This window comes from Phyllobates terribilis, unplaced genomic scaffold, assembly GCF_046119375.1.
Source record: "Phyllobates terribilis strain yellow unplaced genomic scaffold, ASM4611937v1 Scaffold_9__5_contigs__length_417890890, whole genome shotgun sequence".
NCBI classification, from domain to species: domain Eukaryota; kingdom Metazoa; phylum Chordata; class Amphibia; order Anura; family Dendrobatidae; genus Phyllobates; species Phyllobates terribilis.
In genome coordinates this window covers 299,903,654-300,047,832 of record NW_027362769.1, presented here as the reverse complement: position 1 = coordinate 300,047,832, position 144,179 = coordinate 299,903,654, and the positions used below count along the sequence as shown (strand labels likewise).

The 144,179-nt window shown below is 45.3% G+C and overlaps 1 protein-coding gene and 1 long non-coding RNA gene across 3 annotated transcripts; one reads left to right on the top strand and one right to left on the bottom strand.

The window, feature by feature from the left end:
- Positions 1–27,263: 27,263 nt before the first annotated feature.
- Positions 27,264–79,221, bottom strand: LOC141162133 (uncharacterized). The gene is made up of 3 exons (XR_012250741.1): positions 79,068–79,221; positions 55,999–56,137; positions 27,264–27,386 (listed from the first exon to the last, which is right to left on the bottom strand). It is a non-coding gene; the product is annotated as an uncharacterized lncRNA (long non-coding RNA).
- Positions 56,487–129,692, top strand: LOC141162131 (acyl-coenzyme A amino acid N-acyltransferase 1-like). 2 transcript variants are annotated; one of them, XM_073647896.1, is made up of 4 exons: positions 56,487–56,595; positions 92,473–92,966; positions 95,627–95,829; positions 127,937–129,692. In XM_073647896.1, exons 2-4 carry the CDS (start codon positions 92,504–92,506, stop codon positions 128,513–128,515), a joined length of 1,245 nt encoding a protein of 414 aa, XP_073503997.1. In that variant the 5' UTR covers positions 56,487–56,595; positions 92,473–92,503; the 3' UTR covers positions 128,516–129,692. The 2 variants fall into 2 exon arrangements, with proteins under 2 accessions (XP_073503997.1, XP_073503998.1); XM_073647897.1 differs by having other exon boundaries at positions 56,523–56,578.
- The last annotated feature ends 14,487 nt before the right edge of the window (positions 129,693–144,179 follow it).

Sequence of the window (144,179 nt, the reverse complement as noted above, 5' to 3'; positions counted from 1 at the left end):
CAGAGCTGACCACAAGTCCTCAGCTGTGTGACTCACATTTCCCAGACATTTCAAAGTAAACACTGATGCCGTTGAGCCCTGCTGCCAGCATAGTAAGGAGGTGCGCAGTTAGAAAGCAGGTGGCATTACCAGACAGGCTTTGGGTGCAGGTGGAGGACCAAGAGGAGGTTGAGGAGGCAGAAGCAGTGGAGGAACTTCTAGATAAAGAGGATTGACGTACAACTCGCGGGGACGGCAAGACTTGGACAGCAGCCCCTTGTCCTGCTGTCACCATAGTTACCCAGTGCCCTGTCAGCGACATGTAACGCCCCTGTCCATGCCTACTCGTCCAAGTGTCTGTGGTGAAATGCACCCTGTCACACACAGAGTTTCTCAAAGAAGCGGTGATGTTGTGTGCGACATGCTGGTGGAGCGCAGGCACACCTTTCTTTGAGAAGTAGTGCCGACTGAGCATCTGGTACTGGGGCACTGCGACGGACATAAGGTCTCAAAAATCCACTGTGTCCTCCAGGCGGAAAGGCAGCATTTCTGTAGCCAACAGCTTGCAGATGGTGAAATTCAACCTCTTAGCTTTCTCATGGCTAGGAGGAAATGGTCTTTTACTTGTCCACATCTGAGGGACCGAGGGCTGGCTGTTGTGCTTTGACGGGGTTGAGTAGGGTGTCCCTGGCAAACTGCCGGTCTGTGAGGAAGATGCAGGCGGACATGTTAGGTTGCCTTGATCCAAAGGTGGTGCTCTCGATGTCAGAGAGCTCTCAACACCAGCAGGTGTTTCCACTTCCCAATGAACTGACGACCTGCCAATCACACTGGCTGTTGCAGGTAAAGAGGTGGCAGGTCTGCGTCCAAAAACATGTGTGACTGCTGTCCCCCCAGTCACAGAGGATGAAGAGGCCGCGGATGCACAAGATGGGGCAGACGGTGGTTGGCCCAGCCTGCTAGGCCGCATTGTAGCACAGTGAGCTTCCCACTGCAACTTATGCTTCATATCCATGTGACGGTACATGCATGAAGTACTCAAACTATGGATTTTTTGGCCTCTACTTAGCTTTTGGTGACAAATAATACAGATAACACGAGTTGGGTCATCCTTATCGATCTGAATAAATGCCCAGGCTATGCAAGGCTTAGAGCCCATGCGACCTGAAGAGCCACTACGACTTGTGGTCAGAGGCGGAGTTGTGGTTGAGGATGCAGTTGTTGACGTGCTTCCAGTACTCCGTCTCTGTCCAGGAAGGCGCAACCTAACGTCGTCGTCAATAGCATCTGTGACGCCCCGCTGCGCTTGGTATCACAGATCCTAGAAGAGTGTATTGATGGAATCCTCCACAAGAGGCCCCCATAAACATTCACACATCTCCACCTTCCACCTCAGACCAGCAGAGGGAGCCCGTTAGGGATATAAATAGGGAAGGTGGAGCTAGGCAGTTCAGTTCCTCTGAAGAGTTCCTGCAGTAGAGAAGCCTAAGAGAGGTCAGTCTGCAGTGGAGCTCAGTCTAGTCTAGAGAACTCAGTTAATAGTTCAGCAGTGGAGCACGAGGCTCCTGCTAGCTAGATTCAGGGAGCCCAGATAGAGCTTAAGGTGTGCCGGCGTCATAAGATCGGTGAAGCGCGGCAAGCTGCCGTTAGTGTGTATAGCCTATTGAGGGCCCGAGTAGGCCGAAGGCGAGTGGCGAGTTAGTACATAAGGGGCAGAGGTGCTTAACCAGCTCACCCCAAAGCATTTACCGGACACCGGATCCGAGCTTACCGGGATCTCTATGACCCAGTAAGGCATAACCAGAATCCCTGGAGAACTACAAGTCCCAGGATCGCTAAGGTGCTGATACGTAACAGAGCCAGGAGACGCTTAGGCCCCGCATACTGGGAGCGTGAACTTCAAGAGAAGGCCCTACCACAAGGTCAGCCAGCGCAGGACAGAGACAAAGTTAGGCCTAGCTCCAGGCAGGTCAGAAACTTACTGCGCAGAGGCAAGAAACAGGAGGCCCTACACCCGCTCATTGGGGAGGATCCTGATATGCACCCTTCACCCTACAGTGCTCCAGGATGTGCCTGAATTTCCTCCAGTAAAAGGTACTGAAGTGACTACCGTGTCCGTTTCCGTTCTTGCTCTGACCCAGCTGGGTCTCGCCTGTCCTGCATTCCCCCTGCATACGCTGCCCTGAGACCTAGCTCCACCTGTGGGGAGCTATACCATCGAGCTGCCTTATCACGGGCCTCAGTGGACTGCTGCAGCGCTGGTGCTTCTCACCAGGTGGTGTCACAAGCTCTTATAAAATTAACAATTATCCACCCTTTTAAAGAGTGACCCCAGGGTACGGGCCAGGGAGCCGACCACCGCGACATCCCAAAGGCCAGGCAAAGGCCCGGGTGACCTCATCGACTGGCTGACTGTGGGTTGACAGTAAGTGGGATCTCCAACCTTGTCATCATCACCCTGTGTGTTATCACACCCGTCGTCCTCAAAGCCAACCTCTTCCTGCCCTGACCGAAAAGTCAAGTTGTCGCTCCAATCAGGTATTTGAGTCTCATCATCGTCTTCATCATTGTCTCCACCAACAGGAGTTACAGTTTGGGAACGAGGGTCTACATTATGCTCAGAACCTTCTTCATCTGGTCCTGGATCCGACTTATAAAGATTCTGGGCATCAGTGCAGATCATTTCCTCGTCTGGATTAACAGAAGCTCTGGAGCAGACCTCCATTTCCCAGGCTATAGTATGAGTAAACAGCTGTGCAGACTCAACCATCTGTGTTACCCCATACTCAGACGGAGACGGGCAGCTGGAGACTTGGGAGCTGTGAGGAAGCAAGTGCGATTGGGGTGACACCTCTGAGGACTGGAGTATTTGTGATGTTGAAGTTGAGGTGGAGGAGAGCCCACTTGAAGGAGCACTTGATATCCGCTGAAGCACCTGCTGTTTTTGTGCCTCATCTGGAATTTGTAGCGATGGGCGTGTCCGTAACAAAGGGATCGTATCACATTGTCCACGAAAAGAAGTCGACATGTTAGTTTGGCTGGAAGATGGTCTTTCTTCTGCAGATGTTACTCCCCCCCCACCGCGGGGGGCTCGACCCACCAGCGGACAGGCACCAGTATTAGGAGAGGGGGGCTGGCCGTCAGGGTCCACCGCGGCTCTGGCACAAACCCGGCGACACGGAGGTGGCACGGGCAGGAACGGACTGGCCTTGTCGGCTTCTCACTTTTTGGATTTTAGAAGGGCATGACATGCCTATATCTGTGTCTCCCCCTCCTTTTACTCCTCCACCTCTTTTATTTTCGCATGACTATATGTACTTGTCACTTTTCCATGTGTTAGTTATGTCTTCTGAGCAGTTTGTCAGCTTTTGGACACCTTTGAAGGTGTTTTCTATGTGTTTCTATGTGTTTTTGTTTGCCTGCCATTGGTTTTAACGGTGTTCGAAGGTGTTCGACGAACAGTTCGACGAACAGTTCGGCGAACACACAGGTGTTCGACGAACCGAACCGAACTCGAACACTACGGGGGTGGCTCAACACTAATTGTAGCCTGTTCATCTTGGATTGGTTTAATCTCTAACGGCTGTGGCACCACCTTACTGCCGGAGAGCACTTGCGCGTGCGCTCGCGACGCCACCCTTGACCTCTACGCCTTCAGCTGACAACCATCAGTAAGTTGTTTACATATACAGTGGTGGCCAAAAGTATTGGCAACCCTGCAATTCTGTCAGATAATACTCAGTTTCTTCCTGAAAATGATTGCAATCACAAATTCTTTGGTATTATTATCTTCATTTAATTTGCTTGCAAGGAAAAAACACAAAAGAGAATGAAGCAAAAATCAAATCATTGATCATTTCACGCAAAACTCCAAAAATGGGCCAGACAAAAGTATTGGCACCCTCAGCCTAATACTTGGTTGCACAACCGTTAGCCAAAATAACTGCGAACAACTGCTTCCGGTAACCATCAATGAGTTTCTTACAATGCTCTGCTGGAATTGTAGACCATTCTTCTTTGGCAAACTGCTCCAGGTCCCTGATATTTGAAGGGTGCCTTCTCCAAACTGCCATTTTGAGATCTCTCCACAGGTGTTCTATGGGATTCAGGTCTGGACTCATTGCTGGCCACCTTAGAAGTCTCCAGTGCTTTCTCTCAAACCATTTTATAGTGCTTTTGGAAGTGTGTTTTGGGTCATTGTCCTGCTGGAAGACCCATGACCTCTGAGGGAGACCCAGCTTTCTCACACTGGGCCCTACATTATGCTGCAAAATTTGTTGGTAGTCTTCAGACTTCATAACGCCATGCACACGGTCAAGCAGTCCAGTGCCAGAGGCAGCAAAGCAACCCCAAAACATCTGGGAACCTCCGCCATGTTTGACTGTAGGGACCGTGTTCTTTTCTTTGATTGTTTCTTTTTTTTTTCCTGTACACTCTCTGTTGATGCTTTTTCCCAAAAAGCTCTACTTTTGTCTCATCTGACCAGAGAACATTCTTCCAAAATGTTTTAGGCTTTCTCAGGTAAGTTTTGGCAAACTCCAGCCTGGCTTTTTTATGTCTCGGGGTAAGAAGTGGGGTCTTCCTGGGTATCCTACCATACAGTTCCTTTTCATTCAGATGCCGACGGATAGTACGGGTTGACACTGTTGTACCCTCGGACTGCAGGGCAGTTTGAACTTGTTTGGATGTTAGTCGAGGTTCTTTATCCACCATCCGCACGATCTTGCGTTGAAATCTCTCGTCAATTTTTCTTTTCCGTCCACATCTAGGGAGGTTAGCCACTGTGCCATGGGCTTTAAACTTCTTGATGACACTGCGCACGGAAGACACAGGAACATTCAGGTCTTTGGAGATGGACTTGTAGCCTTGAGATTGCACATGCTTCCTCACAATTTGGTTTCTCAAATCCTCAGACAGTTCTTTGGTCTTCTTTCTTTTCTCCATGCTCAATGTGGTACACACAAGGACACAGGACAGAGGTTGAGTCAACTTTAATCCATGTTAACTGGTTGCAAGTGTGATATAGTTATTGCCAACACCTGTTAGGTGCCACAGGTAAGTTACAGGTGCTGTTAATTACACAAATTAGAGAAGCATCACATGATTTTTCAAACAGTGCCAATATTTTTGTCCACCCCCTTTTTTAGGCTTGGTGTGGAATTATATCCAATTTTGCTTTAGGACAATTCTTTTTGTGTTTTTTCATTGAAGACAAATTAAATTAAGATAATAATACCAAAGAATTTGTGATTGCAATCATTTTCAGGAAGAAACTGAGTATTATCTGACAGAATTGCAGGGGTGCCAATACTTTTGGCCACCACTGTATATATGTATGTATATATATATATATATATATATATATATATACAGTTATATGAAAAAGTTTGGGCACCCCTATTAATCTTAAGCTTAATGTTTTATAAAAATTGGTGTTTTTGCAACAGCTCTTTCAGTTTGATATATGTAATAACTGTAGGACACAGTAATGTTTCTGCCTTGAAATGAGGTTTATTGTACTAACAGAAAATGTGCAATCTGCATTCAAACAAAATTTGACAGGTGCATAAGTATGGGCACCCTTATCATTTTCTTGTTTTAAATACTCCTACCTACTTTTACTGACTTACTAAAGCACTTTTTTTGGCTTTGTAACCTCGTTGAGCTTTGAACTTCATAGCTAGGTGTATGCAATCATGAGAAAAGCTACTTAAAGTGGTCACTTGCAAGTTGTTCTCCTGTTTGAATCTCCTCTGAAGAGTGGCTTCATGGGCTCCTCCAAACAACTGTCAAATGATCTGAAAACAAAGATTATTCAACATAGTTGTTCAGGGGAAGGCTACAAAAAGCTGTCTCAGAGATTTAACCTGTCAGTTTCCACTGTGAGGAACATAGTAAGGAAATGGAAGAACACAGGGACAGTTCTTGTTAAGGCCAGAAGTGGCAGGCCAAGAAAAACATCAGAAAGGCAGAGAAGAAGAATGGTGAGATCAGTCAAGGACAATTCTCAGACCACCTCCAGAGAGCTGCAGCATCAACTTGCTGCAGATGGTGTCACTGTGCATCGGTCAACTATACAACGCACTTTGCACAAGGAGAAGCTGTATGGGAGAGTGATGCGAAAGAAGCCGTTTCTGCAAGCACGCCACAAACAGAGTCGGCTGAGGAATGCAAAAGCACATTTGGAGAAGCCAATTTCTTTTTGGAAGAAGGTCTTGTGGACTGATGAAACCAAGATTGAGTTGTTTGGTCATACAAAAAGACGTTATGCATGGCGTCAAAAAAACACAGCATTCTAAGAAAAACACTTGCTTCCCACAGTAAAATTTGGTGGAAGTTCCATCATGCTTTGGGGCTGTGTGGCCAATGCCGGCACCGGGAATCTTGTTAATGTTGAGGGAGGGACGCATGGATTCCACTCAGTATCAGCAGATTCTTGACAATAATGTTCAAGAATCAGTGATAAAGTTGAAGTTACGCAGGGGATGGATCTTTCAGCAAGACAATGATCCAAAACACCGCTCCAAATCTACTCAGGCATTCATGCAGAGGAACAATTACAATGTTCTGGAATGGCCATCCCAGTCCCCAGACCTGAATATCATTGAACATCTGTGGGATCATTTGAAGAGGGCTGTCCATGCTCGGCGACCATCAAACTTAACTGAACTGGAATTGTTTTGTAAAGAGGAATGGTCAAAAATACCTTCATTCAGGATCCAGGAACTCATTAAAAGCTACAGGAAGCGACTAGAGGCTGTTATTTTTGCAAAAGGAGGATCTACTAAATATTAATGTCACTTTTCTGGTAAGGTGCCCATACTTATGCACCTGTCAAATTTTGTTTGAATGCAGATTGCACATTTTCTGTTAGTACAATAAACCTCATTTCAAGGCAGAAACATTACTGTGTCCAACAGTTATTACATATATCAAACTGAAATAGCTGTTGCAAAAACACCAATTTTTATAAAACATTAACCTTAAGATTAATAGGGGTGCCCAAACTTTTTCATATGACTGTATATATATATACACTGCTCAAAAAAATAAAGGGAACACTCAAATAACACATCCTAGATCTGAATGAATGAAATATTCTCATTGAATACTTTGTTCTGTACAAAGTTGAATGTGCTGACAACAAAATCACACAAAAATCATCAATGGAAATCAAATTTATTAACCAATGGAGGCCTGGATTTGGAGTCACCCCCAAAATTAAAGTGGAAAAACACACTACAGGCTGGTCCAACTTTGATGTAATGTTCTTAAAACAAGTCAATATGAGGCTCAGGATTTTGTGTGACCTCCACGTGCCTGTATGACCTCCCTACAACGCCTGATCTCTTCCCAGACCTGGACTAAAGCATCCGTCAAATCCTGGACAGTCTGTGGTGCAACGTGACCTTGGTGGATGGAGCGAGACATGATGTCCCAGATGTGCTCAATCGGATTCAGGTCTGGGGAACGGGCGGGCCAGTCCATAGCTTCAATGCCTTCATCTTGCAGGAACTGCTGACACACTCCAGCCACATGAGGTCTGGCATTGTCCTGCATTAGGAGGAACCCAGGGCCAACCGCACCAGCATATGGGCTCACAAGGGGTCTGAGGATCTCATCTCGGTACCTAATGGCAGTCAGGCTACCTCTGGCGAGCACATGAAGGGCTGTGCGGCTCTCCAAAGAAATGCCACCCCACACCATTACTGACCCACTGCCAAACCGGTCATGCTGAAGGATGTTGCAGGCAGCAGATCGCTCTCCACGGCATCTCCAGACTCTGTCACATGTGCTCAGTGTGAACCTGCTTTCATCTGTGAAGAGCACAGGGCGCCAGTGGTGACTTTGCCAATCCTGGTGTTCTGTGGCAAATGCCAAGTGTCCTGCACGGTGTTTGTAATGACTCGATATAATATATGCGTTTCACTCTTTTTATTGAAGAACTGAAATAAATTAACTTTTTGATGATATTCTAATTTAGCGAGATGCACCTGTACATTTCAGATTTTAAAAACATTTTTCAAGCCGTTGCTATAAAGTATTCTAATTTACTGAGATAATGACTTTTGTGTTTTCATTGGCTGTAAGCCATAATCATCAACATTAACAGAAATAAACACTTGAAATAGATCACTCTGTCTGTAATGACTCTATATGATATGAGCTTCACTTTTTGTATTGAAGAACTGAAATAAGTAAAATTTTTGAGGATATTCTAATTTTGTGAGAAGCACCTGTACATGCCTACTGGCCAGCACACACAGCATCCTCTTTCCCCTGACGAAGCCATTTCCATGGCGATACGCGTGGGGCTGTTCCCCTCTATCCACCCATGATCTTTGCTGCGGACACAGGCTTAATATTGGTCATCATGGTTATGCTTCATTTCAGTGCTTGTGCCTTTTTTCACTCTCTGGCAGGCTTTCTAACCCAGTAAGCTTTTGCTTTTTGCACCAGCATCACTCCAATCTTTGCTTCCCTTGCTATTGACTGTGCAACATTCATTAGTGTTGGGAAGTTTCCATGATGGCTTTATGTGTATATTTCTGTGAGAGTGTATTTACTATCTACTTATCAGTATTCATTCTGGTAGCTGTCAGCTGCTCAGGCTTTATCTTCATGCACTAGCAGTTAAGAGGTATTTTTGTATGGTTTATATGTATATATTTAATTCTTGTTCCTAAGTGGTTTATTTATGCAGATTATTTTTTTGTGCATATTAGTGTGTTTTTTCACATCACATCATTCGTTATTGGTTATCATGTGTAGCATCGGCGTCTCTGCCCTCTGCCAGGCAGAGACGCCATCCCCCTTACCGCCGCGATTCTGCTCCAGCGTCTTCCGGCCTCCTTGCGGCTGCTGCTGGTACACGCAGCTTCCCTGGCTCTGTGCTTAAGGCGCGCGCGTGCTCCCTCCCTCTTAAAGGGGCCGCGTGCGCCGTCCTAAAAAGTCCCCGGCCAATGGCCGGAGGACTTTCCCTATAAAAGGCACCTCCTCCAATATGGAGGTGCCCGTGCAAGGTTGTTGCTTTGTGTTACTTACTTTGCTTCAGCCCTCAGGTCCTCTGCAAGTCAGTCCTGTCTGCCAGCCTGTTCTACAGTCCAGTCCGCCAGTCTGACTACTATCCAGCCCGACAGTCTGTCTTCAGTCTAGTCCGCCAGTCTGTCTATGGGCTCTGCCCACTCGCTTTCCTGGAAGCACCTGCATGTTACCTGCCGTGCCCACCAGCCTGCTTTACCTGGAAGCACCTGCCTGTTACCAGCCTGTTGCCTGCTGTGTCCGCCAGCCTGCTTTACCTGGAAGCACCTGCCTGTTGCCTGCCATGCCCGCCAGCCTGCTTACCTGGGAGCACCTGCCTGTTACCTGCCATGCCCGCCTGCCTGCTTACCTGGGAGCACCTGCCAGCTACCTGTTGTGCTCGCCAGCTTGACTACCCGGAGCACTCGCCTGACTATCAGTCTAATCAGCCTGCTTGTCTACCCGGCTCACCCGTCAGCCTGCCTGCCATGCTCATCCGCTGTACCTGTCAGTTCCTGCCATCTGACCCATGGGAGTCACCTGCTCTCATACAAGGTCGGTCCCAGAGTGGCACCTGGTCCCCCTGCTCGATTGAGCCGCCGTGCGACCTTGGTCAGGCCGAGTAGATACTTAGTCATGCCCCTCTGGTCCCTCCTTGCACCGCAGCACAGAGGTTCCACCACCCGGGTCCGTAACAGTTTGCACGGGCCATGGAACCCGGTGGCCCCCAGGCTCCTTCGTTCTCTGACCAGTACCAGGAGGTTTCTCATCAGAGATCCCAACAGGAAACTATCCGGACCTACCTGCGGTTTGTCAACTCCCGCCTGGACACGCTGCTCACCCCATCTGTGTCTGTCTCGAGCCGAGCAGCACCCGCTCCGGCGGCGCCTCAGCCTACTAGTACCATGGCATCCAGCTCTGGTCCCCGGCTCTCTGCACCTCCATGTTTTGGTGGTGACCCCGTCTTATTTCGGGGTTTTCTAAATAAGTGCACGCTGCACTTTGAACTCCTGGCACATCAGTTTCCCTCTGACTGGCGTTCATCATGTCTCACCTCACCGGGGAGGCATTGGCATAGCTAAACCCAGGGGATCCCCTATTGTCCGACCTTCCGGCTTTCCTCACTGCCTTCCCGAAGGTCTTCGATGAGCCCGGACGAAAGACTTCTACTTCCTCCTCACTGCTCCGTCTCTGCCAAGGGAGTCTCACCGTGGGCCAGTATGCCATACAGTTCCGTACCCTCGCATCTGAGCTTGCCTGGAACAACGAGGCCCTGGTGTCCACCTTCTGGGAGGGTCTTTCCAGATGGATTAAGGATGAGCTAGCTGGTCGCGACTTCCCTTCCACCCTGGACGACCTGGTGTCACTAGCTACCCAGATTGACATCCGTTTTTTGGAACAAGCTAAGGAGACTACCCGGGAGAGAAGATTTCCGCGTCTCGCTCCGGTATTCCAAAAGTCTGCCTCCCAACCAGCAATTCCCCGGGCACGCTTGCCTGAACCCATGCAAATTGACCAAACCAAGATGGTCAAGTCTCGCCAGGAGACGCGCCAAGCTGAAGGGAGTTGGTTCTACTGTGGCAGTAAGGAGCATCTGATCCGTTCCTGCCCGGTGAAGCCGGGAAACTCCAGTGTCTAGGACCGCTCGGAGAGGTCGTCATAAGCAAGAGTAAATCCTCTCCATCCTTGACTCTATCTCTTTCTATTTCCAGTGGTGAGACCCGCTTCTTTGAGACCGCCCATCTGGATTCCGGAGCCGCTGGGAATCTCATTTCTCAGGCCCTTGTGGAGCGGTATCCGATTCCTACCATACGTCTGGTTGAACCATTGGCAGTCGCTTCCGTGGATGGGAGACTTCTTCCAGAGACAATCTTGCTCGTCACAGAGCCTTTAACCCTTCAGGTGTGAATGCTGCACTCTTAGAGGATCTCCTTTCATGTGCTGTCCGGTCTCTCTCACTCCCTTTTTGCTTGGTCTACCCTGGTTACAGAGACATGAACCTGTCCTGAATTGGCGATCTGGTGAGGTGCTCCGTTGGGGGCAGGATTGCCATGAGTCCAGCCTGGTTCCGGTTCGTCCAGCTCGACCCCCTTCTATTCCGGCTAACCTACCTGGTCTGCCGGCACCCTACTGGTCCTATGCGGACGTCTTCGACAAAAAGGAAGCCGAGACACTACCACCTCATAGGCCATATGATTGCCCTATCGACCTGGTACCCAGTGCTTCACCTCCCCGCGGGCGTATCTACCCCTTGTTGCTGGTTGAGACCCGGGCCATGTCTGAGTACATAGAAGAGAATCTTGCTAGGGGATTCATCCAAAAATCTACCTCCCCAGCTGGAGCAGGATTCTTCTTCATTAAGAAGATTGACGGCTCGCTACATCTGTGTATCGACTAAATGGGTCTTAACCAGATCACCATCAAGAATAATTACCCCCTGCCTCTCATCTCAGAGCTGTTCGACCGCCTTAAAGGCGCGAAGATCTTCACCAAGCTCGATCTTCGTGGGGCATACAATTTGGTCCGGATCCGCCAGGGAGACGAGTGGAAGACGGCATTCAACACCCGGGACGGCCACTATGAATATCGCGTGATGCCCTTTGGTCTCTGTAATGCCCCAGCCGTCTTCCAGGAGCTGGTTAACGACATCTTCCGTGATCTCCTGTATTCTTGCGTGGTGGTGTACCTGGACAATATCTTGGTCTTCTCTCCGGATCTGCCCACACACCAGAGGGATGTTCGTCAGGTTCTGCTAAGGCTCCGGCAGAATCGCCTCTATGCAAAATTTGAGAAATGTCTCTTCGAGCAGACTTCCCTTCCGTTACTGGGATATATTATCTCCGAGACTGGTCTTCGAATGGATCCCGAGAAGGTTTCTGCTGACCGGAGGGGTTGAAGGCGATTCAACGATTCCTGGGCTTCGCAAATTATTGCCGCCTCTTCATCCCTCATTTCTCCTCACGGACCGCTCCCATCTCCGCGCTCTCCCGTAAGGTAGCAAATCCCAAGGAATGGACTTCAGAAGCGGAGGAGGCCTTCGTCTCCCTTAAACAAGACTTCTCCTCCACCCCTGTGCTGCACCGTCCGGATTGCAACAAGCAGTTCTTCCTGGAGGTTGATGCTTCCTCCTCCGGAGCCGGAGAGGTGCTCACCCAGAAATCCCCGTCCGGGAGAATGGTAACCTGCGGCTTCTTCTGCAAGCTCTCCTCCTCGTCCGAGCACAACTACTCCATAGGAGATCGTGAGCTTCTTACCATCAAATTGGCGCTGGAGGAGTGGCGCTACCTGCTGGAAGGGGCTTTGCACCCGGTGGTCATCTACACTAACCACAAAAACCTGGCCTATTTACAAAACGCCCAAAGACTCAATCCGCTTCAGGCCCGGTGGTCTCTGTTCTTTGCCCGATTCTGCTTTACTCTACATTACTGCCCTGCGGACAAGAACATTGAAGCCGATGCTCTAGCCCGCTCATTCCTGTCTTCCGACCAAGAGGAGGAGCCTTTGCATATCATCGACTCCTCCAAAGTAATGACTGTGGCTCTATTTGACCTATCTCGTCTTCCACCCGGTAAGACCTTTGTAGCGTAAGAAGGTTCTTCTCTTTGGCCATTCATCCAAACTAGCCGGCCATGCTGGCCAGAGGAAGACCTTCCTGCTCATCACCTGACATTACTGGTGTCCTTCCCTATGCAAGGACGTTGCGGATTTCGTCACGACTTGTTCCTCCTGTGCCCGTAACAAGGTTCCCAGGCATCTTCCTGCCGGCCGTCTCCTTCCTCTTCCCACACCTTCCGCTCCGTGGCATCACATTTCTATGGACTTTATTACAGATCTCCCTGTTTCTTCCGGTTATACTGTCATTTGGGTGGTTACTGACCGCTTTTCTAAAATGGCCCACTTCATCCCTCTGCCTGGTCTCCCGACTGCATCTGTGCTGGCTAAGGACTTCAACCATCACATCTTTCGTCTCCTCGGCCTACCCCTCCACATTGTGTCTGATCGCGGGGTCCAGTTCACTTCGTGCTTCTGGAGAGCTACGTGTAAGCTGCTGGATGTCTCCTTGGATTTCTCCTCTGCTTATCATCCTCAGTCCAATGGTCAAGTGGAACGTATCAACCAGGTCCTTACCAGTTTTCTCTGGAACTTCGTCAACGCTCACCATAACAATTGGGTTGAGCTCCTACCATGGGCCGAGTTCTCCTATAACAACCATGAGAGTGAGTCTTCTTCCAAATCCCCGTTCTTTGTGGTCTGCGGTCAACACCCCCGGATTCGGTTTCCCGTCTCCGCTTCTGTGGACAATCCTGCCGCGGAGTCTCTGGTTAGCGAATTTTCTACTATTTGGGAAGCCACTAGATCCGCACTTCTTCAGTCCTCCGAGCAGGTGAAGAAACATGCTGATAAGAGACGTCTGGATCCGCCTCAATTCCGTCCAGGAGACAGGGTCTGGCTCTCCTCCAAACATGTTTGTCTCAAAATACCATCGTATAAGTTGGGTCCGCGGTTCATCGGTCCGTTTGAGGTTCTCAATCAAATCAATCCTGTGGCATACAAGCTAAAACTCCCGGCCCCCTTTCGTATTCCCAACTCCTTCCACGTATCTCTCCTCAAACCAGTTGTTCTTAATTCTTTTTCTGAAGATCCAGGTACCACCCCAGCTCCTGTCTCCGCTGAAGACGTCTATGAGGTAGAGAACATTTTTGGCCACCAAAAGGGTAAGAGGAAAGACCTTTTTTCTGGTGGATTGGAAGGGGTTTGGCCCGGAGGAGAGGTCTTGGGAACCCAGGGAGGACATCCAGGCCCCTCTTCTTCTTAAAAAATTTCTTGCAGGCCTAAAAAAGAGGGAGCATAAAGGCCGGGGGTACTGTAGCATCGGCGTCTCTGCCCCCTACCAGGCAGAGACGCCGTCCACCTTACCGCCGCGCTCCTGGTCCGGCGTCTTCCGGCCTACCTGCTGCTGCTGGTGCATGCAGCTTCCAGGGCACTCTGCTTAGGGCACGCGCGCACGTGCTCCCTCCCTCTTAAAGGGGCCGCGCGCACCGTCCTAAAAAGTACCCGGCCAATGGCCGGAGGACTTTCCCTATTTAAAGCACCTCCTCCAATATGGAGGTGCCCGTGCAAGGTTGTTGCTCTGTGATTCTTACTGTTGCTTCAGCCCTCAGGTCCCTCTGCAAGTCAGTACTGTCCGCCAGTTTGTTCTTCAGTCCAGCCCGCCAGTCTGACTACTATCCAGCTCGACAGTTTGTCTACAGTCCAGTCCGCCAGTCTGTCTATGGGCTCTGCCCGCCTGCTTACCTGGAAGCGCCTGCCTTTTACCTGCTGTGCCCGCCAGCCTGCTTACCTGGAAGCACCTGCCTGTTATCTGCCGTGCCCGTCAGCCTGCTTACCTGGAAGCACCTGCCTGTTACCTGCTGTGCCCACCAGCCTGCTTACCTGGAAGCACCTGCCTGTTACCTGCTGTGCCCGCCAGCCTGTTTACCTGGAAGCACCTGCCTGTTACCTGCCGTGCCCGCCAGCCTGCTTACCTAGAAGCACCTGTCTGTTACCTGCCGTGCCTGCCAGCCTACTTACCTGGAAGCACCTGCCAGTTACCCGTTGTGCTCGCCAGCCTGCCTACTCGGAACACCCGTCTGACTATCAGCCGAATCAGCCTGCTTGTCTACCCAGACCACCCGTCAGCCTGCCTGCCGAGCTCATCCGTTGTACCGGTCAGTTCCTGACTTCTGACCCGTGGGAGTCACCTGCTCTCATACAAGGTCAGTCCTAGAGTGGCACCTGGTCCCTCTGCTCGGTTCCTCCCTGGTTCACGGAGTCGACTGAGCTGCCGTGCGACCTTTGTCGGGCCGAGTAGATACTTAGTCACGCCCCTCTGGCCCCTCCTTGCACCGCAGCACAGAGGTTCCACCACCCGGATCCATAACATCATGCTTCCACCTTCAATTATGTTACCATTGATCTCTGACATGTGAATCTTTCTGTTACGGATCCGGGTGGACACACCACGGTAACAGGAGATACACAAAGATGTTGGATGGTATTAAGGATGTTGTAGTCCCGGTGAGCACAGCTTCTTCCAGTGATGTTTTGTCATCCGATCCAAGCGATCAAGAAAGCGTTCCAGGAGGGGCAAAAGGAAGAACATACAACCTCAGAAAGCGAGGACGACGTTACAGGAATTGGTCACCCTCCTTCAAGAAGAGTACAAGGTAGAACAAGAGATCATGAACTCAACTGCAACTTTGAACCCTCCCCACTCAAGGTAATCCACAAATGATCAACCTCACTGAGCATATTCTTACACCAGCTGAAATCTCTCTTCTGTCTAAAGGTCTGTCCTTTTCCCCTATGAATAAACTTGATAAATTCACTCTAACCAAAGACCTTTATTTATTTTGCAGACAATTGTCCTTCAAGCTTTTGTACCACTGTCCCACCTTGGTGGACTCTCTGCCGGAGAATGATAGACAGGTCTTTTGAGATTTGCTGGACCTTTTGGTGGAAAATGGGGTTGGGGAGAATAATGAAAGCAGATGCCTGGGTAGGTTGCCCTCTCAGGCTACCCCTTCGTTTTCATTGTTCCCTGCTGTAAAAATATTTTTTGAGAATGTAAGCAGAGATATCCGCAATCTCAGACTTGACAATAATAGGTATAATAATCTTACAAATGAGGAAAGCAGGGCACTGCAAAATCTCAAAAGTGATCAGTCTTATGTGATTAAGGAGGCGGATAAAGATATGAACATTGTTATGTGGCCAAAAACTATGTATATGGATGAGGTGAAGAGACCGCTTTTTTGACACCAATAGCTACCGGGTGCTTCCTTCTGATCCCACCTCTATTTTCAAAACTAGGATTGACCGGTTGTTGAATTCTGCTTGCATCCATGGTATCCTCAAAAAAAAGAACATGACTTTCTCATTACTCATGGCCCCATGGTTCCCACTCTTTACTTGTTGCCCAAAATACATAAATCTGCAACTATACCCCTAGGTAGGCCCATTGTATCTGGCATTGGCGGCTTATTTGAATGCCCCTGCAGTTACCTTGATTTTTTTCTTGCAGCCCTTCATTATTTACAGTTGACAGGTATCGCCATGAGGGCGAAGTGTGCCCCGTCTTATGCCAAGATTTTCATGGGATGGTGGGAGGTGAATCATGTTTATACATACCAGAGTTTCGGTCCCATGTATCGTTGGGCTATGCTATATAGATGATCTATTGACAGGTACAGAGGATGAATGCATCAGCTTTGTTGATCAGCTCAATCAACTTTTTGTTTCATTGCAGCCATTTGGTAAATTCTAAAACGTTCATTTTTTTCCCATTATAGTAAACTCTGAACCCCATCTTGACTGAAAAAAAACAGAAATGTAGAAAATAAAGTTTTGCAAATTTATTAAAAAAGAAAAACTGAAATATCATATGGTCATAAGTATTCAGACCCTTTGCTCAGTATTGAGTAAAAGCACCCATTTGAGCTAGTACAGCCATGAGTCTTATAGGGAATGATGCAACAAGTTTCCACACCTGGATTTGGAGATCCTCCTCCTACTTCCTTGCAGATCCTCTCCAGTTCCGTCAGGTTGGATGGTGGACGTTGGTGGACAGCCATTTTCAGGTCTCTCCAAAGATGCTCAATTTGGATTAGGTCAGGGCTCTGGCAGGGCCAGTCAAGAATGGTCACAGAGTTGTTCTGAAGCCACTCCTTTGTTATTTTAGCAGTATCCTTAGGGTCATTGTCTTGTTGGAAGGTGAACCTTCGGCCAAGTCTGAGGTCCAGAGCACTCTGGAAGAGGTTTTCATCCAGGATACCTCTGTACTTGGCCACATTCATGTTTCCTTCAATCGCAACCAGTCGTCCTGTCCCTGCAGCTGAAAAACACCTCCATAGCATGATGCTGCAACCACCATGTTTCACTGTTGGGATTGTATTGGGCAGGTGATGAGCAGTGCCTGATTTTCTCCACACATACCGCTTACACTTAGCCACCAAAAAGTTCTATCTTCGTCTCATCAGACCAGAGAATCAATTTCTCATAGTCTGAGAGTCTTTCATGTGTTTTTGAGCAAACTCTATGCGGGCTTTCATATGTCTTGCACTGAGGAGAGGCTTCCGTCAGGTCATTCTGCCATACAAGCCCGACTGGTGGAGGGCTGCAGTGATAGTTGACTTTGTGGAACTTTCTCCTATCTCCCTACTGCATCTCTGGAGCTCACCCACAGTGGTCTTGGGGTTCTTTTTTACCTCTCTCACCAAGGCTCTTCTCCCACGATTGCTCAGTTGGACTGGACGGCCAGGTCTGGGAAGACTTCTCGTGGTCCCAAACTTCTTCCATTTAAGAATTATGTAGGCCACTGTGCTCTTTTGGAACCTTGAGTAATGCAGAAATTCTTTTGTAACCTTGGCCAGATCTGTGCCTTGCCACAATTCTGTCTCTGAGCTCCTTGGGCAGTTCCTTTGAGCTCATGAGTCTCATTTGGTCTGACGTGCACTGTGAACGGTAAGGTCTTATGTAGACAGGTGTGTGCCTTTCCAAATCAAGTCCTATCAGTTTAATTAACCCTAGAACGCATACCTGGGGCCTCGCAGGCCCGCCCTGTTAATTGTTTTCTATTTTCTGCAAGATTACTTTACTTAGAATTTTGAAACGCTAGGTATTCTTCATGTATATAGTTATTTGTCATTTGAGTTTGAGTTATTCCATGTTATTTGCACACGGGCCTAAAAGGCCCCAGGTATGTGAAAGTGTAGATTTTAATGGTCATGCGTTCTAGGGTTAAATACAGCTGGACTCGAATGAAGGAGTAGAACCATCTCAAGGAAGATCACAAGGAAATGGACAGCATGTGACTTAAATATGAGTGTCTGAGCAAAGTGTCTGAATACTTTTGACCATGTGATATTTCAGTTTTTCTTTTTTAATAAATTTGCAAAAAATTCTACATTTCTGTTTTTTTTTCAGTCAAGAAGGGGTGCAGAGTATACTTTAATGAGAAAAAAATGAACTTTTTAGAATTTACCAAATAGCTGCAATGAAAAAAAGAGTGAAAAATTTAAAGGGGTCTGAATACTTTCCGTACCCACTGTATGTGTAACATAATTAGATATCACCTGCGTGATCAGACGCAGTGAAAATACGCTGCCTCCAAAGCGCTGCTATAGCCAGATCGTGGATACATATGGCAACACAATAGTTTTTTTCTCTTTTTAACGCTAAAGTAATAAAAAAAAAATGGACGAGTTTGTTGTCGCGGTAATTGTACTGATTAGGTGAATCCTAATGCCAGGTAATTTTTACTACATGATATATGCCGTAAAAACGTCAGAATGTATTAGCCACGGCCCCACTATCAGTATTTGGTCAATATTCAGTCAGTATTTTTTCTCCGGAGTGGGAACTGAAACCAAGAGTGGGTGATAAATGCAGAATTGGTGACTTGTTTCTATTATACCTGTGAACTTCTGAGATTGCGAGTTTTAATAATCACCTAGGCAGGTTAACAATGCAACAATATTTTATTCCTTACATCCAAGGTAATACAGCAATTCCAGGTAAATGTCCAAAGTACAATTGTCTCAGTCCAGAATCCTCCATATGACAGATAAAACGATAGAAGCTCAGATATCCAGTAGCACAGACCTTTAACCCCTTCACCCCGAAGCCTGTTTTCACCTTCCTGACCAGGCCAATTTTTTGAATTCTGACCACTGTCACTTTATGCGGTAATACCTCTGGAATGCTTCAACGGATCCCCCTGATTCTGAGACTGCTTTTTGATGACATATTGTACTTCATGATAGTGGTAAAATCTATTTGATATGACTTACGTTTATTTGTGAAAAAATCGGAAATTTGGCGAAAATGTAGCAAATTTCAAAAATTTTAATCCTTATGCCCTTAAATCAGAGAGATACAGTACAGACCAAAAGTTTGGACATACCTTCTCAATTAAAGATTTTTCTGTATTTTCATGACTTTGAAAACTGTACATTCACACTGAAGGCATCAAAACTATGAATTAACACATGTGGAATTATATACATAACAAAAAAGTGTGAAACAACTGAAAATATGTCTTATATTCTAGCTTCTTCAAAGTAGCCACCTTTTGATTTGATGACTGCTTTGCACACTCTTGGCATTCTCTTGATGAGCTTCAAGAGGTAGTCACCGGAAATGGTTTTCACTTCACAGGTGTGCCCTGTCAGGTTTAATAAGTGGCATTTCTTGCCTTATAAATGGGGTTGGGACCATCAGTTGTGTTGTGCAGAAGTCTGGTGGATACACAGCTGATAGTTCTACTGTATAGACTGTTAGCTGCTTTTTTCTTGCCATAATACAAATTCTAAGAAAAACGAGTGGCCATCATTACTTTAAGAAATGAAGGTCAGTCAGTGAGAAAAATTGGGAAAACTTTGAAAGTGTCCCCAAGTGCAGTTGCATAGACCATCAAGTGCTACAAAGAAACTGGCTCACACGAGGACCGCCCCAGGAAAGGAAGACCAAGAGTCACCTCTGCTTCTGAGGATAAGTTAATCCGAGTCACCAGCCTCAGAAATCGCAGGTTAACAGCAGCTCAGATTAGAGACCAGGTCAATGCCACACAGAGTTCTAGCAGCAGACACATCTCTTCAACAACTGTTAAGAGGAGACTTTGTGCAGCAGGCCTTCATGGTAAAATAGCTGCTAGCAAACCACTGCTAAGGGCAGGCAACAAGCAGAAGAGACTTGTTTGGGCTAAAGAACACAAGGAATGGACATTAGACCAGTGGAAATCTGTGCTTTGGTCTGATGAGTCCCAATTTGAGATCTTTGGTTCCAACCACCGTGTCTTTGTGTGACGCAGAAAAGGTGAACGGATGGACTCTACATGCCTGGTTCCCACCGTGAAGCATGGAGGAGGAGGTGTGATGGTGTGGGGGTGCTTTGCTGGTGACATTGTTGGGGATTTATTCAAAATTGAAGGCATACTAAACCCGCATGGCTACCACAGCATCTTGCAGCGGCATGCTATTCCATCCGGTTTGCGTTTAGTTGGACCATCATCTATTTTTCAACAGGACAATGACCCCAAACACACCTCCAGGCTGTGTAAGGGCTATTTGACCAAGAAGGAGAGTGATGACCAGATGACCTGGCCTCCACAGTCACCAGACCTGAACCCAATCGAGATGGTTTGGGGTGAGCTGGACCACAGAGTGAAGGCAAAAGGGCCAACAAGTGCTAAGCATCTCTGGGAACTCCTTCAAGATTGTTGGAAGACCATTTCCGGTGACTACCTCATGAAGCTCATCAAGAGAATGCCAAGAGTGTGCAAAGCAGTCATCAAAGCAAAAGGTGGCTACTTTGAAGAACCTAGAATATAAGACATATTTTCAGTTGTTTCACACTTTTTTGTTAAGTATATAATTCCACATGTGTTAATTCATAGTTTTGATGCCTTCAGTGTGAATGTACAATTTTCAAAGTCATGAAAATACAGAAAAATCTTTAAATGAGAAGGTGTGTCCAAACTTTTGGTCTGTACTGTATGTCACACAAAATAGTTAAGAAATAACATTTCCCACTTGTCTGCTTTACATCAGCACAATTTTGGAACCAAAATTTTTTTTCGTTAGGAAGTACTAAGGGTTAAAAGTTGACCAGCGATTTCTCATTTTTGTAACAAAATTTACAAAACCATTTTTTTTAGGGACCACATCACATTTGAAGTTTATTTGAGGGGTCTATATGTCAGAAAATACCCAAAAGTGACACCATTCTAAAAACTGCACACCTCAAGTGCTCAAAACCACATTCAAGAAGATTATTAATCCTTCAGGTGTTTCACAGGAATTTTTGGAACGTGGAAGGAAAAAATAAGCATTTAACTTTTAAAAATGTTACTTTAGACCTATTTTTTTACTTTCACAAGAGTAACAGGAGAAAATGGACCCAAAATTTGTTGTCCAGTTTCTCTTGAGCACACCAATACCCAATATATGGGGGAAAACCACTATTTGGGCGTACGTCAGTGTTCGGAGGGAATGAGCGCCATTTGACTTTTTGAATGTAAAATTTGCTGGCATAATTAACGGACGCCATGTCATATTTGGAGGGCCGCTGACAGGGCCAGCTCCAGGATTTTCTCGGCCCTGGGCGAAAGAGTCTCAGTGGGCCCCTTTAACACATACCACGATTCATGATGCACAGATACGGCAGAGAAACATAGGTATAGGACATTGCAAAGATTTCACCTTTTACATTACATGAGTGATATCTATTGTAAATTCTACAATAGCTCAGAAACCGGCGAATCACTCCACACAGTATCCTGGCCCCCATAAAATGCTCCATAAGGAATACTGGCCCCCATATAACACTCCATACGGATTACTGGCCCCCATATAACGCTCCATACAGAATACTGGCCCCCATAAAATGCTCCGTACAGGATACTGGCCCCCATTTAACGCTCCATACAGGATACTGGTCCCCATATAATGCTCCATGCAGGCTGTTCCCCCCACATAATGCCCTATGCAGGCTGTTCCCCCTTATAATGCCCCATGCAGGCTGTCCCCCCCCTTATAGTGCCCCATGCAGGATGTCACCCCCCCATATAATGTCCCATGCAGGATGTCACTCCCCCCATATAATGCCCCATGCAGGATATCACTTCTCCCCCCATATAATGCCCCATGCAGGATGTCACCCCCATATAATGCCCCATGCAGGATGTCACTTCTCCCCCCATATAATGCCCTATGCAGGATGTCCCTCCCACCTTCATATAATGCCCCATGCAGGATGTCCCTTCCCCCCATATAATGCCCCATGCAGGATGTCCCTTCCCCCATATAATGCCCCATGCAGGAGGTCACCCCCATTTAATGCCCCATGCAGGATGTCACCCCCCATATAATGCCCCATGCAGGATGTCACTTCTCCCTTCCCATATAATGCCCTATGCAGGATGTCCCTAACCCCCCCATATAATGCCCCATGCAGGATGTCCCTTTCCACCCCCCATATAATGCCCCATGCAGGATGTCCCTTTCCCCCCCATATAATGCTCCATGCAGGATGTCCCTTTCCCCCACCATATAATGCCTCATGCAGGATATCACCCCCTCTTTAAAATGCCCCATGCAAGATGTCAGCCCCCCTCTTTATGATGCCCCATGCAGGATGTCCCCCCCATATAATGCCCCATGCAGGATGTCACTTCTCCCCCTCATATAATGCCCTATGCAGGATGTCCCTTTCCCCCCCATATAATGCCCCATGCAGGATGACCCTCCCCCCATATAATGCCCCATGCAGGATGTCCCTTCCCCCCCATATTATGCCTCATGCAGGATGTCACCCCTCATATAATGCTCCATGCAGGATGTCACCCCTCATATAATGCTCCATGCAGGATGTCACTCCCCCATATAATGCCCCATGCAGGGTGTCACTTCTCCCCCCATGTAATGCCCCATGCAGGATGTCACCCCCCATGTAATGCCCCATGCAGGATGTCCCCCCCCATGTAATGCCCCATGCAGGACGTCACTTCTCCCAACCCATATAATGCCCCATGCAGGATGTCCCGTGCAGCAAGTCACCCCCCTCTTTATAATGCCCCATGCAGGATATCACCCCCCTCTCTTTAAAATGCCCCATGCAGAATGTCACACCCCCTCTTTATAATGCCCCATGCAGGATATCTCCCCCTATATCATGCCCCATGCAGGATGTCACCCCGCCCCCCATATGATGCCCCATGCCTCCATACATTAAAAAAAATCAAATACTCCCATCTCTCCTCCTCACCTGCTGCCGCTGCTCAGGTCCGGACTCCAGCGTCGCCGGCATCGTTCCTCTCTGCGCTGCCTGTGACGGCTCAGGGGAGGGCGCGGTGGAAAGACGTCACCGCACCCTCTGACCTGAGACGTCACAGGGAGTGCACAGCAGGAAGACAGAGGATCTGCGGAGGCACGGGGAAAGGTAAGTATCCGGCTGCCGGGGCCCTGAGCAAGCGGTGGGGAAGGGCGGGCACTGGCACCGCTATCCTCCGCCCATAGCCCGGCGGGGTGTCCGACCACGAGTGGGCACCCCCCCGCCTGCTCAGTGTACCGACACTTCCTCGTTCGCACTGGGTACTGACACCGGCCCTTATCCGCTGATGTGTCTAAACAGTGGAAACCCCTCACAAGTGACACCATTTTGGAAGCTAGACCCCTCAGGGAACTTATCTAGATGAGTGGTGAGCACTTTGAACCCCCAAGTGCTTCACAGAGGTTTATAACGTTGAGTCGTGAAAATAAAGAAATCACATTTTTCCACAAAAATGTTTTTTTCAGCCCCAAATTTTGCATTTTCACTAGGGTAACAGGAAAAATTGCACCATACAGTTTGTTGTGCAATTTCTCCTGAGCAGATACCCAATATGTGGAGGAAGACTACTCTGTGGGCGCACAGAAGGGCATGGAACTAAAGGAGCACCATTTGACTTTTTGAATGTAAAATTTGCTGGAATAATTAGCGGACTCTATGTTGCATTAGGAGAGCCCCTGATGTGCCTAAACAGTGGAAACCCCCCCACAAGTGACACCATTTTGGAAACTAGACCCCTCAGGGAACTTATCTAGATGTGTGCTGAGCACCTTGGTGCTTCACAGAAGTTTATAACATTAAGCCGTAAAAATAAAATTTTCACATTTTTCCCACAAAAATGTTTTTCAGACCCCAATTTTGTGTTTTCATAAGAGTAACAAGATGAATTGCCCCATACCATTTGTTGTGCAATTTCTTCTGAGTAAGCCAATACCCCACATGTGGGGAAAAACCACTGTTTGGGCACATGGCAGGGCTCGGAAGGGATGGAGTGCCTTTTTACTTTTTGAATGTAAAATTTGCTGGAATAATTAGTGGACGCTATGCTGCGTTTGGAGAGCCCCTAAACTGTGGAAACCCCCCACAAGTGACACCATTTTGGAAGCTAGACACCCACCTCAGGGAACTTATCTAGATGTGTGGTGAGCACTTTGAACCCCCAAGTGCTTCACAGAAGTTTACAACATTGAGCCGTGAAAATAAAAAAAATAAAAAAATATTTTCAACAAAAAAAGAATGTTTTTTAGCACAAAATGTTGCATTTTCACAAGGATAACAGGAGAAAATGGACCCCAAAATTTGTTGTGCAATTCTCTTGAGTATGCCGATATCCCATATGAGGTCAAAAACTACTTTTGAGGCATAGTGCAAAGCTCAGAAGGGAAGAATCACCATATTGGAGTTCAGATTTTGTTGGACTGGTTTGAGGGTGCCATGTTACATTGGTAGAGCCCCAGAGGTGCCAGATCTGCTGAACCCCCCCCCATAAGTGACCTCATTTTACAAACTACACCTCTCAATTAATTCATCTAGGGGTGCAGTGATCATATTGACACTACAGGTGTGTCACATAATTTTATACCATTGGGCAGCAAAGAAAAAATAATTACATTTTTACCACGAAAATTTTAGCCCCAGATTTTACATTTTCACACTGGGAAATGGGTAAAAATGGCACCAAAATTTGACCCACAAGTTCTGCTGAATGTAGAAATACCCCATATGTGGCTATACAGTACTGCTTTGCCACACGGCGAGACTCAGGAGGGACGGAGCACTTTTTGCCTCCTGGAGCGCAGATTTTCCTAGAATAGTTTGCGGACTCAATATACAGAGACCCTACGTGCTAGAAGATCAGAATCCCCCTAAAGTGACCCCATTTTGGAAATTATACCCCTTTGTGAATTTATCTACAGGTGTAGTGACGATTTTGACTCCATGGGTGTTTCCAGAAACAAGCAGCAGTGGATGTTGTTAAGTGAAGATTGCAAACTGCCGTTGTAGTGACCAGTACGCTGTAGTGACCAGTACATTGTAGTGACCAGTACATTATGCCCTTCTGGAGACATGCACCCATAAATTAGGCATGCTCTCATTGCTACAGGAATGCCAAACATGTGGACGTTAACTGCGGTTTAGACACACACTGGAGTGCAGAATGGAGGGGGACATTTGGATTTGGGAGCACCGAATTCGCTGGATTTCTTTTGGAGGGTGAGGAACTATTTAGTTTTTCCAGAGAACTTTGTACTACCAGTAATGTGGAAGCCGCTATATTATTGTTAACAGATGACGGACCTGAGTGGGAGCTTTTTTTGTGAATGGAGTTGAAGCTTTTTGTTTGGTGGTATGATGATAAAGCATAGTTTTTTGCCTTGTTTTTACTCTTTTTTTTTAACGATGTTCACTGAAGGGGTTAACTAGTGGGACAGTTTTATAGGTCGGGACATTACGGACGCGGCAATACCAAATATGTGTACTTTAATTGTTGTTTTTTGTTTTTTTTTACACAGATAAATATATTTATTGGATTAATATGTTTTCATTTTTTTTCACATCACGTTGTGTTGACGTGATGACAGAGGGAGCCCACTCCCTCTGCGATGCACTGCGATGTCGCTGTCACTACTGACAATGGCATCCGAGGGGTTAAACGCCTGCGATCGGTGCTAGCACCGATCATGGGCGCTGCTGCGGGGTGTCAGCTCTAAGTGAGAGCTGACACCCCACAGCAGCGCCCATGATGTGATCGAAGCGGCGCTCAGCGTGAGCTCGCCCCATCACCGCGCCGTACATGTACTGCTCTTTGCGGGAACTGAACTCCCACAGAGCAGTACATGTACGGCGCATGTTGGGAAGGGGTTAAGAAAGTTTAAATCCCAGCGATAAATCCCACAACTGTAGCATGTTTATCCAGCCCATTCGGTACGAATCTCCATATGCCATCGATCCATCCATGGTCCAGGTCCTCAGATTAGATCCTCTCCATTCGACGACATTCCACTAACTTTCCACTATGTGGCTTCTTTTCTCCTTCACTGGGATCAGCCCCCTGAATGGGCAGAACTGCTCTCACCCTCCACCCAAAGCTAAGTGAGTATTAGTGGAGGTATTTTTCTCAGGTCGAACCCATCACCTGTGTCTGCACGCGAGGCTCCCTGTGGTGACGGCTCTGCCAAATCTACTTTGAACACTCACACAATGGGCCTAGTCACTGTTTGAACAATGGTTAGAGGCTCCTGAGATATTAACGAGATTACTGGAATGCTGGACACTTTACAAGTGAAATTAGTGCACACACTCACGAGCAAGCAGAACCTTAATAAAACACAGCAAGCAAATCTCTAATAAAACACAATAATAATATAGACGGAAACAGAGCTCCGTGCTGGAAAAGTCTTTAGTAAATGGGCAGCTCCTCACAATACCTTTTCTCTGATTGTTCCTCACCTGGTTTTGGCTCCCACTCCTGAGAAAAAATACTGACAAAATACTGATATTGGGGCAGTGGCCTAAGGCTACAGCCTCACTCTCAGTATTTGGTCAGTATTTTTCCTCAGTATTTGTAAGCCAAAACCAGGTCAAGAACAATCAGAAAAAAAGTATAATAGAAACAAGTGCTCCAATTCTGTATTTTTGTCCCACTCCTGATTTTGGCTTACAGATACTGATGAAAAATACTGACCAAATACTGATAGTGGGGCCGTAGCCTAAGGGTTCGCTCACATCAGCGTATTATAAATCGCTCTGATGTTCATCCTGAAAAGTTGGACGAGTGTCATGCATATGTCACTCCGTATGTCATGTGAGTTTGTGATTTTTTTCTCGCCTAGCATCTGTATGATATCCATTTTTAACATAATCTTTTAGATATACACTATATAACTTAAACCTAGTTTACAAAAGTAATAAAGCAATCTTATATAAAAATATAGATAGATGATTTAAAGATATTAGATGTATAACAGATAGATAATATATTGATATTAGATAGATAGATATCATATAGATATATAATTTCACAAGCCCCCTACATATAATAAACTTGTACCCTTTAGTTCCATTCATGTGGCACAAAAGGGTCTTTAGCCTTGTTTAATTGTTTAAAAAAATGACATGGGGTCCTCCCTATTTTATGAAACCAGCAAAGGTAAAGCATACTGCTGTGAGCTGATATTATCAGGCTGGGAAGGTCCATGGTTATTGGGCCCTTCCCAGCCTAAAAATAGCAGCCCACAGCTGCCTCAGAAGTGGAGCTTCACATGAGATGCGCCAATTCTGGTGCTTTGCCCGACTTCCCGATTGCCCTGGTGCTTGGGCAATCGGAGTAATATGGCTTGGTTTTGATGTCAGCTGTTTGACAAATATCACCACTGCCATCGAGCCCTGGTGTTACTAATAGAAAGATGTCTATCAGACACACACAAAAATACTTTATTTGAAAAAACACCCCCCCACACACACTTTCCATGCAGGTCTGCCGCAATCCAGGGAATCCGACATAGTCCTCAAATGGATACCTGAAAAACATAAAAAGGGAGAAAATAAAACCAAGACTGTCACTTAAAAATCTCTTAAGTCACTACCCCCCCTCCCTACTTCCTTCTGTCATTTGCAGTAAGGAAACAGGAGCTAGCAATCTAAAGCTGCCCTTATGTAAAATGGCAGTGTACAAAGAGAAGTGCCTACCCTAATTAATTACATGCAAGAGCTTCTTGTAGAACAAAGACCATGAAGATGTATATTGTGCATAGACAGAGCTATACAATGGTAATTGAGACCAGAGAAGTCTTTTTAGAGAGTTGGACAACCATAGAGACGTGTTGACGCATAGACACAGAAGTGGAAGAAATCTTTTGTCCCTAGGAAATAAATTGTCAGTTCAAGGGAAATATTATACATTTACACTGGACACCTTTTTTTCTCTGTAAGAGAAGTGTTACACCTGCAACAGAAATACGTCTCCAAAAGAAAATATGGAATATCGGAATTGATATAAATCCAATATTAATGAGACATACATTTTCAGCAGTGAGACTAGCCAGGGAAAAGGATACATATTTTCTCACAACTGCAGCCCCTGCCAGTGAGCCATTGATCCACAGTGCCAGAGACAACTGACAACAGCTATGCCATGATTTGTTTCTAAGTAAAGATAAAATCCTGATGGAAAATATGGCATCAATCTCCAACTTCTGCTATCATCCGGTGAGGAGTTATCAGAGTTGGGGATTTCATAAAATCATGAAGGGCTGAGACCAGCCTACAACCTGGCCCAAAGACACTATGCCTTGTTCACCAATTTATTAGAAAATAAGGGTCCCACACAGGTCCAATTTAGACCAGCTTTCCCCTAATCTGTCGATAAATTCCTATGGAGACTCGACCTGCTTTTAGCAGCAGCCACTCCCAGCGCGCTCCGCAAGACCCAGCAGATCTGAACAGCGGTTGTGTGAGTAACTATACCGCTCATTAGAGTTGTCAGGTCATGCTGCCCGCTGGGAGACTCGTCGACTCTGATGAGCGATATATTTACTGACGTCACCGCTGTTCAGAGCCGCCGGGACTCACAGAGTGCAGCGGGAGCCAGCAACTCTGATGAATAGCAGTAACTTACTGCTATTCACAGTCGCCAGATTCAGGGAATGCTGGACTACTTAGTTCAGACCTGAGTGGGAACATTTATTCTGATAAATCGGTTAACGAGGAATGGTGTATTGTTTTTTTGCTTTCTTTTTATATTACTAAAGGTATCCATTTGTGGACTACGTCAGATTTTCTGGACTGCGTCAGATTCCCATGATTATGGCGGCCCTCCATGGGTTTGGTAAGTTTGAAAATTTAGAAAATTTCACAAATTTAAAACTTTTAATTCTTACGCCTTTAAACCAGATGGTTATGTCACACAAAATAGTTAATAAATAACATTTCCCACATGTCTACTTTACATGTGCATAATTTTTGAAACATTTTTTTGTCAGGAAGTTAGAAGGGTTAAAAATTGATCAGCAATTTCTAATTTTTCCAATTTACCATTTTTTAGGGACTACATCACATTTGAAGTGACTTTGGGGGGCCTATATGACAGAAAATACTCAAAAGTGACACCATTCTAAAAACTGCACCCCTTAAACCCGCATTGAATTAGTTTATGAACCCTTCAGGTGCTTCACAGGAACTAAAGCAATGTGGAAGGAAAAAATTAACATTTTACTTTATTTCACAAAAATGTTACTTTAGCCCCAAATTTTTTATTTTCACAAGGGTAACAGGAGAAAATAAACCCCAAAATTTGTTGTGTAATTTCTCCTGAGTACGCCGATACCCCATATGTGGGGTTCAACTACTGTTTGGGCACATGGCAGAGTTCGGAAAGGAAGGACCACCGTTTAACTTTTTGAATGCAAAAATGGCTGGAATCGAGAGCGGACGCCATGTCGCATTTGGAGAGCCCCTGATGTGCCTAAACAGAGGAAATCTCCCACAAGTGACTTCATTTGGGAAACTAGACCCCTCAAGGAATGTATGTAAATGTCTAGTGGGCACCTTGAACCCCCAGGTGCTTCACAGAAGTTTATAATGTAGAGCCGTGAAAATAAAAAAAAATCTAATTTTTCCCACAAAAATGTACTTTTACCCTTAATTTTTTTTATTTTCACAAGGGTAACAGGAGAAAGTGGACCCCATAATTTTTTGTGCAATTGCTCCTGAGTACACCGATACCCCATATGTAGGGGGAAAGTATTGTTTGGGAGCACAGCAGGACTTGGAAAGGAAGGAGTGACGTTTTGGAACGCAGACCCCTGATGTGCCTAAACAGTGGAAACCCCCTGCAAGTTATCCCATTTTGGAAACAACAACCCTCAAGGATTTTTTCCAGGGGTATAGTGAGCATTTTGAACCCATAGTTACTACACAGAATTTGATAACATTAGGTCCTCATATTGAAAATTTAAATTTTCATGAAAATTTAGCTTTAGCCCATAAATTGTAATTTTCACAATGGATAATAGTAGAAAACGGACCCCATATTTTGTTATGCAATTTCTCCCGAACACGATTGTGAGGATCTGGCCTTGTTCTAAGACTATTGAACCAATGGAAGTAGAGTGGAGTCCGCCGCTCTAAGGGATGCAGACTTTTTCCAGCACGGAGCACCGGTTCTATCAATCTTACTGTTGTGTTTTATTAGAGATTTTCTTGTTATGTTTTATTAGAGTTCTGCTTGCTTGTAAGTACAGTACAGACCAAAAGTTTGGACCCACCTTCTCATTTAAAGATTTTTCTGTATTTTCATGACTATGAAAACTGTACATTCACACTGAAGGCATCAAAACTATGAATTAACACATGTGGAATTATATACTTAACAAAAAAGTGTGAAACAACTGAAAATATGTCTTATATTCTAGGTTCTTCAAAGTAGCCACCTTTTGCTTTGATGACTGCTTTGCACACTCTTGGCATTCTCTTGATGAGCTTCAAGAGGTAGTCACCGGAAATCGTCTTCCAACAATCTTGAAGGAATTCCCAGAGATGCTTAGCACTTGTTGGCCCTTTTGCCTTCACTCTGCAGTCCAGCTCACCCCAAACCATCTTGATTGGGTTCAGGTCTGGTGACTGTGGAGGCCAGGTCATCTGGCGTAGCACCCCATCACTCTCCTTCTTGGTCAAATAGCCCTTACACAGCCTGGAGGTGTGTTTGGGGTCATTGTCCTGTTGAAAAATAAATGATGGTCCAACTAAACGCAAACCGGATGTAATAGCATGCCGCTGCAAGATGCTGTGGTAGCCATGTTGGTTCAGTATGCCTTCAATTTTGAATAAATCCCCAACAGTGTCACCAGCAAAGCACCCCCACACCATCACACCTCCTCCTCCATGCTTCACGGTGGAAACCAGGCATGTAGAGTCCATCCGTTCACCTTTTCAGCGTCGCACAAATACACGGTGGTTGGAACCAAAGATCTTAAATTTGGACTCATCAGTCCAAAGCACACAATTCCACTGGTCTAATGTCCATTCCTTGTGTTCTTTAGCCCAAACAAATCTCTTCTGCTTGTTGCCTGTCCTTAGCAGTGGTTTCCTAGCAGCTATTTTACCATGAAGGCCTGCTGCACAAAGTCTCCTCTTAACAGTTCTTGTAGAGATGTGTCTGCTGCTAGAACTCTGTGTGGCATTGACCTGGTCTCTAATCTGAGCTGCTGTTAACCTGCGATTTCTGAGGCTGGTGACTCGGATAAACTTATCCTCAGAAGCAGAGTTGACTCTTGGTCTTCCTTTCCTGGGAGGGTCCTCATGTGAGCCAGTTTCTTTGTAGCACTTGATGGTTTTTGCAACTGCACTTGGGGACACTTTCAAAGTTTTCCCAATTTTTCGGACTGACTGACCTTCATTTCTTAAAGTAATGATGGCCACTCGTTTTTCTTTACTTAGCTGATTTTTTCTTTCCATAATACAAATTCTAACAGTCTATTCAGTAGGACTATCAGCTGTGTATTCACCAGACTTCTGCACAACACAACTGATGGTCCCAACCCCATTTATAAGGCAAGAAATCCCACTTATTAAACCTGACAGGGCACACCTGTGAAGTGAAAACCATTTCCGGGGACTACCTCTTGAAGCTCATCAAGAGAATGCCAAGAGTGTGCAAAGCAGTCATCAAAGCAAAAGGTGGCTACTTTAAAGAACCTAGAATATCAGACATATTTTCATTTGTTTCACACTTTTTTGTTAACTATATAATTCCACATGTGTTAATTCATAGTTTTGATGCCTTCAGTGTGAATGTACAATTTTCATAGTCAGGAAAATACAGAAGAATCTTTAAATGAGAAGGTGTGTCCAAACTTTTGGTCTGTACTGTATGTGCACTAATTTCACTTGTAAAGTGTCAGCATTCCAGTAATCTCATTAGTATCTCAGGAGCCTCAAGCCCTTGTTCTAACAGCCACTAGTCACATTGTGGGGATAAGGATTGAAGACCTACCGGAGACGTCACCACAGGGGGGTCTCACATGCAGTCTCAGGTGAAGGGCTCCTGGAATATTCGTCATTGTTTCAGCTAAAAGAAAATGCTTAAGGGGGAGGTTGTGAACACTTCTGACTTTTCAGGGTTGGTACAATGACATCAAAGGGAGAGGATCTAGGCTGATGTACTGGAGCCCATGCATGGATGGATGGCCTATGGAGTTTGGAGATCAGTTGTCAACTGTCTGGATCCACGTGCTACAGTTGTGGGATATGTCGTCTGTATTTGATGAAGTTTCTTAAGGATTATTGCTACTGGATACCTGTGCTTCTGTCGTTTTACCTGTCATCTGGAGGAGCGTGGACTGTGGCTACAGACTATACTGCTGGAGATAAGATCTGTGGGCCAACCAAAAGTTGGGAGGCAGCAAGTATCGCCTGGTACAAAAGCAGGGGAACTACCTCCCCGGGGAGGGGATCTTGTGGACTGGGGGCAATATATTTTGGCCATTTTACCTGGAATTGTTGTAAAACCATGGATGTAGGAATAAAATATTGTTGCATTGTTAACCTGCCTATGGATTATTATAACCCACATCCGCACATACTCACAGCAATGATACTCCATATATGGTCAAAAACTTCTGTTTGGGCACATGGCAGGGCTAGGAAAGGAAAGAGCGCTATTTGTCTGGAATAAATTGTGAATGCCATGTCGCATTTGGAGAGCCCCAGAAATGCAAAAACAGCAGAAACCCCCCACAAGTAACCCCATTTTGGAAACTAGACACCTCAAAGAGTTCATCTAGGGGTGTACTGAGAATTTTTAAACTATGGGTGATTCACAAAACTTTATAAATTCTAGATGTGAGAACAAAAAATTAATTTATTTCCCACTAAAATACTGTTTTAGCACCAATTTATAATTTACACTAGGGGTAATAGGAGAAAATGAACCCCACAATTTGTTATGCAATTTTTACCGAAGAGAGTGTGACCCCATATGTAGTTATACACTACTGTTTGATCACACAGCAGGGTTGTATGGGAAAAAGCGCTACTTGGATTTTAGAACACAGATTTTGTTTTAACAGATTGTGGGCTCCATTAGCTGTGCCCTGAGGTGCCAGAAACCCCCCAGATGACCCCATATTGGAAACTTCACTGTCTAAGGAATTGATCTGGGGGTGTAGTGAGTATTTTGAACCCATAGGTGCCTCCCAGAATTTTATAACATTGAGACGTGAAAATGACATTTTTGTGGTAAAAATGTAATTTTTGTATTTGCTTCAAATTTGTCCGGTACACAAGGGTTAATAGGTGAAACTGGAGCCCATAATTTATTGTGCAATTTCTCCTGAATGTGGTGATGCCCCATATGTCGTCAGAAATTAATGTTAGGCCACACGTCAGGGCTGACAAGGAAGGAGCGCTATTTGGCTTTTGGAACACAGATTTTGGTAGAATAGTTTACGGGCAACATTTGCGGATCCCTGAAGATGCGAGAACAGCAGAAAAAAAAACAAAAGTGACCCCATTGTAGAAATTGCTTGTGCTTCTGGAGCCATGCACCCTGTAAATTAAGTGCTCTTTCCCCACTACACTAATGATAAACATGTGGCCACTTACTGCGGTTTAAGCAAAGTGGGGCTCAGAAGGAGGGGGCATTTGGATTTGGGAGCGCAGAAATCACAGGATTTTATTTGAGGGGGTGATGTTCTACCAGTAACGTGGGGATCCCCTATAGTTCCAGTGACAGATGACGGACCTGAGTGGGGGCTGGTTTTGTGCGGGATAAATTAGGCTTTTTATTGGTAACATTTTAGGTTACATAACATTTTTCGATTGCTTCCATAATAAGGCTGGAGCACAATCTTGTGTTCTACGCTGAGCACTTATGTTGGGGTTTCCGTGTAAATCCCACAAAAATACGATTCAGACGAAACATCCAACCGAACCACCCACCATAATGAGGCAGATGGAGACTCTTTGGAGTACGTTTGGCGTCAGCTCTGGTGGTATTGAACTTTTTATATGTGAACACATCTGTGGTCGCCCACACTTTTGCACTGAAAAGACACCTAAAATGATGGGACACCGCCTCATAAGTGAGTGGTTCCATCCAAGGTTTTGTCTGAATTGCGGTTTTGGGGAATTTACACAAAAACCCCGACATAAGCGCTCAGCGCAGGATAAACATGAGCCGAGCCTTATTCCGATTTTTGGGAGGTAGAATGAACAAATAGACACCAGTACAAGAGTAGTCCTTATTTATAATTTTGTGTGGTTCACTATGTGGTATAAGTGATAAGGCGGATTTATTCTTCGGGTTGGTGCGATTACAGCGATACCAGATTTATATGGTTTTTTTTTACGTTTTGCTGCTGTCACACAGTAAAAATGCTTTTTTATAAAAATTATTATTTTTTCGCCGCTTTATTGGGAGATCTGTAACTTTATTTTTTGGTGAATAGCGCTGTATGAGGGATTATTCTTTGCGGGACAAGTTGCAGATTTTTTTGGTACCATTTTGGGGCACATCATTTTTGATCGCTTTTTATTCAGATTTTTCAGACACACAATGAGCAAAAACCAGCAATTCAGTTATTGTTTTTATTTTTTGCGTCATTCACCGTGCAGTAAAAGTGATAAGATCGATTTGCTCGTCGGGTCGGAATGATTACAGCGGTACCTTATTTATATTGTTTATTTTATTTGCTATTTTTACACACAAAAAAACAATATTTTACAAAAATAAATTTGTTTTTGCATTGTCATATTCTGAGAGCTGTAACTTTTTTATTTTTTTGTCGAAGGAGCCATATTAGGGCGTTTTTTTTTGTACAATTTTACATACAACTTTTTGATTGCTTTTTATTCACTTTTTTGTGAGACAGTATTCCACCCACATACAGTCAGGACGACACCGGGGAGATCACGCAATATCTCGCCATTGCAGTCACCCTGTCCTTATTTCGTCCGGAGTCGCGAGCACGCAATCCAGACTACTCTCTACGTAGGTATCGGTAAGCGACCAGTGAGCATATGGCTCAACACCCTGGGTTCCACAGCCTGGAATCCGTGTTTAATGCCCTCCGTACGGTCACTGTCAGCTTCACGATAGCCCAATTATTAATACTCTCTGCCACCACCGGCCGAGTTTGAAATATAATACAGGCCTGGCCGGACGCCTGCGTTTTGGTAGCGTATATGGCTTCGGGGTAGGGAACGATTACAGAACAAAAGAAACAGAACTATTAAATTTTATATTTAATCCAAAAGGGAGGCAGTGTTTAGGAAAAATATATACAAGGATGTTACAAAGGGGACATTAAAATACATAGGCAATTACATAAAATAAAACAGGATAAAAAAGTGAAACTTACACTATAAAGATCGCTGCAACGACTCAATATAGGTGGAGGAGGGGCGCTCCGGTTGGAATATGCTGTTATTGAACAGGACCCGTTGCTTATAATTCTTATTCCCCCCTTGCAATGAGTGCTCCTGTGATTCTTTTAAACCTAAGGGAGATCTGGCCACACGCCCCTTGTGGTGACATCATGTGGGCCGGTCTCCAGCCTGTACATTTTTGTTAGAAACGCTAACTTCTGCGATAACTCATCGCCCGTTGATCACAGAAGCTTGCAAACTATACCATTTTTTTACTTATGATTTTATCTTTATTTTGATATCACACTTCGCATAGCTGCAGTCTGCCATTCAGGTGTTTTTGCGCTGCAGCTCCCGGATTTTGGTTACAGCCCTGGAAAAGTACCTACACATTCCTGGGCTGATTTGGTCACTACCCATTTGGGTCTCGTTATTGCCGGACGTATGGAGCTCATAATATCTCATAATTCATATTGGAGTCATCATGTCTGCAAATTCCCCTTTGAAGTCGGGAAGCAGCTTCAACAATTACACGCAAATTAGTGCAAGCCTGCATTTTAATTACCTCCTGCGTCTTTCAGGGACAAGATGCTTACTTCCTAATGAAGTTATAACACTCCTTGGCTGGTTGTATTTGCATAAACTATTTACCAGGCGTGAGTTAATTGGGGCTTTTGTGCTGAGCAGAAGGGGAATAAGGGAGGGGGGTGAACATCTACGTCAGGCAGATATGGAAGAACATTTTGCTGATATTAATATTTCCCTGACAACTCCCTTGTAACAACTTAAATACCGCTGTCGGTATTTAAGGGGCTAATCGGCCCCGATCAGTTGCAGAACCGGCCGGGGCCAATACTGCAGGGTGTCAGCTGTCAAATAAATCTGACACACACGGCAATTGTTGCCGCCGGGCGGCGCTACTCCCTTATTCCCGATTGCTGTTTTAAAACTGAGGGAATAAGTACCCTTAACGACCACTGTTAAAAGGCAGTCGTTAAAGGGTTAAACAGATAAATAGTTTTTGCATCGTTGTATTCTGAGAGCTATAGGTTTTTTTATTTTTCCACTGTTGGAGCTGTATAGCGGCTTGGTTTTTTGCGGAAGAAGATGACGTTTTCAGCGGTAACATTTTTATTTTCTTCCGAGTTTTTGATCGCATTTTATTCCACTTTTTGTTTAGCGGTATGATGAAAAAGCATAGTTTTTGCATCATTTTTTAAGGTGTTCACTGAAGGGGGTTAACTAGTGTGACCGTTTCATAGGTCGGATCATTCTGACCGCGGCGATACCAAATATGCCTACTTTTTTTTTTTTTTTTATAAAAATACTTATTTATGGGTCCAATATGTTTTAGTTATTATTTTAGTTTGTGATTTATACATACAGTACAGACCAAAAGTTTGGACACACCTTCTCATTTAAAGATTTTTCTGTATTTTCATGACTATGAAAATTGTACATTCACACTGAAGGCATCAAAACTATGAATTAACACATGTGGAATTATATACTTAACAAAAAAGTGTGAAACAACTGAAAATATGTCTTATATTCTAGGTTCTTCAAAGTAGCCGCCTTTTGCTTTGATGACTGCTTTGCACACTCTTGGCATTCTCTTGATGAGCTTCAAGAGGTAGTCACCGGAAATGGTTTTCACTTCACAGGTGTGCCCTGTCAGGTTTAATAAGTGGCATTTCTTGCCTTATAAATGGGGTTGGGACCATCAGTTGTGTTGTGCAGAAGTCAGGTGAATACACAGCTGATAGTCCTACTGAATAGACTGTTAGCTGCTTTTTTCTTGTCACAATACAAATTCTAAGTAAAGAAAAACGAGTGGCCATCATTACTTTAAGAAATGAAGGTCAGTCAGTCCGAAAAATTGGGAAAACTTTGAAAGTATCCCCAAGTGCAGTTGCAAAAACCATCAAGTGCTAGAAAGAAACTGGCTCACATGAGGACCGCCCCAGGAAAGGAAGTCCAAGAGTCACCTCTGCTTCTGAGGATAAGTTTATCTGAGTCACCAGCCTCAGAAATCGCAGGTTAACAGCAGCTCAGATTAGAGACCAGGTCAATGCCACACAGAGTTCTAGCAGCAGACACATCTCTACAACAACTGTTAAGAGGAGACTTTGTGCAGCAGGCCTTCATGGTAAAATAACTGCTAGGAAACTGCTGCTAAGGACAGGCAACAAGCAGAAGAGACTTGTTTGGGCTAAAGAACACAAGGAATGGACATTAGACCAGTGGAAATCTGTACTTTGGTCTGATGAGTCCAAATTTGAGATCTTTGGTTCCAACCACCGTGTCTTTGTGCAACGCAGAAAAGGTGAACGGATGGACTCTACATGCCTGGTTCCCACCGTGAAGCATGGAGGAGGAGGTGTGATGGTGTGGGGGTGCTTTGCTGGTGACACTGTTGGGGATTTATTCAAAATTGAAGGCATACTGAACCAGCTTGCTACCACAGCATCTTGCAGCAGCATGCTATTCCATCCGGTTTGCATTTAGTTGGACCATCATCTATTTTTCAACAGGACAATGACCCCAAACACACCTCCAGGCTGTGTAAGGGCTATTTGACCAAGAAGGAGAATGATGGGGTGCTACGCCAGATGACCTGGCCTCCACAGTCACCAGACCTGAACCCAATCGAGATGGTTTGGGGTGAGCTGGACCGCAGTGTGAAGGCAAAAGGGCCAACAAGTGCTAAGCATCTCTGGGAACTCATTCAAGATTGTTGGAAGACCATTTCTGGTGACTACCTCTTGAAGCTCATCAAGAGAATGCCAAGAGTGTGCAAAGCAGTCATCAAAGCAAAAGGTGGCTACTTTGAAGAACCTAGAATATAAGACATATTTTCAGTTGTTTCACACTTTTTTGTTAAGTATATAATTCCACATGTGTTAATTCATAGTTTTGATGCCTTCAGTGTGAATGTACAATTTTCATAGTCATGAAAATAGAGAAAAATCTTTAAATGAGAAGGTGTGTCCAAACTTTTGGTCTGTACTGTATATATATATATATATATATATATATATATATATATAGTTTGCAATTTTCTTTATTTTTACTTTTTGCAGTCTGATTGCTGTTATAAAGCATTGCAATGCTTTATAACTATTAGTGGTGCACTGACACATAAGCTTGTTAGAACATGCTCTGAGCATGGTCTAACAAGCTTGCTAGCTTGGTGATTCGGATGTCGTCATGATGATATCAGGTCACTATGTCAACGATCGGGTCCTTGTGATGAAGTCTTGGGGGTGCCAATCAGAGGGGAGAGGGAGCCCCCTCCATCTCCCTGGCTTCTGAATTCTGTGGTTAAACTGCCGGGAGCAGCACTCCTGGCAGTGAGAGCTGGGTGTCCACTGTGAGATTCGCTAAACACCTGGCGGCGATCGTGCGCACACAGCTTCTGTGCGCACAAAATCGCTATGACGTATCCATATGGCAAAGGTCAGGAAGTCCTTCCCAATCAGGATAAATGGATACATTTAAGTTCGGGAAAAGGTTAAAAAGACCTGTATCTCTAGAATCGTAAGGAGTAATTAAAAAAAAAATACACCACCAAAATGTCATATTCTATCGAGCAGCTGGAATAAAATAAATTCATATTTAGATGAGATACTTATGGGTTCAATATATCTGCTGGAGACAGTATTTTATTTTGTAGAAGTTATTTTTTTTATATGCAGCATTTTATACCACATTATGCTTCGCTCACTAGTTTCCTGCAATCTTTTCTCAAAAGTTTTCGCTTTTGTTAAAAGTCCTAGTTTTCTTTTCACTATCCCTTTTGCTTACACGTTAATGGAACTTGTCCTTGCATGGGTAAGTTAATTGCTTAAGTCTAGACAACTTTTTCAAGGTCCTAAGAGAACTGCATTTTCCTTCAATCTTGCCAGAGCTAAGAATTCCACTTGTCCTGTTCTGTACACCAGCTTCAAATCTCTGTCCTACTCTGCAACCTCCTAGGCTGGTGCCTTAATTTGTGCACTAATGCTCCCACTGTGTGAAGAAGCCTAAGAAAATTGGTGAATGTGAAAATAATACTTCAAAGTATCTGTAATCCCCAAACTGCATAAAAGGCTGATCAGAGGGGTGGAGGAGGCATTCAGGGCAGACAAGCTATGGCAAAAAGGGGAAATGAGGAAAAGGGCCTTGAAAAACTATTCATACCCTGTGAATTTTTCCATGTTTTCACATTACACCTACAAACTTAAATGTATTTTATTGTTTTTTTAAGTGATATACTCCTTAGGATAACAGCCCAGAGGGTCACATAGATCAAGCCGCTGCCACCAATATGTCACGGCTCACATTGATCCCACCACTGTTACCACTTTGGAACAGATGACATTGGGGAGATCACACAGATCCACTGCTGCCACCAATATGTCAAGGAAACGCAACTCCAGTGCCATCAATCGTCAGGACAATTACGCAACTGAGTGATAGACGGGACTGCGGCTGCTTCGTCTACTAGGCCGGTTATTGGGGAACTCACAATGAGAGTATGGTATATACACCTCCGATTCCAATGCATAAAATATATGTATATACCCCCGTATGGTCACTGCCAGCTCCAAAATAACATGGGTGTGGTTTACAAAGAAAGAGGAACAGAGCTATTTCATTTTATATATTTAATCCAGAAAGGTAGGCAATGTGGAGCCACAGCTTAGGGGGGAGTATATGTCCGCAGGACTACTATTAGTCGTATACTTCACAAATCTGGCCTTTATGGAAAAGTGATAAGAAAGCCATTTTTGACAGCAAGCCATAAAAAGTCCTGTTTGCAGTTTTCAAAAAGCCATGTAGGGGACACGTATAGCATGTGGAAGAAGCTGCTCTGGTCAGATCAGACCAAAGTAGAACTTTTTTGGGGATAATAGCAAAACGCTAGGTGTGGCACATCACCCTGAAAACACCACTCCCGCTGTCAAACATGGTGGTCGCAGCATCATGCTGTGGGGTTGCTTTTTCAGCAGGGACAGGGAAGCAAGCCAGAGTTGATGGGAATATAGATGGAGCTAAATACAGGGCAAACCTAGAGTAAAATCTGTTAGAAGCTGCAAAAGACTTGAGACTGGAGAATAGGTTCACCTTCTAGTAGGACAACGATCTTAAACATGCTACCAGAGCTACAATGGAATGGTTTAGACCAAAGCATATTCATGTTTGTGAATGGCCCAGTCACCGCCCGGACCTTAATGCCATTGAGAATTTGTGGCAAGACTTGAAAATTGCCATTCACAGATGCCTCCATCCAATCTCACTGAGCTAGAGCTAGTTTGCAAAGAAGAATGGGTAAATATTTCAGTCTCTAGATGCACAAAGCTGGTAGAGACATATCCCAAAAGACTTGCAGCAGTAATTGCAGTGAAGGTGGTTGTAACATCCCTGGCGGCGTGCTGGCATGGCTTACCATCTCCCACCATACAAGACCGCCAACTTACCTACCAGTCCAGGCTGCGCACTATGTCTCCTTTACTTGCTGTGTGCTTGTCTCTTGTCTGCTGGCTTAGGGCGGCGGCGCTGGAGCTTCCTGATTCTTAAAGTTACAGTATGCACAGTCCTAATGCATCCCCAGCCTATTGCTGTGAGTCACTGGATACTTAAACCTCCTCCACTGAGTGGGAGGTGCCTGAGCAACACTTTCTTACAGTGTGTTCTGTGCAACTGTGAGTTGCCAGGTCCTGTCCTGAATCTTGTCTGTTTCTGCCACCCTGGGGGCTGAGTACCCAGGCCCGTTACCTGTATTTGTGACTTCTAGTCTGTTTCCACCACCCTGGGGGCTGAGTACCCAGGCCCGGTACCTGTATCTGTGACTTCTAGTCTGTTTCCGCCACCCTGGGAGATGAGTACCCAGGCTTGTTCCTGTATCTCGTTCCTGTGTCCGTTCCTGTCTGAACTGTGTCCTAGCCCGCTACCTGTTTGTCTCTATGTCCGATCCTTCCCTTTTCCTGCAGTGTCTGAACCAGTACCTAACTCCTACTTGTTGTCTCTGTACTTCTGTTTGTGAGTTTTGTGTCCACTCGCTACTTCATAGCAAGTACCTTGTGTGTATCTGGTTCTGCTTGTCACATTTCCCTGCCTCCGTATCTATCTCCTGTGTTCTAGCTATCTTCCTGTGTTTCCTTGTCCCTGTCTGTTCCATGTGAACAGAGCCCTGTCCTGTCTGTCCGCTTCACCTGCGGCTCTGCTCTGCTCCGCTTGCCTTCCTCACCTGCGGCTCCGCTCTGCTCCGCTTGCCCTCCATACCTGCGGCTCTGCTCTGCTTGCCCTCCGCACCTGCGGCTCTGCCCTGCTCCGCTTGCCCTCCGCAACTGCGGCTCTGCCCTGCTCCGCTTGCCCTCCGCACCTGCGGCTCTGCCCTGCTCCGCTTGCCCTCCGCACCTGCGGCTCTGCCCTGCTCCGCTTGCCCTCCGCACCTGCGGCTCTGCCCTGCTCCGCTTGCCCTTCGCACCTGCGGCTCTGCTCTGCTTGCCCTCCGCACCTGCGGCTCTGCTCTGCTCCGCTTGCCCTCCGCACCTGCGGCTCTGCCCTGCTCCGCTTGCCCTCCGCACCTGCGGCTCTGCCCTGCTCCGCTTGCCCTCCGCACCTGCGGCTCTGCTCTGCTCCGCTTGCCCTCCGCACCTGCGGCTCTGCTCTGCTCCGCTTGCCCTTCGCACCTGCGGCTCTGCTCTGCTCCGCTTGCCCTCCGCACCTGCGGCTCTGCTCTGCCCTGCTCCGCTTGCCCTCCGCACCTGTGGCTCTGCTCTGCCCTGCTCCACTTACCCTCCGCACCTGCGGCTCTGTTCCTGTATCACAGTCTGTACTGGTCCCTATCCAGCCTGTTTACCTATCTGTCAGTACCCGCCTGTCTGCATACCAGCCGTGCCTGCCCGTTCCGGCATTCCCCAGTGTGGGTCAACAGCTGTGACCGGGGTCTGACCTGGGCCACCTCCCACGTCCCTCCTCGGACCACGGACTCGATTAAGCCGCCGTGGTCGCATCTAGCAATCTCACGCCAAACAGTCCGGGCGTGAGCTTAACAGTGGTCCTACAAAGTATTGACTCAGGGGGCTGAATAAAAATGCACGTCACAATTTTCAGACTCATATTTTTAAATATTTAGAAAACCATGTATCATTTCCTTTACACTCCACAAATAATTCATAGTTTGTGTTGTATATCACATGAAATCCCAATAAAATACATTTAAGTCTGCAGATGGAATATGAAAAATTGAGAAGTTCATAGGGTATGAATACCTTTTCAAGCCACTTTACAGCACTATCAGAGTACAGATGAAAAGGAACTACCCGCTCAAAACAAGTTTTGACAGCCCTACAGTAAGTTTTTAAACTTTTAATAACTTTTCTGCAGTGATTTCCAACATCACACTAACAAGAGATATGGGTGTCCTTTTCAGTAAGTAACTGCTTTGGTAGGGCAGGGGCAGGTTTTTATTCATATATTCTGTTAATAAAGATTTACCCTGCATGCTTATTTACTGAATTCTGTCACCAGGTTTCTGCTGACCTATCTGATTGCAGCATAAAGTAGAGACAGAGACATGAAGATTACAGAGGTGTGTCCCTTGTCAAGATGAAAGATCAAAAGTTGCAGCACAAGCTGAACTTGAAGTCTTCTTATTAAACAGCAGTTTCTCCCCCTACTCTCCAGCTACTTGCCCACCCACATCTAGGGCATGTATTTTTGCGTTCCATATACACTGAATGATAAGCACTAAAGAATATCAGGCGTGTCAGTGGATATATAAGATATTTCGTTTGTAATTTACCATCTTTACAAAATATAGTAACCACATGTGGAGATCATACACATACTCTAATCCACAGGGAGAGAACCTACACGTACTCTTATCTGAAAGTGGTTATTATACACATATTCTTATCCACATGTGGAGATCTCACACATACTCTTATCCACATGTGGACATCTCACACATACTCTTATCCACATGTGGACATCTCACACATACTCTTATTCACACGTGGAGATCTCACACATACTCTTATCCACATGTGGACATCTCACACATACTCTTATCCACATGTGGACATCTCACACATACTCTTATCCACATGTGGAGATCTCACACATACTCTTATCCACATGTGGAGATCTCACACATACTCTTATCCACATGTGGAGATCTCACACATACTCTTATCCACATGTGGACATCTCACACATACTCTTATCCACATGTGGACATCTCACACATACTCTTATCCACATGTGGAGATCTCACACATACTCTTATCCACATGTGGAGATCTCACACATACTCTTATCCACATGTGGAGATCTCACACATACTCTTATTCACAAGTGGAGATCTCACACATACTCTTATCCACATGTGGAGATCTCACACATACTCTTATCGACATGTGGAGATCTCACACATACTCTTATCGACATGTGGACATCTCACACATACTCTTATTCACACGTGGAGATCTCACACATACTCTTATCCACATGTGGAGATCTCACACATACTCTTATCCACATGTGGAGATCTCACACATACTCTTATCCACATGTGGAGATCTCACACATACTCTTATCCACATGTGGAGATCTCACACATACTCTTATCCACATGTGGACATCTCACACATACTCTTATCCACATGTGGACATCTCACACATACTCTTATCCACATGTGGACATCTCACACATACTCTTATTCATACGTGGAGATCTCACACATACTCTTATCCACATGTGGACATCTCACACATACTCTTATCCACATGTGGACATCTCACACATACTCTTATCCACATGTGGACATCTCACACATACTCTTATTCATACGTGGAGATCTCACACATACTCTTAACCACATGTGGAGATCTCACACATACTCTTATCCACATGTGGACATCTCACACATACTCTTATTCATACGTGGAGATCTCACACATACTCTTATCCACATGTGGACATCTCACACATACTCTTATCCACATGTGGACATCTCACACATACTCTTATTCATACGTGGAGATCTCACACATACTCTTATCCACATGTGGACATCTCACACATACTCTTATCCACATGTGGACATCTCACACATACTCTTATCCACATGTGGACATCTCACACATACTCTTATTCATACGTGGAGATCTCACACATACTCTTAACCACATGTGGAGATCTCACACATACTCTTATCCACATGTGGACATCTCACACATACTCTTATTCATACGTGGAGATCTCACACATACTCTTAACCACATGTGGAGATCTCACACATACTCTTATCCACATGTGGACATCTCACACATACTCTTATTCACACGTGGAGATCTCACACATACTCTTATCCACATGTGGAGATCTCACACATACTCTTATCCACATGTGGAGATCTCACACATACTCTTATCCACATGTGGACATCTCACACATACTCTTATTCATACGTGGAGATCTCACACATACTCTTATCCACATGTGGACATCTCACACATACTCTTATCCACATGTGGACATCTCACACATACTCTTATTCACACGTGGAGATCTCACACATACTCTTATCCACACGTGGAGATCTCACACATACTCTTATCCACATGTGGACATCTCACACATACTCTTATCCACACGTGGAGATCTCACACATACTCTTATCCACACATGGCGATAGCACACATACTCTTATCCACATGTGAAGATCCTACACATACTCATCCAAATGTGGAGATCCTACACATACAATTATCCACATGTGGAGAGGCTACACATACTCTTATCTACTGGTAGAGATCCTACTCATTCTCTTATCCAAATGCGGAGATCAAGCACATTCTCTTATTCACATGTGGAGATACTACAAATATTCTTATCCACATGTGGACATCTCACACATACTCTTATCCACATGTGGACATCTCACACATACTCTTATTCATACGTGGAGATCTCACACATACTCTTAACCACATGTGGAGATCTCACACATACTCTTATCCACATGTGGACATCTCACACATACTCTTATTCACACGTGGAGATCTCACACATACTCTTATCCACATGTGGAGATCTCACACATACTCTTATCCACATGTGGAGATCTCACACATACTCTTATCCACATGTGGACATCTCACACATACTCTTATTCATACGTGGAGATCTCACACATACTCTTATCCACATGTGGACATCTCACACATACTCTTATCCACATGTGGACATCTCACACATACTCTTATTCACACGTGGAGATCTCACACATACTCTTATCCACACGTGGAGATCTCACACATACTCTTATCCACATGTGGACATCTCACACATACTCTTATTCACACGTGGAGATCTCACACATACTCTTATCCACATGTGAAGATCCTACACATACTCATCCAAATGTGGAGATCCTACACATACAATTATCCACATGTGGAGAGGCTACACATACTCTTATCCACATGTGGACATCTCACACATACTCTTATTCATACGTGGAGATCTCACACATACTCTTATCCACATGTGGAGATCTCACACATACTCTTATCCACATGTGGAGATCTCACACATACTCTTATCCACATGTGGACATCTCACACATACTCTTATTCATACGTGGAGATCTCACACATACTCTTATCCACATGTGGACATCTCACACATACTCTTATCCACATGTGGACATCTCACACATACTCTTATCCACATGTGGACATCTCACACATACTCTTATCCACATGTGGACATCTCACACATACTCTTATCCACATGTGGACATCTCACACATACTCTTATCCACATGTGGAGATCTCACACATACTCTTATCCACATGTGGAGATCTCACACATACTCTTATCCACATGTGGAGATCTCACACATACTCTTATCCACATGTGGATATCTCACACATACTCTTATCCACATGTGGAGATCTCACACATACTCTTATCCACATGTGGAGATCTCACACATACTCTTATCCACATGTGGACATCTCACGCATACTCTTATCCACATGTGGACATCTCACACATACTCTTATTCATACGTGGAGATCTCACACATACTCTTATCCACATGTGGACATCTCACACATACTCTTATCCACATGTGGACATCTCACACATACTCTTATCCACATGTGGACATCTCACACATACTCTTATTCATACGTGGAGATCTCACACATACTCTTAACCACATGTGGAGATCTCACACATACTCTTATCCACATGTGGACATCTCACACATACTCTTATTCATACGTGGAGATCTCACACATACTCTTATCCACATGTGGACATCTCACACATACTCTTATCCACATGTGGACATCTCACACATACTCTTATTCATACGTGGAGATCTCACACATACTCTTAACCACATGTGGAGATCTCACACATACTCTTATCCACATGTGGACATCTCACACATACTCTTATTCACACGTGGAGATCTCACACATACTCTTATCCACACATGGCGATAGCACACATACTCTTATCCACATGTGAAGATCCTACACATACTCATCCAAATGTGGAGATCCTACACATACAATTATCCACATGTGGAGAGGCTACACATACTCTTATCTACTGGTAGAGATCCTACTCATTCTCTTATCCAAATGCGGAGATCAAGCACATTCTCTTATTCACATGTGGAGATACTACAAATATTCTTATCCACATGTGGAGATCCGACACATATTCATCCGCATGTGGAGATCACACATATACTTTTATCTACAGGTGGAGATCATACACATTCTTTTATCCACATGCAGAGATCCATGTTTGGAGTTCTTACACATACTCATCCACAGGTGGAGATCCTACACATACTCTTATCCACATGTGGAGATCCTACACATACTCTTATCCACATGTGGAGATCCTATACATACTCTCATCCACTGATGGAGATCACACATATACTCTTATCCACACGTGGACATCACACTCATACTCTTATCCACAAGTGGAGATCATACACATTCTCTTATCCACATGCGGAGTTCCACGTGTGGAGATCTTACACATACTCATCCACATGTGAAAATCCTACATTCTTATTGTCACGCGAGGTGAGGGAAGAACCAAGTGCCCAACAACGGGAAGAGGGGAAGGATGGCCAAACACTAGGGAAAGGGGGAGTGGAGACTCCTAGGCAGATCTAACAATCACCCTAACTCCCCTAATGCTCCTAAATAGGTTCCGTACCTATCGCCGAGCAGGAAACCTAATCCCTGACTGCCCCTAGCAATAGGCCCTAGGTAGGGAGGGGACGGGGTGAGCACTAGTCAGCCCCCCAATGCAACTAAAGACAAACAGGTAAACGCACAAGGGAAAACACTTAGCTTGAGAAGACACCAGAGAGATCACGCCAACTATCCTCCAAGGGAACCCCAAGAAGAAACTAGCCGACTACTAGTACTTCAGGCCCGGACAGAGGAAAATAGAGCTATCACCGGCGACTCTCTGGAGACACTGAGAATATTTAAACATCCAGCAAGGGTGTGTCAATTAGCAGCAGAAGGTGGAGGTCACTGCTATGTCCTAGATGAAGACGGATATCACTACACTACAGAGATGAAAGGATCAAGAATATGTCTGCAAAGCCAAGCGCAGTGACCTTCTACAGACGGATCTAGAACAACTGTCTGTCATACTTGATATACATGTGACACTTATCCACATTTGAAGATCTAACACATACTCTTATTCACATGAGGAGATCTTACACATACTATCATCCACATGTGGACATTCTACACGTACTCTCATCCACATGTGGAGATCCTACACATACTATCATCCACATGTGGAGATCCTACATATACTCTTATCCACATGTGGAGATTCTACACATACTTATACACATGTGGAGATCCTACACATACTCATCCACATGTGGAGACCTTACACATACTTTTCTCCACATGTGGAGATCCTACACATACTCATCCACATGTGGAGACCTTACACATACTCATCCACATGTGGAGACCTTACACATACTCTTCTCCACATGTGGAGATCCTACACATACTCATCCACATGTGGAGACCTTACACATACTCTTCTCCACATGTGGAGATCCTACACATACTCTTATGTGGAGATCCTACGCATACTCTTATCCACAGTTGGAGATCACACGCATACTCTTATCCACAGGTGGAGATCCTACATATAATCTTATCCACATGTGGAGATCTTACACATACCCTTATCTATATGAGGAGATCTTACACATTCTCTTATCCACAAGTGGAGGTCATACACATTCTCTTATCCAAATGGAGATCTTACAGATACTCATCCACATGTGAAGATCCTACACATACTCTTATCCACATGTAGATATCTTACACATACTCTTATCCACATGTGAAGATCCTACTCATATTCTTATCCACATGTGGAGATCCTACTCATATTCTTATCCACATGTGGAGATCCTACACATATTCTTATCCACATGTGGAGATCCTACACATATTCTTATCCACATGTGGAGATCCTACACATACTCTTATCCACATGTGGAGACCCACGGTGGAGATCTTACACATACTTATCCACATGTGAAGATCCTACACATACTCTTATCCACATGTGGAGATCTTACACATACTATTCTCCATGTGTGCAGATCTTACACATACTCTTATCGACATGTGAAGATCGTACTCATATTCTTATCCACATGTGGCGATCCTACACATATTCTTATCCACATGTGGAGATCCTACACATATTCTTATCCAAATGTGGAGATCCTACACATACTCTAATCCACAGGGAGAGAACCTACACGTACTTGTCGAGCCCAGGGGATGGGGACGACTCGGTACCCGGGCCTTTGCCTGGTTTTGGGGATGTCGCGGTGGTCGGCTCCCGGGCCCGTACCCTGGGGTCACTCTTGAAAAAGGGGATTGGAACTTGGATAAAATAAATAAACAGTTTGTGACGCCACCTGTGGTACCTGGTAATGATTACCAGCGCTGCTTCAGACCTCCGGGGGTGTTGGGATGGCAGCTGAGGTGTTTCTGCTCCCCACAGGTGGAGCGGGCCCCTGGGGCAGGGATGGTGTGAAGGGATGCAGGAGAGAGGGGACCCAGCCGGGTCAGAGGAAGAACAGACACGCACACAGGGGTTCGCTTCAGTACCTTTACTGATGATGGTAGTCAGGTACGGTCCGGGGTACTTGTAGGTGGTGTGCACTTCTGGACTTGCTCCCCAGTGAGCGGGTGTAAGGCCTCCTTTCTGTATCTTCCTGTCTCTCTGTATGCTCCCTGGAGCTTCTGACCTGCCTGGAACAGGGTCTAGCTCCCTTGATGTCTCTCTCACCCGTCTTGCTTGGCGGCGAGGGCTTTCCCACTGGTTACCACTATCCCTGGACGCTGGGGCCTTTGTGGCACCTAGTCCTCTAAATATGCGGTATTCATGGGTGGACTGAGGGATATGAAATCCTCCTCAGTATACCGGATTCCCTACTGGGCATGGAGGTCCCAATGGGCTCGGGCCCGGTGCCCGGCTTGCATCAGGGGACGAACCCTCTGTGGTTCCTCTGTCCCTCGTGGCTCTTCTCTTCTCCTTGCTTTCTGGCCCACTCTAGGCCCTCACTAGCCAGACTAGCAAGCAGCTTGAGCCTAGTGTGGCTTTTAGCCACACAGACTTCAGCTTGTCTGGTGCTGCAACATCGTGTCACACTCACTGCTTCCCACTGATTGACTTCCTCAACTCCACCCCCCAGTATATATATACCTGACAGGGCTCCATCTAGAGGACTTGGGTGGAGGTGTCTGCATGTATTGAGGCCACTGGGGAAAATCCGTCTGTGCAACACCCAGGAGTTCTGTGACAGCCTGCAGCCGCAGGGCGTCACATACTCTTATCTGAAAGTGGTTATTTTACACATACTCTTATCCACATGTGAAGATCCTACACTACGCATACTCTTACCCACATGTGGAGATCCTACACATACTCTTATTCACACGTGGAGATCACACACATATTCTTATCCACACATGGCGATAGCACACATACTCTTATCCACATGTGGAGATCCTACACATACTCTTATCCACATGTGGAGATCCTACACATAGTCGTATCCACATGTGAAGATCCTACACATACTCATCCAAATGTGGAGATCCTACACATATAATTATCCACATGTGGAGATGCTACACATACTCTTATTTACTGGTAGAGATCCTACACATTCTCTTATCCACATGCGGAGATCAAGCACATTCTCTTATTCACATGTGGAGATACTACAAATATTCTTATCCACATGTGGAGATCCGACACATATTCATCCACATGTGGATATCACACATATACTTTTATCTACATGTGGAGATCCTACACATACTCTTATCCACAGGTCGAGATCACACATATATTCTTATCCACACGTGGACATCACACTCATACTCTTATCCACATGTGGAGATCCTACACATATTCTTATCCACATGTGGAGACCCACGGTTGAGATCTTACACATACTTATCCACATGTGAAGATCCTACTCATTTTCTTATCCACATGTGGAGATCCTACACATACTCTTATGCACATGTGGAGACCCACAGATCATACACATTCTCTTATCCACATGCGGAGATCCAAGTGTGGAGATCTTACACATACTCATCCACATGTGAAAATCCTACATTCTAAGGCTATGTGCCCACGTTGCGGAAATGAAGCAGAAAATTTCTGCTTCATTTCCGCATGTCCTCTCTCGGAAAAACGCATGCGGATTTCCGCACGCGTTTATCGCGCGTTTTCGACATGCGGAATTGCCTTGCGTTCTTTATTGCATTGCAAAGGCAATTCCGCTTGCGGAAACGCAAAATTAATTGACATGCTGCGGATTTTTGCGCGCATCAAAAACACTGCGGAAAAATCCGCAGCATGGGCATAGAACTTGCGGATTTTCCTTCGGGACAATGGGGGATGGATTACCTAGCGTTTCACAAGCGTTTACGCTGCGAAAATTCCGCAGCATATACGTGTGTAAAACGCTACGTGGGCACATAGCCTGAGGCTATGTGCCCACGTTGCGGAAATGAAGCGGAAAATTTGCGCTTCATTTCCAAATGTCCTTTCCCGGAAAAACGCATGCGGAATTTCGCAAGCGTTTATCGCGTGTTTTTCGACATGCGGAATTGCCTTGCGTTGAAAAGGCAATTCCGCATGCGGAAACTCCAAATTAATTGAAATGCTGCGGATTTTTGTGCGCACCAAAAACGCTGCGAAAAAATCAGCAGCATGGGCATAGAACTTGCGGATTCTCATTGGGGACCATGGGGTGGGGATTAGCAAGCGTTTTACAAGCGTTTCCGCTGCGGAAATTCCGCATCAAATACGCTTGTAAACTGCTACGTGGGCACATACCCTTATTGTCACGCGAGGTGAGGGAAGAACCAAGTGCACAACAATGGAAAGAGGGGAAGGATGGCCAAACACTAGGGAAAGGGGGAGTGGAGACTCCTAGGCAGATCTAACAATCACCCTAACTCCCCTAATGTTCCTAAATAGGTTCTGTACCTTTCGCAGAGCAGGAAACCTAATCCCTGACTGCCCCTAGCAATAGGCCCTAGGTAGGGAGGGAACGGGGTGAGCACTAGTCAGCCCCCAAATGCAACTAAAGACAAACAGGTAAACGCACGAGGGAAAACACTTAGCTTGAGAAGACACCAGAGAGATCACGCCAACTATCCTCCAAGGGAACCCCAACTAGCCAACTACTAGTACTTCAGGCCTGGACAAAGGAAAATAGAGCTATCACCGGCGACTCTCTGGAGACACTGAGAATATTTAAACATCCAGCAAGGGTGTGTCAATTAGCAGCACAAGGTGGAGGTCACTGCTAGGTCCAAGATGAAGACGGATATCACTACACTACAGAGATGAAAGGATCAAGAATATGTCTGCAAAGCCAAGTGCAGTGACCTTCTACAGACGGATCTAGAACAACTGTCTGTCATACTTGATATACATGTGACACTTATTCACATGTGAAGATCTTACACATACTCTTATCCACATATGGACATTCTACACGTACTCTCATCCACATGTGGAGATCCTACACATACTATCATCCACATGTGGAGATTCTACACATACTCATCCACATGTGGAGACCTTACACATACTCTTCTCCACATGTGGAGATCCTACACATACTCTTATGTGGAGATCCTACACATACTCTTATCCACAGGTGGAGATCACACGCATACTATTATCCACAGGTGGAGATCCTACATATACTTTTATCCACATGTGGAGATCTTACACACACCCTTATCTATATGTGGAGATCTTACACATTCTCTTATCCACAAGTGGAGATCATACACATTCTCTTATCCAAATGGAGATCTTACAGATACTCATCCACATGTGAAGATCCTACACATACTCTTATCCACATGTGTAGATCACACACATACTCTTATCCACATGTAGATATCTTACACATACTCTTATCCACATGTGGCTACATGTGGAGATCCTACAAATACTCTTATCCACATGTGGAGATCCTACACCTACTCTCATCCACATTTGGAGATCCTACACATACTCTTATCCACATGTGGAGATCCTACACATACTCTTATCCACATGTGGAGATCATACACATACTCTTATCCACATGTGGAGATCCTACACATATTCTTATCCACATGTGAAGATCCTACTCATATTCTTATCCACATGTGGAGATCCTACACATATTCTTATCCACATGTGAAGACCCACGGTTGAGATCTTACACATACTTATCCACATGTGAAGATCCTACTCATATTCTTATCCACATGTGGAGATCCTACACATACTCTTATGCACATGTGGAGACCCACAGTTGAGATCTTACACATACTTATCCACATGTGAAGATCCTACACATACTCTTATCCACATGTGGAGACCTTCCACATACTCTTCTCCACATTTGGAGATCTTACACATACTCTTCTCCACATGTGGAGATCGTACACATACTCTTCTCCACAGGGCCGGCTCCAGGTTTTCGTGGGCCCCGGGCGAAAGAGTTTCAGTGGGCCCCTTTGACACATACCACCATTCATGATGCACAGATACGGCAGATAAATATATATATAGTACAATGCCAAGGATTTCACTTACTTCTTACATTACATGAGTGGTATCTATTGTAAATTCTACATTAGCGCAGAAACCGGCAAATCCTCGCAGCACACAGTGCAGACCGGACAGTATAGTCCTCCATACAGTATTATGGGCCCCATATATTGCTCCATACAAAATAATAGGCCTCATATATTGCTCCGTACAGAATAATGGACCCCATACAATGCTCCGTACAGAATAATGGACCTAATATAATGCTTTGTAAAGAATAATGAGCTACATATAATGCTCCATACAGAATAATAGACCCCATTTGATGCTCCATGCAGAATATTGGCCCCAAGATAATGCTCCATGCAGAATACTGACCCCCATATAATGCTCCATGCAGAATACTTGCCCCCATATAATCCTCCATACAGTGTACAGGCCCCAATATAATGCTCCATGCTGTATGAGCCCCATAGAAATGCTCCCTGCTGTATGGGCCCTATAAAAATGCTCCCTGCTGTATGGGCCCCACATTATGCTCCATGCCTTCATACATAAAAAAAATAATCATCTCTCCTCGCTGCCACTACTCTGGACTTCTCAGTGTCACCGTCTTCAATCTCTCTGCACTGTGACTGCTCAACAGAGGGCGCGCTGGAAAGACGTCACTGCGCCCTCTGACCTGAGACGTCACAGTCAGGAGAAACAGAAGATACAGGACCTGTGGAGGAAAGGGGAGAGGTAAGTATTGTGCCGGGGCCCTGAGCGAGTGGGGGGGGGGGCTCCAGTCCACATGTGGGCTGAGATCTTACACATACACTTCTCCACAGGGCCAGCTCCATGTTTTCGTGGGCCCCAGGCAAAAGAGTTTCAGTGGGCCCCTTCAACACATACCACCATTCATGATGCACAGATACGGCAGAGAAATATATATATAGTACAATGCCAAAGATTTCACTTCTTACATTACATAAGTGATATCTATTGTAAATTCTACAATAGCTCAGAAACCGGCGAATCCTCACAGTGCACAGTGCAGACCAGACAGTATAGTCCTCCATACAGTATTATGGGCACCACATAGTCCTCCATACAGCATTATGGGCACCACATAGTCCTTCATACAGTATTATGGGCCCCATATATTGCTCCATAAGGAATAACAGGCCCCATATAATGCTCTGTGCAGAATAATGGACCCCATATAATGCTTTGTACAGAATAATGGGCCCAATATAATGCACCATGCAGAATACTGGCCCCCATATAATGATCCATGTAGAATACTGGCCCCAATATAATGCTCCATGCAGAATACTGGCCCCCATATAATGCTCCATGCAGAATACTGGCCCCAATATAATGCTCCATGCAGAATACTGGCCCCCATATAATGCTCCATGCAGAATACTGGCCCCCATATAATGCTCCATGCAGAATACTGGCCCCCATATAATGCTCCATGCAAAATACTGGCCCCCATATAATGCTCCATGCAGAATATTGGCCCCAGTATAATGCTCCATGCAGAATACTGGCCCCAGTATAATGCTCCATGCAGAATACTGGTCCCCATATAATGCTCCATGCTGTATGGTCCCCATATAATGCTCCATGCAAAATACTGGCCCCCATATAATTCTCCATACAGTATACAGGCCCCTATATAATGCTCCCTGCTATATGGGCCCCATAGAAATGTTCCCTGCTGTATGGGCCACATAGAAATACTCCTTGCTGTATGGGCCCCATAGAAATGTTCCATGCTGTATGAACCCCATAGAAATGCTCCCTGCTGTATGGGCCCCATATTATGCTCCATTCCTTCATACATAAAAAAAAAAACAATACTCACCTCTCCTTGCTGCCACTGCTCTGCTCCGGACTCCTTAGTGTCGCCATCTGCCCACTCTCTGTGCTGTGACTGCTCAGCAGAGGGCGCGCTGGAAAGACATCATTGCACCCTCTGACCTGAGACGTCACAGTCAGGAGAAACGGAAGATACAGGACCTGTGGAGGAAAGGGGAGGGGTAAGTATTGTGCTGGGGCCCTGAGCAAGTGGGGAGGGGCTCCAGTCCACATGTGGGCGGAGATCTTACACATACTCTTCTCCACATGTGGAGATCGAACACATACTCTTCTCCAGAGGCCGGCTCCATGCGAAAGAGTCTCAGTGGGCCCCTTCAACACATACCACAATTCATGATGCACTGATACGGCAGAGAAATATATATATAGTACAATGCCAAAGATTTCACTTACTTCTTATATTACATGAGTGATATCTATTGTAAATTCTACAATAGCTCAGAAACCGGCAAATCCTAACAGCGCACAGTGCAGTCCTCCATACAGTATTATGGGCACCACATAGTCCTCCATACAGTATTATGGGCCCCATATATTGCTCCATACATAATAATAGGCCCCATATAATGCTGCATACAGAATAATGGGCCCCATTGAAATGCTCCATGCTGTATGAGCCCCATATAAATTCTCCCTGCTGTATGGGCCCCATAAAAATGCTCCCTGCTGTATGGGCCCCATATAATGATCCATGCCTCCATACATAAAAAAAAAATACTCACCTTTGCTCGCTGCCACTGCTCTGCTCCAGACTCCATCTTGCCACTCTCTGCACTGTGACTGCTCAACAGAGGGAGTGCTGGAAAGACATCATCGCGCCCTCTGACCTGAGACGGTCAGGAGATGCAGAAGATACAGGACCTGTGGAGGAAAGGGGAGAGGTAAGTATTGTTCCGGGACCCTGAGCAAGCGGGGGGGCCCAGTCGCGGGCGTTGGCACAGGACTCCCTCGCTCATGGGCCCCATAGCGCTCCGGTGTCCAAGAACGCGAGTGGGCCCCTCTCCTGTTCAGGGCCCTGGCACCTGCCCGGTTGCTGACACCGGGCCTGCGTCTCCACATGTGGAGATCTTACACATACTCTTATTCTCTCTCTCTCCTCTCCTCCCATTTCGTTTCCCTCATCTCATTTTAATCAATGAGCATACTGGTGCAGGAATTGTAAGAACACAGACAAGGTATAGAGCAGGGTGTACAGTTGTACTATGACCTCAGGCATCTACTGGGAGGTGACTTATCTGCATATTTTCTTGTTTGATATCCAGACAGGGAAACTCATCTGAGCTGCTGCGGAGCCTGCGAGAGGTTAGTTCTATCGCAAGGTATGTGTTTTATCATCCGTGTGCTCTAGTTATGGCTCACATGTGCAAGGTTTGTTTCCTTTCTGGTTTCATAGAAGATTCCATATTCCTGTTTCACTTCTATCATTAGGGGAAATCTTAGGCTGTTCTCAGCAGAAGTTTTTACTTTATAATTAAACCTTCTGTTTTAATAACAGAATAACCTGAGATGGAGAAAAAAAAAGAAGGCTATGTTCACACATTGCGGTTTTTCAGCGTTTTTTTCATGCTTTTTTATGCAAATTTTCTGCTGCGTTTTACAGTACCAGCAAAGTTTATGAGATTCCAGAAATCTCATGCACACACCTTGGTTTTAGTTTAATCAGTATTTTGTGCTTTGCAAGTTTTTTTTGCACAATAGAGCAAGAAACTTCTTTCAGCATTTTTTCAGCGTTTTTCACCCATTGGAAGTAATGGGTGGTGAAAAAATGCCTAGTGTGAACATAGCTATCAGGTTTTGCTGCATTTTTGTGATTTTACCATCTTGTCTTGGTCACTGAGATAGCAGTTTGGATAGTACAGTTTAATTAAATTAGTGATGTGTACACAGTAAACCTTGGCTGAGCTACTTGTGAGATACTTGTGGCCCATGGACATGTGAAATTGAACAATCACTGAGCAACTCAATGGCAGACCATAGCGTGAAAATAAATAGTGTCCTACAAACTCAATGCACTGCCAGTGTCTTAGTTAAACTGTTCTTGAACAATTCACCTCCTTCCACTGTTACATATGAAATTGGGGTTAATATGGCTTCACATATGTCTTGCATTTGTGACTTGTGTTCATGCTTCTGTGGAGGAAGTAAAGCTGAACTTTAGGATTCAGAAAAACGCAGCAAAAATGCACCAAGAACACAGCAAAAAATAAGGAAAAAAACAAGAAAAATCCTGAACAAACCTTCCTGGCAAAAGATCAGGTTTTGCTGCAGAAAAACAATGCTGCGAAAAAGTAATGTGTGAACATAGCCTAACAGGTATTGTCTGTACTCATCAGATTGTCTGGTGGCTGTGCTGTTCTGTATGGATTTGTGCAAAAAAAAAGTCTGACCTTTTTGTGTGTGTGTATATATAATGTGCAGAGCTGTATATGAATAATAAAATGCATAGTTCAGAGCTGTATGTATGTGTATATAAAGCACACAGTGCAGAGCTGTATGTGTGTGTATATAAAGCACACAGTGCAGAGCTGCCTGTATGTGTATATGAAGTGCACAGTGCAGAGCTGTCTGTATGTGTATATAAAGTGCACAGTGCAGAGCTGTATGTATGTGTACATAAAGCACACAGTACAGAGCTGTATGTACAGTACAGACCAATAGCTTGGAAACACCTCATTTAAAGATTTTTCTGTATTTTCATGACTATGAAAATTGTACATTCACACTGAAGGCATCAAAACTATGAATTAACACATGTGGAATTATATACTTAACAAAAAAGTGTGAAACAACTGAAAATAGGTCTTATATTCTAGGTTCTTCAAAGTAGCCACCTTTTGCTTTGATGACTGCTTTGCAAACTCTTGGCATTCTCTTGATGAGCTTCAAGTGGTAGTCACCGGAAATGGTCTTCCAACAATCTTGAAGGAATTCCCAGAGATGCTTAGCACTTGTTGTCCCTTTTGCCTTCACGCTGCGGTCCAGCTCACCCCAAACCATCTCGATTGGGTTCAGGTCTGGTGACTGTGGAGGCCAGGTCATCTGGCATAGCACCACATCACTCTCCTTCTTGGTCAAATAGCCCTTACACAGCCTGGAGGTGTGTTTCGGGTCATTGTCCTGTTGAAAAATAAATGATGGTCCAACTAAACGCAAACCGGATGGAATAGCATGCCGCTGCAAGATGCTGTGGTAGCCATGCTGGCTCAGTATGCCTTCAATTTTGAATAAATCCACAACAGTGTCACCAGCAAAGCACCTCCACACCATCACACCTCCTCCTTCATGCTTCATGGTGGGAACCAGGCATGTAGAATCCATCCGTTCACCTTTTCTGCGTCGCACAAAGACACGGTGGTTGGAACCAAAGATCTCAAATTTGGACTCATCAGACCAAAGTACAGATTTCCACTGGTCTAATGTCCATTCCTTGTGTTCTTTAGCCCAAACAAGTCTCTTCTGCTTGTTGCCTGTCCTTAGCAGTGGTTTACTATCAGCTATTTTACCATGAAGGCCTGCTGCACAAAGTCTCCTCTTAACAGTTGTTGAAGAGATGTGTCTTCTGCTAGAACTCTGTGTGGCATTGACCTGGTCTCTAATCTGAGCTGCTGTTAACCTGGGATTTCTGAGGCTGGTGACTCGGATAAACTTATCCTCAGAAGCAGAGGTGACTCTTGGTCTTCCTTTCCTGGCGCGGTCCTCATGTGAGCCAGTTTCTTTGAAGCGCTTGATGGTTTTTGCAACTGCACTTGGAGACGCTTTCAAAGTTTTCCCAATTTTTCGCACTGACTGACCTTCATTTCTTAAAGTAATGATGGCCACTCGTTTTTCTTTACTTAGCTGCTTTTTTTCTTGCCATAATGCAAATTCTAACAGTCTATTCAGTAGGACTATCAGCTGTGTATCCACCAGACTTCTGCACAACACAACTGATGGTCACAGCCCCATTTATAGGGCAAGAAATCCCATTTATTAAACCTGACAGGGCACACCTGTTAAGTGAAAACCATTTCTGCTTACTGCCTCTTGAAGCTCATCAAGAGAATGCCAAGAGTGTGCAAAGCAGTCATCAAAGCAAAAGGTGGCTACTTTGAAGAACCTAGAATATAAGACATATTTTCAGTTGTTTCACACTTTTTTGTTAAGTATATAATTCCACATGTGTTCAATCATAGTTTTGATGCCTTCAGTATGAATGTACAATTTTCATAGTCATGAAAATACAGAAAATTCTTTAAATGAGAAGGTGTGTCCAAACTTTTGGTCTGTACTGTATGTGTATGTAAAGCGCACAGTGCAGAGCTGCCTGTATGTGTATATAAAGCGCACAGTGCAGAGCTGTATGTGTATATAAAGTGCACAGTGCAGAGCTGTATGTATGTGTATATAAAGCGTACAGTGCAGAGCTATATGTATGTGTACATAAAGCGCACAGTGCAGAGCTGCCTGTATGTGTATATGAAGTGCACAGTGATGTATGTCTGTATAAAGTGCACAGACACCGCCCCCCGAGGAAGCCCACCACGCGAAACGCGCGTCGGGGCGCGATCACAGCGGACATATATGGGTAAGCTTGACTTATACTCAACAGTGAGCGCATAGATATACCTATATACTAATTGTTAGATGGATACTGGTAATTATGCTGATGGCAGTGGTACTGTCTTATGAGTCCATGCACGTTTGTGCCCCTAACTGTGAATACTGTCACTTTCTGTGCTGATTTATATAGAGGACTCCTCATGCACTGCCTATTGAGCCCCTATGTCCCTCTGTGATCTTCTTTTTCATGTGTTTCTCACTCCATACCTATTGACCTTCTTTTTATACTTTTGTAGTGTTTCCTGTTTTAAATATACCTAAATAAAATATATACCTTTTAATTCATCTGTTTGCACTAATTGTATTTTCTGGGGTGCACCATCTCTCTTATAGGTTTATATATATTATAATATGGTGAAAAATCCCCTCCTTTCCCATGAATGGGAGAATATGTGAGTTAATTACCCGTTGCGTAGGTACTATGCATATAAAGTGCACAGAGCAGAGCTGTATGTATGTGTATATAAAGCGCACAGTGCAGAGCTGTATGTGTGTATAGAGCACATAGTGAAGAGCTATATGTAGGTGTATATAAAGCACATAGTGCAGAGCTGTTTGTGTATATACAGCGCACAGTGCAGAGCTTATATGTATATAAAGCATATAGTGCAGAGCTGTATCTGTATATAAAGCGCGCAGTGCAGAGCTGTTTGTGTATATACAGCACGCAGTGCAGAGCTGTATGTATGTGTAAATAAAGCACATAGTGCAGAGCTGTATGTGTATATAAAGGACATAGTGCAGAGCTGTATGTGTATATAAAGCGCACAGTGCAGAGCTGTATGTATGTGTACATAAAGCGCACAGTGCAGAGCTGCCTGTATGTGTATATAAAGTGCACAGTGCAGAGCTGTATGTCTGTATAAAGTGCACAGAGCAGAGCTGTATGTATGTGTATATAAAGCGCACAGTGCAGAGCTGTATGTGTGTATAGAGCACATAGTGAAGAGCTATATGTAGGTGTATATAAAGCACATAGTGCAGAGCTGTTTGTGTATATACAGCGCACAGAGCAGAGCTTATGTGTATATAAAGCACTTAGTGCAGAGCTGTATCTGTATATAAAGCGCACAGTGCAGAGCTGTTTGTGTATATACAGCACACAGTGCAGAGCTGTATGTATGTGTATATAAAGCACATAGTGCAGAGCTGTATGTGTATATAAAGGACATAGTGCAGAGCTGTATGTATGTGTATATAAAGCGCACAGTGCAGAGCTGTATGTGTATATAAAGCGCACAGTGCAGAGGAGTATGTATGTGTATATAAAGTGCACAGTGCAGAGCTGTTTGTGTATACAAAGTGCACAGTGCAGAGCTGTATGTATGTGTATATAAAGTGCACACTGTAGAGCTGTATATGCATAAAAAGCACACAGTGCAGAGCTGTATATGCTTAAAAAGTGCATAGTGCAGAGCTGTATGTGTATATAAAGTGCACAGTGCAGAGCTGTATGTGTGTGTATATGAAGCGCACAGTGCAGAGCTGTATGTGTGTATAAAGCACACAGTGTAGAGCTGTATGTAGGTGTATATAAAGCACATAGTGCAGAGCTGTATGAATGTGTATATAAAACGCACAGTGGAGAGCTGTATGTGTGTATATAAAGCGCATAGTGCAGAGCTGTATGTGTGTGTATATAAAGTGCACAGTGCAGAGCTATATGTATGTGTATATAAAGAGCACAGTGCAGAGCTGTATATGCATAAAAAGCGCATAGTGCAGAGCTTTAAGTGTATATAAAGCACACAGTCCAGAGCTATATATGTATATAAAGCACACAGTGCAGAGCTGTATGTATGTGTATATAAAGCGCACAGTGCAGAGCTGTATGTGTGTATAAAGCGCACAGTGTAGAGCTGTATGTATGTGTATATAAAGCGCACAGTGCAGAGCTGTATGTGCATATAAAGTACAGTGCAGAGCTGTATGTGTATATAAAGCGCACAGTGCAGAGCTGTATGTGCATATAAAGTACAGTGCAGAGCTGTATGTGTATATAAAGCAAACAGTGCAGAGCTGTATATGTATATAAAGTGCACAGTGCAGAGCAGTATGTATGTGTATATAAAGCGCACAGTGTAGAGATGTATGTGCGTATAAAGCACACTGTGTAGAGCTGTATGAATGTGTATTTAACCACTTCGCGCCAGAGCCTGTTTTTGCCTTCGTGACCGGGCCAATTTTTTCAATTCTGACCACTGTCACTTTATGAGGTAATTACTCTGGAACGCTTCAACGGATCCCCCTGATTTTGAGACTGTTTTTTTGTGACATACTGTACTTCATGATAGTGGTAAAATTTCTTCGATATCACTTGCGTTTATTTGTGAAAAAATTGGAAATTTGGCAAAAATTTTGAAAATTTTGCAATTTTCAAACTTTGAATTTTCATGCCCTTTAATCAGAGAGATATATCACACAAAATAGTTAATGAATAACATTTCCCACATGTCTACTTCACATCAGCACAATTTTGGAACCAAAATTTTTTTCTGTTAGGAAGCTATAAGGGTTAAAAGTTGACCAGCGATTTCTCATTTTTACAACAAAATTTACAAAAATATTTTTTTAGGGACCACATCTTATTTGAAGTGACTTTGAGGAGCCTTTATGACAGAAAATACCCAAAAGTGATACCATTCTAAAAACTGTACCCCTCAAGGTGCTCAAAACCACATTCAAGAAGTTTATTAACCCTTCAGGTGCTTCACAGGAATTTTTGGAATGTGGAAGAAAACAATGAACATTTAACTTTTTTTCACAAAACTGCTACTTTAGCCTCAAATTTTTAATTTTCACAAGGGCAGCCAGAAAAAATGGACCCCAAAATGTGTTGTGCAATTTCTCCTGAGCACGCTGATACCCCATATGTGGTGCAAAGTCACTGTTTGGGCGCACGGCATGGCTCGGAAGGTAAGGAGCGCCATTTGACTTTTGGAATGGAAATTTGACTGGAATCGATAGCGGACGCCATGTTGCATTTGGAGAGCCCTTGAGGTGCCTAAACAGAGGAAACCCCCAACAAGTCACCCCATTTTGGAAACTAGACCCCTCAAGGAACTTATCTAGATGTGTGGTGAGCACCTTGAACCCACAGGGGCTTCACACAATTTTATAATGTTGAAGGGTGAAAATAAAAAAACACATTTTTATCACAAAACTGCTACTTTAGCCTCAAATTTTTAATTTTCACAAGGGCAGCCAGAAAAAATGGACCCCAAAATGTGTTGTGCAATTTCTCCTGAGCACGCTGATACCCCATATGTGGTGCAAAGCCACTGTTTGGGCGCACGGCATGGCTCGGAAGGTAAGGAGCGCCATTTGACTTTTGGAATGGAAATTTGACTGGAATCGATAGCAGACGCCATGTTGCATTTGGAGAGCCCCTGAGGTGCCTAAACAGAGGAAACCCCCAACAAGTCACCCCATTTTGGAAACTAGACCCCTCAAGGAACTTATCTAGATGTGTGGTGAGCACCTTGAACCCCCAGGGGCTTCACACAATTTTATAATGTTGAAGGGTGAAAATAAAAAAAAACACATTTTTAACACAAAACTGCTACTTTAGCCTCAAATTTTTAATTTTTACAAGGGCAGCCAGAAAAAATGGACCCCAAAATGTGTTGTGCAATTTCTCCTGAGCACGCTGATACCCCATATGTGGTGCAAAGCCACTGTTTGGGCGCACGGCATGGCTCGGAAGGTAAGGAGCGCCATTTGACTTTTGGAATGGAAATTTGACTGGAATCGATAGCGGACGCCATGTTGCATTTGGAGAGCCCCTGAGGTGCCTAAACAGAGGAAACCCCCAACAAGTCACCCCATTTTGGAAACTAGACCCCTCAAGGAACTTATCTAGATGTGTGGTGAGCACCTTGAACCCCCAGGGGCTTCACACAATTTTATAATGTTGAAGGGTGAAAATAAAAAAACACATTTTTAACACAAAACTGCTACTTTAGCCTCAAATTTTTAATTTTCACAAGGGCAGCCAGAAAAAATGGACCCCAAAATGTGTTGTGCAATTTCTCCTGAGCACGCTGTTACCCCATATGTGGTGCAAAGCCACTGTTTGGGCGCACGGCATGGCTCGGAAGGTAAGGAGCGCCATTTGACTTTTGGAATGGAAATTTGACTGGAATCGATAGCGGACGCCATGTTGCATTTGGAGAGCCCCTGAGGTGCCTAAACAGAGGAAACCCCCAACAAGTCACCCCATTTTGGAAACTAGACCCCTCAAGGAACTTATCTAGATGTGTGGTGAGCACCTTGAACCCCCAGGAGCTTCACACAATTTTATAATGTTGAAGGGTGAAAATAAAAAAACACATTTTTAACACAAAACTGCTACTTTAGCCTCAATTTCTAATTTTCACAAGGGCAGCCAGAAAAAATGGACCCCAAAATGTGTTGTGCAATTTCTCCTGAGCACGCTGATATCCCATATGTGGTGCAAAGCCACTGTTTGGGCGCACGGCATGGCTCGGAAGGTAAGGAGCGCCATTTGACTTTTGGAATGGAAATTTGACTGGAATGGATAGCGGACGCCATGTTGCATTTGGAGAGCCCCTGAGGTGCCTAAACAGAGGAAACCCACAACAAGTGACCGAATTTTACAATCTACTCCTCTGTATAAATTAATCTAGTGGTGGGAAAATAAGTAGGTAAATGGTCACTAAACCCATAGATGAATTCCCACAGAGGTGTCATTTCCATAATGGGGTCACTTCAGGGGGGATTATGCTGTTCTGGCACTTTTCAGAGTACCAGAGCTAAAGAATCCCCCCTGAAGTGACCCCATTTTGGAAATGACACCCCTCTGGGAATTCATCTATGGGTTTAGTGACCATTTTAACTCGATGGATGATTTCCAGAAACAAGCACGCAATGGAAGGTTTAGATTCTGGAGAACCCCCACCCCCACCCCTGGAAATTAAGTGAGCTCTACTCGAATATGTCATTCACTAAATGAACCAAATGTTTGAATGACAAATTGGGATACATTTTTACAGTTTAAAAACGTGGTTCTGTGTGGTAGATTTTAAAGCAGTCAGTGACGCATAAGGCTGGCAATGATGGGCATTGTGGGCAATAGTAGCGGGTATCACGCCTCATTCCTCTCTTAGTACATACACGACATCTTTTCTGGGGGTTCCTTCTTGTTTCCGTTGCTGGAATAAGTGCAATAAAATGTCGCTCAGTGAGTCTTTTCACATCCTCAGATTCTAATGGATGAGCGGGGCTAACACTTTGAAAGACAAGATTTTCAATTACCTTTTCTTGATAATCAAGAAAAGGATCTCAATTTCCTGCTTTTTTGTACAACACAAAAGAATTGTATGTGGCCACCTGAAACAAATAGATAACCAACTTTTTATACCAGGTATAGGACTTTCTTGATACCTGGTATGGCTGTAGAACCTGGTCTGCAAGGTCCACACCCCCCATGTGTTTGTTGTAGTCAATGACTGACACAGGTTTTTGCTTCGGAGTGGTGGATCCTAGTTCTACAGTGGCCCTTGTGGCATCTGTGTGGATCGAGCTGAGGACAAAAATATCCCTCTTATCCCTATATTTCAGGGCAAGCAGCTCTCCGTTGCGTACAGCCCCTGACTGCCCCTTTTGGAACTTTTGGTTGACCAATGGTTGTGGAAACCCCTGACGGTTTTTACGGATGGTCCCACAAGCCCCGATGTTGTGTTCAACCAGACTTTTAAATAGGGGTATGCTGGTGTAATAATTGTCCACATATAGATTGTAGCCTTTTTGAAAAAATGGACTTATCAGCTCCCAAACAATTTTTCCAGATGTCCCCAGATAAGTAGGGCATCCTGGTGGGTTTAGCTGGCTATCTTTCCCCTCATATATGCGGAAAGCGGATGTGTATCCGGTTGAACTATTAGAAATATTTTGTGTTGGGGTGTAGAGGCTTAAGAATTTTTCTGACAAATTTTCAATGATGGGTCTAATTTTATATAACCTGTCATGTTCTGGGGCATTTCTGGGCAGGCATTGACTATTGTCGTTAAAATGCCAAAACCGCATGAGCATTTCATAACGGGTCCTAGGCAGAATGACTGAAAACATAGGGGTGGCTTGAACAGGGTGGTTGGACCAGTAGGATCGAATGCTCGGTTTTTTAACAAGCCCCATGGCAAATGTAAGTCCTAAAAAATTTTTTATTTCCGGGACATTAGTTGGTGTCCATAAATTTGCCCTAGCATAGTAAGATCGGGGATTCTGGCTTATGAATTGGGATGCATATAAATTTGTTTGCACGACAATATGCTCTAGCAAGCTGTCTGTAAAAAACAAATAAAAAAAATGAATTGGTCCAAAATCTTCCACCTCCACATTTATACCAGGAGTGGCGTTGAAATCAGGGCTGAATGGAGCAGCCGAATCCGAAGCCTCCCATCTGGGAAATGCTAGATCATGTGGCAAAGCCCCTTGTACACTGGCGTGCGCCAATTCACTAGTAGCAGGGACAGCGCTTGTACTGGGCAGTGTTCCCTGATTTGGAGACGTTTCTCCAGTAGCGCTATTTGCCCCTATTGTTGTACTGGTCCTTGGGCTTGAGGATGGACCAGAATCACTGCTCATTTCTGAGCTCTCAGTGTCGCCGCTACTAAAGCCCTCAAAATCCACATCTCCATCTGAGATTGCGCTGTCATCAGTGTCAGAACACAGCAGGGCATACACCTCTTCTGCGGTATAAGTCTGACGGGCCATTTTATTTTTAGATTTTTTGACTGGACTGAACGGACCGGACTGAACGGACGGGACTGATCTGACAGGACTGACTGACTGATCTGACAGGACTGACTGACTGATCTGACAGGACTGACTGACTGATCTGACAGGACTGACTGACTGATCTGACAGGACTGACTGACTGATCTGACAGGACTGACAGATCTGACAGGACTGACAGATCTGACAGGACTGACTGACTGACAGATCTGACAGGACTGACTGACTGGACTGATCTGACAGGACTGACTGACTGGACTGATCTGACAGGACTGACTGACTGGACTGATCTGACAGGACTGACTGACTGGACTGATCTGACAGGACTGACAGATCTGACAGGACTGACTGACTGACAGATCTGACAGGACTGACTGACTGACAGATCTGACAGGACTGACTGACTGACTGACAGATCTGACAGGACTGACTGACTGACAGGACTGACTGACAGATCTGACAGGACTGACTGACTGACAGATCTGACAGGACTGACTGACTGACAGATCTGACAGGACTGACTGACTGATCTGACAGGACTGACTGACTGATCTGACAGGACTGACAGAACTGACTGACTGGACTGATCTGACAGGACTGACTGATCTGACAGGACTGACTGATCTGACAGGACTGACTGATCTGACAGGACTGACTGATCTGACAGGACTGACTGATCTGACAGGACTGACTGACTGACAGATCTGACAGGACTGACTGACTGACAGATCTGACAGGACTGACTGACTGACAGATCTGACAGGACTGACAGGACTGACTGACTGACTGACAGATCTGACAGGACTGACTGACTGACAGGACTGACTGACAGATCTGACAGGACTGACTGACTGACAGATCTGACAGGACTGACTGACTGACAGATCTGACAGGACTGACTGACTGACAGATCTGACAGGACTGACTGACTGACAGATCTGACAGGACTGACTGACTGACAGATCTGACGGACTGACTGACTGGACTGATCTGACAGGACTGACTGACTGGACTGATCTGACAGGACTGACTGACTGGACTGATCTGACAGGACTGACTGACTGGACTGATCTGACAGGACTGACAGATCTGACAGGACTGACTGACTGATCTGACAGGACTGACTGACTGATACATCTGACAGGACTGACTGATCTGACAGGACTGACTGACTGACTGATCTGACAGGACTGACTGACTGATAGATCTGACAGGACTGACTGACTGATAGATCTGACAGGACTGACTGACTGATAGATCTGACAGGACTGACTGACTGATAGATCTGACAGGACTGACTGACTGATAGATCTGACAGGACTGACTGACTGATAGATCTGACAGGACTGACTGACTGATAGATCTGACAGGACTGACTGACTGATCTGACAGGACTGACTGACTGATCTGACAGGACTGACAGATCTGACAGGACTGACTGACTGATCTGACAGGACTGACTGACTGATCTGACAGGACTGACTGACTGATCTGACAGGACTGACTGACTGATCTGACAGGACTGACTGACTGATCTGACAGGACTGACTGACTGATCTGACAGGACTGACTGACTGATACATCTGACAGGACTGACTGATCTGACAGGACTGACTGACTGATCTGACAGGACTGACTGACTGACAGATCTGACAGGACTGACTGACTGATAGATCTGACAGGACTGACTGACTGATAGATCTGACAGGACTGACTGACTGATAGATCTGACAGGACTGACTGACTGGACTGATCTGACAGGACTGACTGATCTGACAGGACTGACTGATCTGACAGGACTGACTGACTGATCTGACAGGACTGACTGACTGATCTGACAGGACTGACTGACTGACAGATCTGACAGGACTGACTGACTGACAGATCTGACAGGACTGACTGACTGACAGATCTGACAGGACTGACTGACTGACAGATCTGACAGGACTGACTGACTGACAGATCTGACAGGACTGACTGACTGGACTGATCTGACAGGACTGACTGACTGACAGATCTGACAGGACTGACAGGACTGACTGACTGATAGATCTGACAGGACTGACTGACTGATAGATCTGACAGGACTGACTGACTGGACTGATCTGACAGGACTGACTGACTGGACTGATCTGACAGGACTGACTGACTGGACTGATCTGACAGGACTGACTGACTGACAGGACTGACTGACTGATAGATCTGACAGGACTGACTGACTGATAGATCTGACAGGACTGACTGACTGGACTGATCTGACAGGACTGACTGACTGGACTGATCTGACAGGACTGACTGACTGGACTGATCTGACAGGACTGACTGACTGACAGATCTGACAGGACTGACTGACTGACAGATCTGACAGGACTGACTGACTGACAGATCTGACAGGACTGACTGACTGACAGATCTGACAGGACTGACTGACTGATAGATCTGACAGGACTGACTGACTGATAGATCTGATAGGACTGACTGACTGATAGATCTGACAGGACTGACTGACTGATAGATCTGACAGGACTGACTGACTGATAGATCTGACAGGACTGACTGACTGATAGATCTGACAGGACTGACTGACTGATAGATCTGACAGGACTGACTGACTGATAGATCTGACAGGACTGACTGACTGATAGATCTGACAGGACTGACTGACTGATAGATCTGACAGGACTGACTGACTGATAGATCTGACAGGACTGACTGACTGATAGATCTGACAGGACTGACTGACTGATAGATCTGACAGGACTGACTGACTGATAGATCTGACAGGACTGACTGACTGATAGATCTGACAGGACTGACTGACTGATAGATCTGACAGGACTGACTGACTGATAGATCTGACAGGACTGACTGACTGATAGATCTGACAGGACTGACTGACTGATAGATCTGACAGGACTGACTGACTGATAGATCTGACAGGACTGACTGACTGATAGATCTGACAGGACTGACTGACTGATAGATCTGACAGGACTGACTGACTGATAGATCTGACAGGACTGACTGACTGATAGATCTGACAGGACTGACTGACTGATAGATCTGACAGGACTGACTGACTGATAGATCTGACAGGACTGACTGACTGACTGACAGATCTGACAGGACTGATCTGACAGACTCACTAACCCTAACTCTTACTTTCTTTTTTATTTATTTTTTTTTTTTTTACTTTCACAGTGGCAAGGCTGACACAGCTCTTGTCACACTGTTTCTCCTCTGCTCTCTCACTGAGATCGGAGGAGAAACAGTGTATTTATCAGGCAGATCGCCCGGGAAAGTTTGTTGCTAAAACAAACTTCCCTGGTGATCTCTCTGATTGGCTGGTGTGACGCTGACATCATCGAGACCTGAGCCAATCAGGTTTCAATGATGTCAGAGGTCACAGCACCGGGATCCCCGCCGCTCCTGAGGTATGTGGGGGGTCCCGATCGCCGACCACCAGCTGTTACTATCTTTTAAATGCATAGCGATCGCGGCATCTAGAAGATAGGAACAGGTTAACATCATGGGGACCTGATCCATTCAGGTCCCCATGATGCCACATGTCAGAGCTATCGCTCTGAACCGGTACCACAGCGCTAGCAGGACCCTGGGGGTCCTGAGCGCTGCGGGACCACCCACCGTTTTTAAACGTCGGCGCTGCACAGAGCCCGGGCAGCGCCGACGTTTATGTACAGTGGGCGGTCCTGAACCGGTTAAAACGCACAGTGGAGAGCTGTATGTGTGTATATAAAGAAAAAGTGCAGAGCTGTATGTATGTGTATATAAAGCGCACAGTGCAGAGCTGTATGTACAGTACAGACCAAAAGTTTGGACACACCTTCTCATTTAAAGATTTTTCTGTATTTTCATGATTATGAAAATTATACATGCACACTGAAGGCATCAAAACTATGAATTAACTCATGTGGAATTATATACTTAACAAAAAAGTGTGAAACAACTGAAAATATGTCTTATATTCTTGGTTCTTCAAAGTAGCCACCTTTTGCTTTGATGACTGCTTTGCACACTCTTGGCATTCTCTTGATGAGCTTCAAGAGATAGTCACCGGAAATGGTCTTCCAACAATCTTGAAGGAGTTCCCAGAGATGCTTAGCACTTGTTGGCCTTTTTGCCTTCACTCTGCGGTCCAGTTCACCCTAAACCATAGTTACATAGTTACATAGTTTATAAGGCCGAAAAAAGACAAGCGTCCATCCAGTTCAGCCTATTTCTTGTGCACTGCAGCTATTCCGCAGTGTTGATCCAGGGGAAGGCAACAAAAAACCATGCGGTATAGGCCAATTTACGTCATTGAGGAAAAATTCACTTCCCGACACGAATCTGGCAGTCAGATTAAATCCCTGGATTAATTAACTATCACTAAGCATAAGATGTAATTTTATTGTTCTCAAGAAAGGCGTCCAGGCCTGTCTTGAACTCATTAAGTGAGTTGGACATCACCACTTCCTCTCCCAGAGAGTTCCAGAGTCTCACGGCTCTGACCGTAAAGAATCCCCTTCTATGCTGGTGCAGGAACCTCCTTTCCTCCAGACGCATAGTGTGCCCCCTCGTCTTTGTCACCATCCTTGGTATAAACAGGTTATGGGAGAGATCTCTGTACTGCCCCCTGATGTATTTATACATGTTTATGAGGTCTTCCCTAAGCCTTCTCTTTTCCAACGTAAATAGGCCTAATTTTGACAACCTCTCTTGTTATTCTAGTCCCTCCATTCCCTTTATTACCTTAGTCGCCCTTCTTTGTACCCTCTCTAGCTCCAATATGTCTTTCCTGAGCACCGGAGCCCAGAACTGTGCACAATATTCTAAGTGCGGCCTTACCAGCGCTTTATACAGAGGAAGAACAATGTTCTCATCATATGCCCCTATTCCTCTTCTGATGCATGCCATGACTCTATTTGCCTTCGCAGCTGCTGCCTGACACTGGGCACTCCAATTTAATTTGCTATTAACCAAGACGCCCAGGTCCTTCTCCATGTCAGATTTCCCCAACGGTTTCCCATTTAATATGTATGGGTGACTGCTGTTTTTCTTTCCCATGTGCATGACCTTACATTTATCGGCATTGAACCCCATTTGCCATTTTTTGGCCCAACTCCCCAATTTATCTAAATCCTCCTGTAGCTGTGCCCTACCCTCATCTGTATTAACTACTTTACAAAGTTTATTATCATCTGCAAATATTGCTATTTTACTATGCAACCCTTCCACTAGATCATTAATAAATATATTAAATAATATAGGGCCCAAGACAGACCCTTGAGGCACCCCGCTAGTAACCCTGACACACCCTGAGCTTACTCCATTGATAACCACCCTCTGCTTTCTATCACTCAGCCAGCTATTTACCCACTTGCACACATTATCCCCCAGACCAAGCATTCTCATTTTATAAACCAACCTTTTGTGTGGCACGGTATCAAACGCTTTGGAGAAGTCAAGGTATACAACATCCACTGACTCTCCCCGGTCCAGCTGTGAGCTCACCTCCTCGTAGAAGGCGATCAGGTTTGTTTGGCAGGAGCGATCCCTCATGAATCCATGTTGATATGGAGTTAGACAGTTATTATCATTAAGATATTCTACAATAGCATCTCTAAGAAATCCTTCAAACAATTTACCCACAACAGACGTTAAGCTTACTGGTCTATAGTTCCCAGGGTCACTTTTAGACCCCTTTTTGAATATTGGTACCACATTTGCTTGGCGCCAGTCTAGTGGGACAGTCCCTGTCCATAAAGAGTGCTTGAATATAAGATACAGCGGTCTGTCTATCACATTACTTAATTCTTTTAGTACCCGGGGGTGTATGCCATCTGGGCCTGGTGACTTGTCTATTTTGATATTATTTAGGCGTTTCTGAACTTCCTCCTGGGTTAGGTGGGTGATATTTAGTGGAGGGTTTACTTTATCACTTTGCATTTCCTCCGATAAATTGTTTTCTTTTGTGAAAACAGTGGAGAAGAAGCTATTGAGTAGGTTTGCTTTACCCTCATCGCCCTCTATGATTTTACCCAGGTTATTTTTCAATGGGCCAACTCCATCAGTTTTAATCCTTTTACTGTTTATATAGTTAAAGAACAGTTTGGGATTCTTTTTACTTTCCTTGGCAATTAGTCTCTCTGTCTCCTCTTTTGCTATTCTTATTTGTTTCTTACAGATTTTGTTTTATTCCCTATAAGATATTAGCGCTTCCTCGCTGCCTTCTTGTTTAAGTTTACCGAAAGTCCTTTTTTTGTTTTTCATTGCCCTCTTGACTTCCTTATTTAGCCACATTGGCTTCCTCCTATTCCTAGCCCTTTTATTCCCATAAGGTATGTACCTTCTACAGTGACTATGTAGGACTGTTTTGAAAATTTCCCATTTTCTATCCGTGCTCCTATTACTAAAGATACTATCCCAGTCTATAAGGTGAAGGGCATCTCTTAGCTGATCAAACTTTGCCCTCCTGAAGTTCAGTGTTTTTGTGACTCCCTTGCTGGGCACCCTACTGAAGCACATGTGGAATTGTATAATGTTGTGGTCACTATTTCCCAGGTGCCCCCCGACCTGCACCTCAGTTATTCTGTCTGGCCTGTTAGTTAATATTAAGTCTAAAAGGGCCGTCCCTCTAGTTGGTTCCTGCACAAGTTGTGACAAATAATTGTCTTTGATAATTGACAGAAACCTGTTTCCTTTCTGAGATCTACAGCTTTCGGTTTCCCAGTCTATATCGGGGTAGTTGAAGTCCCCCATAATAATCATCTCGTTATTTTTTGCTACTTCGTCTATTTGTCTCATTAATAGACTTTCCGTGGCTTCTGCTATATTTTGTGGTTTATAACAGACTCCTATGATAATTTTATTATTGTTTTTTGCCCCATGTATCTCCACCCATAAGGACTCGACCTCTTCATTTCCCTCCCATACATCCTCCCGTATTGTAGGCTTTAGACACGTCTTTACATATAGACAGACTCCACCCCCTTTCCGATTTCTTCGATCCCTTCTAAACAGACTGTAACCCTGTAAGTTAACGGCCCAGTCATAGCTTTCATCTAACCATGTCTCGGTTATTCCCACTATGTCATAGTTACCTGTAGATATTTCTGCTTCCAGTTCATCCATCTTGTTTGTCAGGCTCCTGGCATTTGCTAGCATGCAGTTTACACGATTTTGTTTTGTTCCAATCTTCTCCCTGTTGATTGTATTAGAAATTTTCTTACCTCCCTTCCAAGTATCTTGTCTTGGACCTTCTTTGTCGCACTTCATATCTTTCATTAGTATGTTCTCTGGTTGCATGTTCGTGTCCGGCATTTTTCTTCCCATCCCCTCTTCTTCTAGTTTAACGCCCTCCTGATGAGTGTTGCGAGTCTCCTGGCGAATGTGTGTTTCCTGGGTTTGTTGAGGTGTAGTCCGTCTCTGGCAAGGAGTCCGTCATAGAGGTAATTCACACCGTGGTCCAGGAATCCAAATCCTTGTTGTCTGCACCATCGTCTCAGCCAGTTGTTCACATCAAGGATCCTGTTCCATCTCCTGACGCCATGCCCGTCTACTGGAAGGATAGAAGAAAAAATAACCTGCGCATCCAGTTCTTTTACTTTCTTCCCCAATGCTTCAAAGTCCTTGCAGATTGTCGGTAGGTCCTTCTTTGCCGTGTCATTGGTGCCAACATGTATCAGAAGAAATGGGTGGACATCCTTGGAACTGATGAGCTTCGGTATCCTATCGGTAACATCCTTGATCTTCGCCCCGGGGAGGCAGCATACTTCTCTTGCGGTTATGTCCGGTCTGCAGATAGCTGCCTCTGTTCCTCTCAGTAGTGAGTCTCCCACCACCACCACTCTTTTTCCCTTCTTGGCTGTCCTTTTTCTTGTCGCTTCTGGGTGTTTCTGGGTGCTCTTTTCTTTTTTGCTTGCTGGTAGTTCCTCATCCTTAGGTGTGCCATCTTCGTCCTCCACAAGTCCTTGGAATCTGTTTCTCAGTTGTGTGGTTGGTGGTGTCTCCATGGTCTTCTTGCTTCTTTTGGTCACTTGCCTCCACTTGTCTGCTTCTGGAGGTTGTCTGACGCTTCCTTCACTTTCCGTGACCAGTAGTGACAATTCTGTTCTGTCCAGGAAGTCTTCATTTTCCTTGATGAGTTTTAATGTCGCAATTCTTTCTTCCAGTCCCCGCACCTTTTCTTCTAAAAGAGCCAGTAGTCTACACTTCTGGCAGGTGAAGTTGGTTTCAGCTTCTGGTCGATCTGTGAACATGTAGCACATGTTGCAGCTCACCATGCAGGTTGTCACATCTGCCATGCTGCTCCTTGTCCCTGCTGACTTGATGTCTGTCTTCTTTCTTGTGATACCCTAGGATAAACAAATTAAACAAATTCGCGCGCCCACAGGCGCCCAGTTTGGCGATGCTTTCCAAGCAGCTGGTCCCGGCTGTACCCAACGATCTTCTAGCTGAAGGAGACTCTTCGTTTTTCCCAGAAGGCACCTGGAATATGCAAATTGTCCTCTTCAAGCTTCAATCCCTGGTTTGGCGATGCTTTCCAAGCAGCTGGTCCCGGCTGTACCCAACGATCTTCTAGCTGAAGGAGACTCTTCGCTTTCCCAGAAGGCACCTGGAATATGCAAATTGTCCTCTTCAAGCTTCAATCCCTGGTTTGAAGCTCGATTTGGTTCAGGTCTGGTAACTGTGGAGGCCAGGTCATCTGGCGTAGCACCTCATCTCTCTCCTTCTTGGTCAAATAGCCCTTACACAGCCTGGAAGTGTGTTTGGGGTCATTGTCCTGTTGAAAAATAAATGATGGTCCAACTAAGCGCAAACCAGATGGAATAGCATGCAGCTGCAAGATGCTGTGGTAGCCATGCTGGTTCAGTATGCCTTCAATGTTGAATAAATCCCCAACAGTGTCACCAGCAAAGAACCCCCACACCATCACACCTCTTCCTCCATGCTTCACGGTGGGAACCAGGCATGTAGAGTCCATCCGTTCACCTTTTCTGCGTCGCACAAAGACACGGTGGTTGGAACCAAAGATCTCAAACTTGGACTCATCAGACCAAAGCACAGATTTCCACTGGTCTAATGTCCATTCCTTGTGTTCTTTAGCCCCATCAAGTCTCTTCTGCTTGTTGCCTGTCCTTAGCAGTGGTTTCCTAGCAGCTATTTTACCATGAAGGCCTGCTGCACAAAGTCTCCTCTTAACAGTTGTTGAAGAGATGTGTCTGCTGCTAGAACTCTGTGTGGCATTGACCTGGTCTGTAATCTGAGCTTCTGTTAACCTGCGATTTCTGAGGCTGGCGACTCGGATAAACTTATCCTCAGAAGCAGAGGTGACTCTTGGTCTTCCTTTCCTGGGGCGGTCCTCATCTGAGCCAGTTTCTTTGTAGCGCTTGATGGTTTTTGCAACTGCACTTGGGGACAATTTCAAAGTTTGCCCAATTTTTCAGACTGACTGACCTTCACTTCTTAAAGTAATGATGGCCACTCGTTTTTCTTTACTTAGCTGCTTTTTTCTTTCCATAATACAAATTCTAACAGTGTATTCAGTAGGACTATCAGCTGTGTATCCACCTGACTTCTGCACAACACAACTGATGGTCCCAACCCCATTTATAAGGCAAGAAATCCCACTTATTAAACCTGACAGGGCACACCTGTGAAGTGAAAACCATTTCCGGTGACTACCTCTTGAAGCTCATCAAGAGAATGCCAAGAGTGTGCAAAGCAGTCATCAAAGCAAAAGGTGGCTACTTTGAAGAACCTAGAATATAAGACATATTTTCAGTTGTTTCGCACTTTTTTGTTAAGTATATAATTCCACATGTGTTAATTCATAGTTTTGATGCCTTCAGTGTGAATGTACAATTTTCAGAGTCATGAAAATACAGAAAAATCTTTAAATGAGAAGGTGTGTCCAAACTTTTGGTCTGTACAGTATGTGTATATAAAGCACACTGCAGAGCTGTATGTGTATATAAAGTACAGTGCAGAGCTGGACATGTATATAAAGCGCACAGTGCAGAGCTGTATGTGTATATAAGTGCACAGTGCAGAGCTATATGTATGTGTATAAAAAGCGCACAGTGCAGAGCTGTATGTGTGTATAAAGCACACAGTGTAGAGCTGTATGTAGGTGTATATAAAGCACATAGTGCAGAGCTATATGTATGTGTATATAAAACGCACAGTGAAGAGCTGTATGTGTGTATATAAAGCGCATAGTGCAGGGCTGTATGTGTGTGTATATAAAGTGCACAGTACAGAGCTGTATATGCATAAAAAGCGCATAGTGCTGAGCCTTATGTGTATATAAAGCGCACAGTCCAGAGCTGTATATGTATATAAAGCGCACAGTGCAGAGCTGTATGTGTATATAAAGTACAGTGCAGAGCTGTATGTGTATATAAAGCGCACAGTGCAGAGCTGTATGTGTATATAAAGTGCACAGTGCAGAGTTGTATGTATGTGTATATAAAGTACAGTGCAAAACTGTATGTGTATGTAAAGCGCACAGTGCAGAGCTGTATGTGTATATAAAGCACACAGTGCAGAGCTGTATGTGTATATAAAGCGCATAGTGCAGAGCTATATGTGTATATAAAGTGCACAGTGCAGAGCTGTATGTGTATGTAAAGCGCACAGTGCAGAGCTGTATGTGTATATGAAGTGCACAGTGCAGAGCTGTATGTGTATATGAAGCGCACAGTGCAGAGCTGTATGTGTATATAAAGCACACAGTGCAGAGCTGTATGTGTATATAAAGCACACAGTGCAGAGCTGTATGTGTATATAAAGCGCATAGTGCAGAGCTATATGTGTATATAAAGTCCACAGTGCAGAGCTATATGTGTATATAAAGTGCACAGTGCAGAGTTGTATGTATGTGTATATAAAGTACAGTGCAAAACTGTATGTGTATGTAAAGCGCACAGTGCAGAGCTGTATGTGTATATAAAGCACACAGTGCAGAGCTGTATGTATGTGTATATAAAGTACAGTGCAGAGCTGTATGTGTATGTAAAGCGCACAGTGCAGAGCTGTATGTGTATATGAAGTGCACAGTGCAGAGCTGTATGTATGTGTATATAAAGTGCACAGTGCAGAGCTGTATGTGTATATAAAGTACAGTGCAGAGCTGTATGTGTATGTAAAGCGCACAGTGCAGAGCTGTATGTGTATATAAAGCACACAGTGCAGAGCTGTATGTGTATATAAAGCGCATAGTGCAGAGCTATATGTGTATATAAAGTGCACAGTGCAGAGCTGTATGTGTATGTAAAGCGCACAGTGCAGAGCTGTATGTGTATATGAAGTGCACAGTGCAGAGCTGTATGTGTATATGAAGCGCACAGTGCAGAGCTGTATGTGTATATAAAGCACACAGTGCAGAGCTGTATGTGTATATAAAGCACACAGTGCAGAGCTGTATGTGTATATAAAGCGCATAGTGCAGAGCTATATGTGTATATAAAGTCCACAGTGCAGAGCTATATGTGTATATAAAGTGCACAGTGCAGAGTTGTATGTATGTGTATATAAAGTACAGTGCAAAACTGTATGTGTATGTAAAGCGCACAGTGCAGAGCTGTATGTGTATATAAAGCACACAGTGCAGAGCTGTATGTATGTGTATATAAAGTACAGTGCAGAGCTGTATGTGTATGTAAAGCGCACAGTGCAGAGCTGTATGTGTATATGAAGTGCACAGTGCAGAGCTGTATGTATGTGTATATAAAGTGCACAGTGCAGAGCTGTATGTGTATATAAAGTACAGTGCAGAGCTGTATGTGTATGTAAAGCGCACAGTGCAGAGCTGTATGTGTATATGAAGTGCACAGTGCAGAGCTGTATGTATGTGTATATAAAGTGCACAGTGCAGAGCTGTATGTGTATATAAAGTACAGTGCAGAGCTGTATGTGTATGTAAAGCGCACAGTGCAGAGCTGTATGTGTATATGAAGTGCACAGTGCAGAGCTGTATGTATGTGTATATAAAGTGCACAGTGCAGAGCTGTATGTATGTGTATATAAAGCACACAGAGGAGAGCTGTATGTATGTGTATATAAAGTGCACAGTGCAGAGCTGTATGTATGTGTATATAAAGCACACAGTGCAGAGCTGTATGTATGTGTATATAAAGCACACAGTGCAGAGCTGTATGTATGTGTATATAAAGCACACAGAGGAGAGCTGTATGTATGTGTCAGTCAAGGGTGGAACAGGGGGCCTCAATCAGTCAGGGGTGGTACAGGGGGGGTTCAGTCAGGGGTGAAACACTAAGTGAGGGAAGAGGGTCCTTACTCATCCCTTAGTGACTGAGCCTGCTCACCCTATATCACCAATGAGTAAAGCCCCCCATTGCCACTCACTGTTGGTGTTGGTGGGGGCTCAGTTAGTATTGGCTGATAATCCTGCTCAGCTGCATAAATCTACCTCTGGTGAGTGATGTAGCCGGGAGCCATGATCCTTCTCCCTGCGCCTCTTGCTCTCAGCCTGTGACAGCATGGTGGGAGGAGGGGAGAGCACTGTTACTCAGCACATGGTGGTTCACTATCTGAGCTCTGCTTTCTGCTTGGGGAAGAGGCCCAAACAAAACTAACACTGATTTGCTTTGCTGCTGCCAATCAGTGTTAGACTTACTAACTGCAGCAACCAGGGCAGAGGCGAGGGATAGGCAGGGTGGTCACCGCCTAGGACGCTGCCTCTTGCTTCACTGAGGAGGGAGCAGTTTAAGAAAAAAAACTGACATTGCTGAATCCCTTCGGCCCTGTCACCTTCCTCCGGCAGCAGGGATTCAGCACACTGCATCCAGTTATCAATGTGTGGTTACATAGGATTGCAGGTGACATCTACTACATTATCTGTACTCCTAAAGACTGCGTTATCTGTGGTGTTCATTTTTTCTTTTTTTGTGAGGTGGGGGGGGGGGCAAAACATATGTCTTGGAGTTTGGGTTACTGATCTTTTCTAACTCTGGCAGGGCCCCTGGCACCACCCGGGACAGGAGCAGAGGAGCTCTAATCAGCTCCCTGCTCCGCCGGTAACTCCAGGGGTGTGGAGCAATGACATCACTGCATTGTGCCATCGAGCGCACACTGTATTTGTGGATGTATTCATATACTGATGATTGGTTTGGTAATGAATACGTCACTAGAACAACCATGACTGCATGAATACATCACCAGGACTATCATCACTCCATGAATACATCATCAGAACCATCAGTAGTACATGAATATAGCACTAGACCAACCATCACTACATGAATTAGTCACCAGAACCACTATCCGAATAGGAATACATCACCAGAGCCACCATCAAAACAGGAATATGGCACCAGAATCTCCATCAGTTTTCTTGCAAGTTGTATTTGTCGCATGACAGACTGAAAAACCTTCAAACATATCACTTATAATGGCATCTGTTTAGTTTTCATTAGGATATCCCCCAAATGTTGGACACCTTAATTGAAACCAAACAGCCCCTATTATAGTTAAGCAATATTAGTTTTTATGACTATCCTCAGGTCTAACATTTAAAATATAGGTTGTCATGGACGAATATCGCTATTTGAGTGATTCTATATCTGACTTGGAAATTGCAGTCCCTGTTGAGCCTCACTCCTAAAGTACTCATTCTTCTACTGACCCGAAGAATAAAGCTGCCTTATCAATTTTACCACATGGGGAGCGGCAGGAAAAATAAACAAAACAAAAAAAAACAATTCCTAAATTGCTGCTTTTTGTTCATTCTGCCTCCCAAATATCAGAATAGAAAGAAAAAAAAATGTTATGTGCACAAAAAATGGTACCAATAAAAACGTTTTCTAGTGTTATAGCAGCCAAACATAAAAAAAAACAATATAAATTTGTAATCTGTAAACAAATTCTACCATTCATTTTCTCTTATTATCCTTTTTGAAAACTTGGGGCCAAAGCAACATTTTAGTGGAAAAAATGGTAATTTTCCATTGACACAGCCCAATGTTGATCAATTCTGTGGTGAATCGCCTGAGGGTTAGAAATGCTGTCTGTTACGCTCACACCCGGACTGTTTGGCGTGAGCGTGGTTAGTGGTCCCACTGGGCCACGAACCGAGGAGTGCCTGGAGGGGCATGACTAGAGACCTCACAAGATCCGACCACGGACGCCCGGCAGCTTAATCGACTCCATGGTCCGAGGAGGGAGGTGGCCCAGGTGCTACTCCAGGTCAGACCTCAGTCACATAGCTGTTGACCCACACCAGGGAATGCAGGAACGGGCAGGCACGGCTGGTATGCAGACAGGCGGGTACTTGCAGGCACGGCTGGTATGCAGACAGGCAGGTACTGGCAGGCACGGCTGGTATGCAAACAGGCGGGTACTGGCAGTCACGGCTGGTATACAGACAGGCGGGTACTGGCAGGTAGATAAACAGGCTGGATAGGGACCAGTACAGACTGGGATACAGGAACAGAGCCGCAGGTGGAGAGGGGAAGCAGAGCAGGGCAGAGCTGCAGGTGCGGAGGGGAGGTGTGGCACCCCTGCGGGTTCAGTCACCACAAAGGTACTGCATCTCACCCAGAGGTGTGGTACCCCACTCTCAGGTAAGGAGGGAGTACTACCCGGGACCCACACACCCACATCCAATACACTCCACTTCAGTAGGGAAGGGAGAGATTGCTCCTAAGGGAGAGTACAGTCCCTGGTCCCTAGCTGGAGGGGGGAACTAGGTAGAGGAGGTGGGTGGAGGAAGAAGTTCAGTGAAGCACAGAGGGTAGGAGTATAAGAAGAAGGGGAACCATCTAGAAGTAGTCAGTGTGAGGAGACAGTACAGAGGAGAGAGAGCTGGGAGCAGGAGCTCAGGAGGAGCTCTGCTCAGGAGGAGTGGAGAAAGGATCAGGGCCCAGTGAGAGAGGCCCAGGAGAAGGAAAGAAAGAAGAGAGGAGCAGTGAGAAGGGCTCCAGGAGGAACAGAGGGGATCCCAGGGGCATGGTGAGTGCGGATGCCACCCGTGCGCCCGAATTCACGCTGACATGGAGGGATCAGGCCGCAGAGAGGGGACCGGCCCCTAAACTAGTGGAGAACAACCAGGCTCAGCTAGACAACCGGAGGCTGCTGGATTTTCAAGGCGCTGCAGTCAACAGCCACAATTATATCGCCGAAAAGGTAGCCGCATAGGGTCCAGGGGCCTGAGAGTACGTCGCCCGACAAGGCCCGAGGCCACCGTGACATTCCCCAGCATCGACCGTCCCGGCTACCGAGTACCCCATGGCCCCAGGGGGCGCGTCAGAAGCGGAGCAGAGCCACAGGTGCAGAGGGGAAGCGGACCAGGGCAGAGCAGAGCCACAGGTGCAGAGGGGAAGCGGAGCAGGGCAGAGCAGAGCCTCAGGTTCGGAGGGAAAGCAGAGTAGGGCAGAGCAGACCAGAGCCGCAGGTGCGGAGGGGAAGCGGAGCAGGGCTGAGCAGAGCCGCAGGTGCGGAGGGGAAGCGGAGCAGGGCTGAGCAGAGCCACAGGTGCGGAGAAGAAGCGGAGCAGGGCAGAGCAGAGCCACAGGTGCGGAGGGGAAGTGGAGTAGAGCAGAGCCGCTGGTGCAGAGGTGAAACGGAGCAGAGCAGAGCCGCAGGTGAAGCGGACAGACAGAGGAAGTATTCGCAGAAGGGTCAGGGTCATTGAAGACCATAAGAAAGGCCACCAGGAAGGCCTGTAGGTCAGAGATGATAGGATCCCCTGCTTCCCATAGGGGGGTGATCCAATTCAAGGCATCACCCGCTAGGTAGGACATCAGAAATGCTACTTTAACCCGATCGGTGGGAAAATAGTGAGCATAAAATTTGAAATGCAGCATGCATTGCTCCACAAACGCACAGCTTTGTTTTGGATCCCCATAGTACTGTGGTGGACTTGCAGGAACGAGTGCTGATAGCTCCATTTTGGCTGGTGCGTAAATCGCCTGGACCTCAGCTTGAGAAAAAAAATTTTCTTGGTGCATGTATTCGCCAGACAAGGATTCAAATGTCTCCGAGAGCGAAGGGCCATGGGACTCAATGGAGACCATTGCCTGAGCAAACTGTTACGCTCACGTCCGGACTGCTTGGCGTGAGCGTGGTTAGTGGTCCCACTGGGCCACGAACTGAGGAGTGCCTGGAGGGGCGTGACTATGGACCTCGCCAGATCCGACCACAGACGCACGGCGGCTTAATCGACTCTGTGGTCCGAGGAGGGACGTGGGAGATGGCCCAGGTGCTACTCTAGGTCAGACCTCAGTCACATAGCTGTTGTCCACACTGAGGAATGTAGGAACCGGCAGGTTTGGCTGGTATGCAGACAGGTGGGTACTGGCAGGCACGGCTGGTATACAGACAGGTGGGTACTGGCAGGCACGGCTGGTATACAGACAGGCGGGTACTGGCAGGCACGGCTGGTATACAGACAGGCGGGTACTGGCAGGTAGGTAAACAGGCTGGATAGGGACCAGTACAGACTGGGATACAGGAACAGAGCCGCAGGTGCGGAGGGGAAGCAGAGCAGGGCAGAGCTGCAGGTGCGGAGGGGAAGCGGAGCAGGACAGAGCAGAGCCGCAGGTGTGGAGGGAAAGCGGAGCAGAGCAGAGCTGCAGGTGCGGAGGGGAAGCGGAGCAGGGCAGAGCAGACCCGCAGATGCGGAGGGAAAGCGTAGCAGGGCTGAGCAGAGCGGAGCCGCAGGTGCGGAGGGGAAGCGGAGCACGGCAGAGCAGAGCCGCAGGTATGGAGGGGAAGCGGAGCAGGGCAGAACAGAGCCGCAGGTGCAGAGGGGAAGCAGAGCAGGGCAGAGCAGAGTCGCAGGTGCGGAGCAGAGCAGAGCCGCAGGTGCGGAGGGGAAGCGTAGCAGGGCAGAGCAGAGCCGCAGGTGCGGAGGGGAAGCGGAGCAGGGCAGAGCAGAGCAACAGGTGCAGAGGGGAAGCGGAGCAGAGCAGAACAGAGCCGCAGGTGCAGAGGGGAAGCAGAGCAGAGCCGCAGGTGCGGAGCAGAGCAGAGCCGCAGGTGCGGAGGGGAAGCGTAGCAGGGCAGAGCAGAGCCGCAGGTGCGGAGGGGAAGCGGAGCAGGGCAGAGCAGAGCAACAGGTGCAGAGGGGAAGCGGAGCAGGGCAGAGCAGAGCCGTAGGTGCGGAGGGGAAGCAGAGCAGGGCAGAGCCAACTTACCTACCAGTCCAGGCTGTGCACTATACTCCTCTACTTGCTTTGTGCATGTCGCTTGTCTGCTGGCTTAGGGCGTCGGCGCTGTTGCTTCCTGATTCTTAAAGCTACAGTGTGCGCAGTCCTAATGCGTCCCCAGCCTATTGCTGTGAGTCACTGGATACTTAAAGCCCCTCCACCCAGTAGGAGGTGCCTGAGCAACCCTTCCTTACAGTGTGTTCTGTGCAACTGTGAGTTGCCAGGTCCTGTCTCTAGTCTGTTTCCGCCACCCTGGGGGCTGAGTACCCAGGGCCGCTACCTGTACCTCCGCCTTCTAGACTTTTCCCGCCACCCTGGGGGCTGAGTACCCAGCGCCGCTACCTGTATCTGTCTGCATACCAGCCGTGCCTGCCAGTGCCCACCTGTCTGCATGCCAGTCGTGCCTGCCAGTCCCCTCCTGTCTGAATACTAGCCGTGCCTGCCAATACCCACCTGTCTGTATGCCAGCCTAACCTGCCTGTTCCTGCATTCCCCGGTGTGGGTCAACAACTGTGACCGGGGTCTGACCTGGAGTAGCACCTGGTCCCTCTGCTCAGTTCCTCCCTGGTTCACGGAGTCGACTGAGCCGCCGTGTGACCTTGGTCGGACCGAGTTGATACTTAGTTACGCCCCTCCAGGCACTCCTCGGTTCATGGTGCAGTGGGATCGCTAATCGCGTTCACGCCAGTCAGTCCGGGCGCAAGCGTAACAAAAAGTTATTTTGTCTAGAATATCTGCAATGATGGAAATGGATGTTTTATTCCAATTTGCTGCCATGGCATTTTTAGCTTTAGAAAAACATGAATTAGTATAGGTTTCAAAGATAGATTTACCACATCCAAATCTAAAGATAGCAAAACCATTTGGAGAAGTAAGATAATGTTCTGTCTTGTTATTTGATTAATAAGTAATGATATTTATTTCCAAAAATCTTGAAGTTTGGGACATTCCCATATAGTGTGTAATAAATCTCCCTTGAGGCCGCATTCCCTCCAACAAAGAGGAGTTTAGTTTGGGAAAGCCTTTGCTAGTTTTTGTAGAGTAAAATAAAAGGCCTCATGTAAGGAGGCGCAAATGTTCGATGAGTAAGTGGATTTTAAGCTCATTTGCCATTGCTCAGGAGAAAAGGTTTTCTTCAAATCTCTTCAAATCTCTTTCCCAGTGTTTTTCAAAAAGAGGTATCTTGGTTCATGCAATCATATATATTTTTGGTCCTCCATAACAAGTGATTTGCAAAGAAGTAAGCTAATGGGTTCAGTTACTAGAGTTTTTTTTTGTTTTAAGAGGATAGATATTGTTTTTCTTATACTGTTGAAAATTCCAATATCAGAATCAGATTTTGGAAGGGAATAAACCTGATTCCATCATGGAAATCCCTGATTTTGCTGATAAACTTTTAACCCCTCTATCTTCATAACAAAAAAAAATATGTTTAAAAATGATGCAAATGTAAAGTAGACATGTGGGATATGTTATTTATTAACTATTTCGTCTAGTCTATCTGGTTTTAGGGCATCAGTATAAATTTGGACATTGTGAAATTTTCGCCAAAATTCCAATATTTTTACAAATGAACACAAAAAACATCGACCTAAACTTAGCACTATCATGAAGTACAATATGTCATGTAAAAACAGTCTCAGTCTTGGTGTGTGAAGTGGTTAAAGTGCAAAGTGTAGAGCTGTATGTGTATATAAAGCGCACAGTGCAGAACTGTATGTATATATGTAAAGCACGCAGTGCAGAGCGTATAAAGCACACATATATAAACCTGCAGTGCTTAAACATAATTCCTTCATTGTGATTTTTTACGATAATCATTTTATTGTACAAATTATCTCAAAACATGATTTTTAAAAGGGTGGTCTTATTTTAATCCTAAATGCTACAATATGCTAAATATGTTTGTTTTATTGTTTTTTTTTAATTATTTTTGGAAGGAGCAAAGGATGAACAAACAAAACCAATCTGTAATTGTTTTTTATGGCGCTCTTTGTGGAGTACATTTGATATATTAACTTAAAGGGAACCTGTCACCAGCAAAAACACTATTAGCCCACAAATATGGCGTTAATCTGTAGGTTAATAGCGTTACTAACCTGCCCGGCGCCTGAACGTAGCTGAACGCTGTGAGGAGATAAAAAACTTTATTTCCCCCTGGCAGCGTTCCGTTTCAGCCATGGGAGCTGTAACTGCACCCTTGGCCCCGATTGGCACTGGCTCTGCATTGCGGCCGGCTGTCAGTCAGGGCCACGGGCACGGTTACATCCATGACACTGTATACGCAGAGTGGTGACTGAACTAGCACCAGCACCGCCCCCGTGACTGAAACCTGAACGCTGGGGGAATAAAGTTCATTTTCTCCCTGCAGCGTTTGGCTAAGTGCAGGCACCGGGCAGCATAATAAGGCTGTTAACCTGCAGATTAACCCCATATATGCAGGTTAATTGTGTTTTTACTGGTAACAGGTTCCATTTAATTCTGCTAGTCAATACAATTACTGGAATACCCAATTTATATATTTTTTTATGTTTTTGCTACTTTTTCACTCAAAAAAATAACTTTTTTTGATCAGTATTCTGAGAGCCATAATAACGTTCTCATTTTTTGGGTTTACAGACCTTTGCAAGGCCCTGTGTAGTCTGTTTTTTTAGTTTTTTTTGTGTGGAATAAGATGTAGTTTTTATTGATATAATTTTGGGGTACATGCTACTTGATCACCTTTTATTCTATTTTTTGTGAGGTTGGAAGAATTCATATATTTTTTTAAAGGGTTCACCATGCAAGATAAATACCGTAACTTAATAGTATGGGCTATTACAAATGTGACAATATCAAATATGCGTCCTTTTTTTTGATTTTTTCTCTAGAATAAAACATTTTTTTCTTAACTTTGGGTGAAAGATCTATTTTTTATACATAAAAGAAAATACACACTCCTCAACATTGTAATTGCAACACTAAGAAGGAAAATTCATGGAATTATAGAAAATACAGGATGGATCGACATGGAAGATTCTCACACAGCGGTGGTGCCGTGAGGTCACCAGGGCTCATCAGCTGATGAACTCCTGTTACCTCTCTCACAGCAGCTCAGTCCTACATACTGACACAAGAGCAATTACACTCCTGTGTCAGAGTTAGCCTACTGTCCTGTAGAACAGTCACATAAGTGACTGCTGATATGATTGTTCTACAAATGATCCGATCACCATGGGACACTCAGGATTATTTAATCACATTAGACAGGTGAGGAATATGGTTGTTTTTTATGTTTGTTTGTTTTTACAGGTGACAATGGCTTCAAATGGATTAGGCATTAGGTGATTATGATGTATTTTTTATTTTTAAATAAATTATTACAACTGTTGAATTTTATTTCAAATAAAGATTTTTTTTTCAGGCCATGTGTTTATTTCCAAACCTTTACTATGGGCTTAGTATTTGGGGTGTCTTATAGATGCCTCTCCATTATTAACCCCTTGCTTCATTTCAGGTGCCAATACAAGGCTGACATGAATCCCAATTCTATTACCCCACTTGCCACCGCATCAGGGCAAGTGGAAAGAGGCTAAGCAGCAGAATTGGCACATCATATTGGTGCGCCATTTCTGGGGCCTCTGAGGGCTGATATTATTAGCGTCGGAGAGGGCTAGTATCCATGGACCTTTCCCTGGCTATTAATATCAGCTCATAGCTGTCTGTTTAGCCTTTGCTGGTTAGATTTTATAGGGGGACCCAACATCAATTTTTTTTCAGGGGTCCCCCTGTAATCAAGCCAGTAAAGGCTAAGTAAAAAGCTGTAGGCTGTTATTGATTGCCAGGGAACATTTTTGGCTAATGGCCCCTTCCCCAGCTAGTAATATCAGCCCCCAGTGGTCGGCTTTCCCTCTGCTGGTTATGAAAATGACGAGGAAGCCCACGCCATTTTTTTTTATTTAATTCTTCATTTTACTTCATTTATAAGAAATCCCATGCCCACTGTGATTGTTTTTGGTTAACAGACAAAAAATTCTAGCACCACATATTAAATAAAAGAATACTGTGCCAGTAACCTCCCAAAGAGAGACTGGAAACTTTGATGAGAACAAGGGGTACATATGCTAGGCACCAAGTATTCTTGATAAGCAATAAAAATCAAACCACAAGGATTGAAAAATTATAAAGAAATTTTATTGGGAACACTAAACACACTCCAGTTAAAAAAAAATTAAAAACATCTAGCAAATATGCCATGAAGGTATGTAGGATATCAAATATTAGTGTAATACATATAATAATATAGAGGCAATACAGATTATTCCCCAAAATCTAATAATGATACCCCTGAGGAAGCCATTCAGTGGCGTAACACATGGGGCTCTGGCTCTGTATTGTTTTCCCACTATCTGCCTGTCTCCCTGTTGGTGCACCTTCTTTGTGGTAGGTATAGCATTTGCTGAATACCTTCTATTTGAATACATATACTGGGCTTAGACAGCAAGGTGCCCACACATGCACCATCTGAATGGGAGTAATCTTACCTTCCTATTTTTTAAATGCAACTGCATATATTTTGATACAGTTGTTCTATAAGTTAGCACTTGTAATTGCAGATACTCATCATATTAATATATTTGTGGGCAGATTTTGGGGAATAATCTGTATTGCCTCTATATTATTATATGTATTACATTCATATTTTGATATACTGTACTACATACCTTCACGGGTATTTGCTACATGTTTTAAAGTATGTTTTAACTGGAGTGTGTTTAGTGTTCCTAATAAAAATTTTTTAGAATTTTTCAATCCCTGCAGTGATTTTTATTGCTTATCAAGAATACTTGGTGCCTAGCATGTGTACTCCTTGTTCTCTTCAAAGTTTCCACTGTGATTGTTTTTGACATTGCGTAAACTCACCTGCAGCATGTCAATTTCTGTAGTGGAGATGCTTGTGTCCGCTGCAGATTTTGGCTGATTGAAATGTCATTACATGCAATGGATCCGCATGCACTGACAAAACAAGTGCAGCATTAGAACGCAGCGTTTGGACGCAGCGAAAATATGCTGCATCTAAAGCGCTGCTTGTTCCTAATCGTGGGCACGTACCCATAGGCTAACCAAACAGCTGTGAGCAGTTATTAATAGCCAGTGAACATGTTAGCCTAATGGCCCTTTCATAGGCTAAAAATACCAGCCCTTAGCTGCCCCAGAAATGGCACTTTATATTTGAATGGGATTAGGTGTTGGTGTCAGCAGCTGTCTCTGACACCAAGCCATAGGTTTAGTAATGAAGAGGTGTCAGGCAGACACCCTCATTACTAAACCTGTAAGTAAAGAGTGAAATAAACACACACCGAGAATAAAATACTTTATTTGAAATAAAACAGACACAGTCTTTAATCATTTACATTAACCCAATATATTCACCCCAGGTCCGACAGTAATCCAAGGGTTAAAGAGATGTGCCACATTTCTTTTTTCAAATATCTTTATTTAGCTCCAAAAAGCATTCATTGCTGTGCAAAAACGCTTAAAAAACCACATGCAAAAACAAGCGTTTTTTCCGCAGCGTTTTTTCTGCCAAGAGATGCAGAAACATTGCAAAAATTTCTGCAATTAAATACTCAACGTGCGCACATATCCTATTAATATGCAAATGCTGAAAAAATGCAAACAAAGGCCCTGATTGATCAAGATTGTTAATTTTCATGCGAGTTTTGATTTAAGAGTGGGGTGGAGTGCAAGGTGCCTGATTTATTAAGTGATGCACACCTCTTAATGATTCAGGCAAGGCACAAAGTAACATGCACCTCTGTGCCACTCGCCACATATTTTACTACGGTCAGTTACTGGATGAAGATTTTTGGCATAAGGTACATAACTTCTCATTGTGAATTTAACAAGTGGAAGTCGCCACACCCTGTCACGCCTCAGCACCATCCACTTTGTAGGAGCTGACAGAAAATGGCATGCAGAGCTTTGAAAAGTCGCAAAATGTTTGCGTAGCCTCGCGTTGTGCAAATACTGTGCATCTTTTGAAAGCTTTTTTAGGCTGTGTGCCCACTATGCGTTTTTTAAGCGTTTCCGCAGCTGCAATTCCGCTGCAGAAATGCTTAAAAAACACTTGGTAGAAGGCCTGCCATCTTCCCTAATGATAATCCGCATGTGCTGTGCACCTGCTGCGAAAATTTCCACTGTGGATTATCATTGGGGAAAAATCCACAGCACTACTAATTATTTTGCGGAAGCGCGGCATTTTCGCCGCCATTGGCTTGCATTGGAACGCATGGAATCCGCATCACTGCATCTGTACATGCGGATTACATGCGTTTCAATGTGCGGATGTTACCCGAGTTTGGAGAAGAGGAGACTCTCCTCCGGACCCGGGTACCATAGTACCTGTAAAAAAAGAATAAAATAAAAAAAAAATATTATACTTACCTTCTGATGGTCCCCGGTGTCCTTGTCTCGACTTGCCGGCAGCTCGCGGTGGACTCAAGGACCTGCGGTGACGTCATTTAGTCATGTGACGGGTCACGCGACCGCTGATGTCGGCAGGTCCTTTAGTCTACCGTAAGCTGCCGGCAAGCCAAGACAAGGCACCGGGGGCCATCAGAAGGTAAGTATAATATTTATTTTTTTACCATTCTTTACGGTCACACTATATAAATCCATGCCAGTTGCATGGATTTATATAGTGTGACCAAGTTGTCAAGCACTTCCCAAGTGATGCTAAAATCACTTGGAAAGCGCTTGACAACCTGCATGCGGAAATAAATGTGAAGAACGCTTCATTTCCACTTGTTCCTGGCAGGAAAATGCATGTACAATCCACATGCGTTTTTTTCTGCCAGGGAGATGCAGAAATGCTCAGGAAAAATCCGGAGCATTTCTGCATCGTGGGCACATAGCCCTATTCTAGTTTTCTGGCATAAAAGCTTTGAAGAATTGAGGTCAAAGTTTTCAAAACATTTTTATTTATTCAGTATCAAGTATGAATGCCACCTGCAGAAATACAAGTACTTACACACATTGGCTGCTATTAATGAGGGTATTAATGGTTGTCTAAGGAATATTCTGTCGAACTGAATGCATTTTGGCAAATCATCAAGATCCACTGCTGGCAGCTCCTTTGCCATTGTCAACCAATGATAGTAAAAATGTGCCCAAAGTACATCATAAAAAAAATCATACTCAGGAAAAACTTTATTTTTGTTGTAAAATTGAAGGCACATTTAATTAGCCTCAAAAAGAGTCACTCATCTCCAGTGGTCACTATCGAGATTTAAAGAGTTGAAGCTGATGTTGAGCTGTTTATTACAGTCGACTTCCACTGCAAATGTTATGGATACAACTCCTGTGTGATTCATTCCTTTGATGTTCAAGTATATCCATTGCACCAGCACACACTGCAGAGCTGTGGATGTGTATTTGAGAAGTATTTGGCAGGGTTTTGTCATGTAAAAACTTGTATCAAGAAGTATAATTTGAGAAATGTTTCCACCTTTTCATGTCATCAATATTCTGTACAAATCCATTGAGAAATAACCTGAAATCATTTTGAGGGAGGGGGAATAAAAACAAAACTAAAATAATGTGGTTGCATAAGTGTGAACACCCTCTTATAATTGGGGAAATGAGTTTGTTCAGAATTAGCCAATCACATTTAACCTCATGTTAAATAGTAGCCAGTACACAGCTGACATCATTTTCAGTGATTCTGATTAACCTCATATAAAGTTTAGCTCTTCTAGTAGGAGTTTTCTGCCATTTCCTTAGTTGCATTTTAAAGTCAAAGCCATAAACAGCTTACAATACAGCAAAGGGATCTCACTGTTGAAAGTTATCATTCAGGAAAAGGGTACAAACAAAATTACAATGCATTAGATATACTATGGTATGGTATAAGATGGTCATTTAAAAGTGGCGAACATTTGATACCACAGTGACATTACCTAGACTTGATACCAGTTACGGTTTTCATAAAAACAAAAACACAGACAATGCTTTATAGGGCAAATCATCTATTGGTTAATTTATCTCATACAGTATCCTGTGGACCCTCAGAAATGGTTTTTACTTGGAGTAGTTGTATTCAGAACACAACATCTCATGAGGCTTTTTGGAGGTGATATGGCTATTGCTGCTGGTGTCCCAGTTATGCAGAGGGCAGCCGGCTGTCAATCAGCATCACATCTGCAGTCACGCCCCATTAACAGAGGAGAGTGGAAGAAAAGCAACTGCACTGACCGCTCTGCCCCGGCAGAGATCGGCGCTGGGCACAACAAGCAGGTAGTTAGCAACTACTTTCAAGTTCTTAGGTCCATAAGAAAAAAATTGCATAGTCCAAAAGAGTCTAACTGCTAGGACCACAAGCAGGCAGCAGTAATCTGTGATGAATCCTGGCAACGTGTTCAGTTTCCCTTTAGAAATAGGAGAAATTAAGCATCATCAAAGTTACATTCAAATTAATGGCTGTCCATCTACATAATTAAAGTTAGGTCCTCCAGAATTCGAGATGATCTTTTTTTACCTTTTGTCCAATAAATGGTGATCCTCAACACAAGATTCTTCTCTATTAAATCAGAATTTGCTAATTTAAGTGTATGATAATGAGTTGACAATCCCTTTATTGGCTGAAGAATCTGGAAATACTTCACTTTTTGTGTCTTTTTTTTAAAGGTTTTATCTGCAATATTTTTATCTTCCAAAAATGGCCAACCTTACTGTTGTTCCTGAGAAAGGTTTGACTGATGAACCTATGCTTATTAAGGTGACTGGACTCCAACCTTCCCAAAAAGTGACTATTCGATTAACACTCAAGGATGACAAGGGTGAGCTCTTTCAGTCACGGGCGTTCTATGAAGCTGACAATCTAGGAGAAGTAAGCTTGGATAAAACGCCTGCAGTTGGCGGAACCTACCAAGGCATACATCCCATGGGTCTAGTGTGGTCATTGAAACCTTTAAAACCATTTCAAACTCCTATGAAAAAAGATGTTGAAAATTGCCCATTCCAATACACAGTGGATCTGATCGATAGTTTGGCATTAGGACTTTATGCTGATCCCGAGCCTACTCTATCCAAGACATGTACGAGATGGCATATGGCTCCGGGAATACAAAGAACAGTTATCCAAGAAGGGAAGGTTAGAGGCGCTTTATTTTGCCCTACAGGTAATGTAAAAGCTGCGCTATATTTTTACATATAAAGTGATTCAATTCCTTTCCATGTTTTCTCTCACTGCTAATTACTCATGCTTAATGGCTTCTTATCTCCTATAGTATAATATAGGATAGTAAATATAATGCCATTGATATTGATATGTGTTAAGCTTTAGACTTCACAAATTGTCCACTTTTGGGGCCATTTTTTTTTTTTCCTTCCTCTGCCTTCAATAGCCTGTGTGTTACACTGGCTGTTGGTGGCTGTTGCATGGGTTAAATGAGCATCTGTCAGTGAAGTCACAGTCCAATAGGAAAGTTTCTAACTCTTATTTGTCTCTGGGCTTGTGCACTTGGCCGTATTCTCGGTCCGAGTGCCATCCGACAAAACATTGGATCGCTCTTGGACGAATTTTTTTTATGGGAACATGCTCATGTTCTCTTTTTTCCATGGCCGACCCGATTTGCATAACTGACCTGAATATATGTTTGTGTAACTCCAGCCTTTTTCTGAGCTCTTTTCAGCTGATTTATGACCACATCAAAAGTTGAGTGTGCAGAGAAACAAAGAGCCTTTAAAAGCCAAAATGTGCAATATTTTTAATGAACCCCAATAGAAATAATGATTTTAACTCTAAATAAATGCAGTTAAGTAAGCAAGAATTTTTTTTTTCCCAGATGTGGACATCCCTTTTAAATTAGTAGATCCCAGAGGGTTTTTTTTTTAGGACTACAAAGACTGACAGCTTTCTTCCAGAAACATCATCACTCAGTCCTGTCTATTGGTTGTACCTGATATTGCCGCTTATCTCTTATTAATTGAATAGGGATGAGCTGTAATATCACACATAACCTGTACAGAGATGATGCAAAGTTTGTGGAGGAAAACAACTATGTTTTTCTAATTCTCAACAACACATTTAACTAGTGGAGTAACTAGCACTGATGCATAATTGGGACCTGGGCCCCCCGACATGTTGGTCAGATGTATGGGCCCTTGTGGCATTCTAAATCCCTTAAAGACATATGTCTTCACCCCCTTCATTATGTAGTAATGTCCCCCACCCTGTACTACTGTCCCACATCCTGGGCCTCTTCCAGGTATATATGTCCCCCATTCTGGGTGTTAAGTTCTGCAACTTAGAACTAAGGAAAAGGAGGGAAAAGCTGTCCCTGCACTGAGACTCAGCTTAACACTACGCTGGGGTGGGTGCCCTATTCCTTGTGAATAGCCCCACCGAAACTCCTGCACTGAACTCAAACGAAGACCTGAAGGAAGGGGAAAGGGTGTCCCTAAAAGATCTAAGGACTGGGAGCAAAAACAGGAGACTTCCTAAAAGAAAAGTGAGTTGCAGAAACGAAGATAAAAGGAAACAAAACTGATGGAACAAGAAGTCCCAGGATATCAATTGTCCTAAGCACAAAGAACTAACAAGGCAACTTAGCCAGAGCACAAGCGAAAACACTGATGTGCAGCGGGGAATGGGAGACAGGTGCTGAGTACTAAAGAGTGAAGAGATCACGTGACCAAGACACCCAGCACCAGAGGAAAAGACTAGAAGCCAGCAAACCACAGCAAGATGGCCAATAGTAAAACAACATAGATTCTAACACTGGGCCCCTTCCAGGTATATATCGTATTTAAGAAAAACAGACCAAATTTGATCAGTGATCAGATTTTCATCAGAGTTATCTGAGTTTTATCAGAGTTTGGTCCAATTTTTATCAGTTTTTCTGATGTGGGAAAAAAAAGTTTCTACACATTCTGTCTTGCAGTCTGTGAAAATCAGACCACACTCAGATGGCATTTGAGTGCTATCCGATTTTTTTCATGAACCCATAGACTTGAATTGCCAATTTTGATCAGACACTTCTCAACAGGTTTGCGAAGACCACTTGATCCGTGAAAAATCATGGACATGTGAACGGCACCATTCACTATTATAGGTACAAGTTCTATCCATGAAAAACATGGATAGCACTTGTATGCAAAACACTGACATCTGAATTGCACCCTAGAGTAGCAGGACATGTACAGGTTCTCATCTTCAGAATGTAAACAATGGGCCCCATTCATTAAAGCTTTCACTCAAGAATTCTGGCTTTGAAAAGCTACAAAATTTAGATGCAACTCAGAGTTGTGCCTAAATTTTGAACTTTTGGTGTCTTAACACCGATTTCTCCTAGCTCTGCCAAAAATGGGCGAAGTTGTGTCTTTATGGGGGCGTGGCGGGGGTATGACGTCACAGCTAATTTAATACATGACGAGCAGTGGCATTCCGTATGCCTGAAATGTCTCTCCAGTACCTGACTGGAGTAAGATTTCACCACTCGTCAGATGCTCCAAATTCATGAAGTAGCGTGCACCTCTTCATGAATCAGGGGCGTCTGACTCCAACATGCCTCCCCATCAAAAGTCGACGTGAACATCGCCGGTCTTAATGAATTGAGCCCAATGTTTCCATTTTCTAACACAAATTTATGAGTTATAAATGCACAAGGCAAACAAAATATGCACAACTCACTTTATTTTTATAAACCAAGTTTATCTGCTCAATTTTTTAAATCGATTTTAATGTTTGGCATCCGATGATTTTACTTTCTTGCATTAGTAAAGATACTTTAGTTCTGTTCATGTAAGAATGATGTTCTTGTATTTAATACTGTAATAGGCAAAGGAACATTCCCCGGCATCATTGACCTGTTTGGTGGAGCTGGAGGCCTTGCAGAATACAGAGCTAGTCTCCTTGCCAGTCATGGATTTGTGGTGCTCGCTCTGGCATATTATGGATATTCTGATTTACCGCGATCGTTTGAAAAACTACAGCTGGAATATTTTGAAGAAGCTGCAGATCTGCTTCTGAAACATCCCAAGGTATTAAGTGCTTCTTTTAGCCAAATATATTCATGAAGGTTCAGTTTCAATGGAGGATGAACAGAAAAAAATGAGTGTTTTTGGTAACTTAAAGTTGAGACATTACTGAACTATTTAGGAGTTGTGAAAATAGGGCTTTCGCTTAGGTTCCTTACAACAGCAGAACAGATGGGGATATTCTCCGTTCTACGAGCCGATAGGACAGGTGGAAATTTTACTTAACATCTAAACATTATATAAGGTGCCTCAGACTCCGACACCTTTGATAATCCATCCAGTCTATTCTCAATAATCACTTTTCAGTCTCCTCACAGCAGTATGATCACTGCAGATTTTTCCTTTTAACTCACAGGGTAGTTTCACTGGTTATACTGAAATTTTGTTTCCTAGCCTTCATGAAGGGTGTAATGGAGTCAGATGTGCAAAATTCATAAAAAGGTGTGCGTCCATGGGCCTGGAGGCTGGAGCACATCTCTATCACAATTTACATCACTTTTGTGATGTAATTTGTATGAATTTGTTGGCCACTTTTGTCCACATTTCGATCCCCTGCAATTTTTTTTTTTCAAACATTTTTTCAAATGATTAAAATATACAATGCATGTCAAAAGTTTGGACACCCTCATTCATGCAAAGGGTTTCTTTGTTCTTACTGGAATGTACAAATTGTAGATTCAAATTGCAGGCAGCAACACAACGAAGGAACACATATAGAAACAAGGAGTAAAGAACACATATTCTGGTTTGGTTCATATATGTGTCTTTATTACTTTTTACCATATGAGTTTCTTTATGGTTTTGCTCCCTTCAGTCTGAATCTACAATGTGCACATTCCAACATGAACAAGGAAAACCACTGATCAGGTGTGACCAAACTTTTGACTGGTACTGTATATTTTTCAAGATTGTACATGATTTTGTAGTGAGGATGAAAACTGTCTACTTTTAGAGGGGAAAAGGAGCATTTTCCTTTAACCCCTTCATCCCCGGGCCGGTTTTCACCATCCCGACCAGACCAAATTTTACAATTCTGACCAGCATCACTTTATGAGGTTATTCCAGGTATAATGTGTATAACCTGCGCTGCACATCATGTGCCCCTGTTTGGCTTTTTTTTTTTTTAAAAGACCGCATATATAACTGTCTAACATAGCATGAATCAGGTTATGTCCTGAGGAAGAAGTTGAGGATAACTAGAGATGAGCGGTGTTCGACTCGAACTGTTCGCCAATCTCAAATTCGAGCTGTTTTGGGCGGTGTTCGAGCCGTTCGACGAACACGAACAATTTGAAAAAAATTCGGCTGTTCGAGGTTATGTTCGATAACTGTTCGTGCTCCAAAATCATAACTGGATTTTTTCACAGTAATGCTGATAATCAATGTTAATACGCAGTTTGAGTGTAGAGTAGGCGGTGGGAGGGGCAGGGGATGGATCTCTGTTGAAATAATGAAGATCTCCATTTTTTTTCTCTTTCCCGCATTTACAGTGGGGAGGTGCAGTCTGTCAGCCTATCAGCAGCGCACACACGCAGCGAAGTGCTTTTTTTCACACAAGCAAGGGCATGTGTCCTTGGCTGTGTATGTCACATGTCCTAGCCCTATAAGACCCAGCCATTTTCCACGTCGCCACCATTTTCTCACTGCTGCAGCTGAGTGTTAGACGGCACCGCTGCTGCTGTGGGCGCTATACTTTCTAACTGTGTGAATTGCAAGCAAATTTGCTCTTAAATAGACAGATAGGTTGGAAGTAGGGACTAGTTGTAATTGCAGCCCTTTTGAGGGCTAGGTTACAGCATTTCCTAGGACTTTTTGCCAGGCCGGTCTGTTTTAGTGCTGTGCAAGTGTTTTTCACAGCATTTGGCTAAATCTAGCAAAGCAAATCCTTTTGGGCCTCTAGCAGTGTGTGTTAGTCAGTGGAGTAGCCTATCTGTGTTGCAAGCTACACCACCTGTGTATGTAATACAAATTTTTTACTGCACATAGCCAAGTAAAACCGTTTGGGCATAGTAGCAGTGTGTGTTACTCATTGTATTAGGCCATCTATACCAAGCTCCACCAGCTTTGAAATTAATAATAATTTTTAGCTGCATCTAGCCCAGAAAATAATTTTGGGCATAGTAGCAGTGTGTGTTACTCATTGTATTAGGCCATCTATACCAAGCTCCACCAGCTTTGAAATTAATAATAATTTTTAGCTGCATCTAGCCCGGAAAATAATTTTGGGCATAGTAGCAGTGTGTGGTACTCATTGTATTAGGCCATCTATATCAAGCTCCACCAGCTTTGAAATTAATAATAATTTTTAGCTGCATCTAGCCCGGAAAATATTTTTGGGCATAGTAGCAGTGTGTGGTACTCATTGTATTAGGCCATCTATACCAAGCTCCACCAGATTTGAAATTAATAATAATTTTTAGCTGCATCTAGCCCGGAAAATAATTTTGGGCATAGTAGCAGTGTGTGGTACTCATTGTATTAGGCCATCTATACCAAGCTCCACCAGCTTTGAAATTAATCATAATTTTTAGCTGCATCTAGCCCGGAAAATAATTTTGGGCATAGTAGCAGGGTGTGGTACTCATTGTATTAGGCCATCTATACCAAGCTCCACCAGCTTTGAAATTAATAATAATTTTTAGCTGCATCTAGCCCGGAAAATAATGTTGGGCCTGTAGCAGTGTGTGGTACTCATTCTATTAGGCCATCTATACTAAGCTCCACCAGCTTTGAAATTAATAATAATTTTTAGCTGCATCTAGCCCGGAAAATAATTTTGGGCATAGTAGCAGTGTGTGGTACTCATTGTATTAGGCCATCTATACCAAGCTCCACCAGCTTTGAAATCAATAATCATTTTTAGCTGCATCTAGCCCGGAAAATAATTTTGGGCATAGTAGCAGTGTGTGGTACTCATTGTATTAGGCCATCTATACCAAGCTCCACCAGCTTTGAAATTAATAATAATTTTTAGCTGCATCTAGCCCGGAAAATAATTTTGGGCCTGTAGCAGTGTGTGGTACTCATTCTATTAGGCCATCTATACCAAGCTCCACCACCTGTGTATGTAATAAAATTGTTTTACTGCTTCTAACCCAGCCAATCCTTTTGGGCTAGTACCACAGTTTGGCCACTTAGCTCTGCTCGGTTTTCATCCATCGTTTTTTGTGCAAACAACTACAGAGTTGTCAATTAGTTAACCACCAAAATGAGTGGCAAAAAGCCTGCTGCTGGTGGAAAGGGGAATAGGCGTGTTGGGAAGGGAAAAAAAGGTTGTGTCTGTGGGGTAGGTGTTAAAGCAACAGTAACATCTGCAGAAGAAAGACCATCTTCAGCCAAACTAAGATGTCTACTTCTTTTCGTGGACAATGTGATCCGATCCCTTTCTTACGGCCACGCCCATCGCTACAAAATCCAGATGAGGCACAAAAACAGCAGGTGCTTCAACGGATATCAAGTGCTCCTTTAAGTGGGCTCTCCTCCACCTCAACTTCAACATCACAAATACTCCAGTCCTCAGAGGTGTCACCCCAATCGCACTTGCTTCCTCACAGCTCCCAAGTCTCCAGCTGCCCATCTGAGTATGGGGTAGCACAGATGGTTGAGTCTGCAGAGCTGTTTACTCATACTATAGCCTGGGAATTAGAGGTCTGCTCCAGAGCTTCTGTTAATCCAGACGAGGAAATGATCTGCACTGATGCCCAGAATCTTTATGAGTCGGATCCAGGACCAGATGAAGAAGGTTCTGAGCATAATGTAGACCCTCATTCCCAAACTGTAACTCCTGTTGGTGGAGACAATGATGAAGACGATGATGAGACTCAAATACCTGATTGGAGCGACAACTTGAGTTTTCAGTCAGGGCAGGAAGAGGTTGGCTCTGAGGACGACGGGTGTGAGAACACACAGGGTGATGATGACGAGGTTGGAGATCCCACTTACTGTCAACCCACAGTCAGCCAGTCGATAAGGTCAGCAGAGGAGGTGGAGGAGGATGCTAGTGACGACGAGGTTAGGTTGCGCCTTCCTAGACAGAGACGTAGTACTGGAAGCACGTCAACAACTGCATCCTCAAACACAACTGTGCCTCTGACCACAAGTCGTGGTGGCTCTTCAGGTCGCATGGGCTCTAAGCCTTGCATAGCCTGGGCATTTTTTCAGATCGATAAGGATGACCCAACTCGTGTTATCTGTAACATTTGTCACCAAAAGCTAAGTAGAGGCCAAAAAATCCATAGTTTGAGTACTTCATGCATGAACCGTCACATGGATATGAAGCATAAGTTGCAGTGGGAAGCTCACTGTGCTACAATGCGGCCTAGCGGGCCGGGCCAACCACCGTCTGCCCCATCTTGTGCATCCGCGGCCTCTTCATCCTCTGTGACGGGGGGGACAGCAGTCACACATATTTTTGGACGCAGACCTGCCACCTCTTTACCCGCAACAGCCAGTGTGATTGGCAGGTCATCATTTCATTTGGAAGTGGAAACACCAGCTGGTGTTGAGCGCTCCCCGACACCGAGAGCACCACCTTTGGATCAAGGCAACCTAACATGTCCACCTGCATCTTCCTCACAGACCGGCAGTTTGCCGGGGACACCCTACTCATCCCCGTCTAAGCACAACAGCCAGCCCTCGGTCCCTCAGATGTGGACAAGTAAAAGACCATTTCCTCCTAGCCATGAGAAAGCTAAGAGGTTGAATTTCACCATCTGCAAGCTCTTGGCTACAGAAATGCTGCCTTTCCGCCTGGTGGACACAGAGGATTTTCGAGACCTTATGTCCGTAGCAGTGCCCCAGTACCAGATGCCCAGTCGGCACTACTTCTCAAAGAAAGGTGTGCCTGCGCTCCACCAGCATGTCGCACACAACATCACCGCTTCTTTGAGAAACTCTGTGTGTGACAGGGTGCATTTCACCACAGACACTTGGACATGTAGGCATGGACAGGGGTGTTACATGTCGCTGACTGGGCACTGGGTAACTATGGTGACAGCAGGACAAGGGGCTGCTGTCCAAGTCTTGCCGTCCCCACGAGTTGTGCGTCAATCCTCTTTATCTCGAAGTTCCTCCACTGCTTCTGCCTCCTCAACCTCCTCTCGGGTCTCCACCTGCACCCAAAGCCTGTCTGGTAATGCACCCGCTTTCTAACTGCGCAGAAGGAATCCTGCACACCTCCTTACTATGCTGGCAGCAGGGCTCAACGTCATCAGGCGGTTTTTACTTTGAAATGTCTGGGAAATGTGAGTCACACAGCTGAGGAGTTGTGGTCAGCTCTGGAGAACCAGTTTCATGAATGGTTGTCTCCACTGGACCTGCAACCAGGGAAGGCCGTGTGTGACAATGCTGATCAGGGACCTATGCACCCTTCTGCACAGTTTTGAAATGGCGACGAAGATGTTTAGTGCTGTCGATGCCATTATCAGCATGACTATTCCGGTGATTTACATGCTGGAGCACACGTTAAACAGAATTCGGAGTCAGGTGGTGGGACAAGAGGAGGTGGAGGAAGTAAAGGAGGAGGAGCTGTATGCAGAAGGGCTAACATCTGCAAGGTCCAGACGGTCGGCAGCACAAAGGCGGCAGGCATGGGAGGGTGGGGGAGAGGGATTAACCAGGGCGCATGGTAGCAGCCAAACTGTTGAGGAAGGTGCAGGAGCCGAGGAAGAAGTGGAGGACGAACTGGCGATGGGCATGGAAGACTCATCAGATGAGGGAGACCTTGATCACATTTCTGTTGTGCGAGGTTGGGGGGAGAGGGCAGAGGAAGGAAGCATGATTCTTACCTCGCCACCAACACAACAGGGACTTGGTGCTCCTGGATGCGCAAGACACATGAGTGCCTTCTTGCTGCACTACCTGCAACATGACCCTCGGATTGTCAGAATTCAAAATAATCCTGACTACTGAGTTGCCACACTCTTAGATCCCCAGTACAAAAGTAAATTTGCAGAAATAATTCCTGCCACAGAAAGGGATTCACGCATGCAGGAGTATCAGCAGAGACTGTTGCAGAATCTTACATGTGCTTTTCCACAAAACACCAGTGGTGCACGTAGTGCATCTCACAGTTCTAACTTGCCAACCGTGGGACTGTCGAGTCTTCAGCACTCAAACCGTAACAGAAACACAGTATCTGCTGGTAACAGCAATTTTGTGCAATCATTTCACCACTTTTTTAGCCCATCCTTTGCAAGGCCACAGGAGACAAGAAGTCTGACACATAGTCAACGCCTAGAGACGATGGTACAGGAGTATCTCCAAGTGAACATCGAAGCCATGACAGTGTCACTGGACCCTTGCTCATTTTGGGCTTCCAATCTGGAAAAATGGCCTGAGCTCGCCACTCACGCCTTGGAGATCTTGTCGTGCCCTGCAGCCAGCGTTCTCTCTGAACGTGTGTTCAGCGCTGCTGGTGGTGTGCTGACAGATAAGCGCACGCGGCTGTCCACTGAGAATGTAGACAGACTCACGTTCATAAAGATGAACAAATCATGGATCCGCAAGGACTTTTCTACCCCTGTGTCATCCTGGGGAGAGTAAAAGCTTGAGGATTTGGTAAAATCACCTCACCAACCGTTTTAAGCAACTCCGGGGCAATTGATGCCACTTAAGTGGTGTCTGTGCCACAAATTTTTGGAAAAAATGGAGACTCTTTTTGGAGTCCCCTTGCTGTGTTTTACGTGATGTTGGCATCGTAAATTACAGGTGGGTTGGGTCTTTCCCCCCCCACACTTTTAACCATAAGAAACTACATACACTATGTCTTGGGGTAACACAGATGGTTGAGTCTGAAGAGCTGTTTCCTCAGAGGTCTGCTCCAAAGCTTCAGTGTCTGCTAGTCAGTGTAGTAGCCCAGCTGTGAAGCAAGCTGCACAGCCTGTGTATCTAATAATAATTTTTAACTGCATCTAGCCTAGGCAGACTGTGGGGACCCCCAACCAAACCCAGACGCTCAGCCCCCCTACCGCCCCCCTTTCATTGACAATACAATCATGTAACTCTTACAACTGGATGGGTGAGGATCGGTCACAGCTTTATTAACTGTTTATACTCATGACATTAGAAAGGCATTTTATTTCTAAAATAATTCAGCTTGTTGCAGCATGCCCTGTGTCTCCACACCGGCAAGTTGGCCAACAAGTGTAACTCTCCAACATGTCCTTTCTATTTCCAGGACACGGAGGATCCTGCGTACTCGTATGCAGGACTCTGACCCCCATCCATCACTCTTAACGCTTGTTCCACTCCGTCCTGGAGTCCTGACAGGAATATGTCCAGTCCGATATCCATTAAGTGAACACCGTCGGGCCGTATGAGGCCTGCTTTATCTCCTTCCAGTTGTCGGTATCGTATCACTACACCGCCTCTGTCTCTTATAAATTTTGCCATCCAAATATTTATTAGCCGCCTTGTCCGTTCAATGCCCGTGATGTCTCGGGCACCTTGCCATACCACTCTCGGCACAATCTCTGACCATACTATAGTTATTTTTGTGAAAAATTCTCTGAAGCGCTCAGTGTCTAGTTTCATTATTGCCATTAGTTATGCGCTCTTGTGATAACCTATGTCATTTCCCCCGGCCTGTATAACTAAGATGACCGGACCTCTTGCCTCTCTCCCTACCTTGATTACCTCCATTAGTACCTGTGGCCATTGCAGGCCTCTAATACCTCTCCAGTTGAAATATGTGTTATGAAACTCAAATTTCCTCCCGCCTGGGCGGACTTTTGCCCTTTTTTCTGCCCAATATATATACGAGTGACCTATCACCCACACTGTTGGCTTAGCGTCACCTGTAAAAGAAACAAACCACGTTAGGATAACAAGTCCGGTCTTATGTATCTCGCCAAACACGTGGATCACCATCTCCCTATCCCCTGAACTTCCGTTTCTGACAGTCCTGCTCTTGCTGCTTCCATGGCCGCGCCTATGCGGAATGAGTGTGTCCCATAATCTTTGGGGTGGTTTCCTGCCGATGTTAGGCATTTATTAAATATAGCTTGGAACTGGTATCTTGATAAAGGCGTTCCATCAATGTGTGATAGGAAGAAATTACTTTGTGATCTGATGGTTATATATGTTTTTACTATTGTTACCTGACTCAGCGTACCGTTTATGGGTTGTAGAAGTACCCAAGTGCCCCTGCCCGCTGGAACCGTTTTCGATTTGCGTATGTGACGCGCCCCCTGGGCCGCGTGGGGAACCCGGAACTGGGCCCTTTTTGTGGATGCTGGGGGTTGTAGTCTCCGTGGCGGCGACCCGGTCCCGTGGCTCAGGGTGGTCAAACCAGTGGCAGTCTTTATAGGGTTTTTGTGGTTTAATGTCCGACTACGCCACCCGTGGATTGCGGTCAGGGTGTACCGCCGCTGCGAGGCAGTCCGCTGAGGCTGGTGTGGTGTGCACAGCTAAAGATGGGATAACTCCCCACGGGAAGTGTATGGCCTCAGGGCAGGGAATGTGGATGATGGCAGTGATGGTGCTCGGGCGTCCCAGCACTAGTAGTGCTGTATGCGGTGAGAAAGCACAGAGACAAGGTATTGCAGTTCAAGTTCTTTACTCACAGTTATCATCCAGGTCACTTGTGCGCAGGTAGGACCACCCGAGCTGTGCTGCATCCACCAGGCAGGGGGCTCGGTCAACCCCCAGGTAATTCCGGAGTGTGGCACACGACTCCCTTCTATCCTTTCGTCAGCCGTGCCCCACCAGTGACACTACTTCTGTCCAGCTGCCTCGGGTCTTCTCCTGGGAGGACTGGGTGTCCACTTCCCTGACCCTATGTGGTGTGCCTTTCTAGTAGGTGTAGTGAGGGGCCGCACCAGTAAATGGTCATGACCGCCGGTCATTGGTTAAGGATTAGTCGCCTCCACCAACTTGGGATCCGGCACCCTGTTCTGCCAACCCATCACCCGCAATCTCCTGGGTCCTTAGGGTTCCTTCTGCTTTCGTGTCTCTGGGCCCTTCTACACTTTGGGTACTTCTCTTTCTTTGCTGTTCCTTTCTGTTTCTGTTCCTTTCTGCTGGCTCTGGTCTTCCTCCTAGGCCTGTCTCGTGGAGCTGGGCCCAGACTGAGCCACAGCTCCCTGTCAGCCCTCTCTGGCTGAACTCCTCTTCTCTTCTCCTCCTGACTGAAATGACCCAGAACTAAGATGGTGCCCACCTTTTATACCTCCCTCCTAGTGTGTATGAGCCCAGGTGACTTGCAACCAATGGGCTCCTACCTATGCCCAGAAACCGTCCCCTCCTGCTCCTACATCACTGGGTTTTCCTCCCCCCCTCCCCACTCCAGCCAGGGACATGATCTGTCGTGCCTGCATTACTGTACTAATGGGAGCACCGTTGAGCTGTCCCCCGGAAATGGGGTGTGTGTGATGCATGCAGCTAACTGAGTCCCGGTCCACACACCATCCTTACCCGGGAGTGGGATATCACACCTCTGGTTGAGGTGCAATACCTCTGTTGCGACCGAACCCTCGGGGCGCTACATATGCGTAGACGTATTGCATTATTGGCTATGACAACGTCCTGGTGTAATAAGCCTCCACTGGTGGTAATTTTGGATTGAGGGACTAATTCGCTTATGCATAGCGCCCCGAAGAAGGCAATCGCAAATGCAGTAGACAGTAGTGTTGCTTCGAATTGTGAGTGTCATGTTAATGGTGTTAGGGATATGATGTGAGAAATCAGTTTTAGTGACACGGGACGGGACGTCTACCCTCCTGACTTGGCTGACCCTTTTCCACCCTTTTATGGATTGTCTGATGATGAATCTCTTTGTCACATCTCCCCAATTCAGTAGTTGGAAGTGAAATGCTACTACGGTCAGCCACCGCTGCGCTGACGCCCCTGATATGCCCCTCATCATTAGCTGGTGGAGAAATTCTATGGTGACTTGTTCACATTGGTCAACCCGTCTGCCTTCTACTAGTCGTGTCCACTCTTCCCATGCCCTACCGTATGCTTGCCACATCGACGGGGCAACTGACGATCTGATTAATGGCATCAACTATTCGCCACTAGATACCATAGGGAGGCTGGGCAACTGTTGCCCGATGGGTGGGCGCTGTGGAGGAGCTCTGTGAAAATCTGCCAATTGAATTGTGATAAAGCGTTAGCAGCAGTGTTAGACCCCTCAGCATCGTGGCTAGCGCGGACCCATACATTGTGTTTTAGGCACAGGAATGCTAGCCGGCGTAGTAGGCCTAGCACTGGGAGAGACGATGATGCCATATTATTAATGAAGTGCGCTATGCTGGTGTTTTTTGTTATGAAGCGTATGATTTTGTTAGCCAGGCACGTGCCCCATATTTCTATTGCTACCACTATTGGAAACAGTTCCAGGACTGTCTGCTTTTTTGTCAGCACTTGTTCTGCCCAATACGGAGGCCATAAGCTTGTGCACCATTGGTTATTTAGTATTGCTGCATATCCACCTGATTCTGCCGACCCAGTGAATAATCTTAGTTCAATGTTGGACTGTTCTGCTGACATAAATAACGTGTGACCGTTGAATGATTATAAGAAGGTTTTCCACACCTCTAAGTCCGCCCGTAGCTGCCTGCTGATTCTGATTGTATGACTCGGTTTAGATGCCCCTTTTGTTGCGGGCGATAAATCAAGAGAAAAAACCCTTCCGACTGGCATCACCCGGCTCGCAAACACGAGGAGACCTAGTAATACTTGCATCTGCTGTAGTGTTACTTTCCATACTGCGCAAAAAACCTAGATCAGGTGTAATGTTTTGGTATTTTTTCCCATGGGAGGCGGAACAACCCTGCTGTGGTGTCGATTTTGATGCCTAAGAATGATATCTTTGTTGTGGGGCCTATGGTTTTGGTTGGGCATAATGGGACTCCAAACCGACGGGAGATGTTTGTGAATTCGTTGAGTAAGGGGCAGCGAAAGTGGATGACCAATCGCTACGGCCCGCGGAGGGGCCACCACAGTCAGTGAATCCTTCCTTATTTAGTATAGAGTCTACCAATACTTCGGGCGGAGTAGCCCAGCTGCGAAGCAAGCTGCACCGCCTGTGTATCTAATAAGAATTTTTTACTGCATCTAACCCAGCCAATCATTTGATAGTATTGCTAGTAGCAGAGTCGCATGGCCTGTCTCGTGGAGCTGGGCCCAGACTGAGCCACAGCTCCCTGTCAGCCCTCTCTGGCTGAACTCCTCTTCTCTTCTCCTCCTGACTGAAATGACCCTGAACTAAGATGGTGCCCACCTTTTATACCTCCCTCCTAGTGTGTATGAGCCCAGGTGACTTGCAACCAATGGGCTCCTACCTATGCCCAGAAACCGTCCCCTCCTGCTCCTACATCACTGGGTTTTCCTCCCCCCTCCCCACTCCAGCCAGGGACATGATCTGTCGTGCCTGCATTACTGTACTAATGGGAGCACCGTTGAGCTGTCCCCCGGAAATGGGGTGTGTGTGATGCATGCAGCTAACTGAGTCCCGGTCCACACACCATCCTTACCCGGGAGTGGGATATCACACCTCTGGTTGAGGTGCAATACCTCTGTTGCGACCGAACCCTCGGGGCGCTACATATGCGTAGACGTATTGCATTATTGGCTATGACAACGTCCTGGTGTAATAAGCCTCCACTGGTGGTAATTTTGGATTGAGGGACTAATTCGCTTATGCATAGCGCCCCGAAGAAGGCAATCGCAAATGCAGTAGACAGTAGTGTTGCTTCGAATTGTGAGTGTCATGTTAATGGTGTTAGGGATATGATGTGAGAAATCAGTTTTAGTGACACGGGACGGGACGTCTACCCTCCTGACTTGGCTGACCCTTTTCCACCCTTTTATGGATTGTCTGATGATGAATCTCTTTGTCACATCTCCCCAATTCAGTAGTTGGAAGTGAAATGCTACTACGGTCAGCCACCGCTGCGCTGACGCCCCTGATATGCCCCTCATCATTAGCTGGTGGAGAAATTCTATGGTGACTTGTAATCTGGCTTGTTCACATTGGTCAACCCGTCTGCCTTCTACTAGTCGTGTCCACTCTTCCCATGCCCTACCGTATGCTTGCCACATCGACGGGGCAACTGACGATCTGATTAATGGCATCAACTATTCGCCACTAGATACCATAGGGAGGCTGGGCAACTGTTGCCCGATGGGTGGGCGCTGTGGAGGAGCTCTGTGAAAATCTGCCAATTGAATTGTGATAAAGCGTTAGCAGCAGTGTTAGACCCCTCAGCATCGTGGCTAGCGCGGACCCATACATTGTGTTTTAGGCACAGGAATGCTAGCCGGCGTAGTAGGCCTAGCACTGGGAGAGACGATGATGCCATATTATTAATGAAGTGCGCTATGCTGGTGTTTTTTGTTATGAAGCGTATCATTTTGTTAGCCAGGCGCGTGCCCCATATTTCTATTGCTACCACTATTGGAAACAGTTCCAGGACTGTCTGCTTTTTTGTCAGCACTTGTTCTGCCCAATACGGAGGCCATAAGCTTGTGCACCATTGGTTATTTAGTATTGCTGCATATCCGCCTGATTCTGCCGCCCCAGTGAATAATCTTAGTTCAATGTTGGACTGTTCTGCTGACATAAATAACGTGTGACCGTTGAATGATTATAAGAAGGTTTTCCACACCTCTAAGTCCGCCCGTAGCTGCCTGCTGATTCTGATTGTATGACTCGGTTTAGATGCCCCTTTTGTTGCGGGCGATAAATGAAGAGAAAAAACCCTTCCGACTGGCATCACCCGGCTCGCAAACACGAGGAGACCTAGTAATACTTGCATCTGCTGTAGTGTTACTTTCCATACTGCGCAAAAAACCTAGATCAGGTGTAATGTTTTGGTATTTTTTCCCATGGGAGGCGGAACAACCCTGCTGTGGTGTCGATTTTGATGCCTAAGAATGATATCTTTGTTGTGGGGCCTATGGTTTTGGTTGGGCATAATGGGACTCCAAACCGACGGGAGATGTTTGTGAATTCGTTGAGTAAGGGGCAGCGAAAGTGGATGACCAATCGCTACGGCCCGCGGAGGGGCCACCACAGTCAGTGAATCCTTCCTTATTTAGTATAGACTCTACCAATACTTCGGGCGGAGTAGCCCAGCTGCGAAGCAAGCTGCACCGCCTGTGTATCTAATAAGAATTTTTTACTGCATCTAACCCAGCCAATCATTTGATAGTATTGCTAGTAGCAGAGTCGCATGGGCTCTAAACCTTGCATAGCCTGGGCATTTTTTGAGACGTCTAAGGATGACCCAACCCATGTTATCTGTAACATTTGTCACCAAAAGCTAAGTAGAGGCCAAAAAAACAATAGTTTGAGTACTTTATGCTTGAACCGTCACATGGATATGAAGCATAAGTTGCAGTGCGAAGCTCACTGTGCTAAAATGCGGCCTAGCGGGCCGGTCCAACCACCATCTGCCCCATCTGTGTCATCCTGGGGAGACTAAAAGCTTTAGGATTTTGGAAAATCACCTCACCAACCATTTTAAGCAACTCTGGGACAATTGATGCCACTTAAGTGGTGTCTGTGCCACAATTTTTTGAAAAAATGGAGACTCTTTTTGGAGTCCCCTTGCTGTGTTTTACATGACGTTGGCATCGTCAATTCCAGGTGGGTCGGATCTCTACCCCCCTTTTAACCGTAAGAAAGTACATACACTATGGCTTGGGGTAACACAGATTGTTGAGTCTGAAGAGCTGTTTACTCATACTATAACCTGGGAATCAGAGGTCTGCTGCAAAGCTTCAGTGTCTGCTAGTCAGCGGAGTAGCCACCGCCTGTAGATCTAATTACAAATTTTTAACTGCATCTATCCCAGGCAACACTTTGGGCTTAGTAGCAGTGTCTGCTAGTCAGCGGATTATCCCAGCTGTTAAGCAAGCTACACCACCTGTAGTTTGGACACTTAATTTTTTCAAAGGAAATGCTTCGGGCCCCCGGGACACTCAGTGAAGAGCATCGGGGGAGGCACCCCAAGGCACAGGGGCTGGGACTGGCGGTAGGACGCCTTGCAGTGGACCGCCAAGCTCGATCCTTATAAAAGCTTTTTAACTGCAGCAGCTTTAGTGGACGCTACTGGAGCTGGAATTACGCGGCTGCTGGCATCAGACTTGCCCTCCAATAGATCCTTGTAAAAGGATTTAAAGTGTACTCATTCAAATTAGAGAGACAATTTAAATTACAGAGCATAGACCTGCCTCCACCGCCGGGGGGCTCGACCCACCAGTGGACAGGCACCAGTATTGGGAGAGGGGGGCTGGCCGTCAGGGTCCACCGCAGCTCTGGCACAAACCCGGCGACACGGAGGTCGCACGGGCAGGAACGGACTGGCCGTGTCGGCTTCTCACTTTTTTGGCTTTAGAAGGGCATGACATGCCTATATCTGTGTCTCCCCCTCCTTTTACTCCTCCACCTCTTTCTTTTCGCATGACTATATTTACTTGTCACTTTTCCATGTGTTAGTTGTGTCTTCTGAGCAGTTTGTCAGGTTTTGGACACCTTTGAAGGTGTTTTCTATGTGTTTCTATGTGTTTCTATGTGTTTTTGTTTGCCTGCCATTGGTTTTAACGGTGTTCGACGGTGTTCAATGAACAGTTCGACGAACATACCGGTGTTCGACGAACCGAACCAAACCCGAACACTACGGGGGTGGCTCAACACTAAGGATAACTTCGAAACGCATTGACTTGTAACCGTTTTAATAAATTCCATTTATGAATACATCGTTTCCTGGAATTCCATCAGCAGTGCAGGTTATACACATTATACCTAGAACAACATTTCTTTCAGTCTGAAGACCTGTGTCCTGCAGGAGCTGATCTATGCTATTGAATGGTTGCATATATGCAATCACACCAGATGAGCGTATACACTCTGATATCCACTTTTTTTCAGTTTATCAGTTAAGACCCTATTTGCGCTTGTTTTGCTCCCCAGTATTTCCACTGCACTTTATGAGGTTATAACTCTGGAATGCTTCAACATATCCCAGTGATTCTGAGAATGTTGCTTTGTGATATCTTGTACTTCATGGTAGTGGGAAATTTTGGTCGATCTGATTTGCATTTATTTATGAAAATATAAAAAATGTGGCAAAAAAATTTGAAAATATCGCAATTTTCAGCTTTTGATTTTTTTCCGCCCTTAACCCCTTCCCGACATGCGCCATACATGTACTGCTCTGCGGGAGTTGCTTTCCTGCAAAGAGCAGTACATGTAAAGCACAGTGATAGGGCGGGCTCACGCTGAGCGCCACCGCAATCACATGCGGGTGTCAGCTCTGTGTGAGAGCTGACACCCCGCAGCACCGCCCACAATCGATGTTAGCACCAATCGTGGTCGTTTAACTCCTCTGATGCCGCTGTGAATAGTGACAGCGACATCGCAGGGCGTCGCAGAGGCAGTGGGCTCCCTCTGCTATCCCATCAACACAACTCGATGTGATCTGAAAGTTTGATAATGATGTCCCACCCTGGGACAATGTAAAAAAGTAATAAAACATTTAATAAAAATATATTTTTTTTAAATCACAACATAAAGAAAAAAAATAGAAATAATATGAATCCAATAAATATATTTATCTGTGTAAAAAAAACAAAAACAATAAAAGTACACATATTTGGTATTGCCGCGTGTGTAACGACCTGACCTATAAAACTATCCCACTAGTTAACCCCTTCAGTGAACACCATAAAAAAAAAGTAAAAAACAAGGCAAAAAAGAGCTTTATCATCATACCGCCAAACAAAAAGTGGGATAAAAAGCGATCAAAAAGATGCCTGTAAATAAATATGGTACCACTGAAAACGTCACCTTTTCCCGCAAAAAACAAGCCGCCATACAGCTCTGTCAGCAGAAAAAGAAAAAAGTTACAGCTCTCAGAATAAAGCAATGGCAAAATAATTATTTTTTCTATAAAATAGTTTTTATTGTGTAAAAGCGCGAAAGCATAAAACAACTATATAAATGTGGTATCGGTGTAATCGCACTGACTCGAAGAATAAATCTGCCTTATCAATTTTACCACACGCGGAACGGCATAAAAAAATCCCCAAAAAACAATTCCTCAATTGCAGGATTTTGTTCATTCTGCCTCCCAAAAAACGGAATAGAAAGCGATCAAAAAATGTCATGTGCTCGAAAATGGTACCAATAAATACGTCAAATCGTCCCACAAAAAACAAGCCCTTACATGACTCTGTCGGCCAAAATATAGAAAAATTATAGCCCTCAAAATATGGCGATGCAAAAACTTGTTTTTACAATAAAAAGGGACTTTTAGTGTGTGACAGCAGACAATCATAAAAACTCTATATAAATCTGGTATCGCTGTAATAGCACCGACCCGAAGAATAAAGTTGTCTAATCACTTATAAAGCATGAGGAAAGGCATAAAAAAAAATATAAAACCAATTCTTCACATGCTGTTGATTGGTTCTTTGTGCCTCCCAAAGATTGCAGTAAGGCTCGGCTCACATTTATCCGGCGCTCTGCGCTGAGTGCTTACACCGGGGTTTCCATGTAAATCTCTGAAATATGTGATTCCGATGGGACCCCCAGTGGAAGATTCCCTGTAATGAGACAGATGGAGACACTGTGGACGCCGTCTAGCCTATGATCCCACGGTGTCCGTCTTTTTATTAGGCGTGCATAAAAGTGCCGTCAGACACAGTTCTGTGCACTTCTGAAAACAAGGATGACGCTGAACAGAGGCAAGACGGAGTCCAGACTAACTCTGCTGCCTCATTATAGTGAATGGATCCCTTGGGGATTTAATCTAAATCACATCACTCGGAGATTTAGATGAAAACCCCGATATAAATGCTCAGCGTAGAGCGCAGGAAAAACGTGATCCAAAAGGTTATGTAAAATGTTCCAAGTAAAAGCTTCAACTCCATTCACAAAAAAAGCCCCCACTCTGGTCCGTCATCTGTTAACAATAATATAGGGGCTTCCACATTACTGGTAGCACAAAGGCTCTGGAAAAACTAAATGGTGCCTCGCCCTCCAAAAGAAATCCAGCGAATTCTGGGCTCCCAAATCCAAATGTCCTCCTCCATTCTGCGCTCCAGTGTGTGTCTAAACCGCAGTTAATGTCCACATGTTTGGCATTCCTGTAGCAATGAGAGCCTGCCTAATTTATGGGTGCATGTCTACAGAAGAGCTGGGCATAATGTACTGGTCACTACAACGTACTGGTCACAACAGCGTACTGGTCACTACAACGGCAGTTTGCAGTCTTCACTTAGCAACATCCACTGCTGCTTGTTTCTGGAAAACACCCATGGAGTCAAAATCTGCACTACATCTGTAGATAAATTCACTAAGGGGAAAAAAAACAAAGACAAAAGCAAAATACACAAATATCTAAAAGTAAATGGACAAATCGCACAGTGCATAAAAATAATACTAAATAATAAAGGGTATTTAGTTAACATAAATTTTGATCAAAATAATATGAAAGTCATCGCCACGTCACGGCAACCCTTATGGGACTGTCCTAACTCTAATATTAAAACCTTACCATTTGTCAAGTGACATACATATGGATAAGGGCAGAGAGACTGAACCCTTAGTAGAAACATGGACCTGAGAGGCAGAATGAACCTTTCAGCTCAGACAAAGGGCGGCTACACCCTTATATGCACTAAAGCACATTAGACTACAAAGAAAAAACCTGGGAGTCTGAACTGAAACGTAAATTGATGTGCATGCAAAATATAAATGCATGTTCATATAAGGCCATTAGACAGAAAAAAAAACAAAGACAAAAGCAAAATACACAAATACCTAAAAGTAAATGGATAAATCGCACAGTGCATAAAAATAATGCTAAATAATAAAGGGTATTTAGTTAACATAAATTTTGATCAAAATAATGTGAAAGCCATCCTGCCACGTCACAGCAACCATTATGGGACAGTCCTAACTCTAATATTGAAACCTTACCATTTGTCAAGTGATATACATATGGATAAGGGCAGAGAGACTGAACCCTTAGTAGAAACATGGACCTGAGAGGCAGAATGAAATGATAAATTCACAAAGGGGTATAATTTCCAAAATGGGGTCACTTGAGGGGGATTCTGCTTTCTGCTCTACTAGCACGTAGGGTCTCTGTATATGGAGTCCGCAAACTATTCTAGGAAAATCTGCGCTCCAGGAGGCAAAAAACACTTCATCCCTCCCGAGTCTCGCCATGTGGCTAAGCAGTACTGTACAGCCACATGTGGGGTATTTCTACATTCAGCAGAAATTGTGGGACAATTTTTGTGCCATTTTTACCCATTTACCAGTGTGAAAATGTAAAAACTGGGGCTAAAACTAAATTTTTGTGGTAAAAAGGTAATTACTTTTTCTTCACTGCCCAATGGTATAAAATTATGTGACACACCTGTGGAGTCAATATGATCACTGCACCCCTAGATGAATTAATTGAGAGGTGTAGTTTGTAAAATGAGGTCACTTACTGGGGGTTCAGCTTATCTGGCACCTCAGGGGTTCTACCAATGTGACATGGCACCCTCAAACCAGTACCACAAAATCTGAACTCCAAAATGGTGCTTCTTCCCTTCTGAGCTTTCCACTCCACTTAGTTTTTGACCTCATATGGGGTATCTGCATACTCAAGATAAATTGCACAACAAATTTTGGGGTCCATTTTCTCCTGTTACCCTTGTGAAAATGCAAAATTTTGTGCTAAAAAACATTCTTGTGGGAATTTTTTATTTTTTTTCTATTTTCACGGCTCAGTGTTGTAAATTTCTGTGAAGCACTTGGGGGTTAAAAGTGCTCACCACACATCTAGATAAGTACCCTGAGGTGTCTAGCTTCCAAAATGGTTGTCACTTGTGGGGGGGTTCTACTGTTTAGGCACATCGTGGGCTTTCCAAACGCAACATAGCGTCCACTAATTATTCCAGCAAATTTTACATTCAAAAAGTTAAATGGCACTCCTTCCCTTCCAAGCCCTGCCATGCACCCAAACAGTGTTTTTTCCCCACATATGGGGTATTAGCTTACTCAGGAGAAATTGCACAACAAATGGTATGAGGAAATTTCTCCTGTTACTCTTATAAAAATGCAAATTTGGGGCTGAAATACATTTTTGTGGGAAAAATGTGAAAATTATATTTTTACGGCTCAATGTTATAAACTTCTGTGAAGCACCTGGGGGTTCAAGGTGCTCACCACCCATCTAGATAAGTTTCCTGTGAGGTCTAGTTTTCAAAATGGTGTCACTTGTGGGGGATTTCCACTGTTTAGGTACATCAGGTGCTCCCCAAAGGTGACATGGCGTCTGCTAATTTTTCCAGCAAATTTTACATTCAAAAAGTCAAATGGCACTCCTTCCCTTCCAAGCCCTGCCGTACGCCCAAACAGTGTTTTTTACCCACATATGGGGTATCAGCTTACTCAGGAGAAATTGCACAACAAATGGTATTGGGTAATTTCTCCTGTTACTCTTATGAAAATGCAAAATTGGGGGCTGAAAAACATTTTTGTGGGAAAAATGTGAAAACTTTATTTTTACGGTTCAATGTTATAAACTTCTGTGAAGCACCTGAGGGTTCAAGGTGCTCATCACACATCTAGATAAGTTCCCTGAAGGGTCTAGTTTCCAAAATGGTATCACTTGTTGGGGGTTTCCACTGTTTAGGCACATCAGCGGCCCTCCAAACACGACATGGCGTCCTTTAATTATGTCAGCAAATTTTACATTCAAAAAGTCAAATGGCGTTCATTCCCTTCTGAACCCTGCTGTACGCCCAAACCGTGGTTGTCCCCCACATATTGGGTATAGGTGTGCTCAAGAGAAACTGCACAACAAATTTTGGGTCCATTTCTCCTGTTACTCTTGTGAAAGTAAAAAAATGGGTCTAAAGTAACATTTTTGTAAAAAAAAAGTTAAATGTTTATTTTTTCTTTCCACATTCCAAAAATTCCTGTGAAGCACCTGAAGGGTTAATAAACTTCTTGAATGTGGTTTTGAGCACCTTGAGGGGTGCATTTTTTATAATGGTGTCACTTTTGGGTATTTTCTGTCATATAGACCCCTCAAAGTCACTTCAAATGTGATGTGGTGCCTAAAAAAAATGGTTTTGTAAATGTTGTTAGAAAAATGAGAAATCGCTGGTGAACTTTTAACCCTTATAACTTCCTAACGAAAAAAAAATTTGGTTCCAAAATTGTGCTGATGTAAAGTAGACATGTGGGAAATGTTACTTATTAACTATTTTGTGTGACAGATCTCTCTGATTTAAGGGCATAAAGATTACAATTTTGAAATCTGCAAAATTTTCTCCAAATTTCCGATTTTTTCACAAATAAACGTAATTCATATCAAATACATTTTACCACATGAAGTACAATATGTCATGAAAAAACAGTCTCAGAATCACCGGGATCTGTTGAAGCGTTCCAGAGTAATTACCTCATAAAGTGCCAGAGCTCAGAATTTAAAAAAATTGGCCTGGTCAGGAAGGTGTAAACTGGCTTCGGGGTGAAGGGGTTAAACCAAATAGTTATAATCCACAAAATAGATAATAAATAACCATTTACCACATGTCTACTTTACATCAACATCATTTTTGTAACCTATTTTTTGTTAGGAGGTTAGAACAGTTAAAAGTTAATCAGAAATATTTTTCCAAATAAATTTAAAAAACAAATTTTTTTAAGGACCACATCACATTTGAAATGACTTTAAGGGGCCTATATGACAGAAAATACCCAAAAGTGACATCATTTTAGAAACTGCACCCCTCAAAGTCCTTAAAAAAGTCCTTAAAACTACATTCAAGAATTTTATTAACCCTTTAGGCGCTTCACAGGAATTAAAACAATATGGAAGGAAAAAATGAAAATTTTAATTTTTCCCACAAAAATGTTGCATTAGCCCCAAATTTTTCATTTTCACAAGGGTAATAGGAGAAAATGGACTATACAATTTGTTGTGCAATTTCTCCTGAGTATACTAATACCTCTTATGTTGTGGAAAACTGCTGTTTGGTGCGCACGGCAGGGCTCAGAAAGGAAGGAGTACCATTTGACTTTTGGAACACAAAATTTCCTGGAATGGATAGCAGAAGCCATGTCGTGTTTGCAGAGCCCCTGATAATAATAATAATAATAATTTTTATTTTTATAGCGCTAACATATTCCGCAGCACTTTACAATTTTAGGGGGGACTTATACAGACAATACAGAATAAGCATATCTCATATCGAAAGGAGTGAGGGCCCTGCTCGCAAGCTAACATGTCTATTAGGAAATGTGGGAGACACAAAAGGTAAAATGTACATATAGTGTATAATGCAGCCTTGATATACTAGATAGGATAAATAATAATACATGGACTGGTCGCCAGCCAGTATGTGTACAGTCCTGACAGAGGCTATTAAGTGCATGGATGGTGAAATTGAAGAAGATTTTAATATGGGCCAAAACTGGGATAGATAGACAGTGTGTTGAGGCAATATGCTAGTCTAAAGAAATGTTTTTTTAGGGTCCACTTGAAACTGTGGGTATTGGGAATTAATCAAACTGTCCTGGGTAGTGCATTCCAAAGAATTGGCGCAGCACGCGAGAAATCTTGGAGACAGGAGTGGGAAGTTCGGATTATGGAGGATTTTATTTTTAAGTCATTGGCAGAATGGAGGGCACGTGTAGGATGGTAGACTGAGACAAGGGAGGAGATGTATGGCGGTGCTGAAGCATGGAGTGCTTTGTGGGTAAGTGTGATAAGTTTATATTGAACTCTATATTGGATGGGCAACCAATGCAATGAATGGCACAGGGAAGAGGCATCGGTGTAGCGGTTGGCGAGGAATATGATCCTGGCTGCTGCGTTAAGGACGGATTGGAGAGGGGAGAGTTTAGTAAGAGGGAGACCGATTAGTAGAGAGTTGCAATAGTCGAGACGAGAATAAATAAGAGCTATAGTAAGGGTTTTTGCCGAGTCAAAGGTGAGAAAAGTCCTGATTCTTGAGATGTTTTTGAGGTGTAAATGACATGAAGGAGTGAGTGATTTGATGTGAGGAGTGAAGGAAAAATCTGAATCAAAAATGACCCCAAGACAGCGGGCTTGTTGCTGGGGAGTAATCGTTGAGCCACAAATGGAAATGGCAGTATCGGGCACAGGTAGGTTAGTGGAGGGAGGAAATAGGAGTAGTTCAGTTTTTGACAGATTCAGTTTTAGATAGAGGGAGGACATAATGTTAGACACAGCAGAAAGACAATCACTGGTCTTTTGTAATAATGCAGGGGTGATGTCTGGAGCAGAGGTGTATAATTGGGTGTCATCAGATGGTAGAGATGGTACTGAAAACTGAATCTGTTGATGTGTCTAAACAGTGGAAACCTCCCACAAGTGACCCCATTTTGGATCAAGCTTATCTAGAGGTGTGATGAACACCTTGAACCAACAGGTGCTTCACATAATTTTATAACATTGAACTGCAAAAATGAAAAAATACATTTTTTCCCACATGAATGTTGTTTTAGCCCAAAATTCTTCATTTTCACAAGGGTAACAGGAGAAAATGGACCTTACACTTTGTTGTGCAATTTCTCCCGAGTACACTGATACCTCAGATGTGGTGGAAAACTACTGTTTGGGTACATGGCAGGGCTTGGAAGGAAAGAAGCCCCAAATTGAATTCTGGGGTACAATTTTGTCTGGAATAGATTGCGGATGCCATGTCACATTTGACGAGCCTCTGATATGCCAAAACAGCAGACCTTATTTTGGAAACTACAGCTCCACCATTTTCTAGGGGTGTAGTGAGTATTTTAATCCTCAGGAGATTCACAGAATTGTATAACATTGGGATGAGTAAATGGAAAATTACCATTTTTTCGACAAAAAAAATTGCTTTGGCCCTGAGTTTTTAATTTTCAAAAGGGATAATAAGAGAAAATGAACAATACAATTTGTTGTGCAATTTCTCCTGAGTACACTATATGTGTTGAAAACTACTTTTGAGCCCTTGAGGTGCCAGAACAGCAGAAACCCTCCATAAGTAACCCCATTTTATTACACCCCCCAATTAATTAATCTAGGGGTGCAGTGAGCATGTTGACACCACATGTGCCTCACAGAATTTTATACCATTGGGCGGTGAAGAAAGAATAATTACATTTTATCACTAAAATGTGTAACATACCTGGCGGCGTCCTTGCATAGTGGTCCATCTCCCACTGTGCAAGAGCGCGCACTTGATCTCCAATCCAGAATGTCTCTCTGGCTTCCCTCCATGCTGTCTGTTTGCTTCTGTTTCTGCTGCTTAAGGGCGGCGCCCGATCACTTCCTGTTTTTTGTACCTGCTGCAGGCACACCCCTTGTGCGTCCTCAGCCTATTGCTGTCTGTCACCTGGTATTTAAACCAGCTGCTCCAATTAACCCAGGCCTGAGCATTGTGTTTCATTCAGTGTGCTCTTTCACTCTGAATGTGCCAGGTCCCCTTCTGTGTTTGCTTGTCTGCCTATCCTGAAGGCTGTATTTCCAGGCCTGTGTGAACACGCTCCTAGCCTGTTCTTTCCGCCTTCTAGGGGCTGCATACCTAGACCCGTTCCTGTATCTTGCCTGTTCCTGTCTGAACTCGCTCCTAGCCTGTTCCTCCCGCCTTCTAGGGGCTGCATACCTAGACCCGCTCCTGTATCTTGCTACTGTGTCTGTTCTTGTCTGTTTACTCTTCTAGCCTGTTTCCTCTGTTTCTCTATGTGAGTACCTTTCCTTTTTCTGCAGAGTCTGAACTCGTACCTAACTCCTGCTCGTAGTCACTGTACTTCCGTTTGTGAGTTTGTGGTCCACTCACTACTTCACTGTAAGTACCCTGTGGGTATCTGGTTCTGCCTTTCCCTTCCTGCCTGTTCCGTGTGTACAGAGCCCTGTCCCCCCTGCTCTGCCATGCTCAAAGCTCCGGCGGTTCTAGCCTGCTATGCCTTGCTCACTGCTCCGGCAGTCTCGCTCTGCTCTGACCCTTTGCTCACTGCTCCGGCAGTCTCGCTCTGCTCTGACCCTTTGCTCACTGCTCCGGCAGTCTCGCTCTGCTCTGACCACTCTTGCTCACCGCTCCAGGCGGCCTCGTCCTGCTCTACTCTCGCTCACCGCTCCAGGCGGCCTCGTCCTGCTCTACTCTCGCTCACTGCTCCAGGCGGCCTCGTCCTGCTCTACTCTCGCTCATCGCTCCAGGCGGCCTCGTCCTGCTCTACTCTCGCTCACCGCTCCAGGCGGCCTCGTCCTGCTCTACTCTCGCTCACCGCTCCAGGCGGCCTCGTCCTGCTCTACTCTCGCTCACCGCTCCAGGTGGCCTCGTCCTGCTCTACTCTCGCTCACTGCTCCAGGCGGCCTCGTCCTGCTCTACTCTCGCTCACCGCTCCAGGCGGCCTCGTCCTGCTCTACTCTCGCTCACCGCTCCAGGCGGCCTCGTCCTGCTCTACTCTCGCTCACCGCTCCAGGCGGCCTCGTCCTGCTCTACTCTCGCTCACCGCTCTAGGCGGCCTCGTCCTGCTCTACTCTCGCTCACCGCTCTAGGCAGCCTCGTCCCGCTCTACTCTCGCTCACCGCTCTAGGCGGTCTCGTCTTGCCCTGCTCTGGCTCACCACTCTGGGCGACCTTACTCTGCTGTGTTTGTCCACCACATCTGTGGTTCTGTTCCTGAGTCCCAGTGTGTACTGGGTCCTATCCCGCCTGTGTTCCTACCTGCTAGTGCGTCCCTGTCTGCACTCTAGCCGTGCTTGCCTGTACCCCCCTGCCTGCATACCCGCCTGCCTGCATACCAGTCGTGCCTGCCTATACCCACCAGTCTGTGTGCCAGCCTAACCTGTCTGTTCCTGTATTCCCCTGTGTGGGTCAACAGCCGTGTCCGGGGTCTGTCCTGGAGTAGCACCTGGTCCCTCTGCTCGGTTCCTCCTTGGTGCACTGGCGTCGTATGCCGTCGTGCGACCCTGGTCGGATCGGGTGAATACCTAGTTACGCTCCTCCAGGCATTCACTCTCCGGCACGGTCCAATGGAATCACACGCACACGCCGCTCAGCCCGGGCGTGTGCATTACAGCATGCTCAGGCCATGGTTCCCGTTGAGCCCCACGGCCTTCGCTCTCTGAGACGTTTTCCAGCGAATACGTGCATTAAAAAAAATATATATATATATATATTTTTTTCTTTAGCTGAGTTCCAGGTGAATTACGCACCCGTCCAGATGGATCTTTCTGCACTCGTTCCTGAGGATCCGCCACGGTACTATGGGGATCCAAGACAGAGTCGTGCATTTGTGGAGCAATGCATGCTACACTTCAAGTTCTACCCTCTTTGTTTTCCCACCGATCGGGCTAAGGTGGGATTCATGATGTCTTACCTAGCGGGTGATGCCTTGAAATGGATCACCCCCCTATGGGACGCACAGGATCCTATCGTCCTGGACATAATGGCCTTCCTGGTGGCCTTTCTAATGGTCTTCGATGATCCTAACCCGGAGGCTCCTGCTGAAGCTTCACTTCCCAATATCCCGGAGCAGCCCCGATGGGTAATGTGTGTGGGTAGCGCACTAGTCCTCCTGCCCGAAGAGACTACTGCCCATCCAGAATCCACACAGGATGACTACGCTCTTCGGAATACTTCTCCCAACCTCAAGAGGCAGTCCAGACGTGCTAGGCGTAGAGGCAAGCCGTCACGCCTGGGTCTGTCCTCTCAAAGACCTCCTGATCCCTACCTTGAAGTCCCTGCTGAAGCTTCATTTCCCTGTATCCCGGAACAGCCCCTACGGGTAATATGCGAGGGTAGCGCACCTGTTCTCCTGCCCGAAGAGACTTCTGCCCACCTAGAATCCTCCGGGATACCACCTGATGACAAATGGAGAGAGACTTCCCTACACCCGGTACCCGATACTTCGTCCGCTCCGTCCTGTGAGCCTGACAATGGGTACCTCAAAGCGGTAGTTAACCCCGAGTCTCTACACCCCTCCGACCAGGCAGAGGACCTCCAGTTGTCTGCAGAACCCTTCGGGGTGCTACCTGGTAGCAAATGGACAGAGTCTTCCCTATACTCTGTACCTGATACCTCGCCCGCTTCTTCCAGTGAGTCCGACCTAGTGTACTCCGAAGCAGAGGTTACCCCCGAGTCTCTGCACTCTTCCGACCCGGCGGAGGACCCCCAGTTGTTTCCTGAATCCTCTGGGGTACCACCTGATAACAAAGAGACAGTGACTTTTCTACACCTTGTACCTGATACCTCGCCCATTTCATCCTGTGAGCTTGACAAGATGTACCCCGAAGCAGAGGTTACCCCCGAGTCTCTGCACCCCTCCAACCCGGCGGAGTGCTTCCAGTTGTCTCCTGAACCCTCTGGGGTGCCATCTGAAAATATGTGGAGAGAGACTTCCTTGTGTGCTGTTCCTGGTACTCCACCCGTTTCGTCTGTTGCTGAGGATGGCTGGATAGGAGGTAGCATCCTAGCTAACCAGATGAGACCAGTTTTTCCTGTGGACAGTGGAAGTGATCTCCTTGAAGTGAAGGATTGGCCCTCGAATTCCCTGCGGAAGATTCTGGCAGGCCTGAAGAAGAGGGGGCGTAAGGGGGGGTACTGTAACATACCTGGCGGCGTCCTTGCATAGTGGTCCATCTCCCACTGTGCAAGAGCGCGCACTTGATCTCCAATCCAGAATGTCTCTCTGGCTTCCCTCCATGCTGTCTGTTTACTTCTGTTTCTGCTGCTTAAGGGCGGCGCCCGATCACTTCCTGCTTTTTGTACCTGCTGCAGGCACACCCCTTGTGCGTCCTCAGCCTATTGCTGTCTGTCACCTGGTATTTAAACCAGCTGCTCCAATTAACCCAGGCCTGAGCATTGTGTTTCATTCAGTGTGCTCTTTCACTCTGAATGTGCCAGGTCCCCTTCTGTGTTTGCTTGTCTGCCTATCCTGAAGGCTGTATTTCCAGGCCTGTGTGAACATGCTCCTAGCCTGTTCTTTCCGCCTTCTAGGGGCCGCATACCTAGACCCGTTCCTGTATCTTGCCTGTTCCTGTCTGAACTCGCTCCTAGCCTGTTTCTCCCGCCTTCTAAGGGCTGCATACCTAGACCCGCTCCTGTATCTTGCTACTGTGTCTGTTCTTGTCTGTTTACTCTTCTAGCCTGTTTCCTGTGTTTCTCTATGTCCGTACCTTTCCTTTTTCTGCAGAGTCTAAACTCGTACCTAACTCCTGCTCGTTGTCACTGTACTTCTGTTTGTGAGTTCGTGGTCCACTCACTACTTCACTGTAAGTACCCTGTGGTTATCTGGTTCTGCCTTTCCCTTCCTGCCTGTTCTGTGTGTACAGAGCCCTGTCCCCCCTGCTCTGCCTTGCTCACCGCTCTGGCGGTTCTAGCCTGCTCTGCCTTGCTCACCGCTCCAGCGGTTCTAGCCTGCTCTGCCTTGCTCACCGCTCCGGTGGTTCTAGCCTGCTCTGCCTTGCTCACCGCTCCAGGCGGCCTCGTCCTGCTCTACTCTTGCTCACCGCTCCAGGCGGCCTCGTCCTGCTCTACTCTTGCTCACCGCTCCAGGTGGCCTCGTTCCGCTCTACTCTTGCTCACCGCTCCAGGCGGCCTCGTCCTGCTCTACTCTTGCTCACCGCTCCAGGTGGCCTCGTCCCGCTCTACTCTTGCTCACCGCTCCAGGCGGCCTCGTCCTGCTCTACTCTTGCTCACCGCTCCAGGCGGCCTCGTTTTTCTTTACTCTTGCTCACCGCTCCAGACGGCCTCGTCCTGCTCTACTCTTGCTCACCGCTCCAGACGGCCTCGTCCTGCTCTACTCTTGCTCACCGCTCCAGGCGGCCTCGTCCTGCTCTACTCTTGCTCACCGCTCCAGGCGGCCTCGTCCTGCTCTACTCTTGCTCACCGCTCCAGACGGCCTCGTCCTGCTCTGCTCTTGCTCACCGCTCCAGGCGGCCTCGTCCTGCTCTGCTCTTGCTCACCGCTCCAGGCGGCTTCGTCCTGCTCTGCTCTTGCTCACCGCTCCAGGCGGCCTCGTCCTGCTCTGCTCTTGCTCACCGCTCCAGGCGGCCTCATCCTGCTCTGCTCTTGCTCACCACTCCAGGCGGCCTCATCCTGCTCTGCTCTTGCTCACCGCTCCAGGGTGCCTCGTCCTGCTCTGCTCTTGCTCACCGCTCCAGGCGGCCTCGTCCTGCTCTACTCTTGCTCACCGCTCCAGGCGGCCTCGTCCTGCTTTGCTCTTGCTCACCGCTCCAGGCGGCCTCGTCCTGCTCTGCTCTTGCTCACCGCTCCAGGCGGCCTCGTCCTGCTCTGCTCTTGCTCACCGCTCCAGGCGGCCTCGTCCTGCTCTGCTCTCTCTGTGTACTGGGTCCTATCCCGCCTGTGTTCCTACCTGCTAGTGCCTCCCTGTCTGCACTCTAGCCGTGCTTGCCTGTACTCCCCTGCCTGCATACCCGCCTGCCTGCATACCAGTCGTGCCTGCCTATACCCACCAGTCTGTGTACCAGCCTAACCTGTCTGTTCCTGTATTCCCCTGTGTGGGTCAACAGCCGTGTCCGGGGTCTGTCCTGGAGTAGCACCTGGTCCCTCTGCTTGGTTCCTCCTTGGTGCACTGGCGTCGTATGCCGTCGTGCGACCCTGGTCGGATCGGGTGAATACCTAGTTACGCCCCTCCAGGCATTCACTCTCCGGCACGGTCCAGTGGAATCACACGCACATGCCGCTCAGCCCGGGCGTGTGCATTACAAAATGTTGTTTTAGCCCCCAGTTTTTAATTTTTATAAGAGCTAATAGAAAAAAATAACCTTACAGTTTGTGCAATTTTTCCTGAGTGTGCCAATACCCTACAAGTAATCAGGAACTTTTTATCAGTCACAGAGAAAATCTCAGAAGGGAAGGAATGCCATAGTAGAGTACAGATTTAGCTCTTATGGTTTATGGATAGTGAAGAAAAAATAATTTCATTTTTACAGCAAAAAGTAAATTTTAGCCCCAGATTTTAAATTTTCGCATGGGGAAATGGGTAAAAATGGCATGAAAATTTGTCACACAATTTCTGCAGAACGTGGCAATACCCCATGTGTGGTTGTACAGTACTGCTTAGCCATATGGTGAGACCTGGGAGGGACAGAGCGCTATTTGACTATTGGAGAGTAAATTTTCGTAGAACAATTTGCGGACTCCATATACAGAGCCCCTAAGTGTCAGAAAAGCTGAATTCCCCCTCAAGTGACCCCATTTTTGTAAATTACACCTCTGTGGGAATTTATCTACAGGCGTAGTGATGATTTTGACTCCATGGTTGTTTTCCAGAAACAAGCAGCAGTGGATGTTGCTGAGGGAAATTCGCAAATCTGCCATTGTAGTGCACAGTAAGTTGTACTGGCTAGTAAGTTGTAGTGCCCAGTACGTTATCCCCAGCTCATGGTTCTGGAGACATGCACCTGTAAATTAAGCAGGCTCTCATCACTATAGAAATGCCAAACGTGTGGATGCCAAATGTGGTTTAGGCACAATGTGGGGCTCAAAAGGGAGAGGGGCTTTTGGATTTGGGAGTGCAGAATTCACTGGATTTATTTTGGGGGGGGGGGGGGTGAGGAGCCATACCACTTTTCCAGAGCCTTTGTACTACCAATAACATGGAAGACCCCTATAGTTCCGCTAACAGATGACGGACCTGAGCGGGGACTTGTTTTTTTGTGGATTGAGTTGAAGCTTTTATTGGGAACATATTTTACATAACATTTTGGATCACATTTATCCTGCGCTCTATGCTGAGCACTTACATTGGGGTTTCCATCGAAATCTCCGGATGGCATGATTCATTTACTATAATGAGACAGCAGAGTTACTCTGGACTCCGTCTGGTCTGTGTTCTTTATGCACACTTAAAAAGACGGACACCACCGGATCATAGGCCAGACAGCGTCCACTGTCTCTCCATCTGCTTCATTATAAGGAATCTTCCACTGGAGGTTCCGTCTGAATCATGTATTTTACAGATTTACATGGAAACTCCAGTGTAAGCGCTCAGTGTAGAGTGCAGGATAAATGTGAGCCGAGCCTTACAGCGATCTTTGGGAGCCAGAATGAACAAATTAACAGCAGGTGCAGAATTGGTTTGATTTACTTTTTACACCGTTCCTTGTGCGGTATAAGTGATTAGACTACTTAGACTACTTTATTCTTCGGGTCGGTGCGATTAGAGCGATACCAGATTTATATTGTTTTTTTATGATTGGCAGCTGTTACACGAAAAAACGCTTTGTTTTACAAAAAAAGTTTTTGCATCACTATATTTAGATAGCTATAATTATTCCATATTTCAGCTGACAGTTATATGAGGGCTTATATTTTGCGGAACAAGATGACGTTTTATTGGTGCCATTTTCGGTCACATTACATTTTTTGATCTCTTTCAATTCCAATTTTTGGAAGGCAGAATGAACAAAAAACAACAATTCAAGAATTTTTTTTATGAAGTTCCGCATGTTGTAAAATTGATTAGGCAGCTTTATTCTTCGGGTCAGTACGATTACAAAGATACCACATTTACATCATTTTTTTATGCTTTGCTGCTTTTACGCAAAAGAAAAAAAATTTGGAAAAATAATTATTTTTGCATCACTACATTCTGAGAGCTATAACTTCTTTATTTTTCCACTGCTGGAGTTGTATTGTGGCTTGTCTTATGCGGGACAAGATAGCATTAGCACCGATACCATTGATATGTAAATTTGATTTTTTGATCGCGTTTTATTGGCAGTATGATGAAAAAGCACATTTTTGCCACGTTTTTTTATTTTATTTTATTTTTTTACGGTATTCACTGCAGGGGTCAACTAGTGTGACAGCTTTATAAATCAGGTCGTTTCGGACGTGGCAATATCAAATATATGTATGGCATTCAGAGGGTTAAACAGGCGGGGTCGGTGTGGGCATTGCCCCTGGCTGTGACAGCCAAGGCTTGGCTATCACTTAAGCCAAGCACCCGGCAGCGACACTGCTCCTGTGCCCTCACGATCGCTAGGACGTACCAGTACGTCCAATGTCGGGAAGGGATTAAAGGCGTTGTCCACTTGAAGAAAAAAAAGATCTTTACACTTGTTCCTATAAAACAACGATATTACCATTATATTTGTATTTACAGGGGCACTACCACCTTAAGATGTCAACAGAAGTCTGGAGTTCCAGTAGCTCCACTTCTACCTTGTGTTTGACACAGGATAACGTTACGTATGTGGGCACTTGACTGCTTATTTCAAAAGCTTAGCTAAGCTATGTAAGACCCTTTCTCTGTCATGGCCAGTGCATAGACAAAAAGGGAGCTGGCTTAGCTATTAAAATGACCAGTCAGCCAGCCTCTTTACAGATCGCACTGATGACGTGCCCACACAGAAAAATCTTCCTAGTGTTGACCACAAGGTGGAAGTGGACCTGTCTAAACTTAGGACTACTTTATATTAGTAACACAAGTTTATTATCTTTACATACATTGACTTATGCAATAAAGCTGAAATGATAGGTATGATTTAAAGAGCTATTCATATTTTCCTAGACAGATATAGTGAGAAAATCAAGCACTTTTGCAATTTACTGAATTGAAAATGTGCAGCTGTTATTGAGATAGTAACACTTTGGTTTACAGCTGCCTAGGAGACCAACCAATGTTGCTGTCTATCTTGTAAGTAAGAGAGCGCTACAGGGAATTTGCCCAGTTTGTAAACAGTGCTTACAAGCTCAATAGAGAAGAGCTTGTAAGGACTGCACATGTCCTACTGTTTATCAGCAGTGGTCGTTCGCCAAGGCAACAAGCTGTAAACAAAAGAAAAGTAATAATATCTCAAGAATGGCTGAAAATTTAAATAAGCAGTACATTGCAAAATTGCTTGTATTTACAAGCACTATCCAACAAAACCTATATGAGTCTGGGAACAACCCTATAAGACCAATCCGAAGTACAGTAGTCCAGAGCTGCATTCAGAATCCTGCTGATTATTCTAATCAGTCAACATTCACATCCCCAAACATATCTTCTACAATTTAATGGAAGTTTTACTTTGTTGAGGGTGCTGGGAGATTTTAACATGAAAGTTAAAGCTTATACTGACATTTGGATAACAAAAAAAATGGAACTAAATGTCTGATCTTATTTATTTTAGGTTTCTAAGCCAAAAGTTGGAATTTTAGGTGTCTCAAAAGGTGCAGAGATTGCTCTTGTCGTAGCTTCTTATTTACCGCAAATAGGGGCTACTGTCAGCATTAATGGATCTTGCAACGTATATGGCGGCACAATTTATCACGATGGTAAAGCTCTCATTAAAGGAGCACCGTACACGCAGGAGAAGATGGTGATTACAGCCGAGGGTTTCCTGAAACTGGCTGGGTTTTATCAGCAGACCCCTACTTCATATATTCCCGTAGAGAGAGCTCAAGGGCAAATCCTTTTTATCGCTGGGGAAGCTGATCAGTATTACAGAAGTAAAGATTTTGCCTCAATGGCTCTATATAGAATGAGGAAACATGGACGGCACAATGGAAGGATGATCTCCTATCCCGGGGCTGGTCATCTAATAGAACCTCCAGGATTCCCTTTTTGCTTGGCCTCACATCTACGTGGCCGTAAGTCACCAATCGTATGGGGTGGAGATGTGATCCTTCATTGTGAAGCTGAGAATTCAATCTGGAAAGAAATTCAGTTGTTTTTTCGGCAGCATCTGACTCTATCTAGCAATCTCTAAAAAGTGAATTCAAGAAATATCTGTTAAAGGCATTGTCCATTACATTCTGATCTTCCACCTTCTGTCCTTATAACCGCAGACCAGCATATTTGTAATTGTCTTTTATTACTTTACATGCTTCTAAGCCGACATCTCGTTTTCCTCTGGTAATTTTCCATCCAATCAGCCTCTCTTCTGCGATCTAGATTCGTTGTATCGCCACCAACCCTTCCCATACTCTTCTCCTGAGGACGTGTGGTGATGATCTGTCTAAATCCAGAACCGGCTTAGACGCGTGTAGACAATCACATATATGCTTGTTTGCAGTTGTTGAGACAGATGGGGGCAAGTTATAAAATAGTAGGCAATCGTTGATGAATTTTTAAAAAAAATAAATTTTTTGTCCTTTTAATTGCCAGTAGATCAGGGGAGATCCAGAACCTAAGACCCCACCAATTGCTCAAAACTTCCTTATGTCCACAGCTTAGCAGAGAGGAACGCACAGCTCCGACCTGAGTGCACACAGAGTGGAGTACAGATACAATAGAAAGCATAGACTTTTTTGAGCAATCGGTAGGGTCACAGGACGCAGACCCCCATTAAACGGCTTGCAATTAAGATAAAGAAAATATCTAAAAAAAAAGTTGATTAAAAGGTTTAGCACATTGAAATGTGCTTGTCATTTTGTGTGAGGTTTAGTTCATCTGCATTGTTCATAGATATATTTAAAGGGGTTGTCTGGACTTAGGCTACAAGTCTGAAGTCAATCTTTCTGACTGCAGACTTATGAATCTTCACATTCCAACTAGACGTGTTTGGCCACGCTCAGTACACTTGCATTGAGTGAGGTCGTGCCCGTCTAGTCGGCACATGACCGCACGTATGGGAATTGCATACATGCAATCACAAACCAGCCGCTCCCAAGTGACTGCAAACTTGTAGCCTAAAGCTGGACATCCCCTTTAATCATTAATGCTGTATACAGACTTTCTGTGAAATTGTTACTACACATAGTACTATAGATGAGAAAGGATTTCTGTCCACATTTTTTTAACATTTTTCTCTTCCCCTGAAACCATTGTTAATACTCTCTTCCCTCTCTTGTATCTTGAAAAAAAGCATTTAAAAAAGGAAACAATCTGTCAGCCTAAAGGATCAAAAAATAAATGTTATTAAATGATTTCTTTAATTAAATATATCAAGCTGTAATGTGCTTTCTGCTCAATAATTCAGAAGACAAACCGCACTACGGCGTTGGACCCTTGTTACACTGTTGTTACTGCAGCAGAGCGTGCATCTGTTAGCTGACATGTGGCAGCGGTGAGAACAACTTGCACTGGAGTATTATCTCAGTCTGCTGCATTACTATATAATGGTCCTCTGGATCAGATTCTGTGGACACTCGATCAGTTACTACAGTCTTGTCTTCCAGTGCTGCTACTTCTTCTTACACTACGCACTTACTACACAAATGGACATGCACGGTTCTTTCATGAGGGGAAATGATAGGGTATAGGTTGGTGCATGTCAGTCCCCCACCAATCAGCAGAAGGGGGCACCTTTATCCCCTATTGATGGAGTGGCAGTGTGCATGGCCGACCGCCTTTCCATTAATTCTCATTGGGGCTGCCAGAAAAAAGGTGAGCACAACACTCATCAAGTCCATAGGGAATGAATGAATGGGGCAGCGCTCAAGTGCCCCGTTCTGCCGTTGGGTGGGGTCAACCGTGCAATAAGTTATCAGCGGACGACCCCTTTAACAAGCGGTTCTTTCATCCGATTACATGACAGAAACGGCATACTCTATTGAATGGATCTCTTATACCTGACAAGGAAGGTGCACTTACTTTGAAAATTAATATCAGAATGGCTCATGGGGGAAACAAACCAGCCTAGGGGCTAAGTTCTACGATGAGTATTTGGTGAGTCTTTCGTGTTGCAGATTATCGGCAGCAGTTTTGCACCAATGAGCTCAATTACATATCAGGAGGAGAGGGGGGAAGAGGAGATAATCAGCTCACCAGTCACTCAGTAGCAGGAGACATGGTGGAAGCTCTCGCACGTAGCCGCCGAGGTCCAGGCGTGACAGCCAAATGGGAAAAGAAACAGATCCTCCAGCGAAGCGGTATGTGGCAGCAGAAAAAACTTCACTTTATTTGTAAAATAAAATCATAGCGGTTCCTCCAGTGTGAACAAAACCTAAGCGTTTCGGCTGAGAAGCCTTACTACTGATTGTAACAAACTCAAATGAACCAGGTATAAATAGGAAATCCTAATAGTCACATGTCAATCAGGAGCCAATACAAACAATAGCAATGATTGATCACCTGGTGATATGTAAAGCAGGGTCAAAACAGAGAAGCAGCAGGAGCAATACATAGTGTGATAATGTGAATCAACATAAAAATGCAGAGTATAGAGTTATTTATCATGTACATATGGACATGAAGAAAGTGCCGTGAGACAGCAGATATATAAATAGCCATCGGATTAGCCGCATAATACAAATGTCTCCTGATGTGCTTTTTTAATGGTCCTGCGGTGCACCCAATATATTGTACGCAGCATTCTGTGCATTCTATCAAATATATCACTCCTGTTGTATTACAGTTAATGTAATCATTGATATTATAACTGTGTCCTGTTGTATTAGAGGAGAATTTTTTTTATTTTTTACATGTTCACAGGAGATGCACCAAGAGTGGCCACATTTAAAGAAACATTTGAAAGTAAGCCAGGATTCCGTGGATTGTTTGTCATTATTAGTGTTGAGCCACCCCCGTAGTGTTCGAGTTCGGTTCGGTTCGTCGAACACCCGTGTGTTCGCCGAACTGTTCGTCGAACTGTTCGTCGAACACCTTCGAACACCGTTAAAACCAATGGCAGGCAAACAAAAACACATAGAAATACATAGAAAACACCTTCAAAGGTGTCCAAAAGCTGACAAACTGCTCAGAAGACATAACTAACACATGGAAAAGTGACAAGTACATATAGTCATGCGAAAAGAAAAGAGGTGGAGGAGTAAAAGGAGGGGGAGACACAGATATAGGCATGTCATGCCCTTCTAAAATCCAAAAAGTGAGAAGCCGACACGGCCAGTTCGTTCCTGCCCGTGCCACCTCCGTGTCGCCGGGTTTGTGCCAGAGCCGCGGTGGACCCTGACGGCCAGCCCCCCTCTCCCAATACTGGTGCCTGTCCGCTGGTGGGTCGAGCCCCCTGCAGTGGGGGGGGGGGGGTAACATCTGCAGAAGAAAGACCATCTTCCAGCCAAGCTAAGATGTCGACTTCTTTTCGTGGACAATGTGATACGATCCCTTTCTTACGGACACGCCCATCGCTACAAATTCCAGATGAGGCACAAAAACAGCAGGTGCTTCAGCGGATATCAAGTGCTCCTTCAAGTGGGCTCTCCTCCACCTCAATTTCAACATCACAAATATTCCAGTCCTCAGAGGTGTCACCCCAATCGCACTTGCTTCCTCACAGCTCCCAAGTCTCCAGCTGCCCGTCTGAGTATGGGGTAACACAGATGGTTGAGTCTGCAGAGCTGTTTACTCATACTATAGCCTGGGAAACGTAAGTCTGCTCCAGAGCTTCTGTTAATCCAGACGAGGAAATGATCTGCACTGATGCCCAGAATCTTTATAAGTCGGATCCAGGACAAGATGAAGAAGGTTCTGAGCATAATGTAGACCCTCGTTCCCAAACTGTCACTCCTGTTGGTGGAGACAATGATGAAGACGATGATGAGACTCAAATACCTGATTGGAGCGACAACTTGACTTTTCGGTCAGGGCAGGAAGAGGTTGGCTTTGAGGACGACGGGTGTGATAACACACAGGGTGATGATGACGAGGTTGGAGATCCCACTTACTGTCAACCCACAGTCAGCCAGTCGATGAGGTCAACGGAGGAGGTGGAGGAGGATGTGACTAGCCCAGGGGATGGGGATGACTCGGTACCCGGGCCTTTGCCTGGCCTTGGGGATGTCGCGGTGGTCGGCTCCCTGGCCCGTACCCTGGGGTCACTCTTTAAAAGAGTGGATAATTGTTAATTTTATAAGAGTTTGTGACGCCACCTGTGGTATCTGGTGAGAAGCACCAGCGCTGCAGCAGTCCACTGAGACCCGTGATAAGGCTGCTCGATGGTATAGCTCCCCACAGGTGGAGCTAGGTCTCAGGGCAGCGTATGCAGGGGGAATGCAGGACAGGCGAGACCCAGCTGGGTCAGAGCAAGAACGGGAACGGACACAGTAGTCACTTCAGTACCTTTTACTGGAGGAAATTCAGGCACATCCCGGAGCACTGTAGGGTGAAGGGTGAATATCAGGATCCTCCCCAATGAGCGGGTGTAGGGCCTCCTGTTTCTTGCCTCTGCGTAGTAAGTTTCTGACCTGCCTGGAGCTAGGCCTAACTTTGTCTCTGTCCTGCGCTGGCTGACCTTGTGGTAGGGCCTTCTCTTGGAGTTCACGCTCCCACTATGCGGGGCCTAAGCGTCTCCTGGCTCTGTTACGTATCAGCACCTTAGCCATCCTGGGACTTGTAGTTCTCCAGGGATTCCGGTTATGCCTTACTGAATCTAGTTAGCAGGAGCCTCGTGCTCCACAGCTGAACTATTAACTGAGTTCTCTATTCTAGACTGAGCTCCACTGCAGACTGACCTCTCTTAGGCTTCTCTACTGCAGGAACTCTTCAGAGGAACTGAACTGCCTAGCTCGACCTTCCCTATTTATATCCCTAACGGGCTCCCTCTGCTGGTCTGAGGTGGAAGGTGGAGATGTGTGAATGTTTATGGGGGCCTCTTGTGGAGGATTCCATCAATACACTCTTCTAGGATATGTGATACCAAGCACAGCGGGGCGTCACAGATGCTATTGACGACGAGGTTAGGTTGCGCCTTCCTGGACACAGATGGAGTACTGGAAGCACGTCAACAACTGCATCCTCAACCACAACTCTGCCTCTGACCACAAGTCGTAGTGGCTCTTCAGGTCGCATGGGCTCTAAGCCTTGCATAGCCTGGGCATTTATTCAGAATGATAAGGATGACCCAACTCGTGTTATCTGTAATATTTGTAACCAAAACATAAGTAGAGGCCAAAAAATCCATAGTTTGAGTACTTCATGCATGAACCGGCACATGGATATGAAGCATAAGTTGCAGTGGGAAGCTCACTGTGCTACAATGCGGCCTAGCAGGCTGGGCCAACCACCGTCTGCCCCATCTTGTGCATCCGCGGCCTCTTCATCCTCTGTGACTGGGGGGACAGCAGTCACACATGTTTTTGGACGCAGACCTGCCACCTCTTTACCTGCAACAGCCAGTGTGATTGGCAGGTCATCAGTTCATTGGGAAGTGGAAACACCTGCTGGTGTTGAGCGCTCTCTGACATCGAGAGCACCAGCTTTGGATCAAGGCAATCTAACATGTCCGCCTGCATCTTCCTCACAGACCGGCAGTTTGCCGGGGACATCCTACTCAACCCCGTCTAAGCACAACAGCCAGCCCTCGGTCCCTCAGATGTGGAAAAGTAAAAGACCATTTCCTCCTAGCCATGAGAAAGCTAAGAGGTTGAATTTCACCATCTGCAAGCTCTTGGCTACAGAAATGCTGCCTTTCCGCCTGGAGGACACAGTGGATTTTCGAGTATGGCTCACGTGTTGAACCTGGTTGTCCATAAATTGTTAGCCCACTATCCCGGACTAGATGGCCTTCTGCAGGGGGCACGGTCGCTGTGTGCTCACTTCCGCCGTTCGCATCCCGCAGCTCAATGACTTACATCTCTACAGAAGTCGTTGGGCCTGCCAGTTCACCGGCTGAAATGCGATGTGCCGACACGGTGGAATTCAACTCTGACCATGTTGCAGCGACTGTGGCAGCACCGACAAGCCCTGGTGCAATACGTTCTGATGTATAGCCTGGGCCAACGAGATCCAGAGGTGGGGCAAATCACGCTGCAGGAGTGGTCTCAGATCAGGGACCTATGAAGTTGACGCGCCCCCTGGGCCGTGGGGTACCCGGAGCCGGGCCGGTAGACGCTGGGGGTTGTACTCACTGTGGCGGTGACCCGGTCCGTGATCCAGGGCGGTCAATCCAAGGGTAATTTGTATATATGGGTTTTATAATGTCCGACTACGCCACCTCTGGAGTGGGGCAAAAGGGGCCGCCGCTGCGGAACAGTCCTCTGAAGCTGGTGGTTTTGCAGCAATGGTATTATTACTCACCACAGGAAGAGTGTAGCTTGAGGGCAGTGTGGGTGGATGATGGTGGTGGTAGTGCAGGGAGTCAGTAATGAACACAGAGTCCGTGTGATGCAGTCCCAAGATCTTTACTCACAGTTGTTGCAGTCCAGATTACAGGTACCAGAGCAATCTCACCTGTCGTGCTGTGCGTACTCAGTGAGGGGCTCAGTCCACCCCCAGATAGCTCCGGAGTACTTAGCAGGACCCCCTTCTGTGTGTCCTTTCTCTGGCCTTCTACCTGCACCTCACACCCAGTGACACTTCTATTCGGTATCCTCGGGCCTTGGTGGGCGACTTGTGTTCCGTCCCCTGGGTCCTATGTGGCTACCTTCTTAGTGAGACTGGTGTGGACTTTTACCTGCAGTACATGAAATGCTGCAGCCTCCGGTTTCTAGTTGAGCCTTGCTGTTTCTCCGCTAGTTGAGGGACCGGTTCCCCTTATCTGGTCTGACCCCTCTACCTCCTGGTAGCAGCAGGAGTACGGGTGGCCTTCTGCACGGCCCATAGCCCTAGGGTCCCTTCGGTTCCTGGATCCTTCCTGCTCCCACTCCTCTCTTCTCTCCTTCAGTTCTGGGCCTCCCAGGCTAGGCCCGCCTCTGGAGCAGAGCTCATGCCGAGCCTCTGCTCCTGTCACTTTTCCTCCTCTGACTGGCTTGCTCTTTCTAAGATAGCTTCCTATTTATACTCTCCCTGTCATGTGCTCCGCTAAGCTGCTCCCCTAAGCACCCACTACATAGGACCCTTCCACCAGCTAGGGACCTGGGACTGTGCTCTCCCTTAGGAGCAATCTTGCCCTACCCCCACTGCAGGTATGTGTTGGATGCAGGTGTTAGGGTCCCGAGCCATATGCCTTCCTTACCTGAGGGTGAGATACCACACCTCTGGGTGAGATGCAGTAACTCTGTGGCGACTGAACCCTCAGGGGCGCCACACACCCTTCTGCACAGTTTTGAAATGGCGACGAAGATGTTTAGTGCTGACGACGATGCCATTATCAGCATGACTATTACGGTGATTTACATGCTGGAGCACACACTAAACAGAATTCAGAGTCAGGTGGTGGGACAAGAGGAGGTGGAGGAAGTAGAGGAGGAGTCGTATGTGGAAGGGATAACATCTCCAAGGTCCAGACGGTTGGCAGCACCAAGGCGGCAGGCATGGGAGGGTGGGGGAGAGGGATTAACCAGGGCGCATGGTAGCAGCCAAACTGTTGAGGAAGGTGCAGGAGCCGAGGAAGAAGTGGAGGACGAACTGGCGATGGGCATGGAAGACTCATCAGATGAGGGAGACCTTGATCACATTTCTGTTGTGCGAGGTTGAGGGGAGAGGGCAGAGGAAGGAAGCATGATTCTTACCTCGCTACCAACACAACAAGGACTTGGTCCTCCTGGATGCGCAAGACTCATGAGTGCCTTCTTGCTGCACTACCTGCAACATGACCCTCAGATTGTCAGAATTCGAAGTAATCCCGACTACTGGGTTGCCACACTCTTAGATCCCCGGTACAAAAGTAAATTTGCCGAAATAATTCCTGCCATAAAAAGGGATTGACGCATGCAGGAGTATCTGCAGACGCTGTTGCAGAATCTTACATGTGCTTTTCCACAAAACACCAGTGGTGCACGTAGTAAATCTCACAGTTCTAACTTGCCAACCGTGGGACTGTCGAGTCTTCATCACTCAAACCGTAACAGTAACACAGTATCTGCTGGTAACAGCAATTTTGTGGAATCGTTTCACCACTTTTTTAGACCATCCTTTGCAAGGCCACAGGAGACAAGAAGTTTGACACATAGTCAACGCCTAGAGAGGATGGTGCAGGAGTATCTCCAAGTGAACATCGAAGCCATGACTGTGTCACTGGACCCTTGCTCATTTTGGGCTTCCAATCTGGAAAAATGGCCGGAGCTCGCCACTCACGCCTTGGAGATCTTGTCATGCCCTGCAGCCAGTGTTCTCTCTGAACGTGTGTTCAGCGCTGCTGGTGGTGTGCTGACAGATAAGCGCACGCGTCTGTCCACTGAGAATGTAGACAGACTCACGTTCATAAAGATGAACAAATCATGGATTCGCAAGGACTTTTCTACCCCTGTGTTATCCTTGGGAGACTAAAACCTTGAGGATTTGGTAAAATCACCTCACCAACCGTTTTAAGCAACTGTGGGGCAATTGATGCCACTTAACCCTAGAACGCATGACCATAAAAATCTACACTTTCATATACCTGGGGCCTTTTAGGCTCGTGTGCAAATAACATGGAATAACTCAAACTCAAATGACAAGCAACTATATACATGAAGAATACCTAGAGTTTCAAAATTCTAACTAAAGTAATCTTGCAGAAAATAGAAAACAATTAACAGGGCGGGCCTGCGAGGCCCCAGGTATGCGTTCTAGGGTTAAGTGGTGTCTGTGCCACAATTTTGGGAAAAAATGGAGACTCTTTTTGGAGTCCCCTTGCTGTGTCTTACGTGACGTTGGCATCGTCAATTCCAGGTGGGTTGGGTCGCTCCCCCCCCTTTTTAACTGTAAGAAACTAGATACACTATGGCTTGGGGTAACACAGATGGTTGAGTCTGAAGAGCTCAGAGGTCTGCTCCAAATCTTCAGTGTCTGCTAGTCAGCGTAGAATTTTTAACTGCATCTAGCCTAGGCAATACTTTGGGCGTAGTAGCCCAGCTGCGAAGCAAGCTGCACCGCCTGTGTATCTAATAAGAATTTTTAAATGCATCTAGCCTAGGCAGACTGTGGGGACCCCCAACCAAACCCAGACGCTCAGCCCCCCTACCGCCCCCCTTTCCTTGACAATACAATAATGTAACTCTTACAACTGGATGGGTGAGGATCGGTCACAGCTTTATTAACTCTTTATACTCATTCCATTAGAAAGGCATTTTATTTCTAAAATAATTCAGCTTGTTGCAGCATGCCCTGGGTCTCCACTCCGGCAAGTTGGCCAACAAGTGTAACTCTCCAACATGTCCTTTCTATTTCCAGGACACGGAGGATCCTGCGTACTCGTATGCAGGACTCTGACCCCCACCCATCACTCTTAACGCTTGTTCCACTCCGTCCTGGAGTCCTGACAGGAATATGTCCAGTTCAATATTCATTAAGTGAACAACGTCGGGCCGTATGAGGCCTGCTTTATCTCCTTCCAGTTGTCGGTGTCGTACCACTACACCGCCTCTGTCTCTTCTAAATTTTGCCATCCGAATATTTATTACCCGCCTTGTCCGTTCGATGGCCGTGATGTCTCGCGCACCTTGCCATACCGCTATCGGCACAATCTCTGACCATACTATCGCTAGTTTTGTGAAAAATTCTCTGAAGCGCTCAGTGTCTAGTTTCATTATTGCCATTAGTTATGCGCTGTTATGATGACCTAGGTTGTTTCCCCCGGCCAGTATAACTAAGATGACCGGACATCTTGCCTCTCTCCCTACCTTGATTACCTCCATTAGTACCTGTGGCCATAGCAGGCCTCTAATACCTCTCTAGTTGAAATATGTGTTATGAAACTCTAATTTCCTCCCGCCTGGGCAGACTTTCGCCCTTTTTTCTGCCCAATACATATACGAGTGACCTATCACCCACACTGTTGGCTTAGCGTCACCTGTAAAAGAAACAAACCACGTTAGGATAACAAGTCCGGTCTTATGTATCTTGCCAAACACGTGGATCGCCATCTCCCTATCCTCTGAACTTCCATTTCTGACAGTCCTGCTCTTGCTGCTTCCGTGGCCGCGCCTATGCGGAATGAGTGTGTCCCGTAATCTTTGGGGTGGTTCCCTGCCGATGTTATGCATTTATTAAATATAGCTTGGAACTGGTATCTTGATAATGGCATTCCATCAATGTGTGATAGGAAGAAATTACTTTGTGATCTGATGGTTAGATATGTTTTTACTATTGTTACCCAACTCAGTGTACCGTTTGTGGGTTGTAGAAGTACCCAAGTGCCCCTGCCCGCTGGAACCGTTTTCGATTTGTGTATGCGTAGATGTATTGCATTATTGGCTATGACTACGTCCTGGTGTAATAAGCCTCCACTGGTGGTAATTTTGGATTGAGGGACTAATTCGCTTATGCATAGCGCCCCGAAGAAGGCGATCACAAATGCAGTAGACAGTAGTGTTGCTTCAAATTGTGAGTGTCATGTTAATGGTGTTAGGGATATGATGTGAGAAATCAGTTTTAGTGACACGGACGGGACGTCTACACTCCTGACTTGGCTGACCCCTTTTCCACCCTATTATGGATTGTTTGATGATGAACCTTTGTCACATCTCCCCAATTCAGTAGTTGGAAGTGAAATGCTACTCCGGTCAGACACCGCTGCGCTGACGCCCCTGATATGCCCCTCATAATTAGCTGGTGGAGAAATTCTATGGTGACTTGTGATCTGGCTTGTTCACATTGGTCAACCCGTCTGCCTGCTACTAGTCGTGTCCACTCTTCCCATGCCTTACCATATGCTTGCCACTTCGACGGGGCAACTGACGCTCTGATTAATGGCATCAACTATTCGCCACTAGATCCCATAGGGAAGGTGGGCAACTGTTGCCCGATGGGTGGGCGTTGTGGAAGAGCTCTGTGAAAATCTGCCAATTGAATTGTTATAAAGCGTTAGCAGCAGCTTTAGACCCCACAGCATAGTGGCTAGCGCGGACCCATACATTGTGTTTTAGGCACAGGAATGCTAGCCTTGGTAGTAGGCCTAGCACTGGGGGAGACGATGATGCCATCTTATTAATGCAGTGCGCTAGGCTGGTGTTTTTTGTTATGAAGCGTATATTTTTGTAAGCCAGGCGCGCGCCCCATATTTCTATTGCTACCACTATTGGGAAGAAAAATTATTTTCAGGGCTAGATGCAGCTAAAAATTATTATTAATTTAAAAGCTGGTGGAGCTTGGTATAGATGGACTAATACAATGAGTCCCACACACTGCTAGAAGGCCAAATATTTTTTCAGAGCTAGATGCAGATAAAAATTATTTTTCATTTGCAACCTGATGGAGGTCAGTATAGATGGACTAATAGACCAAGTCCCACACACAGCTAGAAGGCCAAATATTTTTTCAGAGCTAGATGCAGATAAAAATAATTTTTAATTTGCAACCTGATGGAGGTCAGTATAGATGGAGTAATAGAGAAAGTCCCACACACTGCTAGAAGGCCAAATATTTTTTCAGAGCTAGATGCAGACAAAAAATTATTTTGAATTTGCAACCTGATGGAGGTCAGTATAGATGGACTAATAGAGAAAGTCCCACACACTGCTAGAAGGCCAAATATTTTTTCAGAGCTGGATGCAGATAAAAATTATTTTTAATTTGCAACCTGATGGAGGTCAGTATAGATGGACTAATAGAGAAAGTCCCACACACTGCTAGAAGGCCAAATATTTTTTCAGAGCTGGATGCAGATAAAAATTATTTTTAATTTGCAACCTGATGGAGGTCAGTATAGATGGACTAATAGAGAAAGTCACACACACTGCTAGAAGGCCAAATATTTTTTCAGAGCTAGATGCAGAAAAAAATTATATTCAGTTTGCAACCTGATGGAGGTCAGTATAGATGGACTAATAGAACAAGTCCCACACACAGCTAGAAGCCCAAATATTTTTTCAGAGGTAGATGCAGATAAAAATTATTTTTAATTTGCAACCTGATGGAGGTCAGTATAGATGGACTAATAGAGAAAGTCCCACACACTGCTAGAAGGCCAAATATTTTTTCAGAGCTAGATGCAGACAAAAAATTATTTTTCATTTGCAACCTGATGGAGGTCAGTATAGATGGACTAATAGAGAAAGTCCCACACACAGCTAGAAGCCCAAATATTTTTTCAGAGGTAGATGCAGAAAAAAATTATATTCAGTTTGCAACCTGATGGAGGTCTGTATAGATGGATTAATAGAACAAGTCCCACACACTGCTAGAAGGCCAAATATTTTTTCAGAGCTAGATGCAGAAAAAAATTATATTCAGTTTGCAACCTGATGGAGGTCAGTATAGATGGACTAATAGAGAAAGTCCCACACACAGCTAGAAGCCCAAATATTTTTTCAGAGGTAGATGCAGAAAAAAATTATATTCAGTTTGCAACCTGATGGAGGTCAGTATAGATGGACTAATAGAACAAGTCCCACACACTGCTAGAAGCCCAAATATTTTTTCAGAGCTAGATGCAGAAAAAAAATATATTCAATTTGCAACCTGATGGAGGTCAGTATAGATGGACTAATAGAATGATGCTATGCCCAAAAGATTTTACTTCACTAGGTGCAGTAAAAAAATTGGTATTCTATACACAGGTGGTATATCTTGCAACACAGATAGGCTACTCCACTGACTAACACACTCTGCAATAGGCCAAAAAGGATTAGCTTTGCTAGATTCAGCCAAATGCTGTGAAAAAAACTTGCACAGCACTGGCACAGACCTGCCTGGCAAAAACTGATAGGAACTGATGTAACCTAGTCCTGAAAAGGACTGCAATTACAATTAGTCTTTACTCCCACAATCTATCTATTTAAGAGCACAGACCTGCCTGATAAAAGTCGTAGGAAATGCTGTAACCTAGTCCTTAAAAGGACTGCAATCACAACTATTCCCTACTCCCAAGCTATCTGTAGATTTGTGCAAAAATTGGCTTGAAATTAACAAGGTATAGCGCACACAGGAACAGTGGTGCCGTCTAACACGCAGCTGCAGCAGTGAGAAAATGGTGGCGACGGGGAAAATGGCTTGGTCTTATAGGGCAAGGACATGTGACATACACTGCCAATGACACATGCCCTTGCTTGTGTGAAAAAAGCACTTCGCTCCGTGTGTGCGCTGCTGATAGGCTGACAGATTGCACCTCCCCACTGTAAATGCGGGAAAGAGAAAAAAAAATGGAGATCTTCATTATTCCTGCAGAGATCCATCCCCTGCCCCTCCCCCCACCCCGCTGTACACTCAAACTGCGTATTAACATTAATTTTCATCATTACTGAGAAAAAATCCAGTTATGATTTTGGTGCACGAACAGTTATCGAACATAACCTCGAACAGCCGAATTTTTCTCAAATCGTTCGTGTTCGCCGAACGGCTCGAACACCGCCCAAAACAGCTCGAATTTGAGATTGGCGAACAGTTCGAGTAGAACAACGCTCATCTCTAGTCATTATATACAAAGAGGCTGGGAGATAAAATTGCTCCTGGGGTGGCAGCCCTTTTTCCAATAAACCGAATATCAGTATTTTTTTATTATTCGTGACAGTTTGGGGTCTTGATTCAATATCGGTAAATATTTTTTAATAATGGATAAGATCTGCCCATACTGTGGACTGAATTGGTCAAATGGAAAAAGGTGCATCCAGAACATAGGAGCGAAGGATTAACTATATATTAAAAAACAACATTTATTTCAAAAATTAAAAAAGAATAGGTTAAAAAAGGACTATATCAGGGCATGCTCACTGACGCGTTTCGAACAAACAAGCTGTTTTTAATCTTAGTATCACATGATTCTGGTGCCCAAAAGTGTTGTTTAAATAATGAGGGAAAGAGGAAATGAAGTCACAAAGTGAAATTAAAAAAATACACCGCCCCTCCTGATTAATATTCAAAATACTTAATGAATATACATTAGATCAGTTTTTATATTCATTCCAGACGGAGTGCGGCTATTTCATTTAAGAATACAGAAGGCTTCTTTAAATCTTAACATTTGTAACCTGTCTCTTCCTCTTTTTGGTAAAAAGATCTTTTCCAAAGCATTAACCCGCAGGGCACTGACATCTCCGTTATGAAAGTAGAGGAAATGTTGAGATGCACCAGAAAGACTGCGTGTGGTATTATTTTGGGCATCGTATATGTGTTCGGATATACGTTTTTTCAAAGTCCAGGTAGTACACTCGACATATTGTGTATCACATTTCTCACAGGTAATGACATCTATATATATAATCGTCTTATCCCGTCTGTCTGTCTGTCTGTCTGTCTGTGTGTCTGTCTGTCCAGGAAATCCCGCGTCGCTCATTGGTCCGGCAGCGGCCAATCAGCGCCGCGGGATTTCTGAAAAAAGATGGCAGCCGTTAGCGGCTCATCTGCGGGACGGAGCTGAACGGCGATGCAGCCGGGAGATGAGCGCCGCGAGGCGCTCATCTCCCGGCCGGTACCAGCAGAAGGACCCCGACCTCCGGACCCATCTGCGGGACGCAGATGCAGCCGGGAGATGAGCGGCGCGAGGCGCTCATCTCCCGGCCGGTAGCAGCGGAAGGACCGCCGCCGCCACTGACCTCCATGCGGAAGGGAGGACCGGGGAGCGGCGCTGTGGGCCGGGATACTTCTGCTGCGAGCGCACGCTATGTCCCGGGTTCTCGCAGCGGAAGTACCCGCACAGGCAGCGCCGCTCCCCGGTCCTCACCAAGACGATTTGATGATTGGTCGCGGTCTTCGGACCCGACCAATCACTGATCTTACCGCAAAAGTTCAACACCGCTGTGCTGATTGGTCGCCGACGCTGCCCGCGACCAATCACCGATTTGAGCGCCACATTTAAATATCGGCCGCGAACACTCAGTACAGCGGTGTTTAAATGTGGAGCCAAGATCGGTGATTGGTCGCGGCCGATATTTAAATTTGGCGCCCGCGACCAATCAGCACAGTAGTGTTTAACTTTGGCCGCAAGATCAGTGATTGGTCGCGGGCCAAGTCCGCGACCAATCACCGATTTGTGCGGCACATTTAAATAGCGGCCGCGACCAATTGGATGTCAGCGCCGCTCCCCGGTCCTCCCTTCAAACCCTAGCCGCATGGATGTCAGCGGCGCTGCCTGTGCGGATACTTCCGCTCCGAGAACCCAGGACATGAGCGGGCGCTCGCAGCAGAAGTATCCCGACCCGCAGCGCCGCTCCCCGGTTCTCCCTTCACACCCTAGCCGCTGATGTCCCCACAGTATCCGCATGGTGTTACAAAGGTCCGGACATTTGTGTTAAAAATCGCTGTTTGGTCACTGGCGCTGCCCGCGACCAATCACCGATTTGGGCGCCACATTTAAATATCGGCCGCGACCAATCAGCACAGCGGTGTTTAAATGTGGAGCCAAGATCGGTGATTGGTCGCGGCCGATATTTAAATTTGGCGCCCAAATCGGTGATTGGTCGCGGCCAGCGTCCGCGACCAATTAGCACAGTACTGTTTAACTTCCGCGACCAATTGGATGTCAGCGCCGCTCCCCTGTCCTCCCTTCACACCCTAGCCGCATGGATGTCAGCGGCGCTGCCTGTGCGGATACTTCCGCTCCAAGAACCCGGGACATGAGCGGGCTCTCGCAGCAGAAGTATCCCGACCCGCAGCGCCGCTCCCCGGTCCTCCCTTCACACCCTAGCCGCAAGGATGTCAGCGGCGCTGCCTGTGCGGATACTTCCGCTGCGAGAACCAGG

Bases quoted from the DNA above. Each gene is read 5' to 3' on its own strand.
- LOC141162131 (XM_073647896.1), top strand. From the start codon at position 92,504: ATGGCCAACCTTACTGTTGTTCCTGAGAAAGGTTTGACTGATGAACCT. The intron at 92,967-95,626 runs GTAATGTAAAAG...ATACTGTAATAG, and splicing joins CGCTTTATTTTGCCCTACAG to GCAAAGGAACATTCCCCGGC. The intron at 95,830-127,936 runs GTATTAAGTGCT...TATTTATTTTAG, and splicing joins TGCTTCTGAAACATCCCAAG to GTTTCTAAGCCAAAAGTTGG.